The sequence below is a fragment of the Thalassophryne amazonica genome, chromosome 19 (genome assembly GCF_902500255.1).
Source record: "Thalassophryne amazonica chromosome 19, fThaAma1.1, whole genome shotgun sequence".
Lineage (NCBI taxonomy): Eukaryota > Metazoa > Chordata > Actinopteri > Batrachoidiformes > Batrachoididae > Thalassophryne > Thalassophryne amazonica.
In genome coordinates this window covers 53227125-53371303 of record NC_047121.1, presented here as the reverse complement: position 1 = coordinate 53371303, position 144179 = coordinate 53227125, and the positions used below count along the sequence as shown (strand labels likewise).

The window sequence follows — 144179 nt, the reverse complement described above, 5'->3', positions numbered from 1 at the left end:
AATAAGATGGAATGGAAGATTGCTGCTAATCCTCCGCCTCGGCCCGTGCTACGAGCATTCTGGCAGTTAGTGTGACTCGGGGGTGTTGACTCATTTAAACTAACATATTCATCCTGCTGTAACCAGGTTTCTGTAAGGCAGAATAAATCAATATGTTGATCAATTATTATATCATTTACTAACAGGGACTTAGAAGAGAGAGACCTAATGTTTAATAGACCACATTTAACTGTTTTAGTCTGTGGTGCAGTTGAAGGTGCTATATTATTTTTTCTTTTTGAATTTTTATGCTTAAATAGATTTTTACTGGTTATTGGTGGTCTGGGAGCAGGCACCATCTCTACGGGGATGGGGTAATGAGGGGATGGCAGGGGGAGAGAAGCTGCAGAGAGGTGTGTAAGACTACAACTCTGCTTCCTGGTCCCAACCCTGGATAGTCACGGTTTGGAGGATTTAAGAAAATTGGCCAGATTTCTAGAAATGAGAGCTGCTCCATCCAAAGTGGGATGGATGCCGTCTCTCGTAACAAGACCAGGTTTTCCCCAGAAGCTTTGCCAATTATCTATGAAGCCCACCTCATTTTTTGGACACCACTCAGACAGCCAGCAATTCAAGGAGAACATGCGGCTAAACATGTCACTCCCAGTCTGATTGGGGAGGGGCCCAGAGAAAACTACAGAGTCCGACATTGTTTTTGCAAAGTTACACACCAATTCAATGTTAATTTTAGTGACCTCCGATTGGCGTAACCGGGTGTCATTACTGCCGACGTGAATTACAATCTTACCAAATTTACGCTTAGCCTTAGCCAGCAGTTTCAAATTTCCTTCAATGTCGCCTGCTCTGGCCCCCGGAAGACAATTGACTATGGTTGCTGGTGTCGCTAACTTCACATTTCTCTAAACAGAGTCGCCAATAACCAGAGTTTGATCCTCGGCGGGTGTGTCGCCGAGTGGGGAAAAACGGTTAGAAATGTGAATGGGTTGGCGGTGTACACGGGGCTTCTGTTTAGAACTACGCTTCCTCCTCACAGTCACCCAGTCGGCCTGCTTTCCCGGCTGCTCGGGATCTGCTGGAAGGGTACTAACAGCGGCTAAGCTACCTTGGTCCGCACCGACTACAGGGGCCTGGCTAGCTGTAGAATTTTCCACGGTGCGGAGCCGAGTCTCCAATTCGCCCAGCCTGGCCTCCAAAGCTACGAATAAGCTACACTTATTACAAGTACCATTACTGCTAAAGGAGGCTGAGGAATAACTAAACATTTCACACCCAGAGCAGAAAAGTGTGGGAGAGACAGGAGAAGCCGCCATGCTAAATCGGCTAAGAGCTAGTAGCTGCGCTAAGCTAGCGGATTCCTAAAAACACACAAAGTGAATAATGTGTAAATAATTTAGAGATGATTCAGCAGAGGGAGTGCTTTAGTTAAGGCACGTAAAGATTACACTGTGAAACAAATCGTTATCTAGTTAACTAGATCAATCTAAGTGCGCAGATTAAACAGCTAACAGATACAGCAAAACACTGCTGTGCTCCGGAACAGGAAGTGATACAATACCGCAGTGAGAGCCAACCACCAGTAGAGGCCACACAGCAATCAGCGGAACACAGTTTTGTTTTTCAGGGTGTGTATTTATTATGATTTTGTTTGTGCTTAGCCAATCTCAGTTACAACCCCAATTCCAATGAAGTTGGGACGTTGTGTAAAATGTAAATAAAACAGAATACAGTGATTTGCAAATCCTCTTCAACCTATAATCAATTGAATACACCACAAAGACAAGATATTTAATGTTCAAACTGATAAACTTTGTTGTTTTTGTGCAAATATTTGTTCATTTTTTGTTCATATTTTTTTCTGAATATACCAGAGGTTATGAAGGAGCCTGAGCTGAGAATTCTTTTGTCAGCCAACCTCAGAAAATTCAGGCAAAAACAAAGAGTGCGCCCTCTTTGTGGTTGTACATAAGTACCTGTATCCAGAAGAGAGGATTAGAAGATTTCCCGTATTTAAATATAGACTGTGTATTAAAAACCAAGACTGGAGAGTCTGTTTAGTTTCCCAGATTGGCTTCAATTTTTTTTAAATATTCCAGTGGTGCATGTCTCCTGACCCTCCCTAGTAGGGGTGTGTCTTCAGCTCTTCAGAACACCCAACCATCTCAATCTCATTTTTTTGTGAACAGTCTGGAGTCCACACTTTTTCATATATCATTATGTTTTGTTTTGTTTTTTAATTGAAGATTATGATAGTCATTTGTAAAGGTCAAAGTCAGGAAAACTCTTTGGAAATGGGAAAAATCTGTCCTTTAACACTGAACAAATTTTCAAAAATCATAACTCTGTCAAAAAGACCGGATTTGATTCATATTCAGGGGCGTCGGACTGGGGGGAGTACTACGTACCCAGGGCCCAGAGCATGGGGGGGCCACAAAAAACTGGCATTAAATACATTTTTGTGTTGCATGTTATTAATGTCCACACAATTCATGTTGTAAAAGAATATAATTAGAATGAATGTATAAATGTTGCAAAACATAATTCTGCTCTAACGATAATATTGAAAGATCACTGAGGGCCCTCCCACCCCTGCACAGTTGTACAATGGTTTAGTCCAGGCGCACAGGCGGACCCCCCCACACACACATCCAAAACAGGATCTGACAGAAAGAGGAGGTGTTTAGTAGTGCTGAAACAGCTAATCAATTTAATTGATTATTAAAATAGTTGTCAACTAATTTAGTCATTAACTAGTTGTTAAATAACTTTGTTTTACTGCAAATGTTTCGTTTTTCTTCCATATAAATCAACCGTTTCTGCAGCGCGGCTTTGCTTTGAACCTTGAACCAATCGAAGCATCCATCCATCCATCCATCCATTTTCTGCCGCTTTATCCGGAGTCGGGTCGCGGGGACAGCAGCTCAAGCAAAGCTGCCCAGACCTCCCGATCCACACACACACCTCCTTCAGCACCTCCGGGGGAACCCTAAGGCGTTCCCAAGCCAGCCGAGAGATGTAGTCCCTCCAGCGTGTCCTGGGTCTTCCTCAGGGCCTCCTCCCAATGGGACGTGCCCAGAACACCTCTCCAGCGAGGCGTCCAGGGGGCATCCGAAAAAGATGCCCGAGCCACCTCAACTGACTCCTTTCGACGTGGAGGAGCAGCGGCTCGACTCCGAGCTCCTCCCAAGTGACCGAGCTCCTCACCCTATCTCTAAGGGAGCGCCCAGTCACCCTGCGGAGGAAACTCATCTCGGCCGCTTGTACTCGCGATCTCGTTCTTTCGGTCATGAGCCAAATCTCATGACCATAGGTGAGGATCGGAACGTAGATCGATCGGTAAATCGAGAGCTTTGCCCCCCTACTCAGCTCTCTCTTCACCACGACGGTCCGATACAGCGACCGCATCACTGCGGACGCTGCACCGATCCGTCTATCGATCTCACGCTCCATCCGTCCCTCACTCGTGAACAAGACCCCGAGATACTGAAACTCCTCCACTTGAGACAAGGACACTCCACCGACCTGAAGAGGGCAAAGCACCTTTTTCTGGTCGAGAACCATGGCCTCGGATTTGGAGTTGCTGATTTTCATCCCAGACGCCTCACACTCGGCTGCAAACCGCCCCAGTGCACACTGAAGGTCCTGATTTGATGAAGCCAACAGAACCACATCGTCCGCAAACAGCAGAGACGAGATTCTGTGGTTCCCAAACCAGACCCCCTCTACACCCTGGCTGCGCCTAGAAATTCTGTCCATAAAAATAATGAACAGAACCGGTGACAAAGGGCAGCCCTGGCGGAGGCCAAGGTGCACTGGAAACAGGTTTGACTTACTACCGGCAATGCGAACCAAGCTCCTGCTGCGGTCGTACAGGGACCGGATAGCCCTTAGCAAAGGACCCCGGACACAGTACTCCCGGAGCACTCCCCACAGGGTGCCCAGAGGGACACGGTCAAACGCCTTCTCCAGATCCACAAAACACATGTGGACTGGTTGGGCAAACTCCCTTGAACCCTCGAGCACCCGATGGAGTGTGTAGAGCTGGTCCAGTGTGCCGCGACCAGGACGAAAACCACACTGCTCCTCCTGAATCCAAGGTTCGACCATCGGTCGAATTCTCCTCTCCAGTACTCTGGAATAGACCTTACCGGGGAGGCTGAGGAGTGTGATCCCCCTATAGTTGGAACACACCCTCCAGTCGCCCTTCTTAAACAGAGGGACCACCACCCCGGTCTGCCAATCCAGAGGCACTGTCCCCGATCGCCACGCGATGTTGCAGAGGTGTGTCAGCCAAGACAGTCCCACAACATCCGGAGACTTAAGGTACTCAGGATGGATTTCATCCACCCCAGGAGCCTTGCCACCGAGGATTTGCAGATCAAAGCGCTGCTTCAATCTGGTGCTTTGTTGATTCAGTGTTTTATTTGGCTTAATCTTAATTTTTCCTGCTAAAACCCCAAAGAGCATATGTCTGTGAGTAATATTTACCTTTTTATGTTAATCTGACCTGTTATGGTCTTCTGAAACAGTTGATAGATGTATTTTATAACTTAAAAACGGGACCGATGCTAACGCATTAGCATGTCTATGGCATTTTCAATATTGAAGTTAGCATTAAGCTGTTGTAGCTGTCAGCACATTTGTTTTCTGTATAATAATTCATGGCTCAGCATTTGTTGTAAAAGAGTCAAATGTATTACAAATTGTAATATTTTATTCATTTATTTGTATTTATATATCAATAATAATAATAGAAACAACAACAATAATAGTAATAATAACTAATAATGCCACAATACAGTTTTAGAGAAACTGACAAAAAGAATCTGATAAAACAGAAAAGATTAAACCAACTAACAATGAACATAAATAAATATAGAAATAACTGTTTCCTGTGAACACCTAGTGACTCTTAAACCTTCACTTCACCCCTCTTTTATTAAGTTTAATGACAATTTGTTTTGGTCAAACCACATCTAAGCTGTGTTTTTACACAAGAAAAAAATAAAATGCAGTACTTTTACTTAAACTTTCGTCAGGCTTTTAAAATACTTTTGTGGACTCTTGCTGTAATATGTTGTCAGTGGTTGAGATAGTTGCTGTAGACATCTAAAAATGCTCATAATCGGGTGAAACCTGATGGAATTCTCTCTGTGGTGTGTCAGTGATGTGAGTATGTGCAAAATAAAACAAAACACTACTCAAGGTATGTTTCTGACGACAATATAACATAACTTTGTTACAAGGTCAAATGATGTTGTGTGATAAAGGCCTTTTAATAATAACTCACTTAAATTAAATAATGGCAAAACTCACATGTAAGTAAAATAACAAAAACAAAAAAAATCGAATAATAATCAATTAGTAAAATAATCGCTAGTTGCAGCCCTAATGTTTAGGCTGAAATAAAATATGTCTTTCCTAAAAAATCAAAGTCCGGATTTCAAAAAAGAAGAGAAAAAAGGACAGGGAAAGAAAACTAAATGAGGGAAAGCAGCTGCTAACCAAATTCTTTGAAAAGACAGATGAGCTTGAAAGCTAGCTATATTGAGTTGGGGGGTCTGGGGGACCAAATTACACCATTGGTGCAATTTGGTCCCCCAGACCCCGCAACTCAGTATTGCTCCCCCAACTTTAAAAAGGGATCTGACTCCCAGGTGTGATCTAAGGTATACATGATTTAGACCTGGTTTGACTACGCATCAGAAATTTGGTGCTTGCGTTAATAAAAAAGAACATAACGGGGGGGGGGGGGGGGGGTATTCAATATGGCTAGTACCTAGGGCCCAGAATTTGGTGCTACGCCCCTGTTCATATTTGAGAATGCCTTTTAGGATGGTATCCTTTATCAGCTGACAAAGTTTGATCCGGATCTGATCCAGATTACAGATTTTGTGTCCATGTAAATTTTGAAAACCCCATTTAATGTATATTTTACATTACATCTTAATCAAAAGTGCCCCGATCACTCTCATTTTCTGTTAAGGATTTATATTGAAAACTCAAGTTGCCAGACTCAGAGTTCATGTCTGAGGAGTGTTTATGCTGAATTTGATGCTTGCGTCATCATTTGAAGCATTGTTTCAGTTATCTGCTGTGAACACACACATATAATCTACTTACAACCACCCTGGACTCCAACATGTGAAATGCATTTAACAATTTGACCAGCTGTGAGGTGAGTTTGAATAAGGGGGTGGAGCCAGTACGTGTGTGTGTGTGTGTGTGTGTGTGTGTGTGTGTGTGTGTGTGTGTGTGTGTGTGTGTGTGTGTGTGTGTGTGTGTGTGTGTGTGTGTGTGTGTGTGTGTGTTTTGGCGGAGGTGTTTAATGAGTGCCCCTGTGGTCTACTGTGCTTCTTCAAAGTAAAGGAATGTGGCACTCCTCCTTCTTCTCCTCCTCCTTCTCCTCCTCCACAATCGCCGCAGTGTTACTAAATGACCAGGGGCGTGGCTTCAGCGCTGTGACGTAGAACGGCGCAAACAAATAAAGCTCTCCGTAATCCACAGTGTAAATCCGTGTGAAATTCAAAATAAAGGTTATTTGTGGAACAAAGGTAAGATTTAGAATTTATGCATATATTGATTAATAATGAATAAAAATCATATTCATGTTGCCGTCCTAAAAAGATTAACAACCAAAATGTCATGTGTCTATTTCTCCCCCATATTTAAATGTCCAAATATTTGTGATTATTTTGATAACAGATCAGTCTGTTATACTTATTTATGAAAGGTAAAACAGTATTTCAACAAATCCTTAATATTTTTCCAAAATGAAAATTCCAAATGTTGCTGAGAGCTGACATACCTTTTTGTGTTTACAGACAAAGTACTGTGCAGAGGTTTTAGGCACCGGGAGTTTTGAAACTAACAAACAAAATTGACATATTTACATCTCCATTTAGGGTTTCCTTTCTATTTCATCCAAGACACTAAATAATTGTCAAGTCACTAACCTTATTTTCAGATTTTAAAAAATTTCGACTAAAACTTAATTTCTTTCAGACGTTATATAGCAGTAGTAAAATGATTTTAAAATCCTTGTCTAACATAACCCTATTTCCCCATAAACTGCAGGAGACCAACTAAAAAGCACTGCTTATGTGAAAAGGATTTTACTAATTCATATTTATTTTGTACATTTTGCACATTTAACTGCTTTTTGTCTTCTTTTATTTTCCTTTTTTATGCTTGAGCTCGACCCAGACTGAAATAAAGGAGAAGCTGAAGGGACTTAATACACTCTTGTGTAGTTCTAAGGTATTCCTTAATAATAATAGTAAATGTTTGTTTGAATTTATTCCATATATTTCGCAATATAGTCTCAAAACAATTTTTATCCCATCATATTTTGACTTTACTCACGTCACAATTTTTAACAATGGACCTTGGGGGTCCATTGTTTTCCTTAAATTTTGACAGCTTCTATTTTTCATATATATATATATATATATATGCGGACTCACATTTTCACTTTTGTTTTGAAGGAAGCAGGACGGGAACTGGGGTTAATTTTTGTTGCTTGACTTCCTCGTTTTGTAGGAAGAGGAGAAGCGTGTGGAAGAAGAGGTTTGATTTTCAGTCAAAGAACTCTCCGATCGAACATCTCGACACGTTTGATGCTGGAAAACACTAACTTGTAGTTTCTGTGAGTATTTATTTTCAACCTTGTATCATATGTTCTGGTGGTAGACTTTATTTTGGAAGAGTTTGTACTTCTCGGTTTTCGACTGAATGGACTTTAAACAGAACCTTTAAAAAACCACAGAAATTACTTTTATGTTGCATTTATTATTCTTATATTTTAATGCTGTTCGTGCAGCCTGTTTTACATAAAGTAATAAATGTTTAGAATGACTAATTAATATTCTGTTCTGGTAATACATCGTTTTAGTCATTGATCGAGTGATGAAATTAATTTATTAATTGCAGCTTCTTAAAGTGTTTTACTTATTTGCGCTTTGGAACTTCACGTGCAGAATTTTCTGCTTTAATTAGGAGAACTTGATTAGCTGAAATAAAAATTAAGCATATGTTTTCTCAGCTTACACACGCATATATATATATATATTATATATAATTAACATATATATATATATATATATATATATATATATATATATAATTATTATTATTTATTTCTTCATCTCGTGTTCTGGAGGTGTAAAATCACTTGTGGATGTCGTCGTAGTGTAAGATAAAAGAATTCCAACCAGACTATTTGTCCTGCCTTTATTGGTTTCCTGTGGTCAGACACGTTGGCTGATGACGTAACACAAAGGGCGTGTCCTTGCCGGAACTTACAGGTGTGTTTCAGGACTTCAAAGTTAAGATGAGTTGGTGTTTACTGAGCTTAATTAGTTTAATAAATAAAATAAATTTGAAAATCTCAATAAAGAATAAAAACGGCATCAAATTAATTTGAGATTCAAACATCAAATTTAAAAACATATCATGCAAACTGACAAACATTTAAAAAAAAAAAAAAGGTCACAAAGCAAAGAATGACCTGAGACGGGGGTTGGGCTTGGAGCTCATGGCCCTAAAGTTGACAAAGCAGTTTTCTGAGTCAGGGGTCATTTCTCACAACTTCTCCCACCTTCATCAGAACTGTTCACAGTGCCTTTGAGCAAAGCTTTCAGGGGAGCAGCTCACTGTGGTCTTAAAAAAAAAAAAAAAAAAGAATAATTTTCTGTGTTTAAATATAGAGTTCACAATATTTATATGAGATTAGCTTTGTGTCAAAGGTTTTTAACAATTTTTGAGCATAATTTTTTATTTATTTTTAAAGAATATGTCAGTAAAACCCGCAACCTGATCCCAGATAAGCTGTTGAGGATGTATGTATCTCAATAAAAAATAAAAACGGCATCAAATACAAGTCAGAATGAAAACATCAACTCTGAAAACAGATCATAAAAACCAAAAAATATAAAATATGAAAAAGGTCACAAAGTAAAGAATAATCTGAGACACGATTGGACTTGGAGGTCACGACCCTAAAGTTGACAAAGCAGCTTTATGAGTCAGGACTGGTCTGAATAATTTCAGCATTTGTAGGAACCAGTTTGTTAAAACAAAGGTAGGTGCAGTAGCATGATGTTTCACTACAGAGTACAGCGTAAAAAGTTCAGGCACATTAATGCGTGAAAAACTCTCTTTTAAAAACATGCAATGTAAATTTTTATGTAAAAAAAATCATACTTTTTTTAAAACGAAAATTTCTGAATTTCATGTCCTTAATTTTACATTTTAATCCAATCTCCATGACATGAGTGCAGTAAAAAAGTTAAAGCGAGAAACAATGTCATTGTGACGTGACATGGCGCCCAATTCTCACAGGTTTGTTTGGTGGCTTCCTTCACTTGTCTCCTTCTTGCACAGTCGCTCAGTTTTTGAGAACAGCTGACTCCAGACAGATTTACAGCACCAAACTGTTTGTGTTTCTAAATGATTGACGTAAATGAAGTCCAAAACATATTCAGTATATTGGAAATGTTCATGTATCCTTCCCCTGATTTGTCTAAAGAAAACTGGCTGTCAAAGTGATGTTGTTGTTACATTAACAAGGTCAATTCTCGTGATCCAGGTAGGTCCCTGCAAAGGTTTTTTTTTTTTAATGTCATAAAATCTTCATGTTTATTCGTTTATTTATTTATCTGTCTGTCTGTTAGCAGGATTATATCAAAACTACTACACAGATTTTGATGAAATTTGCACCACAGATATTAGGGCATGGAAGAATCCATTAAATTTTGGAGGTGATCTGGATCCGAATTCTGGATCAAGATTTCACTTTATATAGGCTTTTAAGGATTACATCAAAACTACTTCAGATTCTCACCAAATGTTGACCACAGATAGATAAATTGGATTTTTTTATATATATATGTTTCAGGGTTTATATTAATTTACTATTTATTTATTTTAATGTTTGTCTATCGATGGAGAAACATCAAATTGAATTTTTTTTTTCCCATCAAAATTCTATCATGCCTAAAACTTTTGCACAGTACTGTCTGTGTTTGATTGTGTTCAAGCATTTTTATTTTATTTATGTTGTGTTGCATGAGCCATGAAGGCCTTTTTAGTTTTTTTTTTTTTTGTTTGTTTGTTTTTTTTGGTGGAGGGGATATAAATCTAACCGCATATGGTTAAAGGGGGTTGATTGTCAGTACTGTGTCCTGCTGTTCTGCAGCAGGTCCAGAGGATGGCAGAGAAGGTTCTGGTCACAGGTGGAGGGGGCTACATCGGGAGTCACTGTGTGGTGGAGCTGATTGAAGCAGGTTACCAGCTGGTGGTCGTAGACGACTTCAGCAACTCTGTCCGAGGTAACTTCCCTCACGGCACCCAGAGCACGGCACCTAACGGTAATCACATGACTGCCGCTAACGTCTGTGTGCATTTGTTCCACGGAGGAGAAGGAGATGTCCCGGAGAGCATACGCAGGATCGAGAAGTTTCTGGACACGAGAATAGAGTTTCATGAGCTCGATCTTCTGGACAAACCTGGACTAGAAAAACTCTTCAAAAAGGTTTGGGAAGACGTCCACTTCAGCAGGATGTACACCCGAGTTTGTTCACATAACTGACAAACGTATGTACCGTCTTTTCCAGAATATAAGTTGTACCTTTTTCTGTGTCATGAACTCTTTAATTTGGGATTTTTGTGCATTGTTGTAGTGTATTTTTACCTGAGGCCAAAATTTAGCTGTCAGGTATTGTGTCCATCTGTCTGTCTGTCAGCATCAGTCCAGTCCTGTTACTGCCGGGGTCTTCAAATTCACAGGGAACATTCTTGGGACTCGGACCTTTGGACAAGTTCAAAGATGGCTAACCTTGACCTATTTTAAGGGGTTCAAAGGTCGCATTCTTTCTACACACTCTTTCATTGATTATGTGCTTCCCCCCCCCCCCCCCCCAAAAAAAAAACAATAGAAAAGGTGTTTTGGACTTTGGGGGGGGTGTCTCTAGCTGAACTCCTGTGTTCTCCACCCCTGGAGCAGTGTGTGTCTACACCTGCTGTGCTCCAAGACTCGGCACTGGAAGAAGTCCTGTTTCATTCCAACCCTCTCGTTGTTGCAGCTGAAAGAGAAAATGAGTCCTTTTCCTGCAGCTGTCTGCAAAACATGCAGCAAATATGAGAATATCTAAAAAAAAAAAAAGAAAAACCTTGGTAAATTATTAATCATAATTCAAGTTATACTTGGCCTATTAACAAAATTTAAAAAGTGGTTTAGAGGTTGAAGTGTCAAGTTCAACACACATTCAAACAGACCCTCAGAGTGAAGCAGATCTTGTGCTACATCAGCTTAATTAGGTCATGTGATTTTTGACGCGAGGGCGCGACATTTGACTCCAGAGGGTTAATAACAAACTTTTGAATTTTCAGTATATACGTTGCACTGAAGTACAAGTCGCGGGGCCTCCCGAGCTTGTAAAAAAACAAAAAAACAAACAACAAAAAAAAAAACAAACGTGACTTATACTTGGGAAAATACGGTACATAGAAATTTCCTTTATAACATGATGGTAAAAATTAATATGATGATGAACTGATTAGAATTTGGTGTATCTGCTCATACTGGATCATCAGCTATACCTTATTGATTATGTTTGACTAAGCTTTTGTTGCTGTGGCATATGAGCCCATGATGCCACCAAGTGGTGTACAGCAGAAATGAGTGTATTAGTATTGTTAGAGGAGGAACTCCAGATGACTCATTGCTCATGTGACAAGAGGTTCAAACCAGATCCCAACCGATACTTCGCTTGGGCAGTAATATCAGCTGATATGAGGCTTTTACAATCATATCAGTCTCAGCGTTACTTTTCCTGATATTAAAATTTATTTAACTAATAACAATGCAGGAAACAAACACTTTGGCTGTTGGAAATGGTGTCATTAAGAAGTTTGTCCAGCAGAGGGTGCTCCTGCTCTATTGCTTACAATGCTGTCAAGCATTGCCGGGACCCCATCACCCCTTGGTTACATGGGCTACAAGAGACCAAGACAAAGTGACCAGCTGCCATTCATTTTCAGTCAGAGTGGGTGTTTTACAGCCACAGGAGAAAAGTGGCTGCTAGCTTGGCTGGGCAGAAATAGAGGATTTTATGCAAATGCTAATTGATGCGATGCAGCAACTGCCAATCAGAGCGAAGGCAGTGTGACCAAAACATGACATACGTGTTGGTTGTGTTTAGTTAATAACAAGAAAGTTCATATTTAAACTGTAGAACATTAAACCTCTGCGACATTTCTTTATCATAAGGGTTTGATGACGAAATGTTGGCTTTAGTTTTTTATGTATATATCTGTATCTGATTTTTTTTTTTCTTCTTTTCCTGTTATCATTGTGTATCAGTATCTTAAAAAAATCTATATCGGTCAGGCTCGAGTTCAAATATAGGTCTCTGCCTGGAATTTATTCTTTAACAAAAACTACAGTTAGAATGTGGCCCTGTATTACGACAAGTAGAGAATTTCTTTGTTGGATAAAATGTGCAAGTTAATCTGATAATGTTCCATTCCTTTTTTGGGATAAATGTCTCGTTATTCTTAGCTTGTACTAAAAAATATAAAAAAGGCAAAGATTAGAAATTTTGCTCTCTTTTTGACCATCTTGATTTCACTCAGTTTGACTATAATTGGTTAAATCCTTGTCACATGATTTACAGGAGGCCATCTTGTCACCCAACCCTCCTGCTGGTGTGTATGTGTGTGGATTACCAAGACGTTTTGAAAACTCTGACATCATTCTGCCAGTGCACATTATAAAATGTTACTTGTGTCTCTCTTTCAGCATTCCTTCTGCGCCGTGATGCACTTTGCTGGTCTGAAGGCTGTCGGCGAGTCGGTGGAGCAGCCGTTACGCTACTACAGGGTCAACCTGACCGCCTCCATCAACCTGCTCGAGGTCAGCTTTCTCACGTGCTGAAACATCTGAGCGGTTGGAAGAAACAAATTTAACACAGCCAGTTTTCTATTTCATATATTTTGTTGCAATAGTTGCTCATTTTCATTCAGAAAATTATAACTGTGCATTAATAAACCCAGAACAAAACAAAAAAATAGTTCAGTAAATGTTGGCAGGTAGAATAAATGTAAAAAAATAAAAATAAAAAATCCAGATTCAGCAAATGAGTGTTATAATATGAGCAGGTCTTAGATGAGCCGCTCTGACCCTCATCTGTCTGCGTGCTGAATGTCGGTGTGTTTATATTGTTTGGTTAATTAGGACCCTGGACTTTGGCGCTCACTGTGCGTCTGCCTGGTTGCTGATTACACGTGTGTGTGTGTGTGTGTGACATGTTTGTGTTTCCCAGGTGATGGAGGCCCACAAGGTGCACAGTCTGGTCTTCAGTAGCTCAGCCACCGTCTACGGAGACCCTCAGCATTTACCCATTGACGAGCACCACCCGGTGGGCAACTGCACCAACCCCTACGGCAAGACCAAGTACTTCATCGAGGAGATGATCAAGGACCATTGTAAGGCTGAGAAGGTACTGACCAGGCGGTGGGAAAGAAAATATTTAAATGTGACACTTTTCTCCCATTTAACAGAAGCACAGATGTCTTGGACTGGTCACAATGAAAGTCCACTCTGACAAATTTGTGAACACAATTTGAGAGTAATAAGTCTTTTCTTTTCACAGATGAACTCTTCTGTGTTTTAAGTCCATGCATGCCTGGTTATTGATGATTATCTCTGTCCTAGCAGGACTGGAACGCTGTGCTGCTGAGATATTTTAACCCAATTGGTGCTCATTCTTCTGGCCTCATCGGTGAGGACCCTCAGGGAATCCCCAATAACCTCCTGCCGTATGTCGCTCAGGTGTGTGGACCTTCTGCCGCATGCACAGACGGCTCACAAAAAGCTTCTCCTCATCATTACATATCGGTTTACTTTTGGTGGAAGGAAACTCAATCTAACGAGATAAAAGCTCCACCAAAGACCGACAGCTCTCTGACTGCACTTTTAGTTTGACCATTTGTTTGTAAAAAATAAATAATAAAAATCCAGATTTGCTTCAAAATTGAATTGATTCTTTTTGACTCAAATTGAGCTCTGCAGGTTTTTTTTTTTCTTCAAATATCATTTATTCTGATTGAACTCTGATCAGATTTTTGAGGTTTCCTGTTGACAAACAGCTGTGAGCACATAACCTCACTGGTGGAAGTAATGACACAAATTTTATGGTTGTAAAAAAATAAAAGCGTTCCCTCGTGATGAGCCAGACATCACTCTCGTTAACAAAAGGGCATTGACCTTTTTTGTGTTTTGGTTCTTTAAAACTCTCCAAAACTCAGGAGCAGATCAGACTGCCGTATGTTCTTTTTCATTTTCCACCTTCTTCCATCAGCTTTTTTTGGTCTGTCAGCACTACGTATTAAAACTACTGTGTTGAACAAAATTTTAAATGTCATACGATATCTGGGCAAAGTACCGACTCCACTGGGCCTCGAGGCCGCTGTAGTGATTACAGCGTTCTCCTATTACTGATTTTTGGCCCCAGCTTCTGTACTGATTTCAAAATTGAGGAACTTGTGCCCCAGTTTATTTTTTCACAACTGTAAGTTGTGCTTGTCAGGAGAAATTTTGTCCTACTCGCAAATTTTCATATCTTAAAATTCAAGAACCACAAACTTTCAAAATTGAAAATTTTATGCATTAATACTGGGAGGTCAAAGCTCTGCGTGCATTTATAAATGCTGTTTTTATTGAATTCTGGGTTTCAAGCAGGAAATGTAGCAGAAGTCCTGAAATGCTCACATCGCCCACTAGATGGTGACACAAACTGCTCAAATGTACGACAAGCTCTCGACTGTTTATATGATGAGCTGACAGACAAAAATCAACTTACATTTGTGTCTCTTAGCCTTATGGGTAAATTACTTGTTAATATAGTCTGCAAAAATTAGATTACCGACTATTTTATATCTGTGTACAGATGAGTACATAACATAGCAACATGGGGTATCCCCTATCAAAAAATAGTACTGATAGGTATATAAAAAGTAAACTGGAAGTATACTTGAAATATACTTGCATGTACTACTTTTTGGTAAGGGATTTCTTAACATTTTAATAAACTTAAAAAAAGAACAAAAAAACAAGCTCATACTCTGATCTCAGTGGAAGTTGACAGTCATAAATAACTCTTGACAATCAGTGAAATTTTATGCAAATCCAGACCGCATTTGCTGTTCATGTTAATATTCTGTCTCCTAGTTGGATGCAGTGGATTATTTGTTGTAATTCCACAACATTTTATTTTTAATACAGGTTGCCATCGGGAGGAGGAGGTGCCTCAGTGTGTTTGGGAATGACTACGACACCCTCGATGGGACAGGTGACATCATCTGTGCATGACATCATCAGTACGTGACGTCTGTTGACAGACCTCCTGTAGGTTGGTTTTGGAGTAACGACTTTGTCTTCGTTGCCAGGTGTGAGAGATTACATCCATGTTGTTGATCTGGCAAAGGGACACATAGCGGCGCTGAAGAAGCTGAAGGACAACTGCGGCTGCAGGGTATAGTCTCACCTCTTTCCTGTGTACACACACACACACCTCAGGTGTGTGTAGGTGTGTTTGCATGTGTGTGAACGTCATCTGTGTTTGCAGGTGTACAACCTGGGCACTGGAACGGGCTACTCTGTGCTCCAGATGGTGACGGCCATGGAGAAGGCTTCAGGGAAGGAGGTGAGTGACGGCAAAACATTTCTCAAGATCGTGTTTTCTTCTGGGTCACTGAGGGACGAAATATTGAAAATGGTTCTCTGAAGGTTCCAGTTACACCCGGGGTTAGGACCACAGTGCTGCAGGTTCAGGTGTGTGCACACTGCATTCACTCAACTGTCGCAGGGAGGGGAAAAAAAGGGGTTTGGTGATGTGTAGCAAAATGAAAATCAGTCACAAGTCCGCGACTCTATAATTCTGTGACTGCTTTTAAAGAAGCGAGCGACAGAGGTGCGAATGTCGGGAACATCGCAGTGATAACAGAGGGAAAAAACAGTTTTGTGACGTATGCAAAATGTGCACATTTTGTAGCAGAGTTGCGATCACATACCACACAATCTCTTTTCGCTAAGTTGCCAGACAGAAAGTATCAGTTATTTATTTCCTGTATTTTCCAGAGGGGTTTTTTTTTTTTTTTTACTGGTTTGGGGAGTCCTGTGATTTATCCTCCAGTGCAGCTTGTAAACTGATAAATCATGCATTCATTATTAATAATAAAAACTATTTATATCAGACTTTCCCAGGAATCAAAATGTGAAACAAAACAAACTGTAGTATAAAATAATAAATTCTGATAACAAAAGTAGACTATAAAAATCCAAATTAACGAGCTGATCAAACAGAAAAAAAAGCTGTCTTAATATTTTATATATAATATACCAAAATTTTACAGAACTGTGATGTTTGTTTTTGTTAGTTGACTTTTTTTTTCTTGTTTCTGAACAAAGGATGACAGTCTTGTAAAGTCATGCCACATGTGCACAACTGTCCTGCAACAATGGTGCCACAGTCGTTCATATGTTGTGTGACTGCAACGTTTATACCCCCAGACAAAAAAAAGTAAATAACATTGCCGACAGTATTCTTCAGGGGGATGTGACTCTGAAATCACCAGCACTTGTGTCTCTATGTGAACGAGAGTCGTGTCCATAAGTATTTGGACAGTGACAGTGTGTTGCCTCCTTGTTTCACCACAGATTGAAATGAAACTGTCCACCATGTTGGCAAAATGACAAACAGTTACTGTCCAAATACTTACAGACCCGACTGTTCCTGTTCTTGAAAGAGGAAAACATGACTTGAATTCTTCATCCTGAACTCGGGGACATAAATACTGAGAAAGCTGCTGTGACGTTCCAGACGTGGAGAACTGATCGAGGGCCGAGGACCTAAAATCTAATCAATGTTAATTCCTCCTCTGTTTAGATCCCGTACAAGATTACGTCCCGCCGGGAGGGAGACATCGCGTCGTGCTACGCTGACCCTCGTCTGGCTGAGAAGGAGCTCGGCTGGAAGGCTGAATTTGGCCTGGACAAGATGTGTAAGTACCACATGAGGATACTCTTCTAAAAGCATTTCTAAAAAAAAAAATTTTCTTGTGTTCCTGTCATGATTTTTGTCTCTTTTCAGGTGAGGACTTGTGGCGTTGGCAGTCCATGAACCCCAGCGGATTTACCAACGGGACGACGACTTGATGTAGCTTGTTGTTGTTAAATCGGTGGATAAAAACAAACCTTCGGATTCTTAATTTTTGAGACCTCAGGAGAGCCAGAGGGGTTTGTTTCCTCCTGGTTCTTTTATCAGCGTCAGTAGTTATGTAGTAATTCTTGTTTTTTCTCTCTTCTGTTTAATGACCCACAAAGGTCCTTTCTTTGTTTGTGTTTTAGAATTTAGTTTCTCCAACAACACAGTCATCTGTGAGCTGTTACTGAATAGAATTTTTAAAAATAAATTAATTTCTGACTGAAGAAGTGAAAGCCTGTGTTTCTGTTTCGTTCTTACAGCGCGATCGCACGACTGCTCGTGGTGCTGAGTGAATAAACGCTGCCCCGCCACCGTGCTTTAACCGCTGCCGTTGACTGTGAAAAACAAACCAAACCCGTCTTAATGGTTGAATCACTTATAACTGAGCAGTTGCATTAGCTAGCAGCTAGCATTGTAGAGTTGGTGGGGTTGGAGGTAATCTGATTGGGTCAAATGAAACCATGGAAGGACTCACCTCAGTCTCTTGGGTCCACTGATGGTTTTCCAGAAAACTCTATATTGACAGATGTGGAGCGTTAGACTGTTCATAGCAGTTGTGAAGTCAACATGATACGTTTGACTCCGCCAACAGTGGTTGGTGTTACCATGCGGCCGTGCCAACCACAGTTAACTGTTAACTTTCAAATGCTGTTGCCGGTGATCATGTTTAGCGTAATCACACGTGTTAACACTAAACAAGTTTCTTGCAATGTGACCATTCAGTGGTGAAACCCAACATCTTGACTAAATCATGTCCAGCACAAATAGTGGCACACTTCCACCACTGGAAGTCCAGGAATTCCTGGAAAATTGTGACTACAAATGTTAATATACACTATGAAGACAAATTATTTCCTATGGAAACACCATTTTAATATTTTTTTTTTCTAATATTTTGTACACCTCATTGACTTTAGAAATGTTGAAATGTTGTTGATGGTCAGATTTTGCAGTATTTGCTGATGTCACATCCACCAACTCCCAGAACTGTTTTTGGGTAAAGACTGACACTAACTTTTAGAGCAGTACCAATATGACCCAATTATTAAGTATACTATTTACAATAATGGAATATTAAGCAATTACTATATAGTAATCTACACAACTTGATGTGTTGTAATTCTGAGGTCTATAACTTTTTTTTTTTTTTACGTGTGAATTTTCATTTAATAAGTTCACTTTAACAACTCCAATCACATTAAGATATTGTTAATAATTATGCCACTTAGTGCTTCAACCCTCTTTTCTAAATGTTATCTCAGAAGTTAGTCTACGACAGTTAAAGGCAAAGTTATCTCAGGAGTCATAGTAATATACCATATGCTACAAATGGTGACAAAATAGTGTTAACATATGATATTAAACATAATAAAAGACCAGCTCTGTATAATAATATTATTATAATACCTGTTTATATCAACCCTGTGTCACTCTGACCATAGTTTGGACTGTTAGTGCAGCCAAACTATTGCTATGGGTGCAAAACAGGGAGTGTTACCCACAATTCCCTCTTGCATTTTTTTTTTATAGAATAGCATAAATCAATAGATGGGAGCTTTTTTTTTTTTTTTTTTTTAAAGCAGCACAAATTGTCATAACACGAACTATTCCAAACATGCATTGCGTTAAGGGTCCCTGAACCACTGTATCATTTTAATCTCTATCAATATTCTGGAAAAGTATTCAATTGACGCAAACGTGCAGCGGAATTCCAAAATGCTAAGGTGTCTCCTGTTGAGCTACCTGACCCCGATGTGACGTTGGCCCTGGTCTCCCCTATTAACGGCAGGGTCGTTGGGTTCTATCATGTACCTATTTTTCTGGCGACCGAGTGAGTCCGTCCTCGGAGTCCCGGCGGTGTGTTTGAAGCTTTAGTTCCAGGATTTTGCTGACGCGGGGCACTGGAGCTTTAAAAGGTCCCGTGGAGCCTCGGGCACCCGGTTAATAAACACCCACGTCAGCACAGCTCCAGCGCTCTCGCCGGGTTTCGGTCTTTTAGGGCTGAGCAGGAAGTGGCGCGGCCGCGGACCCTGGACGACCAAAAACCAGGAACGAGAAGCTGCGGAAATTAAACATGGATATGGTGACAGAACTGGGCTCGAGTGGACTGTACCGGGCGGCGGGTGAACCGTGTCACCAGTGAGTATTCGGGGTTGTTTTGTCGGCGCGGGGCGTCAGCGGGTCCTGCGCGCGGCGGAGCGGCGCCGCGTCCGGATCCTCGCCGCCGCTCCGGACCGCGGCTCCGGCCGCGGGGCGGTGTGTCGACTCCAAGCGGGCGTCGCTCCTCTGGCCGCCGCCTGGACGTGTTTGCGAGCACGGCGCGCGTCCGTGTCCATTTTTCTTTTGTGTGCCGGAGCCTGAAGTGGGCGTCGCTCCAGGACAGGCTGGGCTGATCTGCCCGCTTTTCCCTCGGAGGACTGTAGCACCACCTCAGGCCCGCTCCCCGCGCACGGCTCCCTCCGTCCGCGGAAACGTTTGGTTTGACTGTTAAAAAATCTTTAAATCGGGCGTCGTGACGATGTCGGGCGGTGCGAGCGTCGCGTCATAAAGACAAACGCAGCGGCAGCGCGAGGAAAAGAAATAGATCAGAAGCTTTTTATTAACTGACGAATTTTCTTTTTCATTCGGTATAATGTGAGATTTTCCCAAATTATCCGGTGTGATTTTTCACGTTCCGTGACCCTTTATCTCCCTCGTGAGGGGTTTTTGTCACCCGAAGCTGCTGACTGTCGGGTCGGGTGTAGCCCATTAGGAAAAGCTGGTGATTGACGGCTGGTTCAGCCAATCACAGCGCAGAATGGAGCCTCGTGTCGGTCCAGTGCGGAGACAAAGACAAATGGGACAGAGTGTGGAAGACAGGCTGCAGTGTCATTATTTAAGAAGAAGATGTGACAGTTGGAGCCATGAAGCGCGTTCAGGAGTCCGCGTGGTTGTTTTCCGCGATACAAAGTGGATAAAAATAGACTTTATCTGTATGGGCTCAGATCTGGGTCAAAAGTATCCAAGAAACTAATGGGAACACTTTTGTCAGAAGTGTTGCAAAACTTTTTTTTTTTTTTTTTTGGAAAAAAAAAAGACACAAATTTAAAGTTGAAACGACAACTTGATTTCTTACTACAATAATCAGAATAAACAAATGGATGATTTGTATAGCAGCTTTCATACAAAAAATGTACAACAATGTGTGCAAGTTTTAAGCGCATTTAATGTGACAAACTGCTAAATATAATCATTTATAAATAAAAATGAAATCCCTTATAAATTTGCACAAGTTTCGTTTTCTCCATAAGAAAACCAGGTTGTATTCAATTAAGTTTTTGTAATAAGCGCCTTGGGGCAACTGTTTGTTGTGATTTGGCGCTATATAAATAAAATTGATTTGATTTAATAGTTTTATAATCTGCTGTTGTCATGTTCCAGGCAGTCAGAGAGAGAAAAAAATAAATTAATTAATTTGTAACTTTGGAATATATCTGCTTCTTTATCAAAACTGGGGAACAACCCTCATATTTTGAGTTTTGTTGTAGTTAGAATGTTGTAATCAAATCTTATTTTAAAAAAGTAAAATGAGACATTTATTGTGCTGTATCGTAGTTCAGAGTCTAGATTATTTAAAACTGTTTTACCAACAGCTCAAGTGGATTGTAAAAGCTAAAAACATTTCCAAGCTCATTAAACATTTTAAAATAATATCGATTTTAATATAAAAGACAATTACCCAAAACAAACATTTTTAGTGAGTGCCTTTGGCTTCTCCCTTGTTTTTGGCACAAGTTTTACACCGGATTCCCTTCCTGACACAACTCTACATTACCTGGAGAGTGGACAGGGGCGGTCTTGAATCAGGAACCTTCCGCTCTGGAAACAAGTGCACTTAACCGCTTGGCCACCACCCTCACCACTGAGTGTATTTTAAAGATTTTACTTTGTATTTAAAACTTTCAATATATAATTAATTACAAAAACCCCCTGCAAATTCACAAAAAAAGTTTAAAGATTAGAGGTGATGCCGAAAGGACAACAGATTAAATTAGCTTGTAGCTAAATCTGGTCTGTGCAACACATTTGTTGTGCAGTGTCCCTGTCAAACAAATAAATAAATAAAGTGAACATTTCTTGCAAAATAATGTGTGTTGCGGAATTGGTAGCATGCTTGAGCTGGTCGTCAGCGAGCTTCAACCTCTGGTCCTCTAAAATAAAGCAAATGTTGAAGCGGAAAATTCTGCAAATGGCTGCTTAAAGGTTGTTCCAAAAGGGAGTCGTTCCCCATAGACCCTCATGTTAAATTCTCCACTTGTAGAGCAAAAATAAACATATTTACAGCCAGATACCAAAAACTGTTATGTGTGTATAGCTAGTTTTAGTGTTGTGACTAATTAAGAGTCACTTTGAGTAAAACTTCTCTGCTTCAATGAGCCGAGTCCAGAAACCCACTAGCAGCGACTGCTAGTTGCTGTAGACTGAAAGCGTCTGTCCTCGCTGAGCATCTTATTACGTCGGTCACAGATAATATGTCTCGCTGAGTGGCTAATTGTATTAATGGACCATCTAAGTAGTATGTGCTCCAGTATTTCAGTCAATTGAAATTTCCATGTTATTTAACTTGTATATTAGCACTGTTAGCAGGTATCAGTAGTTTGGTGACGTCAGCTCTGCTGTTAGCCACGGCAACGACTGAGGCAATAAGTTGGTCATAACTTTTTAGATGGCGGCGATCAGAGCTGCCCCGTGTTAGCTTCAAAACCGCTCTTCAATCAAACCTGTGTGCGATGTCACAGAGGGTTTTTCCGGTCTGTACATTTTATGCCTTTATTTTTAGTTGAAATTCATACTAGCGCGCACACACCTGTGGGTGGTCATATGATATCTGGTGTGAAGTTGCTCAGTCTGTTGTTTCTGTGCAGTTGCGTGACCTTCAGTGCTAACTGGTGCTAATGCCATCATGTTGTTGTGCAAAAGAGCTGCTCGTTCCACTCGCCCAGTGGACACATAGGACTCTATCAGAATGCAAACACATGCTCCTCTCTAAATATGCTTTACACTAAAATGCTAAGGAACCATATGTAGCAGAACATTTGCTAGTTGCGGTGGAAGAGCCGTAGAATTTCCATGGGTAATTTAACACACTGCTTTTTGTCCCCACAAACTCTACAACAGTCACGTCAAACTGGTTTAACTCCTCACCACCTAATATGATGACTGAAAAACAAATAATATAAATCAACGTTTGGAACTGAGCAAACACTGACGAGTGGAGCTCCTGTCGGGTAAACTCATATGTTAAGTGAGTTTCTTCAGCAAATCCATGATGGATCTGCAGCTCTTGATTTTTGAACCGGCTTCATGCCGGCTGCCTTTCTGAATGCAACTCCAAATTACATGGAGAATGAACATAGGTGGTCTTGAATCAGGATTCTTCTGATCTAGGACCAAGTGCACTAACCGCATGGCCACCACGCTGGAGACCTGCAGTGAAAATAAACTATGGTTTATGAAATCTGGTTCAAAATAGCAGGATTACATAGGGGTCCTTTTTTAAAAATGAACCAGTCATATTGAAAAGGATGCCATGTTACCTAGTGTGGAAAAACCTTTGACATGGCATTTTGGTTACCAATCTATAAGGACTAGAAATGTATGGTGGCCATCCCAAGGTGGTAGCTGCAGTCACCCAGGGCCAAAATTTTTAAATATTCCAATCATTTTGACAAGTATACCAGATTATTTGTCTGCTCACCAGGATTCAGGGTTGGTAAGGTTAGACCTTACCTGTGTGAAGCGCCTTGAGGCAACTCTGTTGTGATTTGGCGCTATATAAAGGAAATGAATTGAATTGAAATTGAAGCCAGCACCCGTTGGACATGCTTTTCTCTTTGAAATCCTGAGGAAAATGGGACGTTCAAGACATTGTTCAGAAGAACAGTGTAGCTTGATTAAAAAGTTGATTGGAGAGGGGAAAACTTATACTCAGGTGCAAAAAATTATAGGCTGTTCATCTACAATGATCTCCAATGCTTTAAAATGGACAAAAAACCAGAGACGCGTGGAAGAGAATGGAAAACAACCATCAAAATGAATATAAGAATAACCAGAATGGCAAAGGCTCACCCATTGATCAGCTCCAGGATGATCAAAGACAGTCTGGAGTTACCTGTAAGTGCTGTAACAATTAGAAGACGCCTGTGTGAAGCTAATTTATTTGCAAGAATCCCCCGCAAAGTCCCTCTGTTAAATAAAAGACATGTGCAGAAGAGGTTACAATTTGCCAAAGAACACATCAACTGGCCAAAAGAGAAATGGAGGAATATTTTGGGGACTGATGAGAGTAAAATTGTTCTTTTTGGGTCCAAGGGCCGCAGACAGTTTGTGAGATGACCCCCAAACTCTGAATTCAAGCCACAGTTCACAGTGAAGACAGTGAAGCATGGTGGTGCAAGCATCATGATATGGGCATGTTTCTCCTACTATGGTGTTCGGCCTATATATCGCATACCAGGTATCATGGATCAGTTTGGATATGTCAAAATACTTGAAGAGGTCATGTTGCCTTATGCTGAAGAGGACAAGACAATGACCCCAAGCACACTAGTAAACAAGCAAAATCTTGGTTCCAAACCAACAAAATTAATGCCTCGCAGATGTGAAGAAATCATGAAAAGCTTTGGTTATACAACTAAATACTAGTTTAGTGATTCACAGGATTGCTAAAAAAGCAGTTTGAACATAAAAGTTTTGAGTTTGTAGCATCAACAGCAGATGCTACTATTATTGTGAACACCGCTTTTTCTACTTTTTTTTACTAATAGCCCAATTTCATAGCCTTAAGAGTGTGCATATCATGAATGCTTGGTCTTGTTGGATTTGTGAGACTCTACTGAATCTACTGGTACCTTGTTTCCCATGTAACAATAAGAAATATACTCAAAACCTGGATTAATCTTTTTAGTCACATAGCACTACTATTATTCTGAACACTACTGTACATTTTCCTTGTAGCTACAGTAGGTGATTTTTGGATGTTTAAGGCACAGATGGGTATTTGAAAGCATCCTGTGTGCGTGCCGTGTGTGTCTCCTGCAGGCAACCTCAGAGGTGGGTCAACACTGCTGACATCACGGTGGCTCACCAAAGCAACCTGCTGAAGCAGCTGGACCAGCAGCGTCGTCAGGAGCTGTTTTGTGACTGCAGCGTGCTGGTGGAGGGCCAGCTCTTCAGGGCTCACCGCAACGTCCTGTTCGCCAGCAGCGGCTACTTCAGGATGCTGCTATCTCAGGGAACCGACAGCATGTCCGACTCGGTCAACGCCACCTTCGACGTCTTCAGCCCTGATACCTTCACCATCATCCTGGATTTTATCTACTCTGGCCAGCTGGACCTGTCCAGTCACAATGTGATTGAGGTGATGTCAGCAGCCAGTTACTTGCAGATGAACAATGTCATCAACTACTGCAAGAACTTCATCAAATCCTCCTTAGACATCAGTGTGAAAGATGACGATAGCGACCGCTGCATCGGCTTGTCTGATGCCTGCAGCTTCACCAGCGGGCCTGGAGAAGAAACGTCCGAGCAGCAGCAGCAGGGGTCCTGCCCGGTGAGCCCTCCCCCGGCGCTCTGGACCCGGGACACGACCAGATCCCAGCCTGGATACCTGGGGAAGGACTTAGACCACGAAGCTTCCGTCTCGTCTTTGAAGACTAACCCAAACAGCCCCGCTGTGGATTCAAACGCAGAGGCGGAAGATCTGCATGACCCTCATGACCCTCTGTACACCTTACCCGGGTCAGAGCGCCGGCGTGCTAAAGGGGCAGCCAGAAGGAGAACAGCCAATAACAATCGCTCAAACCAGCAAAGCGACTTTGACATACAGGAGGCCCGACTGCAGAAGGCTGAAAAGGCAGAGGAGCTGTACGCCACCCTGCCCCAGATCGTGGGTGTTATTGGGCACTTTAATAAAGGTGAGTGGATCCAGTCACACAATGTGGAACTCATGGTTTCAGAACGCTGGCGCTGAGTGGAAACGCTGATGTAGCTGACTGATCTTGCTTCCTCTTTGCAGACACCAACCAAGTTATGCGGTTCAAGTGTCCCTTTTGTACGCACACGGTCAAGAGGAAAGCCGACCTGAAGCGACACTTACGCTGTCACACTGGGGAGAGACCGTACCCCTGCCAGGCCTGCAACAAACGCTTCACCCGCCTGGAGCACCTCCGCAGCCACTTTGAGACCGTACGTTCGTTTGCACATCAGATGTGATTAGACGGGTCACATGGTGACCTCGGCTGAATTCAGACAGAGACGCTCACGTTAACAACTTAACCATCAACAACAAATATTTGGGTAAAAATTAACTTACGCCGAAATTGCTCTGCTCTTTGAGGGACCTGTTGTTTGAAGCTACGTGGATTAAAGAAACCAAGTAGCATCTGCCCTGAAAACTAGTCCACCAAACATCACTAAAATTTACAGTAGGGCTCACCAACCCTGCTCCTGGAGGTCACCTGCTCTCCACCAACCAGTAATCAATGATGTCAGGGGGGCGCAGCCAATCAAGAGCTTGGAGTCCATGGGCAAAGCAGGTTTTTGGTACCACTTAAGGGGACTAAACAACGCTTACAATGTAGTCTCAGTGTACCATGAATTACGTTAAAATGTATGGTGGCCATCCCAGGGTGGTGGCAGCTGTACCCCGGGAGGGGTCAGCATTTAAAAATGCTCCAATTATATTGAGAAGTATACCACATTATTTGTCTGATCACATGGATTGTAAAAAGGTATAGTTTGGTCTATCTGTGACTGAATGTTATGGGGTAAAAATGGCAAAAACTGTGTCAAATTATAGGTTTAGCTGAAAGGGTTCTAAAAAGGAATAGTTTACACCGTCTGTTAAACGTAGTTATGGGATGACATGTCGTAGAATCCAGTAGATGTTGACCTTGTTTGTCTATTACTTTGGAGAACAAACAGCTCAACCAATAATTTGTATCACTTCTTACCAAAAGTGGAGCAGCTTTAACTTTTGACCTCTATGCAAACTGAAATTGACCTTTGTCACCAATGTGGCTACTTTCCATTATGATTTGAGCATTATTAAATGTTGACCCCTGTGTAAGCCTACACTGACCCCTACCTGCCGCCCTCACATGGCCACCATACATTTTCTGGAGGCCATTGAGGCTGGAATGTAAGTGTTGTTTATTCACCTTAAATAGTATGATTAAGTCAAACTTTTTCTCCCTGAATTTAATGTCTTATTCTTGGCCCATGCTGCATCATACCTTGTGTTTTTTGTTTGTTTGTTTGCAGTATCCTGTTAACAACCAAACAGAAAAATGCACAAAGAGCTGCCAACTAGCAGAGCAGACAAACAGTGGGGTTTGATATGTGCAACAGTTATGAGTTTGATAGTAAAAGCACAAAATGTTTTAGTATAAATTTTTTTCTGTTTTTGATATTATGCCAAACCTGTGACCAGTAAGCAAGTATAACAGTAGTGGGCAATTAATTTTTACAAGGGGCCACATAGGGAACCTGAATTATGTCCGAGGGCCACACCATCGATAACTCGGCTGTCTCCCATTACAAATTTTACAAAAAATTACCTATTTAATAGCTTTTATAGGTAATTTTTATTATTGTAATAATATGTAAATATTTAAATATACCTAAATAAACCTCTCTAATGATTTGCAACACACAAGCTTGACATTTTTAATATATGTAATAATAATCACAGACCTCATGAGGGCCGGACAGAGACATGCAAAGGGCCGCATGTGGCCCCCGGGCCGCAGTTTGCCCAGGTCTGGAGTATAAAAAAGGAAGGAATGTGTTGCCAAGCTCGATTAGCCCCCCCGTGGATAACAAATACCAAAATACAAGCTGCTGTTCGAGTATATCTTCAAAATGTTCTGTCTTTATTACTGTGTCATACTAACACAAATGAAGTATTGTTTTCTTACATGCTGAACCCATTCATCATAAATACATTGATTTAAAATCAAAAACAAATTGAGCTTGGCACAAATTTAGATTATTATTATATATCAAACAAAGCCTCTGTAGAATTTGATGCTTTTACTATTAAATGCACACTCGTTTCATATATCTGCATCACTACATAAAAGTGTTGACAAAGAGAATAAATTATAAAAGCATTTGAGTACAGATTCAGATCTCGTCTTGCTCAGTTATCTTCAACATATAAATGAAAGCAACATTGTATTTGAGCAGCCGGCGCAAAACCCTGCAATAAATATAAATTTGTTGTGGTGTAAACTGCTGAGATTTGATGATCGCATTATAACTAGAGGATTTCTTTTACCCATCCTGATGAAACTATTGATGTTGCCTTTCCACTAGAGGGCAGAGTGGGGTTTTAAGGTTGAGTGCCTGAGAACAGCGTGGTAATCTACAACATGAAAATGTCATGAACGATCCTGCACAGATAAGTCACGTTGTAATCACTTCATATGAATATTCACCTTCCTGTAAAATTGCAAGTTCCTGTGTATTTTTGTTTTGGAGTCATTGTGCCATTAATCTTTTGCTGGACTGACTGACTCGCACACATTTTGGGGTCTACGATCCTGCTTACTGCAGCAGGGAATATTCTTTATCACTTAAGAGCATTAACAGATTTGGGCTCTTTAGGAGAGTAATATGCAGTAATGACTGCTGCTCTTCATTTTGTGTGTAATGACAGAAATTTGCTAACTACTTCACTTGTCTGTTTCCGTGCAGATACATCAAGCCAGGAAACTGGTGTGCAGGAAGTGCAAGTGTCAGCTGACGGAAGAGAGCAGTCATGTGGTGTGTGAAGGCACGCGGCGCTACCGCATGTGCAACGCGTGCATCCAGGACGTGGGTTGTGAAACCATCCCCATTGACAGTCTGGAAGGAGCCAGTGAGGAGCCAGCTCTGCTGCTGGGGGTGGACGGGGAGGAGGAGAGTGACAGCAAGAGGACCTGGATGGTTACTGATGACGATGAGCTGGCTGAAGACTCAGGTGCGGACCTCATCATCCAGCAGGTGGACGACAGTGACGAGGAGCTGCAGTGAGCAGGGACCAAAGCGTGCACATGGACTCAGCCACGTGCACAGAATGACTGTTAAAGCCATGCAAATGAATGATCAAGTCATGTAAATACTCAGTGTAAGAATTAGCCATTAGAGAAATGCAGCTGTTATTTTCACAAAGAAGATTTACATTTATGGTAAAAATGTCATAATTTTGTTAATATTCATGAAGAGATGCAGTATCCAAAGCATGCATTGTCACACTTCAGTGTGATTGTAGTTGCATAATAACCATCCATCCAGTTTCCGATCCCACTCATACCAGTTGAAGGTCACGGGGGGGCTTGAGCCCATCCCAGTGAACAGGTTACACCCCGGACAGGCCGCCAGTCTACTGCAGGACCGACACGTAGACAACCTCAGTCCCACCTGTGGTCAGTTTAGAGTCACCAGATCACCTAACCTGTATGTCTGTGGACATGGAACGAACCCACACAAACATAGGGAGAACATGCAAACTCCACACGGAAAGGACCAGGTAGGACGTGAACCCAAAAATCAGCAGTGTTAACTGCCAACCCACCAAGTCGCCTGTAATAACTCTTGCGATAGCGTTAAAATCTGAGTTGTATCTTAATTTTAATGTATGTGACAACAAAACCACAAAGATGTGGAAAAGCCCTTTTGACAGATGTATTTAGACAGTCACAGCATCGTGTGAGGTGGAAGAAAATAAAAATGACTTACTTTACTTTTGCATTACTTGGCATTACTTGGGGCCTTGACTGAAAATGTTTGGAAACCACTTTTATTTTATTTCAAATGCATGAAAAACATGTTTGCTATTTTTCAGGAAATCCCAAAATGTTCAGCTAAATAAATGCTCAGAATAGAATGGTAAGTTCTACTATTTCCACATTGATTGTTGGGATTTGTTCTCTCTGCTGTGTCTGTTTTCTGATCTTGTCTGATTATATGCACTAAATAAAGCCAATTATAATTTATGTCTTCTTTTTTTTTTTTACTTTTGACACAATAAAAATAGTTTTATACAGTTCTGTGTCTGATATTTTCTTTTCATACTATATAAATACATGATATAGTGTTTACAATACAATGTTTACCTGTAGTAATGCAGAGTTAATTGTGATTTAATGCTCATTCCTGTTTATTTTTGCTATTTTAATTTTAAAAGTTGAGAGTTCAGATTCAATCTGACAAGAAGACTCAGTTTGGCTTGTTTACTTTATCATCAAAAGGAAAAAAAAAACTTGTAATATTTTAAATAATCAGTTTATTTATTTTTTTGACGATACGACTTAATACTCTCACTGACCAGTAGGTGTCGTAGACGGGTTTCTCACTCGGTTGTTTCTTCACAGCCGCGAGGAAGGCGGGCGGAAGGTGTGTAGACACGCCCCTTTATGTTAATTAGTCAAAGTCGCCTTTTTCGTTCAGTGGGCTCAGCAGAAAGGGAGTACACGCCCTGAGGATGCACACTCCGGTACAGTAGGTGGCGGTATGCACCTATTAAATTGGTTGCGACCCGCCATTAATTAAAGGACGAAGAAAAAAAAAGCAAGAAAGGGAGGAGTGTCGGAGGTCATGTGGTCGTGGCGCTATAGTGTAAAGTGGGTCGTGGTTTTCGCGCGAAAATTTCGTTATGGAGGAAAACAAGGGAAGAAAGAGTGTTTAAGGAGCGGAGGGTTTGGAACGTGTAAACTGCTGATAAAAGCCACCACAGACTTAAGAGTCGTGGGGCTGGAGGAGGGATTATTTTGCAGGGAATACTGACAGACCCACAGAGGCTGTTCAGGTGTCCTTGCTGGTATTCCTTACTTTTAGGAATAGGAATGGAACAGGGAGAGATGATTTGGAGAAAGAAGATGGGAGTAGTACTTTGGTGTCATGGTGGGTAAAAAAAGGGATCAAAGAGGACAAGGAATGAGGGATCAGAGAGTAAGGAACAGTTTGATGTGAGATTTGAAGGTGAAGGAGGAGGTTCAGTCAGGTTGGAGATGTGAGGTTTGTTAGAGTTTCTGAATGATGGAAACTTGTTAATCGGATGCAGTTCAGAGAAGCAGAGTAAAGCTCAAACCTTGCAATCTGTTGGGAAAGCTGTCATGGCTCAGCTCGTGAGAGCGAACAGGGAAGTAAAGGAGTGATCTGTGGGATCCCTGTAACGGCTGACATGAAGGAACTCATTATTAAGAATCTAAAGCCTTGATGTGGAGCAGTTAGAAGTGCAAAGCATCTAGCCAGGAGAATCAAGAAGACAGAAACAGTCTGGATAGAATTCAGCACAAGAGCCCTGCCGAGTGAGGTGTATTTTGGAATCATGAGGTACAGGGTGAGGGAGGACGTACAAAAACCAATGTGGCACTTTAAGTGCCAGACGTTTGGCCATGTGGAAAACCTGTGTAGGGGGAGAAAAGATGTGCCAACTGTGGTGGAGGCCATGACTATGGAGAATGTGGGGAGGGAGTGAGTCCAAAATGTTTCAACTGTAGTGGAGTCCATCGTGCTGCATACTGGGGATGTGAAGTTATGAAAAGAGAAGCTGAGATTCTCAACGTAAAAGTGAAGATGTAGATGTCATATGCAGAAGCACTCAAAAGAGTTGAACCACCAAAGAAAGTTAATGGAGAAAATATCAGTCGCAAAACTGTCATTGACTGCATGGACACAGAGACAGGAAATGCTCAAAAGAGAAGGAAAGACATGGGAGGAAAAGAGGGACTTGGTTACCTTTATTGCAGGGTAATAAATGCAACAGCTGACATTAAGTCAAAAACAGAGGGTTCAAATGATTACAAAGGCGCCAGTAGAGCATTTGGATATGGTGGGTTTAAAGTGGGAAGAGATATGGGATGGGCTCAGTGTGCCGCCAAGTCAGGAGGGGAATAGTTTAGGATGATCCAATTGATTGTGACTTTTACAATGGAATGCAAGACATTTATTAGCAAATGGACAGGATTTTAAACAATTTATCAATAGTAGAACTGAGAAACCAGATATAATATGTATTCAAGAAACATGGTTAAAGCCTAGTTTGGATTTTGTGTTATTTGGCTACAATGGCGTTAGATGACATAGGGTACAAGGACATGGAAGGGTATACTAGTTTTATAAAGAGGGGAGTACCCTATCGAGCAATATGTATATGGGAAGAACATGAATATGTGGTGGTGGAAGTATGGGCCGAAAGGAAGAAGATAGTAGTAATAAACTGTTCTAATCCATGCAAACAGAATTTGATGAAGTAGAAAACGTGAAATACCTTATGGGGAAGGGAAAGGAAAAATAATAATGGTCAGATAATAGAGGATAAATGATAGTAAAAAGACAAGGATAGATATAAGAACTGGCAGAGTCCACGTTAGATCTCACATTAGTGTCTTGATTCGATTCAGGTATTGGTAAGTTATTGTTTGCAGATGATGGAAGTTTATGGAAAAGAGGGAAAAATGTTACATTTATTGTGGGAAAGTTACAAGAAGCTGTAACTCACGCTACAGTTCAGTGCCCGGGGACCAAAATGCTCCAGATGTAAACGCTGCCTTGGTCAGGGGCAGAGAAAGGAGCAGACCCTAAATAAGCATGCTTTTGATTGTTTTTTGTTTTTTTCCTCTGTTGAGAAACTAAGACTATGTTCTTTACAGGGATGAAAATTGGAGAAAAGATTTAAAAAAATTAGAATAATGTTGCTAGGAATTACTTATGGATATGAGTCAGTCAACCATTTAACTTGTGGCATGTAATCACATCAATGAAAGTGAAAGGAAACAGTATGTTAAAAGTCGCTCGAATATGGAGCTATTTACAAAATAACATTATTTGTATTTCACATTTTCTTTTTTCTCACATTTTTAAAGCCTGTATGAATCTTACTATTCAAAATATTGTAAAATAAGTTACATGTCTTGATGGATGTCACATAAAACACTTTTTTAAAAATTTTGAATTTTGCACTCCTTGACCTTTGACCCTTAATTAGTGACCTCAGCAAACAGATTCGTATTCAGCGTGAAAAACTACCCCAGAAAAAGTAATTTACCTGCTTTTTCCCAAAAAATGTTTCTTGAATTGTAGAGAAGCACATTTTCTGATTTTTTTTTTTTTTTTAAACCAATCTATGAAAGAAGTTTCTGTAGGAAGCATTTTAGACATAGGATCAAGTAAGTAGGAGGGGGAAGTGTTGGCTTTTTAAATACTTGAAAGTCACTGGACTCGAGAGGTTTTAGTACTGCAATAATGGACTGATGCAGAAGGTGGCAGCAATAAGGATACCTGCTGTCGTTAAACGCCATAGAAGAAGAGGAAGAAGAAAGGTGACGTCACATCCTGTTTGGTCTGTCATGGCAGCCATAGTCAACAGAAAGTGTTTTAGCTTCGTTATGCGTCAACAATATTTATCTTTTAGCGCCGCGGCAGCGCTCAAATCTGTGAGTTTTTCTGCGTTTTTATTTTCCAGTGGGAGTTTGTTTGTTTTCTGCTTTCTGGTTGTCAGATGAGTGTTAGCTACAGTCACATTTAACTAGAAACCTGACGGTAAATACCAGAAAAAAAATCCAAAATATTCCACAGGAAATAATCTGAAACTTTTAAGTATGTGGGTATAAATAAATATACCAGTTTTGGGTGATTACTTTAGAGCTTATAGGTTTTTTAAAGGTTTCGTGTTTGTAGCTTAAAAACATTGAAGTGATGTATTTTAAACTTAACTAGATAGATAAATACCTTTATTTTAACTGTACAAGTACAGTGAGATGTCGTTTAGCAGATGTTCAGTTTAAAGTGTAAAATAATAAAGGAATTTAGAAACTATAGAGCAGAAAATAATATATACCTATCTACAGAAAGTAAGGTCCTGGAAGAGAAAAGTAAGTGGCTATTCGTACTACGTAGCCATAATATGTATATGTCGCGGACATGAACGAGCAAAGCTCTTGCATTTATAATAAACATTTGTATTGATTTACAGTGTCTGTTTTTCTGGTTTGCAATGAGATGAATATATAGCAGACTTAAAAAAAGCACATATTTCCATGTTATTTTACTTGTCTAAAAATAAATGCTCAAGGTTCTTTATGTTAAACAAGAAATCATCTAATCTGAAATAACAGGTAAGTTATGGTTTTAATTTACAGATGAATAAAGCTTTCTAAAGAATATTTAATTTTTTACTATTTTAATTACAAGTGTTCTAATGTAAGAAGCTTTTTTTACAGTAATCAAATTAATTTTGAGGTAAAAAAAAATTTGCAAGAACTTTCTTCAGAAAACTGCTGTGTATAAATGAGCAATTTCTGCCACTGATCCGTATATAACACAGTATTTTATACAGATCAGTGGTTTCTGCACTGCAGTCTTCCATGTTTTGGCCTGATGCCTCGTTTATATTGGATAGCGCGACGCTACGTCACAGCGCACAGCAGCAAAAGTTGGATTGGGTTGAACTTAACACATTATAAGAAAAGTGAATATACACTGCAATACCTCGGAGACTTATCACTAATAGACTTTGGGTGAGTTTCTTGTGCCTTACACCTTTTACATTTTTTTTGAGATTTTTTTTTTGTTTTGCTGACAAAGTTTGATATATTTGATGATACATTAATGATTGTGTTTTATTTTGTGTCAGTTGTCTGCATTTATATAAGTGTTTGTTCTTGTATTTTGAAAAGGCAAAAAAAAAAAGATTGGGTTGAACTTTGACCATGGCAGCCTGACGACAAGTGGCAATGCGCGTTCCTGGCAGAAGCATCGCTTTAGCTCAGTTTTTGATGTGACATTTTTGCCGCGTCAAAAATGTGACATGCCTCATTGAAAATAATGCTTTTTTAGACCATTTCACAGTGCTTCTGCTGCTTCCGGTGTGAAAGTCCCATTATAGTTTTTTCCGACAATGTTGTCTGGTTTGTGGCTTTTTCTCCACTGGGCAGATTATTATTATTTATTTATTTATTTATTTATTTATTTATTTTTTGGTGCCATTTCCCAATTGTTAATTTTTTTTTTTTTTTTGCCATTTCTGGATTGTTTCATGCCATTTCCGGTTTGTGCCTTCGTCTGCAATAAGAGCGAATTATTAATTCGAGCTTCGGTGCAAAGCTAATATTAATAATTCCAAATTCTATTTGTTGCAGTGTTGTTATAGTTAGGTTTAGTGGTTGTGATTAACGTCGTTTAGGAATCTATGTGTCAATAGCAAATACATGTACAAGTATGTACCCTCTTAATCATGTGACCTATATTGGCCAATGGGAGAAATGCTGCGTACAAATAGAATTTCACTATACAAATACGGCTACATACGGATAGCCCTTGCCGTGAAAAACAACAGACAGGTGTTATGTTCATGATAAGGTGCTTGAGGTATATTATTCCACAGCTGTAACAGTTGAGTCCTGGATGGAAATAGGGGGGTGGGAGTGCTCTGAGTTCAGTAATGCGATGGCTGTGAGGTAAAAACTGTTCTACAGTCAGGATGTTCAGGTGTACAGAGTTCTGTAGTGCTTCCCAGATGGCAGGGGGGTGAAGAGTCTGTCGGGTTCTGTGCACTTCTTACAGTGTTGGAAGCTGGGGGCAGTTTTTATAATGTTCTGGATGGCCTTCCTGCTCTCCGAGGTGGAGCTAGAGTACTAGAATGTGATGCAGTGTGAGATGACTGATTCTATAGTCTCCTGTAGAAGGTAACCAGCTGTTGTTGTGGGGGTTGTGCCTTTTTCAGCCTCCTCAGGAAGTGGAACCTCTGAAGATGGAGTAAAGGTAGGGGTTGAGCACGCAGCCCTGCGGTGCTCCAGCTTTGAGTCTGATGGAGGTGTGATTCCCCATGCACACTGACTGTGACTGTTATTCAGAAAGTCTAGGACTCAATTACACAGATGTGTATTGAGACCAAGAATGCTTATTTTTACAGCCAGGTTGACGTGGGGACTGGGGTGGTGGAGCTGTAGTCAATGAACAGCATCCGCACATAGCTTTCCCGCCGTTCCTGATGTGACAGGGCAGTGTGAAGGCCCAAGTGGATGTTGGTCCAGGGAGGGGGAGGGGGATGTTGCTCTTGATGGGTGCTAGAACCAGCCTATTTTTATTTTTTTATTTATTTTTACTATTGCTAACTATTTTTTAAACCTCTGAAAGAAATATCTTGTTTCTGCATCTGTCACTTTGAGTGGAAAGGAGCTGCTGCTGTCAGTGTTACAATCTGGTCCAGAGGTCAAAGTTGAAAATGCTGATGCTGTAATAACTTTAGTTGATACTTTAAAAAGGAGAAAGAATTAATCACTGCGTTTAACAGATATTGTGGCTGTGTAGTGCAGAATATGTTTTGTCTGAAGAGGTCTCTTGTGAAACACCTTGGGGTGACTTATTTTGTGATTTGGTGCTGTACAAAATAATTTAATTGGATTATTTTGGTAACTTATTTAAAAAAAAATCAAATTCTTTGATTTCAGCTTCTTAAATGCTTAAATGTGAATATGTTCTGGTTTATTTTACGAGCTGCTTTACTCCTATCTGACCATAAACTGAGTACCTTTGGATTGTGGACAAAACAACACATTTGAAGGCATCACCTTGAGCTCTGAAAAAAATTCACCATTTTCACTCTTTTTTTTTTTCTTTTTTTTTACATTTTGTGGGCCTAACAACTAATTGACTAATGGAGGAAATAATGGATTAATCAGTAATAAAAATGATCATCCCTTAAAGACATCTAAACCTTTGTGCACATCAAAATTGTATACATTTAATTAAACTTGTAAGGTGAAATATTGAAGGTGTGTATGTGTGTAGGTTGCTGCGAGAAGTCTGCATCTTCCTCAAAGGGTAAAAATCGTGGAGGTTGGACCCAGAGACGGTCTGCAGAATGAGAGGGTATGTTAATGTTTTTGACTCATCAAATTAAAAAATGATTAGCAGCCACAATCAAATGGTAATGAATTTTGTAAAGAGGGTGATTTTTCACTTTTATCTTATGTTGATCATCTTATGTCCAATGCAAAATACACTCATTCAGGGATTGGTTCAAAATTTCATGAAATATCCTCATCAGTTAGAAATTTTGTAGAGTTTAAATATAATATCCACATTTGCATTTTCTGGTGTTACGGACTCTACGTAACAGAAACAACTGACCATCGGGATTTTGAAGAAAACAGATATATATTATAACTTATAACTTTGTAACTTAGGAAAGCGTCTTACATAGCAAGATATTGTTTAGACAAATACCATGATCTGAGAGAGTATTTGGACGTATGATCAGTTACATTCCATTAACAGACTCTACAGGCTGTTACTGTCAATTTTTCTTATTTTATGAACTTACTCGTAAGATGTCAGTGTGAATTTTATTGTGAGCAGAAGCATCCTCAATACAAGAAAATCCATTTTATTTTTAACACTGAAATTAACCCAGGTTATGTCCTCTTTATGAGACTGTTGTGGACTCTACATAAATCACCGGACACAACACAACAGATGTTTGATGGCTCTTTTCCAGTGCACAAATCCCCAGACTGTTCCGATCACCACACTGTATCAAGTTTCAAAGCATTTATATCATCAAGTCATATTATCAGTTATTTCCAAATCTGTAACACTGAAAAAACATCACTTTTCTTTAATTTACATTCTGTTTAACAGAAAAATTTTATTCTGTCAAGGAAATAATTTAATGCATGGATCAAGTAGACAGTTGTTAGTTTTGTAACCAAGAAAAACACAGGTACTAGATAATAACAGTTAACATAACATAACATAATAGTACATAATAACAGTTTTTTATACATAAATGCCATTTAATTTTGACCGAGCAGTAGTCACTTAACAGCTCATGCAGCTTTTGTGAATGTGTGTACTATTAGTCTTCATTAAAAAAAAAAAAAAAAGATTTTCATTTGGATACTTTAATATCAGACTTATTGACAGGAAACATGTTTGTAAGAATTTCTCATTGTGCCGTGTTTGGAGAAGCCTAGGACCGTGACTGACAGTCGCTTTTTGTCACAATGCTGCCTCTTTTTGATAAAGCATACAATGGAGGATTGATGGTTATGTATCAGTCACAGTTCACAGCACTGTGTGTGCTCGAATAGAAATAACTGCCCTGTGTTGTGTGACGACTGTGTGTTTTCAAACTAGTAGATAGGGAGTGAGCTTGAAAGGCAACAGTGTGTGATACATTGCAAGGTCTGCTACCTTGCAAGTCACGTAACTGCTGTAACTTGGGCATTAAGGACCTTGCTCAAGGACCTTCTGGTCTGATGAGGATTCAAGCTGAGGATCCTCTGCTTTAAACACTTTACTGTCATTACAGTTTGATTCCGTGATGTAGGTGCTGATGTAGTGCGTTTTTAAAAAATCTCCTCCTTTTCAGTGTTGAAATCTTCCTTTAACCGTCATTGATCTGTACTTGCCAGCTAAGTTGAACTAATTTCCCCAATTTCCATGTGCATCTGCAGTTCTGTCAGGTATCTGGTGTAAAATGTGCCAAATCAACATGCAGATCCACGCAGGATCTGGTGTGGCAACGTTGAGCAAACACAGTAGCAATCAGAAACATCACATGGTGAATGAGCTAATAGATCTGGGTTGTTTACAGCTCAGGTTTGGGACGGGGAAGGTGTGTAGTTCATGTGTTGTGTAACCAGTCGCTCCTGGCAAAATAGTTTTGAGTTATGCACTTGTTTTATGTTTTAATTTTTGTTTTATTGTTTGATCTCAACAGACCATTGTACCAGCAGAGACAAAAATTCATTTGATTGACATGCTGTCAGAATCAGGGCTGCAGGTCATTGAGGCCACCAGCTTCGTGTCGCCAAAATGGGTTCCACAGGTGAGTGTGTCTTATGCAAACAGCTGTCCCACCCACAGCGGCCGTTTGGGAACAAACGTGACATGTTTTTCCCAGATGTGACTTGTTTACTGTTTTAGTCTGTGTGCTGCCTTTAGGGATTATTGGAGATCCTTTGATCAGATCCATGTGGGTGTGTCTTTGTGCCCAGTAGACATGTCAGTTTAGTCTGAACCAGTCTGTCAGACACAGATGTGCTTTAGAGAGTTGCAGCTGTTGACTCTTGCACAGTTGATACCATGTTGTGAGACAAAGAGAAGGTGCCATATATTTAATCCATTACACTGTTTAGACTGAGTGAAGCACTTGTTTAGACCAGGAGAGTGGGCAGTCAGAGCGTACAACAAATCATTTTCTGTTTCTAGTCATGCTGTCTCATTGATTGGTCTGGTGTGCAGCAGTTTCAGTTTACTGCCCACTTTCTTTTCCAGGGCAGTGTTCATGTTTATCCTTATTTAGTCTGCTGACAAGCCAGAGATAATAGTCACATAAAAAAATGATCAAAAGAACAAGAAACTTGTACAGAGTAATGTGAATACTGACTAAGAGGTGTTTATTCCCTGATTCCAGTGTGAAGCAGATGAGACTGTGGCCGTGTCTCAGTTCAGGGGCCACATCTTTTAAAAGCTGCGTTCTACAAAAATCTGGCCTTCCAAGATCTGCGGAGGCCAAACCAACCATTCCAAAATGAGACCGTCTAGCCCAGGGAGCATTTTTTGTAACTATGCCATTAGCTTATCTGAGCCCTACCCCTGTTGCTTAGCAACCTTGACAGTTGCACATGACAAGTTATTGTAGTGGATGTAGCGCCTCAGTTTAGTCATTTTCACTTATTTATTATTTATTTATTAACCAACTATTTTGTATTTGAGGGAGAAAAAAATCTCCCAGGGACTCTTGGGATTGTTTGGGCCTTTGGGCCATGAAGGATACACTTGTTGTATCCTTTGTTTTGGTGGAATGAAAGCTGCATTCATTTGCTGAATTCCAAAGAGCCTTTGAAATGAGGCAGGCAAGTCGCACCACTATGATGCTTGTGTTCTTCAGATGCAACCTTTGAAGGATACAGACGCTGAATTGAGACAGTTTATTACTTCTCCCCCTCCCCCAGATGGGACAGCAGTTCCCAGCCAAGGCTGGTACCCATTAACAGACGGGTTGACTGAGACAATGCGGGTGCAGTGTCCTGTCTCAGGATTCAGACAGTGTGATTGGTAACTGAACTCATCTCTTTAGTCCACTGAGCTACCTGCTGTCCAGCCTCTACTTTTGTCATTCTGACTGGCTCGTGACATGTTTAAGAATTAATTAAATGCACAAAAAATGTGACCCTTGTATTTTTTCAATTCAATTTATTTTCCTTTATATAGCGCCCAATCACAACAGAGTTGCCTCAAGGCGCTTCACACAGGTAAGGTCTAACCTTACCAACCCCCAGAGCAACAGTGGTAAGGAAAAACTCCCTCTGAGGAAGAAACCTCAAGCAGACCAGACTCAAAGGAGTGACCCTCTGCTTGGGCCATGCTACAAACATAAATTACAGAAATAATTCACAGAACAATTCACGGACGAATATACAAGAATTGCTGTTGGTGCACAGGACAGGAGGGTCGCCAACACAAACACAACTCCCATCTCTGGATGGAGCTGCACCTTAAACAGAGAAAAAAACAGAATCAGGCATCAGAAAGACAAAAAATACTGTATAATTTGCCAGCATTAATCAACAAGAAAAACAGAAGAAATACTAAGGTGATCGCCAGCCGCTAGCCCTAAACGTCACTAAAAGACCCAGAATTTAGGTGAAGTTGAGGCCGCGGCCCGCTCCAGTTACTAATAACATGAATTAAAAGAGTAAAAAGCGTAAAACAAAACTGTACCAGTATGCTAGCCATATGAAAGGGAAAATAAGTACGTCTTAAGTCTGGACTTGAAAGTCTCCACAGAATCTTACTGTTTTATTGATGCAGGGAGACCATTCCACAGAACAGGGGCACGATAAGAGAAAGCTCTGTGACCCGCAAACTTCTTATTCATCTTAGGGACACAAAGTAGTCCTGCACCCTGAGAACGTAAAGCCCGGGCCGGTACGTAAGGTTTAATTAGGTCAGCTAGGTAGGAGGGTGCCAGTCCATGAATAATTTTATAGGTTAGTAGCAGAACCTTAAAATCTGATGTCACTGGGACAGGAAGCTAGTGAAGAGACGCCAAAATGGGTGTAATGTGGTTGAACTTTCTGCTTCGTGTCAAAAGTCTGGCTGCAGCATTTTGAACCAGTTGGAGAGCCCTAATGCTAGACTACGGTAAACCAGAAAATAGAACATTGCAGTAGTCCAATCTAGAAGAGATGAACGCATGGATCAGGGTCTCAGCATCAGCCATAGACAGGATGGGACGAATCTTCGCTATATTTCCAAGGTGGAAGAAAGCAGTCCTAGTAATATTTCTAACATGGAGGCCAAAGGACAACGAAGGATCAAAAATTACCCCAAGGTTCCTCACTTTGTCAGTGTGATGTATGACACACGAGCCTAGGCTGAGTGTTAACTGGTCAAATTGATGCCGATGTCTCACTGGACCAAGAACCATCATTTCAGTCTTTTCAGAGTTTAAAAGTAGGAAGTTTCTAGACATCCAACTTCTCACTGCTGCAAGGCAATCTTTTAAGGATTTTATGTGAACGAGATTACCAGCAGCTGTCAGCATATATATAACTGAGTATCATCTGCATAGCAGTGAAAGGTAATCCCAAAACGCCACAATATGTGCCCAAGGGGTGCTATATAAAGGGAGAAAAGCAGGCGGCCTAAGACAGACCCCTGAGGAACCCCAAATTTCATGTCACTAAAGTTAGAGGTAGTGCTACTGTACAAAACACAGCGAGAACGACAGGTCAAGTATGACGTCAGCCATGCAAGGGCACTCCCAGTAATCCAAAAATGATTTTCTAGCCTATCAAGTAGAATATGATGATCCACTATATCAAATGCAGCACTGAGATCTAACAGCAACAGAACCGTAGTGGTGTCCAAATCCATTGTAAGCAGAAGATCATTCACCACTTTAGTGAGAGCCGTCTCTGTGGAATGATATTTTCTAAAAGCAGACTGCAGTGGCTCAAAGAGATTATTCTCAGTAACATAGTCTACGAGCTGCCGTGACACTACTTTTTCCAGAATTTTAGAGCAAAATGATAGATTTGATATCGGTTGATAGTTTTTCAATACACTAGGGTCAAGATTAGGTTTCTTAAGTAATGGTTTAATCACTGCAGATTTGAAACATTTAGGAACAGATCTAGAAGTTAAAGAAAGATTAATAATTTCCAGCACAATTGGCCCAAGAGTGGGACACAGGTCCTTAAACCAGTGATTCTCAACCGGGGTGCCGTGATCGATCGTCGGGGGTGCCGTGGGTATTTTTCATATTCGCGATTATTTTTCATATTCGCGATTACCGTGAATTATTTATTTTATCCATAAAGCATAAAACGACTCAGAATCTGACGTCAAACGTGCTGCAGCCTCGCTCTCGTCTTAAGGCGGGACAATAACAAGGAGGCTGACGGCCGATTAAAACAGTGTCGTCTCCTTCAAAAGCCGTCTAAAATGCGGAGCTGTCGGTGTGTGTGTCTGTGCCTGTGTGTGCGCGCGCGGAGTTAACAGGCTGCAGACTGCGGGGGGGGGGGGAAGAGATTCCTGAATGCAGGCGCGACACGTTCAGTGCGCAGCGAGCGCGGAGCAGAGAGGATTTTAAATGGAGTGAACATGTTAACAAAACGAAAACGTGAAGCTTTTACTTCTCTCTGAACTTTGTCTAAAGGTGTGATTCTGCCGTTACCGTCCTGTTCACACCATGTGCACGTCGTATGCTGAATTTATGAGATCATGAGATGAAATAAACGGTCAAATATCTTTAAAAACATATTTAAAAAATGAGAATATATGAATGAACTGAGCCACAAAAAAAAAAAAAACAATGTTCAGACGCAGAGATCACAAAAAGCAGGTGAGAACTCTGAACTTTAACAGCTGTTATTTTCCAAAGGTACGAGTATTTATTTGTTCAGTCTTGAGCTTAATGTAGTGTTTAAGCACAAAACGTGACTGATGAGGAGAAACAATTTCAGAAATGCAACAGAAACAACCACAATTCAGAAAAAGTTGGGACTGTATGTAAAATGAAGATAAAAATAAAAATGTTGCACTATTCCCAGTTTCTCCACTCACAGAAGCCAAACGTTCTTCCAGAGTTGTGTAATTATACTACAATAGTAGAATATAAAGAAGGGGAAAAAAAGAAAAAAAATAGAAAATATATTCGTCAATCGCAATTATTTGTCTGACAATTAATCATCTCCAGAAATTCCTAATCGTGACAGCCCTACTTGAGATCAGAGCGCAAAATGCTTGGCGATTTTCGAAATGCGGTGTTTTCTGTATCGATTTTCTATTGCGATAATTGGTTTTGCGCAAAACCAGAGGTAATAGCATTATAATATTATTTTGGTTGGTGGTGTGCCGCAGGATTTTGTAAATATAAAAAGGGTGCCGCGGCTCAAAAAAGGTTGAAAATCACTGCCTTAAACAGTTTTGTTGGTATAGGATCAGATAAACAGGTTGTGCTTTTTGTTGACGTTACGAGTTTCGTCAGCATGCCTAGAGAGATACTGTCAAATTCTGTAAATCTAGGTAATACCTCAGTAGTGGCGCCCACCTCAATTGCAGGGTGTAGTGGCTGGGTTAAGGCATGCTGGAATATGTTCAACCTAATGTCATCTATTTTCTTCTCAAAGTTATAGTAGAGAAGCTTGAATCTTCGACTGGACTGGGTTGCTTGACGCGAGGACGTTTTGCTTCAAATCGCAGATGCTTCCTCAGCTAAAATTCTTGCTCTGGTGGTCTGACTTCTGTCTTGACTCTTGTAGAGAAGAATAATAAAGAAGTCACAAAAGCTGGAGTTTTAAACCTAACCAGACCCCTCCTACCGAGAGGCAGACTGCTGTAGGCTAGTGACTAAACAATAGCTCTAATTAGCCCCTATTGTGCTCTCGTTAGCACCCTCCTAATGACAGGGCAGCTGTCCCTCCTAATGATGGGACGGACCCTCTCCTGATGGCTCCCTTTGCGATTCTGCTGATGATGTGAATGACTCATTACCATGAACAAAAGACTGAAACTGCTTTGACCTGAGAACCCCATTGTAAACAGGGGATAAAGCGTGTCTCAGACCCCTCCCCGGTTAAGGCTGGGTTTCAAACGTTTCACAAAGAATGCCTCCTTGACCCCTCTCTCAAACCATTTCTTCTCTCTGGCTAATATTTTAACTTCCTTGTCCTCAAACCTGTGGTTAGTGTCTTTAAGGTGGAGATGAACTGCAGACTGAGGTCCACTGGCGCCCTCTCTGCCAGCACCGCAGAGAGGGCGCCAGTGGACCTCAGTGGACCTCATATAAGGGGAGGACAGCTGTAGGTTTAAGCCAGGTTTCACATAACCCAATCATATCTAAGTGATGATCAGTAATTAAATCATTAATCAACAGTGATTTTGAGGACAGTGATCTTATGTTAATGAGACCCATTCTGAGGACTTCAGTGGCGTTGACAGTTGAACTGTTTGGGTTTAGGGGTGGTTCCAGAGTAGCATATATAAGATGCCTAGAAGTAGGTTTAGGTTTGAGACATTCCACGCGCGTTGTAGGTAGCAGACACGAAATCTTTGCTATTGCTCGAACAACGACGAGGCCATCCACAATTTCAACATCATCCAATATAGTAATGGGTATTAAGTTTGCAAAGCATATCCCTCTACGATTTTTATGGACACGTCTACGGAAGCAGGCCACAGTCTCAACTTGCTGAATCTCCCTCCCTGGCAGATAAACTGCACTATCACCATAGTGGATTTTCTGCACTAATTTCCCCGCTAAGCTAATGGATTCCACACCCACATTTGTCATAAGCCTTGCAGGGTGTCTAATCACCTGCTCCGTGGCCTGCTGTAGATTCTTAATATTACCCTCCTTATAAAGCTCTATCTATGTTCGCAGACAAGATGGCGGCGCCTTCCCCAGTAGGGTGGAGGCCGTCCGGAATCAGCAGGCCACGGCGGCCCCAGAATGAAGGCCAGTTATCAATAAAAGCCTTGCTGTTGACAAAACTGTGCCAGCCACCTATTTAATGATGTCAGCCTGCTAAACGCCCATCAGTACCCCGGGAGGGGAGGGGACCAGAGACTATTAATCGATGCCGACACATCTTTCTGGCAAGGTCACAAGTCCTCTCTATGTCCATTTTTGTGACCTCTGAGTGCTTCCTCCTGATATCATTGGTGCCAACGTGAATAACTATGTGACTATATCTCATGTCATGTTCCTTTGTCTGTCTTCCCTTCTGCAATGTCAGCACCCTAAGATGGGATGCAATGTCGGGAGCTCTGGCCCCAGGAATACATTTAACGTCAGCCGAAGTCTGTAACCTGACTTTGCGGGTGATAGAATCCCCTATCACTAAAGTCCGGTGGTGCGGCCTGGAGATAGGAGTGGAAGTCACTTGTGGGCTTGGAGAATTCACATCAGGTAAATCCAAGGGGGAGAACCGATTCACAGTGGTGAGTGTGATCGGGGTGCCACAACCGGGCACCAAGCCCTACGGGGCTTCCTCCGCCTAGCCACAGTCCGAAAACCATCCTCCACAGCCGGCATTTCTAGGCTGATGCTAATAGGCTCACTAGCCGGCCCAACACTAACCTCATCTGGAGTGCCCGTAACATCTAACTCCACTGAGCTAAGAAGCTGCTCTAACTTACGGACACGGCTCTCTAAGCGAGCCACCATATCTTCCAGCATCACACAGGATTTATGAAGGGTGTAAAGTAGTGTACTTTGTGCACTAGGAAATTCAAGAGTATAGCCAAGCAAGCACAAGCTAACCAATAGTGGATAAGCTAACCACTCCTAAGGCTCACACAGATGAAAATAAATGAATTTAATGTTCACAGCAGCTACACTGAGCAGAAGTATTAGACATGTAGGAACAGTAAATACATATATATATATAAACCACTCCTAAGATTAACACAAGAATAAAGTACTAAGCTAAAGTTCACAACAGTTACACTAACAGTTAACTAACAGAAGTATATAAAAAAAATTAAATGAAAAAATGGAAACGAGGGTTCGAAGTAGCTAACGCAAGCTAACCGCTAGCGAAAATGCTAGCCGCTCCTAAGATTTACACAGGAGTAAAATAATTACTTAAAATTCACAGCAGTTTGACTAAAAAACTAACAGAAGTATTAACCAGGTAAAAAAGAACCAGCTATAAAAATAACAACGGGTGGGAAGGGAGGAGTCGACGTAGCTAGCGAAAGCTAACTGCTAGCAAATGCTAACTGCTAGCGAATTACAACAGGACTATAGTTAAATAACATTCAGAGTAGATACAATTAATAACCAGGAGAGTGCTAAACAGAAATAAAAGAAAGATATACAACCGTGTGAAGTTCAGAATAGCGTCACAACAGCAAACAATCTGTCAGAAACAAGTTGCCAGTCTAGTGTCTAACATTCAAATCAAATTATGTGGATGAATTCAGTGTTCTTTTCAGGTATTTATAGTGCTGCTACACACACACACACACACACACACCTTGCTCAGAACCCTATTGTTTTCATTCTATATTTTATTATTATTGTTGTTGTTATTTATTTATGTTCCCCCTTTAAATGCAGTACTGCAGGTTGGACCATACAAACTGGAGAGGGCCATTTTCAGAACTGGTACAAACTTCTGCATGTAACTGAGATACAAAAAATTGAAAGAAACCTGCCTGTCTGAGTGCTATAGCAGCACGTTTGCATTTTGGGCAGTAACTCCCAAACCATACATTGCCCATTCAGTTGCCTTATGGACACATTCACTGTCACAATCTGAATCTCCTAGGTTAGGCCACACCCTCTTGCGCAAAGATAGTTTTTACACAAATTTGCAAAATATGTAAAACTGATTTTATTTTTTTTGAGATGCAACCCACAACGTTGCTCTGATCATCACCAAACTTTGCACATAGAGTCTACTGGACCTTACAAGCTTAGGTTATTAAAATGAGCTTCATGGGCTTTAACCTACCTGTGAAATAAAAGATGAACTTCCTGTTAAAAACATGTGACACAGGAAGTTGGGCTCATCTTCATAGCAGTAACTCCGATCTGGATAAAAGTCACGTGTCTGATGCTCAATGGTGCAGAGAGGCTGCCTGATTAAAATAGTTTTGACTGGACGCACGGGGGCGCCATCAGTCTCAAAATTATATATCAAAATTGGCTAATCACAAAGGTAATCTTGGAACAACTCGTACTTGATCCATAAGTTCATCATGATTGTTGAAAGGGGGTGTGGCCTATTGGCTTTTAAATTTGAAAATTTCAACTGATCAAGCTGAAATTTTGAGGAATGGTGTAAACCAACTCACATTAGTGGCATACTAAATTTTACATTTTTCACCTCCAGGTGGCGCTGCAATAAAGGAAAATGCATTTTGTCCCAAACTGCAAGACCATACTTTGCATAATCAATATTCATAGATTCCTGCATTCTTTGGAATGTGGCAAATCTTTTGATATAGGCCACAGCCTTTTCTGTTTTTACACAGTATTCCAATATATGTAAAAGCTTTCAAATCTATCCCACCCCAGGCCATTGAACCCTGTGTACATCTGCTGGCAAGTCTAGTCTCTCATTGTTCATATTTTTGTTTATTTTTTCAAATGTCAGATGGCAGACCAGGTGGAGGTGATGAGGGGGATACGGAGGAAACCAGGAGTGTCTTACCCAGTCCTGACACCCAACCTGAAGGGCTTCCAGGCAGCTGTGAGTGTCAGCAGTCATCCTCCAACACAGCTTCTCCTCAGTTTCAGCAACTCTTAAATGTCAGTGAGCTCATAAAAAAAGAAAACTGAAAATATAATCTTAGGCTGAGGGAAAATGCAATGCAAAGTATTTATTTATTTACTGAAATGAGCAAATTTTCATGTTTGACAATGTCATTGTTGATCTCACTCCAGGTAGGGGCGGGAGCTTCAGAGGTCGCCATATTTGGTGCAGCGTCTGAGCAATTCAGCAAAAAGAACATCAACTGCTCAGTGGACGAGAGTTTGCAGCGCTTTGAAGAGGTCATGAAGGCCGCTAAAGAGGCTCGTGTGCCTGTCAGAGGGTACAGTTTATGACACGCGTGTATGTGTGTTGCCTCTGTACATCAACGCAGCTTAGTTGAAATGAAACAGTCAAAATGTGCTTGTTGTGTTAACGTTCATCTTTAATTTAAGGGGTTATCACAAACACAAATATGGCATTAACCATTTCAAAATTAAGCCCATTTTTATATGTGGACCCTTGACTTTTAGAGCCCATAAGAAACTGGACAAAGAAGTGTAAAGATTATTTTTCATACAAATCATTGGGGGAGAGACACATGAACATTTCCAAGTCACTGAATATGTTTTTGACAGCATGACCGTCGGTCATTAAGAAATACAAGGAGTATGATAAATCTGTCTGGAGTGCACAGTTCTTAAAAATGAGTGTGCAAGGAGGAGATGAGTGAGAGAAGCCACCAAGACACCCATGACAACTCTGAAGGGGTTACAGGCTTATGTGATCGTGATAGGAGAAAATGTGCACAGTGTAACTTTTGTCTGTTGCATTGCCACCAGTCACAGGTTCATTTTATACAAGAAAATAAATTTCTGACAAGAAATTAAGTCTTGGCTGCTAGGTGTTTCTTCTGTAGCTGAAATTTCACGATTTCTTTAAAAAATAAAATAAAATTATAATTTAAGGTTTTGTGGTGGGCTCAGCTTTTGACTCCTGCATTTTGAAAAATGTGACTGCCCCCTAGTGGACACACTAATATTGAACCTTGTGGCTTTCCAAACTGCATCAGTGCGCACGTAGAAGCTTAAATAAGCCTCTGCAGGTAAACAGAGTGTAAGCTGAGCCTCTCCAGTATTTTTTGAACAGTTTGTGATGTCTACACTTCTCGTCACCACAGTTATGTGTCTTGTGTTCTTGGATGTCCGTATGAAGGCAAAGTGGCGCCTGAAAAAGTTGCACATGTGAGTTCTCACTGAATACATGTTTGCATTTGTCAGTCTTACAGAAGTCTATGCAGTCGCTCAGTATGTGTCTCCACCTTGCAGGTGGCGAAGCGTCTCTACTCCATGGGCTGCTACGAGGTCTCCCTGGGTGACACCATCGGCGTGGGGACTCCAGGTGGGATGAGTGAAATGCTGGAGGCTGTGAGCAGAGAGGTGCCGGTCGGCACTCTGGCAGTGCACTGCCACGACACCTACGGCCAGGCACTAGCTAACATCCTCGTGGCTTTGCAGGTGTGGACTGAATCCAGCTTCGTCTGACATCAGTCTGTTCTGATGCATTAATGTGGTTCCTGCACTTTGCAGATGGGTGTCAGTGTGGTCGACTCTTCAGTAGCAGGACTCGGCGGCTGTCCCTATGCCCAAGGTGCTTCTGGGAATGTGGCGACTGAGGACGTGGTCTATATGCTGCATGGACTTGGGATTCACACAGTAAGAAGCTGTATTTTTAAATGAATTTTGCATTGTGGGTTCAGTTTGTAATTATTGTTGTATTTTTGAGGCCCTACGTGACCTTTCTGTCTTCCATAATGTAGACTTTTCTGTATGTTTTGGACACTCAAGGCAGAACATGAACAAAGGGTCACAGTACGACATGTGGTGGTGATAAAACTTGAATATACAAACATGTTGTGGTCCTTTATAATATTAATGCCAGGAAATGGTTTGTTGATTGTCGTGATGGTACGTTTGGGAGTTAGTCACATGGGTGTGACTTTGTGAGCTCGTGTGAAGCTGGAACTAGCACCATTTGTGTGTTGGGACAGGTAAGCCCCCTCACACACACACACTTCCCCCGAAGTGACGCAACACTGAATAGATATCAAATTATAGTCAGGCTTGCTTTGGCTCGTTTCATGTGTGTTTTTCAGATACAGACAGACTGTCCACAGCCACTAATTCTGCCTTGCAGTTGTTAAAAACATGAACCTGGACTGAGGGGGCATTGCTGCCTAGGTAGCGGCAGAAATAGTCACACTGAATTGACATCTGTGTAAAAAGTGCTTGGAGGTTTTGTGAGATAGGTGTGTGACATTTTGATTGGAGCCCAACCGTTACAGATTTTATGGGGGGGGATGATACTGATACATCTGCGAATATGCAAAAAAATGGGAGTGATTTGTAACATTTCACTCAGCATTTGGATACATGGGCTTCTTGACTATTTTGACTTCTTCTAGCTGGTGGCATAGTGGGCTTTTGTCTGTCTGTTGTAGCCAGTATGACCAAGGGGGTGATGGGGGTCCCAACCATGCTTTACAGCATTGTAAACACTGCTGTTGTACCACCCTCTTCTTGACAGACTATGTAATGACACCATTTCCAACAACCGGAGTGCTTTTCTGTTGTTTATTTAGTAATATAAAAGTTTACGAATCTGCAAAAATAACAGCAATACCGATATGTTTGCAAAAGGCGTCTATCAGTCGATATTATCAAATAATTGATATCTTGGTCAGGCTGTAGTTTTGATAATGTGTTGTGTCTATGATGGGGAATTGAGAAGAAACATCAGCTAACTTGCAGGAACCAAGATGCTCAGTAAAAAGACTAATTCAATAAAAGATTACTCGTATACTTTCAACAAAACAACAAAAAACTTTAAGATCATAGGTTTAGATTTACAAATTCATAGAAAGATGTGACGAATAAAAACAAAACTTATTCTAATGCAGACAATCTAGTATATTTGGAACTGCTAGTTTGCCACTTTACTAGTTGCCAAATAATCCAATACTCTGTTACATTAATGTGCAGTCACTCAGGTTTGAATCTTTCTTGTGACTCACATTGACCTTTCTGCTCTGATCTCAGGGAGTGGACCTGTCCAAGCTGATGGATGCCGGAGCTTTCATCTGTCGAAGCCTCAACAAAAAGACCAACTCCAAAGTGTCCCAGGCAACCAGTAAACTTTAGGCAAACTCTCTCAAAGACTGTAGAGCCAACCTCCACCCCCAGTTCTACCAGTGATTGTCTTAGTTTGACTGTTCATTTATGAGTATGAAAACTAGTATTTGGTTGGTACTTATGCTGATACCTTCTTCTATTTAAGAAGAAAAAAAAAACAAATAGTTATGTGTTGATTGTATGACAGTGGACCTTAAATGTGCCTTATATACGGTCAGTCACTATCTGTGCCATGACCTGAGGTGTTTCATTTCATTGTTAGTAACATTGTTATTTAGTTTAGTTTTTTTTGTTGTTGTTGTTTTCCTTGAATTGGACATCTGTGAGTCAACATTTCCTTCTAGACATGAGATGAGGCAAAGTACAAAGAAACCTATATTTTGGTATCATACAAGATATATCGGACCGGGAGTGACATGTTTAGCCGCCTGTTCTCCTTGAATTGCTGGCTGTCTGAGTGGTGTCCAAAAAATGAGGTGGGCTTCATAGATAATTGGCAAAGCTTCTGGGGAAAACCTGGTCTTGTTAGGAGAGACGGCATCCATCCCACTTTGGATGGAGCAGCTCTCATTTCTAGAAATCTGGCCAATTTTCTTAAATCCTCCAAACCGTGACTATCCAGGGTTGGGACCAGGAAGCAGAGTTGTAGTCTTACACACCTCTCTGCAGCTTCTCTCCCCCTGCCATCCCCTCATTACCCCATCCCCGTAGAGACGGTGCCTGCTCCCAGACCACCAACAACCAGCAAAAATCTATTTAAGCATAAAAATTCAAAAAGAAAAAATAATATAGCACCTTCAACTGCACCACAGACTAAAACAGTTAAATGTGGTCTATTAAACATTAGGTCTCTCTCTTCTAAGTCCCTGTTGGTAAATGATATAATAATTGATCAACATATTGATTTATTCTGCCTAACAGAAACCTGGTTACAGCAGGATGAATATGTTAGTTTAAATGAGTCAACACCCCCGAGTCACACTAACTATCAGAATGCTCGTAGCACGGGCCGAGGAGGAGGATTAGCAGCAATCTTCCATTCCAGCTTATTAATTAATCAAAAACCCAGACAGAGCTTTAATTCATTTGAAAGCTTGTCTCTTAGTCTTGTCCATCCAAATTGGAAGTCCCAAAAACCAATTTTATTTGTTATTATCTATCGTCCACCTGGTCGTTACTGTGAGTTTCTCTGTGAATTTTCAGACCTTTTGTCTGACTTAGTGCTTAGCTCAGATAAGATAATTATAGTGGGCGATTTTAACATCCACACAGATGCTGAGAATGACAGCCTCAACACTGCATTTAATCTATTATTAGACTCTATTGGCTTTGCTCAAAAAGTAAATGAGTCCACCCACCACTTTAATCATATCTTAGATCTTGTTCTGACTTATGGTATGGAAATAGAAGACTTAACAGTATTCCCTGAAAACTCCCTTCTGTCTGATCATTTCTTAATAACATTTACATTTACTCTGATGGACTACCCAGCAGTGGGGAATAAGTTTCATTACACTAGAAGTCTTTCAGAAAGCGCTGTAACTAGGTTTAAGGATATGATTCCTTCTTTATGTTCTCTAATGCCATATACCAACACAGTGCAGAGTAGCTACCTAAACTCTGTAAGGGAGATAGAGTATCTCGTCAATAGTTTTACATCCTCATTGAAGACAACTTTGGATGCTGTAGCTCCTCTGAAAAAGAGAGCTTTAAATCAGAAGTGCCTGACTCCGTGGTATAACTCACAAACTCGCAGCTTAAAGCAGATAACCCGTAAGTTGGAGAGGAAATGGCGTCTCACTAATTTAGAAGATCTTCACTTAGCCTGGAAAAAGAGTCTGTTGCTCTATAAAAAAGCCCTCCGTAAAGCTAGGACATCTTTCTACTCATCACTAATTGAAGAAAATAAGAACAACCCCAGGTTTCTTTTCAGCACTGTAGCCAGGCTGACAAAGAGTCAGAGCTCTATTGAGCTGAGTATTCCATTAACTTTAACTAGTAATGACTTCATGACTTTCTTTGCTAATAAAATTTTAACTATTAGAGAAAAAATTACTCATAACCATCCCAAAGACGTATCGTTATCTTTGGCTGCTTTCAGTGATGCCGGTATTTGGTTAGACTCTTTCTCTCCGATTGTTCTGTCTGAGTTATTTTCATTAGTTACTTCATCCAAACCATCAACATGTTTATTAGACCCCATTCCTACCAGGCTGCTCAAGGAAGCCCTACCATTATTTAATGCTTCGATCTTAAATATGATCAATCTATCTTTGTTAGTTGGCTATGTACCACAGGCTTTTAAGGTGGCAGTAATTAAACCATTACTTAAAAAGCCATCACTTGACCCAGCTATCTTAGCTAATTATAGGCCAATCTCCAACCTTCCTTTTCTCTCAAAAATTCTTGAAAGGGTAGTTGTAAAACAGCTAACTGATCATCTGCAGAGGAATGGTCTATTTGAAGAGTTTCAGTCAGGTTTTAGAATTCATCATAGTACAGAAACAGCATTAGTGAAGGTTACAAATGATCTTCTTATGGCCTCGGACAGTGGACTCGTCTCTGTGCTTGTTCTGTTGGACCTCAGTGCTGCTTTTGATACTGTTGACCATAAAATTTTATTACAGAGATTAGAGCATGCCATAGGTATTAAAGGCACTGCGCTGCGGTGGTTTGAATCATATTTGTCTAATAGATTACAATTTGTTCATGTAAATGGGGAATCTTCTTCACAGACTAAAGTTAATTATGGAGTTCCACAAGGTTCTGTGCTAGGACCAATTTTATTCACTTTATACATGCTTCCCTTAGGCAGTATTATTAGACGGCATTGCTTAAATTTTCATTGTTACGCAGATGATACCCAGCTTTATCTATCCATGAAGCCAGAGGACACACACCAATTAGCTAAACTGCAGGATTGTCTTACAGACATAAAGACATGGATGACCTCTAATTTCCTGCTTTTAAACTCAGATAAAACTGAAGTTATTGTACTTGGCCCCACAAATCTTAGAAACATGGTGTCTAACCAGATCCTTACTCTGGATGGCATTACCCTGACCTCTAGTAATACTGTGAGAAATCTTGGAGTCATTTTTGATCAGGATATGTCATTCAAAGCGCATATTAAACAAATATGTAGGACTGCTTTTTTGCATTTACGCAATATCTCTAAAATCAGAAAGGTCTTGTCTCAGAGTGATGCTGAAAAACTAATTCATGCATTTATTTCCTCTAGGCTGGACTATTGTAATTCATTATTATCAGGTTGTCCTAAAAGTTCCCTAAAAAGCCTTCAGTTAATTCAAAATGCTGCAGCTAGAGTACTGACGGGGACTAGAAGGAGAGAGCATATCTCACCCATATTGGCCTCTCTTCATTGGCTTCCTGTTAATTCTAGAATAGAATTTAAAATTCTTCTTCTTACTTATAAGGTTTTGAATAATCAGGTCCCATCTTATCTTAGGGACCTCGTAGTACCATATCACCCCAATAGAGCGCTTCGCTCTCAGACTGCAGGCTTACTTGTAGTTCCTAGGGTTTGTAAGAGTAGAATGGGAGGCAGAGCCTTCAGCTTTCAGGCTCCTCTCCTGTGGAACCAGCTCCCAATTCAGATCAGGGAGACAGACACCCTCTCTACTTTTAAGATTAGGCTTAAAACTTTCCTTTTTGCTAAAGCTTATAGTTAGGGCTGGATCAGGTGACCCTGAACCATCCCTTAGTTATGCTGCTATAGACGTAGACTGCTGGGGGGTTCCCATGATGCACTGTTTCTTTCTCTTTTTGCTCTGTATGCACCACTCTGCATTTAATCATTAGTGATCGATCTCTGCTCCCCTCCACAGCATGTCTTTTTCCTGGTTCTCTCCCTCAGCCCCAACCAGTCCCAGCAGAAGACTGCCCCTCCCTGAGCCTGGTTCTGCTGGAGGTTTCTTCCTGTTAAAAGGGAGTTTTTCCTTCCCACTGTAGCCAAGTGCTTGCTCACAGGGGGTCGTTTTGACCGTTGGGGTTTTACATAATTATTGTATGGCCTTGCCTTACAATATAAAGCGCCTTGGGGCAACTGTTTGTTGTGATTTGGCGCTATATAAATAAAATTGATTTTTATATAGCGCCAAATCACAACAAACAGTTGCCCCAAGGCACCTTATATTGTAAGGCAAGGCCATACAATAATTACGGAAAAACCCCAATGGTCAAAACGACCCCCTGTGAGCAAGCACTTGGCAACAGTGGGAAGGAAAAACTCCCTTTTAACAGGAAGAAACCTCCAACAGAACCAGGCTCAGGGAGGGGCAGTCTTCTGCTGGGACTGGTTGGGGCTGAGGGAGAGAACCAGGAAAAAGACATGCTGTGGACTGGAGCAGAGATCAATCACTAATGATTAAATGCAGAGTGGTGCATACAGAGCAAAAAGAGAAAGAAACAGTGCATCATGGGAACCCCCCAGCAGTCTAAGTCTATAGCAGCATAACTAAGGGATGGTTCAGGGTCACCTGATCCAGCCCTAACTATAAGCTTTAGCAAAAAGGAACATTTTAAGCCTAATCTTAAAAGTAGAGAGGGTGTCTGTCTCCCTGATCTGAATTGGGAGCTGGTTCCACAGGAGAGGAGCCTGAAAGCTGAAGGCTCTGCCTCCCATTCTACTCTTACAAACCCTAGGAACTACAAGTAAGCCTTCAGTCTGAGAGCGAAGCGCTCTTTTGGGGTGATATGGTACTATGAGGTCCCTAAGATAAGATGGGACCTGATTATTCAAAACCTTATAAGTAAGAAGAAGAATTTTAAATTCTATTCTAGAATTAACAGGAAGCCAATGAAGAGAGGCCAATATGGGTGAGATATGCTGTCTCCTTCTAGTCCCTGTTAGCACTCTAGCTGCAGCATTTTGAATTAACTGAAGGCTTTTCAGGGAACTTTTAGGACAACCTGATAATAATGAATTACAATAGTCCAGCCTAGAGGAAATAAATGCATGAATTAGTTTTTCGGCATCGCTCTGAGACAAGACCTTTCTAATTTTACAGATATTGCGCAAATGCAAAAAAGCAGTCCTACATATTTGTTTAATATGCGTATTGAATGACATATCCTGATCAAAAATGACTCCAAGATTTCTCACAGTATTACTAGAGGTCAGGGTAATGCCATCCAGAGTAAGGATCTGGTTAGACACCATGTTTCTAAGATTTGTGGGGCCATGTACAATAACTTCAGTTTTATCTGAGTTTAAAAGCAGGAAATTAGAGGTCATCCATGTCTTTATGTCTGTAAGACAATCCTGTAGTTTAGCTAATTGGTGTGTGTCCTCTGGCTTCATGGATAGATAAAACTGGGTATCATCTGCGTAACAATGAAAATTTAAGCAATGCTGTCTAATAATACTGCCTAAGGGAAACATGTATAAAGTGAATAAAATTGGTCCTACCACAGAACCTTGTGGAACTCCATAATTAACCTTAGTCTGTGAAGAAGATTCCCCATTTACATGAACAAATTGTAATCTATTAGATAAATATGATTCAAACCACCGCAGCGCAGTGCCTTTAATACCTATGGCATGCTCTAATGTCTGTAATAAAATTTTATGGTCAACAGTATCAAAAGCAGCACTGAGGTCTAACAGAACAAGCACAGAGATGAGTCCACTGTCTGAGGCCATAAGAAGATCATTTGTAACCTTCACTAATGCTGTTTCTGTACTATGATGAATTCTAAAACCTGACTGAAACTCTTCAAATAGGCCATTCCTCTGCAGATGATCAGTTAGCTGTTTTACAACTACCCTATCAAGAATTTTGAGAGAAAAGGAAGGTTGGAGATTGGCCTATAATTAGCTAAGATAGCTGGGTCAAGTGATGGCTTTTTAAGTAATGGTTTAATTACTGCCACCTTAAAAGCCTGTGGTACATAGCCAACTAATAAAGATAGCTTGATCATATTTAAGATCGAAGCATTAATTAATGGTAGGGCTTCCTTGAGCAGCCTGGTAGGAATGGGGTCTATTAGACATGTTGATGGTTTGGAGGAAGTAACTAATGAAAATAACTCAGAACAATCGGAGAGAAAGAGTCTAACCAAATACCGGCATCACTGAAAGCAGCCAAAGATAACGATACGTCTTTGGGATGGTTATGAGTAATTTTTTCTCTAATAGTTAAAATTTTATTAGCAAAGAAAGTCATGAAGTCATTACTAGTTAAAGTTAAAGGAATACTCGGCTCAATAGAGCTCTGACTCTTTGTCAGCCTGGCTACAGTGCTGAAAAGAAACCTGGGGTTGTTCTTATTTTCTTCAATTAGTGATGAGTAGTAAAATGTCCTAGCTTTACGGAGGGCTTTTTTATAAAGCAACAGACTCTTTTTCCAGGCTAAGTGAAGATCTTCTAAATTAGTGAGACGCCATTTCCTCTCCAACTTACGGGTTATCTGCTTTAAGCTGCGAGTTTGAGAGTTATACCACAGAGTCAGGCACTTCTGATTTAAAGCGCTCTTTTTCAGAGGAGCTACAGCATCCAAAGTTGTCTTCAATGAGGATGTAAAACTATTGATGAGATACTCTATCTCACTTACAGAGTTTAGGTAGCTACTCTGCACTGTGTTGGTATATGGCATTAGAGAACATAATGAAGGAATCATATCCTTAAAATATATGTACTCAATGTAACTCCACATTTCAAAGTATTTCAGACTGAGTATCAGGATCTTTCTAGTGAGCCTTATTGTGCTGTATTTTGCATATTGAAATTAGAGGTCTGCATTTGGGACCCAATCCAAAACTAGACCAGTAAAAGTCGGATTCATCATGAATTAAATACAGACTCAACTCAAAAGGCTTCCGGAGGTTATTGGACGTGACCAGAAATAACGTACTTTCAAGAGGATATTCTGCATTGACGCATTAGTCGTATGTGTCCAAAAATGTGTCATAAAAAGGAAAAAACATGTCAAGTCACATCTGTCTCAGAGTTGCATGTTTTTGAAGCAGTGCTACCCCTTCATACAGGAAAAAACTAAATGAATTTAATCAGTGCATTTTGTATTTAGAACACAAACACCACTATAGTGAGCAGAAGCCAACAGTCTAATTAAAGTTATTGTATGACAGACAAACAAGTCAAACGTAAACTGCTTGTTATCACTGCTGAAAAAAAAAAATCAAAGCAGAGCTAAGTGTGTGCACAGTTACCTCGCTAAGTGTAAATAAAAGTGCAAACAAGTAAAGTGCCTAGTAGTATGAAAATTATTCACTCTTTATTCAAAAGTGTGTAAAGGTTATTCCGTCTTTATGCAAGAATGCAGTCTTTCAGTTTGAGAGCATGATTTATTAATTTTATCATTCTCTAACACCCACCACATCCTCCTCATTTAGAGCTGCTGCTGCTTCTTGTTTTACGGTGGTTAGCATCCAGTTTAATCTTGCATTACCACCACCTTCTAGTCTATTCAGGTCAGGAAACAGGAGCAGCTTGTCACACATATAGACAGTGCCATCTTATGGCTGTAGACGATAATGTGCTGTATTTTTAACATATAAGTTGCTTTGAAATATAAGCCATAGGATCAGCAAAACAACTTAATGACTTATAGTCAGAAAAATACCTTAAAAATGGTGGGAATTTGATCCGACTCAACATGTGGTCAACACGAAAAGAAAGTGTAATCAGCGTTGGTATGTAGCCAAAATTTAAGTAGTGGGTTAAAGGAACTCTAGGTTTTGCGTGCTTATATTTCTTACTGTATTTTTAGCAGTTTGTGCTCACGTTTGTGCAACAACAACCCCCTGCTGTTAAAATTAATATGTGTACATAGTAGAGTAGGGTTTCTGTGTTTTAAAAATAAAAACACACTTTTTTCTTTTTTAATTCTGAAATTTAGAAAAAATATCCTGGTCACGATTGATTATTTCCACTCTGTCTTTTAAATGGTGAATGATGGGGCTTGGATATACGGGGGATTTTCTCCACCCTAAATACTGTTAAAATAAAACAATCAGAGCTGAAATAATTATTCAGTTAAGCAACTGAGGGGAAAAAAAAAAACAATTTTGTGATGAAGTCATTTATTCTGTGTTTTGAAAAGCCTATATTCATTTGCTCTGTAAAACACAGTGACTGAATGAATGAATACATAAGTGAGTCTCTCCACCCCAAATTTAACACAGTAACTCAAAAAATTATAAATGCAAACATCAGTGATAAATGCAAACAAATTTATCCAATGCTGATAAACCTTAGATGAGTCAGATCAGTCTTAAAAAAAAAGTTTTGCTTCTGTAAAGTAGAGCTGCTAAATGCTGCCACCTGTTGGATATCTCTGGTGCTTCCCAGCACGCAGTGACTGGGAAGGAGAGTTGGATATTTGCAGGATAGGTGACTTGCAGAAGCAGGGCTGGTGACCCCTGACATACATGACAGAAATTAGGAGCAGGTGTGGTTTTAAGTTGTATATAGCTTGAAATGAGTTTGGGTGTCATTCATTTATTCATTTTCTACCACTTATCTGTCCAGGCTATGGTGGCAGCAGACCAAGCAGCTCATCCCACACTTCTCTCCTGGGATCCTGAGGCATTCCCAGGCCAGCTGGAAAATATAATCCCTCCAGTGTGTCCTGGTTCTTCCCCGGACCTCTTCCCAGTTGATTGTGCCTGGAAGACCTTCCTAGGGAGACCAGTGTCAGTTCCTTTCATTTCCAAAGCCTAGGTCAGATAGTTACCAGAGCCTAGCTCTGCTTTACGAGTACTTGTAAGTCAGTATTTAAGGAAACATACAGTTTTCTCAGATTCCAGTTTCTCAAATGTCAGAATTTGGCATTTTCATCTGTTTTCTAAAATAGTAAATTAAGTTTTGTGCTGTTGGTTGGACAAAACATTTAAATTTGACACATTATTTTCTTATGTACTTCATTCATTCGTCTAAAAACTATCCTACAGATAAGTCAGCAATGGACTATCTAGTAGTTACAGCCCTACAGCCCTGGGCCTGTCTAGATTAGATTTTTCCATCAAAATAAAGCTGTGAGCCAGTTTTGAGTCTATAAGGTGCTGAAGTGTGAGAGAAAAGCTTCAAATCACATTATTTTTCTGAAGAAATCATTGAGAATAAACAAAACCTTGTTTGCCGCACCTTGAAGAAACCAGACCAACATGTCTAACAGGCACTCTGAGATTCTTCTGGTACGTCATCGCTTTACAAACATCCACAAGACGGAAAGTCTGGAAAATCCTGAATGCATCAGGAAAGCTGTGCGTCATCATGATTCACAACAAATTTTGAAAGCTAATTGTCTGGTAGGAAACAACAAACTGTGATGGTTAGTGTGTGTAAAGTAGGAGATTACAAATGTCGGTTCAGATACTGTAATATTAAGGAAGTCCAAGTTGTTGTTTTTTTTGTTGTTTTAGTCTCATTACAGGATTACTCAAAAGAATTCACCAGGTATGGTTGCTAGAGGTAGAACCTATTATACTTTATAGACGATCCATCCATCCATACCGGCTTACGCCAGTTAAGGGTCACGGGGGGCTGGAGCCCATCCCAGCAGTCACAGGGCATGAGGAGGGGTTCACCCTAGACAGGGTGCCAGTCCTGTATAGTAGCAGGGCTTTATGGAAGATACCTGTGTATCTATAGTAAATTATTTTTTTCATTTCATTTAACCTTTATTTTACCAGGGAAGTCCCATTGAGATTAAAAACCTCTTTTTCAAGGGAGCCCTGGCCAAGATGCAGCAATAAAAATACAGCTACAGTATAAAATAAATTAATAAATTAATTTTGTTGAACATTGTAAAATAGGACCTTTTTTTATTATTAGTCTTTCCCTCAGAATTGTACATCTTGACATACTTTTTAATCTCATTACAGGATTACACACAGAATTCACCATTTATGGTTATATGAGGTAGAACTCATATTTTACTGATGAACCACATGTAAATTACTTTGTTGAACATCGGAAAACAGGACTTTTTTTTATTATTATTATTAGTCTTTCACTCAGAATTGTACATCTTGACATACTTTTTAATCTCATTACAGGATTACACACAGAATTCACCATTTATGGTTATATGAGGTAGAACTCATATTTTACTGATGAATCACATGTAAATTATTTTGTTGAACACTAGAAAACAGGAGTTTTTTTTATTATTATTAGTCTTTCACTCAGAATTGTACATCTTGACATACTTTGCTCGCATTATTGACACAAATACATTTTGATGCAGAAAATGATCCATTCTTCAGTGTCGTCTTCCATGAAATAATTTCAGGTTTATAATATTTTTGGCTAAATTAGACCCTGGATGACTCTATAGCTGCTCCCAGTCTTATTTTCTAAAAGTGCTAAATGTTAAAATTAGACTGGAAGTACTTTTAAAAAGTTGAAAAATTCTTGTCATTTTCCTGCAGTACTCGTTTCTTTGGTGGTGTTCCTTCTTCCTCGTGGTGCTAATAATACATTGGAACAGTAGATGGTCCAAGTGTGGCGTCATTAAATTGTTTACTCGGGTGATTATAGTAAAGAATCTGAAAGAAGCTTCTGCATATTCCACAAGCATCATGGATTTCAGGTTTCTTTCCATTCAAAGACGAAATGGAATCACACACACACACACGACATTCAATATATATAAGTTTATATATATAATATATTTACAGTGTATATATAAAAAAACAGTATTCAAATGCTCTGTGCAGAAAATACTTTTCAACCTGATAATTCCACTGTGACCCAAAAAGTGGTGTCTGTTTTTTTTCCACACTTCTCTGCGTCTCCTTCTCTGCTGCTGCTTGTGTTGTTCCAGCTCTGCCACCAGAATTAAACAGCAGCATTCCTCTGGCCTTATTTAAATCAACAATTATGCAGGATGAGGAGAGGCTGTGTACAAGCGTGTCCAAACACAGGCAGTCTATGTACAGTGTGGCTGTGCAGCATGAAGAGACCCAGCATGCCCCCAGCGGCCTCACACACACAGAAATATACCGCTGATCAATGCTCTGTGTGTCTGCTTTCTTCTACTTATCACATTAGAGGATAACTCTAAGGTCATTCATTTAACAGAAACTGCGCCACACAGAAACTCTTTCTGGATACCTGAACTCAGCCCCCCCCCCCCCCAAAAAGCTAGCTTTCAGTATTGAAGATTATCTTTTCGATGGCCACATGAGGCTGTAACTGAAATCACTGTTGGCATATCTTTGCTATCACTCAAGTATAACTAAATGCTCATACAAAAGATACATATATATAAAATAAATATTGTGCAAAGGGGGTCCAAGTGACACTGAAAAAAGATAAAAAAAATAAAGAAGCACAAGAGGACGGTGACCGTAAAAAGTGGCCCTGTCACATCTGGCAGATACTTGACCCACAACATCCTGAACTACACCAATCCAGTGTATGAGTTCAGTACTTTAATGTAATCTTAGGGTTGTGTAACACTTTAAGGTAGTGACAGTCAGATGAAAGCCCGAAGATAATTTTTGATGTGTTTCTCCAAACCTGTCTGCAGCGGCCCCTAGTGGGCTTGAGAATATGTAGTACATCTTTCAACAGTCCAAGAAGGATTCCACTTTTGTCGGGTGAAGAGTCTTACTGTCATCACTGGAGGATTTAACTGGATTATGGATTAAACCAGTTTCATAAAAGCTTTTAAAATATACAAATCTAAGGGAGCACAGCGACGCCACATTTCAAAGTATCAGGTAAAGACTTTTAAATGGCCACACAAGTAAATTAAGGCTCATTTATGATCATTAAAAACTGACATGGCTCCAGGCTGAGCCTTCTTTCTGCACTCTCTACATTTTATCCATATTTGTGTCTGTTTCCTAAAAGTTTACAGATGAGCAAAACTGAGCAATACTATTGGTAATGATTGGGGGGGGCAAAGTTCACGCAAGATGTAATCCTAACACAATAGGAAACAAAGAAGGTCATTAACTATGGCAAATATTTGGCGGCACAGACCGCGGTCTGTGCTTTTATCTCTTACAGTAGAAATATTATGACTTCCTTGACTGTCACCGTGTTTGATGTCTGCAGTGCCATACCATCAGTGCCAACGTAAAAAACATAAGGACGTATTCGGGCAGTGATGTTTTCACCATAGGCACAGATTTCCGTACATAAATGGAGCCTTAATGAGGTTTGGCTCCCAGACATCGTCCCAGTCTACATGCCAGATTTGAGCAGATCTGTTAAAATAGTGTTAACATATCTTGCTAAAATTCATAAATGCATTTTTAAGCAGAGATGAAGACAATCGCAGGAGTGTACACCTTTTGCAGAACTGCTAGGAAAAAAAATGATAGGTCGTGTTTTTGGAGTATAAATCTCACCTTTAATTTGAGATTTTTGTGCGTTGTGACATACTTTTAATATTAAAGTTTATTTTGTCTTGTGATTTGATTCCTGGGAAAGCCCTGTATAAATAATAATTATTATTAATAATAATGAACGCATGATTTGTTGGAATATAAGTCGCAGGACCTCCCACACAAGTAAAAAAAAACAAATACCATGACTTATACTCTGGAAAATACAGTATACAGACTGTATTATAGGGTGGTTCAAAAAAATAAAAGTTGGAAATTCATTACTCTCACCCCTTCATTTTATGATGCTTTGGGAAAAAAGAAAGCCTGCCAAATATTTTTGTCATACATTAATATTTAGAGGTAGCACATCATAGCTGAAGGTTGTAAATATATCAATTATCGCTGCCCGAGTGCCCGTGCAATAGGTTATCCATTATCCAGTATCTAATCACATCACTTATAAAGAGGATAGAAGTTAACCACCTGAGTGTAACTAAAGTATAATTTTATATTCAATTTAAAACTATACCTGGGTTTAAATATTTCTCACAAACAACATACTTTCAAAAATGTTATTTTAGGCTACAAGCTGAAAATTTTGCTTCAATTCACAGCTTCTTTTCTTTCAGATCTTTGGTGATGTACATGTACGAGAAGAATTGCATCTCACAATTCATGTTTTAGTGTTAACTATTTTATGGGATATGAAAAGATTTGATTTTCCAGTGTATTGCCATAATTTCTGTCCTGACATATCAATATTAAACTGACAGAAATAATTTGGAAATATCTGGAAATGACCATACTATATGACAGTTATTGCCAGCAAAATCTTTAAGGGCTGTGTGCTACCAGTAAAAATTATTAGTTTTATGAAATTGTACATGATGTGTTTTTATGTTAGGTACAACAAATGTAGAGGGTGAGACTTGAAGTTTTTGGAAAAAAAAATTTTGACCATTTTTGTGGACCACCCTACTGTATTATTAAGTGATTAAATCTTAATACGCCTAAGTGTCTGAACAACAAAGGTGTTCTACACTATTTTAATGATGTTATAAGGTGGACGATCTCCATTTGTGCTGTTTGTGTAACAGAACAACACGTTTTATCGTCTACTGACAGTCAACTTATGTGAAACGATTCAGACGAGCTGAGCTCCAACATCTCTGTCGTTTGGTCCACCAGCACCTTCAAGTGTTAATCACCCATAATCCTACCCGCTTTGGCACATCCAGTGCATAATAATTTTGACCCTGTTAATAAACCAAGAACCAGCATTGTGATGATAAGGTTTAAATTTACATTTAATAAGAGATCAATGAAATGTGCGTTTGATCCTTGGTGAGAAACAATAGTGCGCAATAGTGAGCATGATGGAGGGTGACTACCTCTGCCAGGTGTGTCCTCAGTACCTGCCTACTTGTTTTCAGTGTTTCACTATGTTCCCCTCCCGTGCTATGAGAAACTGGAATGTTCTGATAACGGGGCTGAGCTTAAAAAGCAACAAACTTTTTATTATATTAAAAAATAATCCACACGTTACTGACAAATCAATCCCTGTCCGGCTGACTTGTAAATATTGCGGACATGACTTAGAAATCAAAGTTCATGGCCTCAAGAAGAGTCTTAGGATAAGGTGTGATCATAGGGGCCTACAAGACAAATACACACAGTTTCCAGTATTTGACTCCGTAGGTCTGTAGATTTGTCTTTTATGAAGTTTGTTGTTTAAGTTCTATCCCAGACACAGCAGATCTCTCAATCTTCATCCTGGTGTCCGCTTTTATAATCAAGTACTTGACAGGTTCGGAGCTGATGCCCGTATCTTTTCCTCAAGTTTGAGCGGGGACGGCTTTAATGGAAACTTTTGTGCGGAGTTGAAAGATGGTGGCTTTTCCTTCGGGTCCAGCTGCCCCATAGTCAGATCCCCATTTCCGAAGAGCTCGTCTTCGAAGTCCTCAACATATATGCGCATGTTGGCATTACGCCTTTTGCTCTTGTTTGCACATCGAACAATGCGTTTGGAGATGAGATAGATGATCTCACAAATGTTCAGGACAACGCACAGGGCTGAGGCTCCAACCATGAAGTAGGTGAAGACCTTCTTCTCTGTGGGGTGGCCGATGTAGCAGTCCACCAAGTTGGGGCAAGGTGACACGTCACACTTCACCAGCCGGGGCAGGTAGAAGCTGTCGTAGACGCGGTGCAGGATGTAAAGGAAGGAAACCTCGATAGCTGTTTTGACAAAGAGGCTCAACAGGTAGGTCCACCACAAACCTCCGTGTTTCTTGCCCGTGTTGTTGTACAACTTGGCTTCCTTGCCATACTTGGCTCTGTACTTGCGTTCACGGTCGTCACGATACGCCACATGCATGACCACCATGAAGGATGGGCAGGTGACGAAGATGAGCTGCAGCGCCCACAGGCGGATGTGGGAGATGGGGAAGTAGTAGTCGTAGCAGACATTTGCACAGCCAGGCTGCTTTGTATTGCAGTCAAAGTCCTTCTGTTCATCACCCCACACTCGCTCCGCCGCCACCACGTACACCATCACCCTGAACACAAACACCACTGACAGCCATACCCGACCGAACGCTGTGGAATACTTGTTCACCCCACTGAGGAGGGCTTGGAATGTCTTCCAGTCCATTTCCTTGGTGGGCTGTCAAATGTCTCTTCTGGAATCCTTCTCCTGGTGTTTGACGTTTATCTGGCAACCTGGAAATGGCAGAATGAAAAACGTTTGAAGGCACTTTCACTGTCTGCTTAATATCAGGCTCTGTCTGTGTATGTCAATGTTTTTAGTGTCCCACTTTTCTTAGAGGGTTAATTAAAAAATAATGGCATTTTAAACCACAAGGGGGACATGGACGTGGTTGTTACACCAGTTGCATCTTTCTCCCTAAAAGGCTCTAAACCTGACAGTTGTTCTCCCCGTAATTGTGTGGGTTTCCCCCAGGTGCTCCGGCTTCCTCCCACATCCAAAGACATGCAGGTTAGGTGTACTGGAAACTTTAAATTGTCCGTAGGTGTGTGTGCGGGTGTGACTGAGTTTGTTTGTCTCTATGTGTCCCTGCGACAGACTGGCATCCTGTCCAGGGTGTACCCTGCCTCATGCCCTATGACTGCTGGGATAGACTCCAGCCCCCTGCGACCCTTAATTGGACTAAGTGGTTGAAGATGAGTGAGTTGTTGTTCTTTTTGTTGGCCAGAATGCCAGACTCCATGACTGTGGGTCAGTATTCAGGTAAGAGGCTTTTCAGTGTTTTTCATGTTAAAAAATGACAACATAGTTTGCACTTTACCACCTTGAATGATGGCATTAAAATGAACAGTACAACCACAAGCTATCAAAGTAGAGTTTTGGTTAGTCTACATGTTTTGGTGTCTTCAGTGCTAGCAAAGTTCTCTGCCAAAGATAAATGTCACATTTATGATTAGACTGGTTGTTTTCTAGCCCCCAAGCCTGCAAAAATTATTACAGGGCTAACTGCGGTAGATGTCTAGTTGCTAAGTAAAGTTAAGGCACACCCGCTGCTAGCTAAAGTTGACCCTATTTCTCATCTCTTACAACAGGAGACCATAAATGTTTTAAAGATTAAAGTCATTAAATAGTTAATAAGGGAAACTTCACATCCTTAAAGTTTTTACTTTACCATTTTGAATGTTAGCATGAACAGTACAACTACAAGCTATCAAAGTAGAGTTTTGGTTAGTGTACAAGACTCCGCATATTTTGGTGCCTTCAGTGCTAACAAAGTTCTCTGCCAAAGATAAATGTAACATTCATGTTTGGACTGGTTATTTTCTAGCCCCAAATCTCGCAAAAACTATTTAAGAGCTGATTGCGGTAGCTGTCTAGTTGCTAAGTAAATTTAAAGTGCACCCTGTGCTAGCTAACTACGAGGGCTGTCCATAAAGTATAGGTCCTTTTATTTTTTTCAAAAACTATATGGATTTCATTCATATGTTTTTACGTCAGACATGCTTGAACCCTCGTGCGCATGCGTGAGTTTTTCCACGCCTGTCGGTGACGTCATTCACCTGTGAGCACTCCTTGTGGGAGGAGTTGTCCAGCCCCTCGTCTGAATTCCTTTGTCTGAGAAGTTGCTGAGAGACTGGCGCTTTGTTTGATCAAAATTTTTTCTAAACCTGTGAGACACATCGAAGTGGACATGGTTCGAAAAATTAAGCTGGTTTTCAGTGAAAATTTTAACGGCTGATGAGAGATTTTGAGGTGACACTGTCGCTTTAAGGACTTCCCACAGTGCGAGACGTCGCTCAGCGCTCTCAGGCGGCGTCATCAGCCTGTTTCAAGCTGAAAACCTCCACATTTCAGGCTCTATTGATCCAGGACGTCGTGAGAGAACAGAGAACTTTCCTTTTTGCTAAAGCTTATAGTTAGGGCTGGATCAGGTGACCCTGAACCATCCCTTAGTTATACTGCTATAGACTTAGACTGCTGGGGGGTTCCCATGATGCACTGAGTGTTTCTTTCTCTTTTTGCTCTGTATGCACCACTCTGCATTTAATCATTAGTGATTGATCTCTGCTCCCCTCCACAGCATATCTTTTTCCTGGTTCTCTCCCTCAGCCCCAACCAGTCCCAGCAGAAGACTGCCCCTCCCTGAGCCTGGTTCTGCTGGAGGTTTCTTCCTGTTAAAAGGGAGTTTTTCCTTCCCACTGTCGCCAAGTGCTTGCTCACAGGGGGTTGTTTTGACCGTTGGGGTTTTTACGTAATTATTGTATGGCCTTGCCTTACAATATAAAGCGCCTTGGGGCAACTGTTTGTTGTGATTTGGCGCTATATAAATAAAATTGATTGATTGATTGATTGATTTGGAGGTGATGATTGTGGAAAGAAAAGTTTTGCTGAGGGTCAAATTAATCCAGAATAAAGTATAATCCAGAGACAGAGAAGTTTAAAACTGTCACACACGTCATTGCATGACACGGAGTTACAGAGCTGCAGAAGCATAAATCAGTCTTTAAAATTATTAAATAAATCATGATCAATTGTAAATTTATGTAAATTTGATAGCTTGACTATTTTTTTATTTTGATAGCGCCTGTACACTCTAAGAAATTAAACACGGGGGTTTTAAATGTAATGAATACTATTATTTTCAATATGCTTGCAATTGTTAATTTTAGGGATTGAAGTAACAATCTTTCATTTGATTTAATTAATTTCAACTACAATACTGTTTTGCACTTAATTGACACTGTTATGTGGAAAAAGTTACCTTAACGTTATCAATTAAATTCAATGTTTTATTTCTTAGAGTTTACCTGGATGTGTTGCTGTATGTGGTTAATTGATTTTAAAAAATGTTGAAAACATAAAAGCTTCATTCAGTAGTTCAGTGCAGTTAGACCCAAAATGACGTCGTGTTCTGAGTTGACGCCACTCTTCAATCAAGGAACTACAGTTGTGTAACAAAAGCTGCAAGAACCACTGTAAGCATTCGTGTTTTTGTTTTGGTGAAGACGTTTTGCTTTGTCTAAGGCAAAAATATTTTTGTCCTTCAATATCAATCTGTTTATATGATAGCTCCAGTGCTATGAAGACATAGGAGCTCTCAGCCAATCAGCTTCTTACGTTCAGATTAAGAAACCAGGCTCTCAGTCAGTGCCTCCTCAAAGTCAATAAACATCCTTAGAACCAGGCCGTGTTTTTTTGGTGGAGTAAAAAGACGGGTTGGATAATCAAGACTAGTGACAATCGAATGTTGAAGGTAACACTAGTTAGCCGGCATTAGAGGTTTGACCCAAAGCTGGTGCACTCTGCACACTGGCACAAGTCCATGTCCGACAGTTAATCTTACCAATCAATCACAGATACTTTGCTTATTAATGTAAACTGTAAATCAACGCTCTAGGCCTATCGGTTGTGGAGATACAGCAGAAAATGCATTGTCCACACCATGTTTTTGTTAGTCCGATTCTCTCCAAAAGTCGGTCATCTTGAGATATCGGCCCAAGTAATATTCCCACCAAGTTTGGTGAAAATCCATCCAGGTTTTTTTTTTTTTTTTTAAGTTAAAACAGATATATACAGGACCAATTACAATACTCCACTTTGCCACTTCTAAAGGGTAAAGATGCTCTCACACACACTCATCTTCAACCACTTATCCAAAGCTGGTTACAGGGGGCTGGAGCCTATCCCAGCAGTCACACAGCGTGAGGCGGGTTCACTCTGGACAGGATGCCAGTCTGTCACAGGGCCACATACAGACAAACAAACACATTCACACCCACACCTGTGCAGACAATTTAAAGTTTCCAGTCCACCTAACCTGTGTGTCTTTGGATGTGGGAGGAAGCCGGAGCAGCTGGAGGGAACCCACACAAACACGGGGAGAACACGCAAACTCCACATAGAAAGGACACAGGTGGGAATCGAGCCATGATCTTCTTGCTGTGAGGCAAAAGTGCTAACCACTAAGCCACTGTGCTGCCTGTATATCCTTATTTTATGTCACAGTACCTAAAGCAAAAGAAACTAAGATTTCATTGTCTTTTTTTTGTGCTTGTAAATGACATCAAAACTCACAAAAAGACGCATGGCTGCGCAATAGGACTTTAAAAACACCAGGAGCAGTGGTGGGCACACTTCCGATAATCCCATAACAGATAATTATCGAAGATAATGTTTTCATTATCGGATTATCTTTTTAGATACATTTAAAAACCATCATCGGACTAATTATCTTCCAATGAATTGCCGTCCAATAACTTTTAGACTGATAACGTAGTAAACTAAGCTGAACAGTGAAAAACATTTTTAAAACTATTAAAGCAGTTGAGACCTACCTGTTGAAAGTTTCATAATAGGTATGTTGTTCTATCCTCTGTAAGCAAAGGAGAACTGGAGACCAAAAATACTGATATAATCGCAATATCACCAAGTCATTCGGAGGCATACATTTTAACTTATGGTTCAACTTTTAACCTACTCATTTTGGACAAGTTATTTAAAATTACTGTCATGTCTGAAGCTTTATAAAGTGAAAATATCAAATATATGTTTTCATTTTAAAGTAATGTGCTAATTTTTAAGGTTTTGTGAGCACATGCTGTGCCAGGCAGCAATGCATTATGGGTAGCATAGGGTAATCTCAGACGTTCACGACAGGACAAATGCATTTCAGACACTCTGTTCAGGCTCCACGGATAACAGCATTAAACTCTAGTGCCTAAAACTCTCGTGATTATATTCTCTGGGTTTATAGACGTTAGTGTATTTGTGTTTGTTAAATTCCACGCATCTTAAAAGTTAAATGTAGCAGACACGGATTATCTGGAATTTTGTTTGGCAAGTTTTCAAGGCCGCTACTGCCATCTACTGGCCAGTAGTGTTCATGGCAGTATTCGCCCCAAGAAGTACTAAGCGTGTGGGTACCAGTAGATGGCAGTGTTTTATTTATTTTAACCCAGTTATTATATCAGATGGTGGTCAAATCAACTTTTTGGCTTTTTTTTTTTTTCTACAAATTAAGTTTAAAAACAAAACAACAACAACAAAAAAACATTACAAGACAGCTCTGCGGTTGGATGCTTCTAGCTTTTAGCAGCAGGAGGTGGTCGTGAGATGTTAAAGCTTGTTACTCCACTACACGATGCAGGACGCACGATTAACCTGAAACTCGGTCCAAAAAATTCTCGCACGAATGATCTGAAAAATGGCCAAAACACGCACAGTGTAAAGCCAACATTTATGTGTCAAGATAAGGCTTTTCAGAACTGACCAATTGTTAACCTTGTCCTTTGTTTTATCTGTTTTCATTATTTATTATTGCATTTTAACCTGTGAAGTGCTTTGTGACTTATGTCTGTGAAAGGCACTATATAAATAAATTTACTTACTAATATTGAGTGCACGTTTTACAACATCATAAAAGTTTTAAAACATGCACACATCATCAAACGTGTGCGCGGCATTAATAAAACATGCGCACATTCTCTCCACATGCAAAACATTTTGCGATGACACTTCCAGGGCTCCATAAAAATGCCTGTTTTTACAAATAAAATGGAATATTTTACAAAAGCACATTTATCTTTAAACCAACACACGACACACAACACATTAACGTGTTGGTTTGCATAATGAATGACTGAACCAATCAGTGTTTAGCAGAGGCACTTTTACCCAGAATGCTTTGCGGTCTGTGTTTGTTACAAAACCTCAGAATTAGTGCCTTATTCAACATTAAAAGATATATGTTATATTTTAACTTTGTACAAATGACAGAATTGACATTAATGGAGTTATTCTATCAGTATTTTTCACAAAACCATAAGTTAGTATGACTTTATTTTTCAAGACCTCCGCCTGACCGGAACGTTGTAATTGTGTTGTAACTTTCTCTGTGCTGGGAGTGCTGTAATAAATAAGCGCTTCCAGCAGGGGCAGAATGTTGAAAGAAAAATGATGATTATGATTAGTAGAGAGCTGATTTTGTGGGTGCTCTCAGGATTTGTCTGTGCAGTGTTCTACAGGGGGCAGCATAGTCAAACATGCTGGCTCATTCTTTGGGTCTTTTGTCGCTTTTGATGCTTTCAGAAGCGATTGTGTTAAAAATTAATTTCAGCTTCTTAGTAATTGCAAATGTACCAGAGACAACACTGGAATTTATCCGTTATCGATTATCTGTAACTTCCGATACATTTTTGGGTGGTTTATCGGTTTATCTTTATCAAAGATAACTTTTCAGTTATCTTATCTGTTATCGAAGTTAATTTTTTGGTTATCTGTGCCCACCACTGACCAGGAGTAACTCAAAATGATCACTGTTAATAAGTTAAATCCTCAGATGAGTAAATAAATCACACTTAAAATAGCTAACTGGTCACACGTGTTTCTTAGTGAGTCTTGTTTTTACTTGAATTATACGTGCCAACATTGTTGCCAGCACTTCTGTGGCATTGGCTTTTTTTTCGTGTTCTTCTTTGTCTCCTCATGAAATATGGGGCTTCTTGTTTGTGAAATGTATCGACATACAACATGTAACAAATGTCCCCGGCCTCCCCTATTTCCTCTGCAAAAGATGAACATCAGATTAAATGTTAACTGTTTTTCCACAGATTATCAACCCCAGCAGAGAGCACCGACAGATGATCCTCCACAAGCGGAACACACCCCGAGTCGACCACGGAGCAGCAGGGCGCTTACGGTGATATTTATTTTAACTCTTATAAGTCACGTGCCGTCTGCTGTGTCTTCTATCAAAAAGCTACAATTTGTGGTCTGAATCGAGGTCGGTTTTTCTCTCCAAAAACTGCCTTTTACGCACAGGCTGCGTTATTTGCGCATATTTGAGACAGTTTTCGCCTCTTTGACGAACAGAGGTTATTTGCACGCGGTTCCTCTTCGGTTACCGGTAACAACAACAATAATAATAATAATAATAATAATAAATCATCTCTTTCGACAGGCTGCTGGTCAAAGTGTTCCCATGTGGCCAAACACTTCACCAAACGCTTGGAAAATCTACATCCCTGACGACGTTAAATGACCAATTTCTTCAAGATTTTTTTTACTTACCAAAAGACGTCTCAGTCCATTATTACAAATACAACTAGTGAGTAAATGTTTCCGGTGGCTTTCTAGCCGCTTTGGAGTCGTTTTAGACCTTTTACGCACAGATTGTCTTCTGGACAGGTAGAAGAGCGCAGTGGGAATGTGGCGGTGGGTGTGGCCAAAGAAGACAGACTACCCCCCCCCCCCCCCCCCTCTCTCTACACCTCACTCTCTCTCTCTCTCTCTCTCTCTCTCTCTCTCTCTCTCTCTCTCTCTCTCTCTCTCTCACACACACACTCACACAAAACCATTTCACTGGAAACTTTCTTAAATCTTATTTGGAAATGTTCACATGAATCCACATTTGTGGATCCAGATCATCAGCGTTTTGCTTGTAGTTGCCATCCTGCACTCGGGAGGTCAACACACTTTACTGGAGAATGATTATTTATTTATTTACAGCTAAATGGAGCCTGATTTTTTTTTTATTTTTTTTTTTTTATGATAATAGCAATGTTTCAGGGAGATTACTTTGGTGTGTAGCTTTCAGATTTACAGGAACAGGCGCAGTCTGCTTGTACCAACTTGTTTCTGAGCAGGTACAAGTAAAAAGCAGACACACCTTGAAGTGAGCACATTTTTGTTGTTGCACACATCTCCGTCCTCCCCAGTCATATTTTTCCAAATTTGTCTTCAGTGACAAAGAAGTCAGAGTGGAGGGTCGGTTCTGACACTTTGATTAACATATATATATATATATTGGTTTTGCTCCCATTTTGTATGAGATGAACTCAAAGATCTAAATCTTTTTCCACATACACAATATCACCATTTCTCTCAAATATTGTTCACAAACCAGTCTAAATCTGTGATAGTGAGCACTTCTCCTTTGCTGAGATAATCCATCCCACCTCACAGGTGTGCCATATCAAGATGCTGATTAGACACCATGATTAGTGCACAGGTGTGCCTTAGACTGCCCACAATAAAAGGCCACTCTGAAAGGTGCAGCTTTATCACACAGCACAATGCCACAGATGTCACAAGATTTGAGGGAGCGTGCAGTTGGCATGCTGACAGCAGGAATGTCAACCAGAGCTGTTGCTCGTGTATTGAATGTTCATGTCTCTACCATAAGCCGTCTCCAAAGTCGTTTCAGAGAATTTGGCAGTACATCCAACCAGCCTCACAACCGCAGACCACGTGTAACCACACCAGCCCAGGACCTCCACATCCAGCATGTTCACCTCCAAGATCGTCTGAGACCAGCCACTCGGACAGCTGCTGAAACAATCGGTTTGCATAACCAAAGAATTTCTGCACAAACTGTCAGAAACCATCTCAGGGAAGCTCATCTGCATGCTCGTCGTCCTCATCGGGGTCTCGACCTGACTCCAGTTTGTCATCGTAACCGACTTGAGTGGGCAAATGCTCACATTCGCTGGCGTTTGGCACGTTGGAGAGGTGTTCTCTTCACGGATGATGCGAAGGAGATGTGTTGCACTGCATGAGGCAAATGGTGGTCACACCAGATACTGACTGGTATCCCCCCCCAATAAAACAAAACTGCACCTTTCAGAGTGGCCTTTTATTGTGGACAGTCTAAGGCACACCTGTGCACTAATCATGGTGTCTAATCAGCATCTTGATATGGCACACCTGTGAGGTGGGATGGATTATCTCAGCAAAGGAGAAGTGCTCACTATCACAGATTTAGACTGGTTTGTGAACAATATTTGACGGAAATGGTGATATTGTGTATGTGGAAAAAGTTTTAGATCTTTGAGTTCATCTCATACAAAATGGGAGCAAAACCAAAAGTGCTGCGTTTATATTTTTGTTGAGTATATATATATATATATATATATATAAAAAGACTAGAAATGCAGGGGAAAAAGGCCTGCCCTATTCAGTTTTTCTCATCTCCTTTTCAAATCAAAGAGGAACTCGAGTAACTGAACTCTTGGCGCTCTGGAGTTCATCCTCATTGTCAGGACATAAACTGAGGCTTTTGTCTCCTCTGTTCTTATTCTTCTTCTGCTTTACAGATTGTTTCCCAAGAGTTTCTGTTCCTTATGTAGATCCATTTCTGCTGAGGAAACAGTGCATCATGAACCGTGTTTGTAGACTGTGTTAAGTCACTCTGCAATGTGCTGGAAGGAATATCAAATATCAGCTTGTTTAAAAAGCTGCAGCAGAGCCAGAACCTGTCAGTTCTTGCAGGCCGATGCAAATTTAGAACAAGTGGACTCTGTTTAAACATCATAAAAGGACTTAAAAAAAAAAAAAAAGTTTTATATTTAGGTGGGGTTTTTTTGTTGTTCAGTATTACGTCTGCTGTCTGTGAAGTTTACAGGCCAACACAATCACATAAAAACCAAAACCAGAAGAAAGTCAGATGAAATATATATATATATATATATATATATATATATATATATATATATATATATATATATATATATATATATATATATATATATATACGTATATATATACGTATATATATATATATATATATATATATACGTATATATATATATACACACAGTCATGTCATGTAAAATTTACTTAATTCAACCATCAAAAACTTGTTTTTATTAAGTAAAATAAACTTGGCATAAATAGCAGTAAATAAACATAAATTAACATTTAATTAACTCAACTGATTAAACCATCCAAACTTAATTTTATGAATTAAAATAAACTTATGTGACAAAAATAGTTTGACATTTACTAACGTGACACAAATTAATCAACTATCACACATTTTTATTAAGTAAAATAAACTTGGCATAGTTACTGTTGAAAAAACAAATTAGCATGATGATGTAAAGTTTAGTTAATTCATATTATTAAACCATCAAAAGTTCATTTTATTAGGTAAAATAAGCCTGGTTAATTTCAATTTAACCAGTCAATTTAGCCAAATCACAACAAGTTGCCCCAAGGCGCTTCACACAAGTAAGGTCTAACCTTACTAACCCCCAGAGCAAGAACACAGGTGACAGTAGTAAGGAAAAACTTCCTCTGAGGAAGAATCCTCAAGCAGACCAGAGTCAAAGGGGTGACCCTCTGCTTTGGCCATGATACAGACATAAATTACAGAACAATTCACAAAACGAATATGCAGGACATGATGCTGGTGCAAAGGCCAGGAGGGTTACAGAAACAGACACCACACCCATCTCTGGATGGAGCCGTGCCTCAAACAGAGAGGAAAAACAGAATCAGGCATCAGAAAGACAAGAAATACAGTCTAATTTGCCAGCATTCAACAACAAGAAAAACATAAGAAATACTAAGGTGATCGCCGGCCACTAGCCCTAAACTTCACAAAAAGACCCAGAATTTAGATAAAGTTGAGGCTGCGGCCCACTCCAGTTACTAATAAAATGTATTTAAAAGACTAAAAAGTGCCAGTATTATGCCAGTATATTAGCCATACGAAAGAGAAAATAAGTGCGTCTTAAGTCTGGACTTGAAAGTCTCCACAGAATCTGTTTTATTGATGCAGGGAGATCATTCCACAGAACAGGGGCACGATAAGAGAAAGCTCTGTGACCTGCAGACTTCTTATTCACCCTGGGGACACAAAGTAGTCCTGCATCCTGAGAACACAAAGCCCAGGCCGGTACGTAGGGTTTAATTAGGTCAGATAAGTAGGGAGGTGCCAGTCCGTGAACAATTTTATAGACTAGTAGCAGAACCTTAAAATCTGATCTCACTGGGACAGGAAGCCAGTGAAGAGACACCAAAATGGGTGTAATGTGGTCAAACTTTCTGCTTCCTGTCAAAAGTCTGGCTGCAGCATTTTGAACCAATTGTAGAGCCCTAATGCTGGAATGCGGTAAACCAGAAAATAGAACATTGCAGTAGTCTAATCTAGAAGAGATAAATGCATGGATCAGGGTCTCAGCATCAGCCATAGACAGGATGGGACGAATCTTCACTATATTTCACAGGTGGAAGAAAGCAGTCCTAGTAATATCTCTAATGTGGAGGTCAAAGGACAACGAAGGATCAAAAATGACCCCAGGGTTCCTCACTTTGTCAGTGTGATGTATGACACACGAGCCTAGGCTGAGCGTTAGCTGGTCAAATTGATGACGATGTGTCACTGGACCAAGAACCATCATTTCAGTCTGATCAGAGTTTAAAAGTAAGAAGTTGCGAGACATCCAGCTTCTCACTGGTTAATCAGTGTTTAAATAACTTAAATGAGCATAATAATTGGTCCTGCAAAGTTTAATTAGCTGAGGTGATCAACCATCAAAACTTGTTTTTATTAAATATAGCTAACTTTGTGTAAGTCAGGCAAATGAACTAACGTTTTAAGTGTTTTACACACTAAAGCAGTTGAGATCCAGAGAGCTGCTGGATTCTGATCAACGTGCTTCACCAACAAAAACACAGTCAATAATATTTACATCTTTAGTTTTATATGCTGGATTTTACTCTCTTCACCTCGGGTGCCCCGTCTCCGTCTTCACCCCGGGTGCCCTGTCTGTCTTCACTCCGGGTGCCCCGTCTTTGTCTTTACTCCGGGCACCTTGTCTCCGTCTTTACTCTGGGTGTCCCGTCTCCGTCTTTACTCCGGGTGCCCCGTCTCTGTCTTTACTCCGGGTGCCCCGTCTCCGTCTTTACTCTGGGTGTCCCGTCTCCGTCTTTACTCTGGGTGTCTCGTCTCCGTCTTTACTCTGGGTGCCCCGTCTCTGTCTTTACTCCGGGTGCCTTGTCTCTTATAAGGGAAAATATCTGAGAAATACTGATGTCTTACTCTGGACGTTAGTAAATGTTATTTATATAGGTTTTTGGGTTATACACATGGGTATAAAGAATGTGAGCCATTTGGGGACACTGATACGGGTGGTGGAGCAGGTTGTTCTTGTACTGGAAAGCTGGAGGAGTGATCCTCCTGTCTTTGAGAAACTCACAAACACCCAAGCTGATCGAAGTCCCAACGACATTAACAGCAGCAAGTGATCAGTGTCTGTCTGTAAAGACAATCTGGTCCCTTTTTATACTTTAAATTACTTTCTAGACAATTATGAATGACTGCAGTTTAATTTGAAACATTAGTTTGCACACAGTAAATGGAATTCCTGCAGCTCACTTTATAAAAGTTTGTCCAACACTAATCAACCAAGTTTGTTTTAGTTAATAAAAATGATTATTGAGGCTTCAGTAATTTGGGTGACTGTTATTGGTCTGGTATGAGTTTCCTCAAACTATTTGGGTTAAACTAACTTATCAGGTTTTACAGTGTATACACACAAGGCATTTCTGACCTTGTGTGACAGTCTGATGGGGTTTATTTTAACATGTAGTCAGATTGTTATCCTACGTCCTCTAACAAGAGCACAACATCCCCCTGCTGGCAAATGCTGCTTTGGTACAAGTGCTCGAAACATTCTGATAACATTTCAAGGTATCTGATAGTTGATTTCAGAATGCAGGCGCCAACTCATGAAGCTGGCAGTGTCTATGTTTGTTAATCAAGAACCATAATTCTGGTAAAATGGGCCCAAATTGATTGATATTAAAATATGTATATTACCAACCTATAACAAGGACTTGTACAAGTTTCAAGAAATTCTTCCTAAAAGGGTGTGAGAGGAGTTTAATTCAGAATGCTTAAAGCCTTTTTGGGGCAGACAGTCTGAGTCTGGTCTGCTTGAGGTTTCTTCCTCAAATCATCAGAGGGAGTTTTTTCTTACCACTGTCGCCTGTGTGCTTGCTCTGGGGGTTAGTAAGTTTAGACCTTACTTGTGATTTGGTGCTATATAAACTAAATTAATTGAATTGTAATAGACAGACGGACAGAAATCACTACGACGTACTCTCCCTTCGGGCCTTCAGCCAGTGGGGATTAAAAAAAAAAAAAAAAACTGTGTCAGTATTCAGATTTTCTGAACTGGAGGCAATTTGGGTCACTTGATAAAATTCCAATTTGGTTTTATCACTGAAAGATACACAAATTACAATTGCTTGTACAGAATGGATGAATATTGAAAGATGGCCAACATTTACTTTATGAAGCCATTTGACACAGCAACTCACAGAACACTCATGGGAAACATTGATAGCTTGAGGATAAAAATTCCAGTACAAGGAAGGTTGAACTCCTTCCTATCGGGCATAAATAAAGGGAATGGAAAATCTTCAAATTGGGCCAAAATTACAAGTGTAATCCCCAGGGGAGTGTCTTCGGCCCCATCCTATTTTCCAGTTTATCAAATACAGTAGTGTTCAGAATAATAGTAGTGCTATGTGACTAAAAGATTAATCCAGGTTTTGAGTATATTTCTTATTGTTACATGGGAAACAAGGTACCAGTAGATTCAGTAGATTCTCACAAATCCAACAAGACCAAGCATTCATGATATGCACACTCTTAATGCTATGAAAGTGGGCTATTAGTAAAAAAAAAAAAGTAGAAAAGGGAGTGTGCATATCATGAATGCTTTGTCTTGGATTTGTGAGAATCTACTGAATCTACTGGTACCTTGTTTCCCATGTAACAATAAGAAATATACTCAAAACCTGGATTAATCTTTTTAGTCACATAGCACTACTATTATTCTGAACACTACTGTACTTCAGTATGGTAGCATCGGCAATGTACCTGTTTGCAGATGATACCATCCTATTCAGGAGAATCACCAATATCCAAGACTGAATTCAAATGAAGGAAGACCTAAACAGCCTCCAAAAGTGATCAGAAGAATGATTACTAAACTACCACCCATGTAAATGCAAAAGTACAACAGGTACATTCTCAATGAAATACATTCATTTAGGCCAAACATAACAGAGCTTTCTCAAACCAAAGAAGAAGATGATGTTGGGGTTACCATAGGTCATAGACTAACCTTCAGACCATATGTGACACAGAAAATCAACAAAGCAAACATCATGGGGATTATCACAAAACCCTTTTCCTACCTGGACAATGAGATGCTTCTTCTACTTTAAAGCATTAGTTGGAGTACAGAACCCATATTGGCACCCCTACAAGAATCTGAACATCATCATGATTGAAACTGTAGCAACAAGATTATTATCGGGCATGTGGGACCTGAATTACATAGACCAAGTCAAATGACTTGTGCTGCCAATACTGCAGGAAGGAAGATTCAGGAGGACACGATCAAGACCTGAAGAGAGAACAAATGTCCTTCCCACAAGAGACCAGCTGCATTGTGACAGCAGGGACCCCCATCTGCGAATAATTAGTTCTATAGACTGAACATCAGGAGCAACTGCCCACAAGTTGCCCATTTAACAGAATTACCTGAAGACTATACCTGTAAAGACGTCCTAGTCTGATCTCTAGTCATACTCGATGTTCATATTACTAAACATTAGTTCGTCAGCTTGCTGTAACCCAGTTTTCTGCAGGTTGAACTTCTGTGAATGTTACTGGTTTCATTTACTGCTGTGTGTTTTGGTAAAGTCGTGTTCGGCAGAGACTTTCACGTGTACACTACATCTGCCATAGTAGCGGTTACAGAGGAGCGGTGCTGGCAGGGGGAGGGGTGGAAAGTCGCATCTTGACTCTGGGATGAAGAACTGGTCCAGGCAGTCTGCCGAGACACACCTGAAGGAATGCACCTCATGACTCAGCCCCGTGTTCCTACAGGCAGCACCAGCACAATAGGATAAACACATCGGTTTTCACTGTTGATACTCGTTAGTGTCGGTGCGCTATAAAACAATGAGCATGTTCCAGCACGAAGGGACACGAGAAAAGATTAATATCTCTGAGGACTGGGAAGGTCTACTAATGAGATTTATTGTCAACACATTTGCAGACACACCTAGCTTGGCGACGGTGATCAGCGATCGGCTCCGAAAGGTCGCAATAGCTCGATTAGGACAACACAGTGGAAACTTGTATGGGTGCCCAAGAGGTCCAAATGAATGAGTCGGTCTGGATTGTTTCATGCAGACTGTGGTGGGCCAGTGTCGCCTCTTTTTTCAGTATTGGGCAAATTACCGGAAAAAGGAGGCAAAATACCTAAAACTGTCCCATCTGCACACGGTTTAAAAAAACGCTGCACTCCTGATTCCTGCAGGAGCTCAAGTCAACCTGTGTAGGTTGTTTATTTATCCAGAGCTCGGTGCTGAAATGTTAAAAAAAAAAAAAAAAAAAAATCTTCCCCTCAGGTCCAGATATGGTTGATGCTGAAGAGCACAGAGGCACAGTCACACCCCAGTTTACGGAAACTTTTCAAAGCAATTGAAGGGCAAATTATTAAAAATGAGACAGTAAGTCAAATGTGCCAAAGTCCAAATAAACTTTTTTTTTATGGCTCTCATACCCGTGAATATCAAGTTGCTAACTTCTGGGTAAATAACACAGTTGATGACCGAGTGGAAACATGACCTTTGACAGAATCCACCCACATATGTGTGCCATGTTTGGTCCAGATCAGGTTTAAAATCATATTTTCAGGTCAGGTTTGGGACCAGACACAATTCTGCACAGTGTCACATCCACCATACGACAGAACTGCCCCAAGTCCTGGATAGCAACCACCCAGAGAGACACCTGGTCCATCCCCACCTCTCCAAACTAACCATCTGTCTGTTGCAGGCAGGTGAAATGTGGGTGTGTCCTTGGCCTTGTCCAGCTGTTGGGGTCCTCAGCACAGAAGCACCTGCACGCTGCATCAGGTCCACAGAAATGCACCATACAGCCAAAATGCCCCTTTAATGGCAATTCTGGGGCCAACCTTCATCCAGTTAGCACGTTTGGTAGAAACTGCCCAAGGAACCAACAAACGGTGCTGCAGAGTTTACCCCGGCCCCGGTGATTGACCTGTATCAACTTTACCTTATTTGGACAATTCCAGACCCTCCTAAATGTGGCTGCTAAGTCTGGTGCAAGTCAGAGTCCAAATCTAAATGTTGACCTCGACTCCGGTGACTGAGGCAGCGTAGTAGTTAGCGGTTAGCACTGTTACTTCACAGCGAGAAGGTTCCTTCCCTTCATGGAGTTTGCTTGTTCTCCTTGTGTTTCCCTCCAGGTGCTCCGGTTTCAGGTCAGGTGAACTGGTGACTTGACACTGTCTGAAGTTGTGGGTGAGGAGATGTGACAGACTGGTGATGAACCCGACCTCTCCCCCAGTGACTGCTGGGATAGGTTCCAGCCCCCAGTGACCTGTAACAAGTTCAGAAAATGGACTCCAGTGATTGACGTCTGGCAAAATTCATCACACATGTGAGATCAAAGGAGTCAGGGAACAAACAAACACACATTCAGTGTAGAAGTTAGTGGGGAGGCATCCACTGAAAAATCTGGAATCTAGTCAGTGTTCTTCTCAGTGCCAAAACCTAAAAGCTACTTATAGCTAATGGTAAAAAATCCCCCCCCCCCACTGTGGCCCTGTGTACATTATGTGTCTATGATAGCTGGATATTGTTTTCACTGGCATGTGTGTTTGTGGAGAAGATAAAAACAGCTGGGCTGATATTTCCTTCATTTTGGTGGGAAATTACTTGGACAGAAATCTTGAGGTGACTCGATTTTGGTGTATTTTTGACAAAGGTCAAGAAAAACATTGTCCAAAACCCATGTGTATCTCAAACAACCAAGATGCTTACATGGATGTTCAAGATAATCAAGATATGTGCAATGACTTTTGATTTAATGATTAAAAAGGCTCCCAAATGCCCCATCTTATCTACAGTGTCAAAGTAAACAGTAATTAGGTTTTGGTTCCACATCCAGTCCTGTATCATCTTCAAAGTGTCAGAAGAAAACAACAACAAAAAAAGAACCTCAGTGTTGGTCAAACCAGATTTTAAACCATCGCCTTTTCCACTCTCGTTCTTTTAGTGGAAACTCACTGTGGTTTTTCTTGTTCTGAGGGTTTCAGATATGAGATTTCTTCACTCCAGTGGCATCTCGTACGTGACGCTACACAATGAAATATTTGAGAACTGTGACGAAACAATCCTTTTTTTCTGTTTTTTTTTTTTTTTTCATCTCGTTATCGACTGAGCTCTGAACTGTTTTCCTGAAACTGCTTTGTGATGGAGAAAGGGTTTGGACCTGTGGATTATCTGACCGTGTGTGGAAACGTTCAGGCTGAGCTTTCTGAAAGTTGTTCTTTAATATTTTACTTCTGTGTTGTGTGATTTTGTTGAACCATCTCTGTAACTCCTCTCATCACGTTTCTGTGTCATCTTTTCAGAAGATTTACAAACTGAGACATTCCTCGAATGGGTGAGTCGCTCCTTCATCAAATGGAGGTGTGGCCTTCAGGTCCAACCGTTCTAAACAAACACGTTGCTACGACCAACGAGGACAAATAAGAAGCGTTTCTGACCACTCAACTGCCCACACATTTACCTTTTCTGCCTTTCATGATGAAAATAATGAACGACTTTTAGGAAACTTGATCTAAATATTTGTTGGATGCTGATTAACCACAAGTCTGGAACCAGATGGCGATCCAAATCTGGAGGTCATTGTCCCACTGAATGCTGCTAATCCTCACCCAGAACCCAACCAGAACACCTGAACTCCAACCCAGCAGCAACCTGGTAAAACTCCGACAACGTTTCTTTCATACGTAACTTGAAGTCCCAACCCAGTAGGGTTAACCCCTAAACCTAAATATTAACCCCAGCACCCTGACCCCCTGAGCCTAACCTGCCAACCCAGCAGCAGAAATATTAGAGAAATATTGACACATATTTCTTCATAACTTGAAATGTTTAAACTTAACTCCAAATCTTACAGCCTAAACTTAACCCTAACTACCACCTAAACCCAATCTTCTAACCCACAACCCCGACTAGTGAAATATACAGGCATTTTCCTTTTCATAAATAATTGAAAGGATTCTAATCCCCTCAGTCTCACCTCAAGTTAAATCTAGCTCTCTACCATTCAACCCAGCAACAAATTAGTGAAATACTGGTCTTCATGAGTAACCTGAAACACTCTATGATAACGCTAGTCAACTAACCCTCAATCCAAGCCTTAACTAATATGAGAACTGTGACAAACAGCTCACAACATTTTGGTGACTCACATTTCAGCTGAAGGGAGTTAAAATGAGATTTTGCTTGTAAAACCCAATAAATAAATCACCAACCCAGCAGCTAACTAAGGAGACGTTTGTATTTTTATCCTCATGAAAAATTTCAGTTAACCTCACTCCTCTGACCTTAACCCAGAATCTTACCTCCACAAGTTGAACCCTACTGACTTAAACTAACCCCTTAATTGCAACTCACCAGCAAACTAGTGAAGCAGCACTGGCAGTTTTAACTCTGATAAATAAATTGAAATAACCCAAGTCCACTAACTCTAAACCGAACACACATTCATGACCCCGAATGTAAATCCTCTAACCCCAAACCAACAGCAAACTATTTTTCCTTAATAAATAACTTAAAGTTTAACCCTAACCCCTAAAGCCAACCTTAACCCTATAACCCAAAGCCCTGTCACCCTAATGTCCTAACCTACTAACTTTCAACCAGCAGAAAACTAGTGAAATGCAACATTTTTCCTTCATACCTTGAAAATATTAATCCTAACCCCTAGAACCATCCTAATGTCATAACCTACTAACTCTAACCCAGCAGCGAACTACCAAAATGTTGACATGTTTTCCTTCATAAATAACTTGGAAAGATTAACCCTAACCCCTAGAACCAACCTTCACCCTGTAACTCCAATCTCCTAACCTACTTAACCCAGCAAAAAAGAAAAACTACTGAAAGTTGAAATGTTTTTCCTTCATAAATAACTTGAAATTATTTAATATCAGTTATTTTTCCTGTTGATCAATCAGCTACTGATTAATCCACTAATCCTTCATTGTCCTTTGGCCTCCACATTAGAAATATTACTAGGACTGCTTTCTTCCACCTGCGAAATATAGCGAAGATTCGTCCCATCCTGTGTATGGCTGATGCTGAGACCCTGATCCATGCATTTATCTCTTCTAAACTGGACTACTGCAATGTTCTATTTTCTGGTTTACCGCATTCCAGCATTAGGGGTCTACAATTGGTTCAAAATGCTGCAGCCAGACTTTTGACAGGAAGCAGAAAGTTTGACCACATTACACCCATTTTGGTGTCTCTTCACTGGCTTCCTGTCCCAGTGAGATCAGATTTTAAGGTTCTGCTACTAACCTATAAAACTATTCATGGACTGGCACCTCCATACCTAGCTGACCTAATTAAACCTTACGTTCCGGCCCGGGCTTTGCGTTCTCAGGGTGCAGAACTACTTAGTGTCCCTAAGGTGAATAAGAAGTCTGCGGGTCACAGAGCTTTCTCTTATCATGCCCCTGTTCTGTGGAATGATCTCCCTGCATCAATAAAACAGTCAGATTCTGTGGAGACTTTCAAGTCCAGACTTAAGACGCACTTATTTTCTCTTTCGTATGGCTAATATACTGGCATAATACTGGCACTTTTTAGTCTTTTAAATTCATTTTATTAGTAACTGGAGTGGGCTGCAGTCTCAACTTTACCTAAATTCTGGGTCTTTTAGTGAAATTTAGGGCTAGTGGCCGGTGATCACCTTAGTATTTCTTCTGTTTTTCTTGTTTAATGCTGGCAAATTGTACAGTATTTTTTGTCTTTCTGATGCCTGATTCTGTTTTTCTCTCTGTTTAAAGTGCAGCTCCATCCAGAGATGGGAGTTGTATTTGTGTTGGCGACCCTCCTGTCCTGTGCGCCAATAGCATTTCATGTACAACCCCTGGCAAAAATTATGGAATCACTGGCCTCGGATGATGTTCATTCAGTTGTTTAATTTTGTAGAAAAAAAGCAGATCACAGACATGACACAAAACTAAAGTCATTTCAAATGGCAACTTTCTGGCTTTAAGAAACACTATAAGAAATCAAGAAAAAAGATTGTGACAGTCAGTAACGGTTACTTTTTTAGACCAAGCAGAGGAACAAAAATATGGAATCACTCAATTCTGAGGAATAAATTATGGAATCACCCTGTAAATTTTCATCCCCCAAACTAACACCTGCATCAAATCAGATCTGCTCGTTGACATTGACCCTATGTGTCTTTTTGCAAGGAATGTTTTCACAGTTTTTGCTCTATGGCAAGATGCATTATCATCTTGAAAAATGATTTAATCATCCCCAAACATCCTTTCAATTGTCCAAAATATCAACGTAAACTTGTGCATTTATTGATGATGTAATGACAGCCATCTCCCCAGTGCCTTTACCTGACATGCAGCCCCATATCATCAATGACTGTGGAAATTTACGTTCTCTTCAGGCAGTCATCTTTATAAATCTCATTGGAACGGCACCAAACAAAAGTTCCAGCATCATCACCTTGCCCAATGCAGATTCGAGATTCATCACTGAATATGACTTTCATCCAGTCATCCACAGTCCACAATTGCTTTTCCTTAGCCCATTGTAACCTTGTTTTTTTTCTGTTTAGGTGTTAATGATGGCTTTTGTTTAGCTTTTCTGTATGTAAATCCCATTTCCTTTAGGCGGTTTCTTACAGTTCGGTCACAGACGTTGACTCCAGTTTCTTCCCATTCGTTCGTTCATTTGTTTTGTTGTGCATTTTTTCGATTTTTGAGACTTATTGCTTTAAGTTTTCTGTCTTGACGCTTTGATGTCTTCCTTGGTCTACCAGTATGTTTGCCTTTAACAACCTTCCCATGTTGTTGTATTTGGTCCAGAGTTTAGACACAGCTGACTGTGAACAACCAACATCTTTTGCAACATTGCGTGATGATTTACCCTCTTTTAAGAGTTTGATAATCCTCTCCTTTGTTTCAATTGACATCTCTCGTGTTGGAGCCATGATTCATGTCAGTCCACTTGGTGCAACAGCTCTCCAAGGTGTGATCACTCCCTTTTAGATGCAGACTAACGAGCAGATCTGATATGATGCAGGTGTTAGTTTTGGGGATGAAAATTTACAGGGTGATTCCATAATTTTTCCTCAGAATTGAGTGATTCCATATTTTTTTCCTCTGCTTGGTCTAAAAAAGTAACCGTTACTGACTGCCACAATCTTTTTTTCTTGATTTCTTATAGTGTTTCTTAAAGCCAGAAAGTTGCCATTTGAAATGACTTTTTTGTGTCATGTCTGTGATCTGCTTTTTTTCTACAAAATTAAACAACTGAATGAACATCCTCCGAGGCCGGTGATTCCATAATTTTTGCCAGGGGTTGTATATTCGTCCGTGAATTGTTCTGTAATTTATGTTTGCAGCATGGCCCAAGCAGAGGGTCACCCCTTTGAGTCTGGTCTGCTTGAGGTTTCTTCATCAGAGGGAGTTTTTCCTTACCACTGTTGCTCTGGGGGTTGGTAAGGTTAGACCTTATCTGTGTGAAGCGCTTTCAGGCAACTCTGTTGTGATTTGGTGATATATAAATGAAAATAATTTGAATTGAATTGTAATCCTGTCAACCTATTAACTACACTATATACTAAATGGCATTTTCATTGACCCTCCTAAGGACTGTATTCATATGTTAACTGTCTTTCTAATAATAATAAAAAAAAAATTTTTCTTGTCGGTATGAGAAAAATAAAATGGAAACGTGAAATAATTACCTTTTAATGAAAAATAATTCTTACAAATATGCAGCTGCTGTATGCTGCATCACAATGTTATGAAATATTTATATATACATCCAGATATACAAATGTTTACAAAACAGGATTTAAACTTCATCTGTTTCCCGTCTGCACCTCTCTGGTCCACTCTGTAGCCGTACATTAGAACATTTGCTTATTTAAATCAGGTGGACAAAATATTAGAAACACCCTTAAAAATAATGAAGAAGACAAACGACACCTTTGAAGTTTCATGAAACTGATTCACAACCAGAACATTGGCCTGATTCCACTCAGTCTCTGCAGTGTAGTTTTGGCTACAAATTTTAAAACTTTGTTGATTTATACTGAATAGATGTGTAATATGATGCCTTAATGAAATATGTATGTCAAGATGAACTACGTCAGAAATGACACCTCATAGTCTGCAACCTGTATTAAAATGCTTCAGTGCTGAAAATGCAGTTTCTATTACGTGTCCAATACTTTGTTCATACTAATCCATCGTTAACTGGTGCTATCTAGATCTGTAACTCATTACGGAACATAGACATTTATTTTGACAATCCTTTTGGCGAGCAGTCCACTTTGTTTTTTGTTTTTTAATCAGTGAAGCAGAAACAAAATAGTTCGACCAACTCAACAGTTCAGTCTCTAAAGAGTCTGTATGGACCCTCATGTACTGCGAGGAACGGCGTCCATGCGACTTCACATCTTAGTGTTTCTGAAGTCCTCCCACTGCTGATAACTCATGATATGGTGACATTGTATGAAGGAGCGGGCGACTGAGGCACATTTTTGCCTACCAGCTTCAGAGCGTTTGTCTCCACCAGGTTGCTGCTTCCAGCGGACATCGCATTGGTCATGAGTTGGCGAGAGTGATGTTCCGTGGATAAACACTCATGGCAGCGTTTACCAACCAGGTAGAGGATTTCAAAAACTGAAAGCACGATGCAAGCCAAACTGGTGACCACCATGAAGACGGTGAAGATCCGCTTCTCGGTGGGCCGAGCAATGAAGCAGTCCACTTTGTTGGGGCACGGCTTCTGTTCACACTTGATGAGCAATGGGAAGTCGTAGCCCTCGTAGATGTGGTACATGAGGTACACGAACGTGGCATCCACGCCGATTTTGAAGACCAGAGTGAGGACGTAGGTCCACCACAGACCTCCGCGCTTCTTCCCAGTGTTCTGGTAGAGACGGCGGCAGTTGTCTCCATATTTCAGGCGGTGTTTCCGTTCCCGGTCCTCCCTGTAGGCAACGTGCATAACCACCAGGAGAGAAGGACAGGTGACGAAGATGAGCTGGAGGGCCCACAGCCGGATGTGGGAGACGGGAAAGAAGTGGTCGTAGCAAACATTGTGGCATCCTGGCTGAGCCGTGTTACATTTGAAATCCTTCTGCTCGTCGCCCCAAACATTCTCTGCTGCCACCACAAACACCAAGACCCTGAAGAGGAAGACGATGGAGAGCCACACGCGGCCGAAGGCTGTGGAATACTTGTTGACCCCACTGAGGAGGCCCTGGAGGAACGCCCAGTTCATGGGGAGAATTACTCACCGGCTGCCTGCTGATGGAAGACAGGAAGCTGTTTGAGCTGAAACGGCACAGACCAAAGACTGGTATCAAACACAAAGACACAGTCGGCCCACAGACATGGTTTATAAAAGCTGAAGTTAAAAAGGAAAAGTTTCGAGAATTTCACTTCAATTAGACCAAAACTGATCATTTGCCATTTTTAAAAGTTCCATGTCAAAGGTTAAATGTTTTAAATGTATAATCAGAATAACAGGTTTCACCAAGATTAATGGATGAGGTCAATCCCACGCAGTAAAAGAAAGAAAAATTATCTAGAATCCATATCCAGTTCCAGAACAGGATGATACAAATGTAATGTAATGCCTACTTCTTTCTTTTTTTAATCCTGTTAAGAATCAGAACCTGTTTGGTGTTAAAAGGCCTCAACACAAGGAAATTAGGAAGAGCAATCAAGTTAAAGTAATCACAAAAACTATCTGAAGTCGTCAATTATTTCACTGAGAAAGAAGCTTCTATTTTTAAAATCAGATCTTTTATGAAAAGTGTCAAATGTTACTTTGTTCCATCTTCTCTTAACGTGATGAACTGTTGCTTTTCAGTTCTACTTGAGAGGCAAACTGGTTTTATCAGTGTTTTTATGGGTAATGGAATTTTAAGTCATATTTTCTGATTCGTCTGCTGGTTTGAAGCCTCTCTAACATTAGAAACGTATTGAACTGGTTTTAATCAGGGCCTATAATCTGCTTTTAAACTGTCTGACCAAATACACACTCGTGTAGCTGCTGCTGAACTGGTTTACGGAGTCCCGATCCAAACCGAGTGTAAGTGATTCCATTTTAGATAAACAGGTTTGGACTGGCTGTGGACAAAAACTGAATTTTGGAGAGTGATCTTGTGAGAAAAGGTGGCTTTTTAAAAATCCATTTATAACGTAGTAATAATTAATCGCCCGTCGATTAAACGGAACAGAGAATCGTCTTTTAAATTGTTCCACTTTGTAGAAGCGGGTTATGAACGCATGAATTTGTGTTTACGTCCACCTCACACTTCTCTAAACCGGTAAAATGTCGTTTCCAGAAAAGCGATGAGCTTTTTTACTTTTTCCGCTGTGACTCAGTTTTACTTCCCGCGGACACGCGATCGAGTTTGTCGTTTTCGTGCGTAATTACGCGCATCCAAAAGCACCAACTTTGGCACTTTGTGCCTGATGTGAAGAGTCGTTGTGTTTGTGTGTCTGTGTGTTGTCGTGTTGTGTGAATACTCACAGCTGGTCGGTGCTGGTCGCTGTCGGAGCGCAGGAGCTGCTTTTGGATGAAGATTCTCTGAAGATTTCTTCACAGCGCGGAGGAACAGAGGGGGCGGAGTTTCAGTCCTGCGGCGTCTTCACAGCTCAACCTGCTCAGGTGTGGCACATACACATCCACGACTTTTAGCAGAGTTAGCAGGTTACAGAATCAAACTACTAACATTGTAACTTAACCCCACTTTGGACCGTGGAAGGGGGAAAAAGAGTCTGTGTGTGTGTGTGTGTGTATACAGCATATATATGTATGTGTATATGTGTGTGTATGTATGTTTGGGTTGGTTAGGGTTATGTTTGTATGTATGTATGTATGCCAGGGTTAGGGAAAAGGTTAGTGTTATGTGTGTATGCATGTATGTGTGTTAGGGTTATGTATGTATGTATGCATGAATGTATGTTACGGTTTGTTTATATGTATGTATGTTAGGGCCGTGTCCCACTGGCGTTTAGGAGGATTTGCGTATGGATTGCGCACAAAATTGGCCCATTTTCGCCAAACATCCGTGTAACATGCCTGTATGAGTCGGCCGTCATCCGAACACGCCCGTGATCATCCACAGAGGCACGCATGTCCACACCCAGGATTTTTGAGCTGTTCAAAAATCTGGATGCGGATAACATCCGCGTTACATACTCCATATATACTCAATTCATACACAATACTTACTCACTCTATGCGCTGTATATCTGCCGTTAACCACTGATATCCGCAACGGACGGGGATTTGCGGCTTGACAGCGGACCGGGACAGTGTGTAAAATGGATATATTGCGTGCCCATCATGACCACATCACAAACTAAAATATGTTGTAGCGAATGCATACAAATTGGCCACAAATAAAGCATTTTTATTACATCTGCTTTGCAGCTGATTTGCGGACAATCTGTGAATGCATAACAAACAAGTCACGTAAACCTAAAGTACTATATGTGGCAGAAAGCGACATACCTGCCAGTCAGTGCCGGTCCGGCTGTGTAGCTCCACAAAGACGTAGCTGCTGCAATCCAGGACTTTTATTTAACACCAACAAAAGGAAGAGTTGCTGTTTAGACAACTCACGCTGAAGTCTGTTTTCTGTGACACTCTCAAAAATAAAAAACACAATCTCACACCCCAAGCGGCTTCCCCCTTCCTGCTCCCCAAACTCATGAACAGTTAACCCTCGCATGACAACACTCTGTGATCAACTTATCCAGGTCTAGCAAATGCTACAGAGGCTGTATTGTTGGTGTGAATACTGATGCCGACGGCCCGAGTGCGCTTCTTTTATGACCGCAATGCAGATGCCATGCACGTGCAACACGTGCGCGATGCATTCATAATACACCCGTAATACTGCCGTGATAATCTCAATGTGTCGGATCAGTTTCCTCACTACATACGTTATATAACCGTGATTGTTCATCATATATTCGCTATATATTATTAATATATCCGTAATTCATACTGGGACATTTGTTATTTTTGGCCATTTTTGTTGCGGACGACAACGAACGCCCGCAATTTGTATACTCAATTCATGCGCAATTAGTCCTCTCCCCAGTGGGACAGGGCCCTTAAGGTTGTGGTTAGTGTTAGGGTTATTCATGTATGTTTGGGTTGGTTAGGGTTATGTTTGTTTGTATGGTTCTTAGGGTTAGGGTTATGTATGTATCTATGTATGTATGCTAGGGTTAGGGAAAAGGTTAGTGTTATGTGTGTATGCATGTATGTGTGCTAGGGTTATGTATCTATGTATGTAAGGGTTAGGGTTATATATGCATGTTAGGGTTATGTATGTTCGGGTTAGGGTTATGGGATAGGGTTAGTGTTTGCATTATGTATGTATGTTAGGTTTATGTATGTATGTATGAATGTATGTTAGGGTTATGTATACATGTTACGGTTAGGGTTATGTTTGTATGTATGTATATTAGGGTTGTGGTTAGTGTTAGGGTTATTTATGTATGTTTGGGTTGGTTAGGGTTATGTTTGTATGTATGGTTCTCAGGGTTAGGGTTATGTATATATGTATGTTTGCTAGGGTTAGGGTAAAGGTTAATGTTATTTGTGTATGCATGTATGTGTGTTAGGGTTATGTATCTATGTATGTAAGGGTTAGGGTTATGGGATAGGGTTAGTGTTTGCATTATGTATGTATGTTAGGTTTATGTACGAGGTCTGTCCATAAAGAATCGTACCTTTTTATTTATTTTTTAAACTATATGGATTTGATTCATATGTTTTCACATCAGACAAGATTGAACCCTTGTGCGCATGTGTGCGTTTTTCCATGCCTGCCGGTGACGTCATTCGCCTGTGAGCACGCCTTGTGGAAGGAGTGGTCCCGCCCCGTCGTCGGATTTTCATTGTCTGGAAATGGCGGAATGATTTGGGGTTTTTTTTCCATCAGAATTTTTTCAGAAGCTGTTAGAGACTGGCACCTGGAAACTATTCGAAAAATTTATCTGGCTTTTGGTGAAAATTTTACGGGCTGCACAGAGAATAAGGTCTGTTAGTACAGCTTTATGGACCCCTTTAAGGACGCTCAGCGCGCCGCGCTCCGAGCTGCGACGACACGGCACAAGCCACCGGACCATTTCTGAGCTGATGGCTCTGTGGATACGAGACCGTCGTGTGCTCTTTCTCTGGTTATCACAAGAGCTGGACATCAGCCATTTTCTGGCAGATTTCACTTTTAACAAGCGATTTTGTCATAGAAAGCCGCGCGAAGGCTTCATGCGTCACGACCGATTCGCTTTGGAAGCGAGACAAAGGAACACCTCCGTTTCGGCGTGTCAGAGGACAAGTTTGGACATGTCCAGCTCTCCACAATTTCACTGATACTTACTGGACTGGTAAGCATTGAAAGCTGATATATATATATATATATATATATATATATATATATAGATAGATAGATAGATAGATAGATACACATGTTCGGGTTAGCGTTACAGTTATGGGATAGGGTTTGGGTTATGTATGTATGTTAGGGTTTGGGTTAGGGTTATGTATGTTTGGGACAGGGTTAGCGTTATTTATGTATGTGTGGATGGGTTAGAGTTCTGTATATATTTTAGGTTTAGTTTTACTGATATGGGATAGGGTTTGGATTATGTACAGTAGTGTTCAGAATAATAGTAGTGCTATGTGACTAAAAAGATTAACCCAGGTTTTGAGTATATTTCTTATTGTTACATGGGAAACAAGGTACCAGTAGATTCAGTAGATTCTCACAAATCCAACAAGACCAAGCATTCATGATATGCACACTCTTAAGGCTATAAAATTGGGCTATTAGTAAAAAAAAAAAAAAAAAGTAGAAAAGGGGGTGTTCACAATAATAGTAGTGTGGCATTCAGTTAGTGAGTTCATCAATTTTGTGGAACAAACAGGTGTGAATCAGGTGTCCCCTATTTAAGGATGAAGCCAGCACCTGTTGAACATGCTTTTCTCTTTGAAAGCCTGAGGAAAATGGGACGTTCAAGACATTGTTCAGAAGAATCAATCAATCAATCAATCAATCAATTTTATTTATATAGCGCCAAATCACAACAAACAGTTGCCCCAAGGCGCTTTATATCGTAAGGCAAGGCCATACAATAATTACATAAAAACCCCAATGGTCAAAACGACCCCCTGTGAGCAAGCACTTGGCGACAGTGGGAAGGAAAAACTCCCTTTTAACAGGAAGAAACCTCCAGCAGAACCAGGCTCAGGGAGGGGCACTCTTCTGCTAGGACTGGTTGGGGCTGAGGGGAGAGAACCAGGAAAAAGACATGCTGTGGAGGGGAGCAGAGATCAATCACTAATGATTAAATGCAGAGTGGTGCATACAGAGCAAAAAGAGAAAGAAACACTCAGTGCATCATGGGAACCCCCCAGCAGTCTAAGTCTATAGCAGCATAACTAAGGGATGGTTCAGGGTCACCTGATCCAGCCCTAACTATAAGCTTTAGCAAAAAGGAAAGTTTTAAACCTAATCTTATAAGTAGAGAGGGTGTCTGTCTCCCTGATCTGAATTGGGAGCTGGTTCCACAGGAGAGGAGCCTGAAAGCTGAAGGCTCTGCCTCCCATTCTACTCTTACAAACCCTAGGAACTACAAGTAAGCCTGCAGTCTGAGAGTGAAGCGCTCTATTGGGGTGATATGGTACTATGAGGTCCCTAAGATAAGATGGGACCTGATTATTCAAAACCTTATAAGTAAGAAGAAGAATTTTAAATTCTATTATAGAATTAACAGGAAGCCAATGAAGAGAGGCCAATATGGGTGAGATATGCTCTCTCCTTCTAGTCCCCGTTAGTACTCTAGCTGCAGCATTTTGAATTAACTGAAGGCTTTTCAGGGAACTTTTAGGACAACCTGATAATAATGAATTACAATAGTCCAGCCTAAAGGAAATACATGCATGAATTAGTTTTTCAGCATCATTCTGAGACAAGACCTTTCTAATTTTAGAGATATTGCGTAAATGCAAAAAAGCAGTCCTACATATTTGTTTAATATGCGCATTGAATGACATATCCTGATCAAAAATGACTCCAAGATTTCTCACAGTATTACTAGAGGTCAGGGTAATGCCATCCAGAGTAAGGATCTGTTTAGACACCATGTTTCTAAGATTTGTGGGGCCAAGTACAATAACTTCAGTTTTATCTGAGTTTAAAAGCAGGAAATTAGAGGTCATCCATGTCTTTATGTCTGTAAGACAATCCTGCAGTTTAGCTAATTGGTGTGTGTCCTCTGGCTTCATGGATAGATAAAGCTGGGTATCATCTGCGTAACAATGAAAATTTAAGCAATGCCGTCTAATAATACTGCCTAAGGGAAGCATGTATAAAGTGAATAAAATTGGTCCTAGCACAGAACCTTGTGGAACTCCATAATTAACCTTAGTCTGTGAAGAAGATTCCCCATTTACATGAACAAATTGTAATCTATTAGATAAATATGATTCAAACCACCGCAGCGCAGTGCCTTTATTACCTATGGCATGCTCTAATCTCTGTAATAAAATTTTATGGTCAACAGTATCAAAAGCAGCATTGAGGTCTAACAGAACAAGCACAGAGATGAGTCCACTGTCTGAGGCCATAAGATCATTTGTAACCTTCACTAATGCTGTTTCTGTACTATGAATTCTAAAACCTGACTGAAACTCTTCAAATAGACCATTCCTCTGCAGATGATCAGTTAGCTGTTTTACAACTACCCTTTCAAGAATTTTTGAGAGAAAAGGAAGGTTGGAGATTGGCCTATAATTAGCTAAGATAGCTGGGTCAAGTGATGGCTTTTTAAGTAATGGTTTAATTACTGCCACCTTAAAAGCCTGTGGTACATAGCCAACTAATAAAGATAGATTGATCATATTTAAGATCGAAGCATTAAATAATGGTAGGGCTTCCTTGAGCAGCCTGGTAGAAATGGGGTCTAATAGACATGTTGATGGTTTGAATGAAGTAACTAATGAAAATAACTCAGACAGAACAATCGGAGAGCAAGAGTCTAACCAAATACCGGCATCACTGAAAGCAGCCAAAGATACCGATACGTCTTTGGGATGGTTATGAGTAATTTTTTCTCTAATAGTTAAAATTTTATTAGCAAAGAAAGTCATGAAGTCATTACTAGTTAAAGTTAAAGGAATACTCTGCTCAATAGAGCTCTGACTCTTTGTCAGCCTGGCTACAGTGCTGAAAAGAAACCTGGGGTTCTTATTTTCTTCAATTAGTGATGAGTAGTAAGATGTCCTAGCTTTACGGAGGGCTTTTTTATAGAGCAACAGACTCTTTTTCCAGGCTAAGTGAAGATCTTCTAAATTAGAGAGACGCCATTTCCTCTCCAACTTATGGGTTATCTGCTTTAAGTTGCGAGTTTGTGAGTTATACCATGGAGTCAGGCACTTCTGATTTAAAGCTCTCTTTTTCAGAGGAGCTGCAGCATCCAAAGTTGTTTTCAATGAGGATGTAAAACTATTGATGAGATAATCTATCTCACTTACAGAGTTTAGGTAGCTACTCTGCACTGTGTTGGTATATGGCATTAGAGAACATAAAGAAGGAATCATATCCTTAAACCTAGTTACAGTGCTTTCTGAAAGACTTCTAGTGTAATGGAACTGCTGGGTAGTCCATCAGAGTAAATGTAAATGTTATTAAGAAATGATCAGACAGAAGGGAGTTTTCAGGGAATACTGTTAAGTCTTCAATATCCATACCATAAGTCAGAACAAGATCTAAGATATGATTAAAGTGGTGGGTGGACTCATTTACATTTTGAGCAAAGCCAATTGAGTCTAATAATAGATTAAATGCAGTGTTGAGGCTGTCATTCTCAGCATCTGTGTGGATGTTAAAATCGCCCACTATAATTATCTTATCTGAGCTAAGCACTAAGTCAGACAAAAGGTCTGAAAATTCACAGAGAAACTCACAGTAAAGACCAGGTGGACGATAGATAATAACAAATAAAACTGGTTTTTGGGACTTCCAATTTGGATGGACAAGACTAAGTCAAGCTTTCAAATGAATTAAAGCTCTGTCTGGGTTTTTGATTAATTAATAAGCTGGAATAGAAGATTGCTGCTAATCCTCCACCTCGGCCCATGCTACGAGCATTCTGGTAGTTAGTGTGACTCGGGGGTGTTGACTCATTTAAACTAACATATTCATCTTGCTGTAACCAGGTTTCTGTAAGAATAGAAACTGAAGAAACTGTCGCTTTAAGGACTTCCCACGGTGCGAGACGTCGCGTAGCGGTCCCAGGTGCCATCGTCAGCCTGTTTCAAGTTGAAAACCTCCACATTTCAGGCTCTATTGATCCAGGACGTCGTGAGAGAACAGAGAAGTTTCAGGAGAAGTCGGTTTCAGCATTTTATCCGGATATTCCACTGTTAAAGGAGATTTTTGTAATGAAAGACGTGTGGACGGGTCCGCGCATCAGGACGCAGCCGGCGCGGTGCGGCGGCACAGGAAAAACACCTCCGTGTTGATAACCATTTGTAAAATCCAGGCGGCTTTTGATGGCTTTCAGTGGAGTGAGTATATGAGAAATTGTTTAACAGCTGGACATGTTCCAACTTGTCCTTAAGGCTTCCAACAGAGGTGTTTTCCCTGTGGCGGAGCGTCGCAGCGGCTGCGAGCCGACGCTGCAATCCGTCCGCACGTCTTTCATTAAAAAAATCTCCTTTAACAGTGGAATATCTGGATAAAATGCTGAAACCGACTTCTACTGAAACTTCTCTGTTCTCTCACGACGTCCTGGATCAATAGAGCCTGAAATGTGGAGGTTTTCAGCTTGAAACAGGCTGACGACGGCGCCTGGGACCGCTGCGCGACGTCTCGCACCGTGGGAAGTCCTTAAAGCGACAGTATCACCTCAAAATCTCTCATCAGCCGTTAAAAGTTTCACCGAAAACCAGCTTAATTTTTCGAACCGTGTCCACTTCGATGTGTCTCACAGGTTTAGAAAAAATTTTGATCAAACAAAGTGCCAGTCTCTCAGCAACTTCTCAGACAAAGGAATTCCGACGAGGGGCTGGACGACTCCTCCCACAAGGAGTGCTCACAGGCGAATGACGTCACAACGTGGAAAAACAGGCGTGGAAAAACTCACGCATGCGCACGAGGGTTCAAGCATGTCTGACGTAAAAACATATGAATGAAATCCATATAGCTTTTGAAAAAAATAAAAAGGACCTATACTTTATTGCCAGACCTCGTATGTCAGTTAGGGTTCAGAGTATGTATGTATGTTAGGGTTTAGGTTCGGGTTATGTATCTTTATATAATGACTAAGTGGATCCTTGTCATTTGATTGGTGCTTTGTATGTCACATGACATGGATTAATTCATCCCATTTGTGTTGCATTGCATTTAGAGTGCAAATTTGGTTCCATATGTTTGGTACCATTTCACTCTACCATTGTCTCCCCTCATTTGTTTGTTGCAAACTTGGAGCCAGCTTGTGACAAATGGGAGCTCATCCAAATTAGCTTGTTAAATTTGAGTTGTGTTTGGTTAAGTTTGCCAATTTTGTTGAGGGGATGTTTAGTTAGGCCATTGTTTGGTGGGCAGCAGTGGAGCTATTGTTCCCCCTTTGGTTAGCTTTTTTACTAATTTTGATTTGTGATCCTCATCTGGGGCCTTTTTGGGTTTGTGTCCAGGTGGGAGTCCTCCCCTTTTGAGGTTTATCAGCGAGTTCCATGTGTAGTAAAAGCTTTTTTGTGTTGCAGCACCACAGGTCGGGCAACCCTTTAAATTGTAGGTAGATGCTAGTCAGATAGCGGCCGAAGCTCTGTTAGTGCAGGACGCATTAGGTCCCATTTGGGTTGAGGTCTATGTGGCTTTATATAACAGCTGAGTGGATCCTTGTCATTTGATTGGTGCTTTGTCTGTCACATGACATGGATTAATTAATTCCATTTGTGTTGCATTGCATATAGAGTGCAGCTTGGTTCCATTTAGGGTGCAAATTTGGTTCCATACATTTGGTACCATTGCACTCTGCACGCGCACATCCTTGTGCACGTGCACACGTGATCGCGCACTTGCCCACACATGCACGTGCCCAAACACACACAAAACAAATCCACTGTGCTGTCTGGAAGCAGTTAGCAGTTTCTTCGTTAAAGAAAGAAAAGCTGGACTCATTTCTGGTGTGATTTTTTTTTTTTTCCACTGCACTGAGGACCTACAGTCTTTTTTTTTTTTTTTAATGGAAGTCCGAAGTCAGTGCACACGTCACAGTGGAACACCAAAATGTAAGTCCCTTTTTGTTTTATTAATTAATAAAATATCAAATGACAAGGATCTATTTTAGCCGTTATTTAAAACACATAATGTTTTTACATTCTTTCAATGGAGCAAATATTTAATTTGGTGAAAGCTGTAACAAACCATTCAACTCGGCTTTACCTTGTTGAATGGTTTGTTCCAGCTTTTACCTCATGAAATATTCGTACCATTAAACATTATTTGGATAATATATAGTGAGGCAATTAAGTATTTGATCCACTGTTGATTTTTCCAAGTTTTCCCACCTACAAAGAACGTAGAAGTCTGTAATTTTTAATCGTAGGTTCACTTTAACTGAGACAGAAAAAAAATGTCATTATCATTGTATGATTTTTAAATAATTAGCATTTTTTATTTTTTTATTTTTGCATGAAATAAGTATTTGATACAACAGAAAAACAGACCATAATATTTGGTACAGAAACCGTTGTTTGCAGTGCCAGAGGTCAGAAGTTTTCTGTAGTTCTTGACCAAGTTTGCACACTGCAGCTGGGATTTTGGTCCACTCCTCCATACAGATCTTCAGCTCCCTCCAAAGATTTTCTATTGAGTTCAGGTCTGGAGACCGGCTCGGCCACTCCAGGACCTTGAAATGTTTCTTACTTAGCCCCTCCTTAGTTGCCCTAGCTGTGTGTTTGGGGTCATTGTCATGCTGGAAGACCCAGCCATGACCCATCTTCAATGCTCGAGGGAAGGAGGTTGTTTGCCAGAATCTCACAATACATGACCCCATCCATCCTCCCTTGAATACAGTGCAGTCGTCCTGTCCCCTTTGCAGAAGAGCACCCCCATGCTTCACGGATGGGATGGTTTTCTTGGTGTTGTTCTCATCCTCTAAACATGGTAAGTGGAGCTGATTCCAAAAACCTCTCTTCTGGTCTCATCTGACCACATGACCTTCTCCCATGCCTCCTCTGGATCATCCAGATGGTCACTGGTGAACTTCAAACAGGCCTGGACATGTGCTGGCTTCAGCAGGGGGACCTTGCTGTCCTGCAGGATTTTAAACCATGACAGCATCATGTGTTACTAATGTAATCTTCGTGACTGTGGTCCCAGCTCTCTTCAGGTCATTGACCAGGTCCTCCTGTGTAGTTCTGAGCTTTCTCAGAATCATCCTTACCCCACGAGGCAAGATCTTGCATGGAGGCCCAGACCGCGGAAGATCAGTCATCTTGTGTTTCTTCCACTTTCTCATAATTACTCCAACAGTTGTTGTCTTCTACCAAGCTGCTTGCCTGTTATCCTGTAGTCTATCCCAGCCTTGTGCAGGTCTACAGTTTTGTCCCTGGTGTCCTTAGACAGCTCTTTGGTCTTGGCTATGGTGGACAGGTTGGAGTGTGATTGATTGAGTGTGTGAACAGGTGTCTTTTCTACAGGTAACAAGTTAAAACAGGTGCAATTAATACAGGTAAAGAGTGCAGAATAAGAGGGCTTCTTAAAGAAAAATTAACAGATCTGTGTGAGCCAGAATTCTTGCTGGTTGGTAGGGGGTCAAATATATATTTCATGTAATAAAATGCACAATTATTTAAAATCATACAATATGATTTTCTGTTTTATTTTTTCGATTCTGTGTCTCACAAATAAAGTGAACCTACGATAAAAATTACAGACCTTTACGTTCTTTGTAGGTGGGAAAACTTGCAACATCAACAGTATGTATATACGGACAGACGGAGACGCTGATCACTATATTACCCCGTATATACGCCTGTATTTCATACCGGGGGGGTAATGACACTCACACGCACACACCTTCAACTGCTTATCCAAACTCAGGTCACGGGGGCTGGAGCCTATGCCAGCTGTCATAGGACGGGGTTTATCCTGGACAGGCCCACACACGGACAAACAAACACATTCACAACTTAAATCTCTAATCCATCTAACCTGCAGGTCTTGGAATGGGGGAGGCACCCGGAGGGAACCCACACAAACATGGGGAGAACACAAACACCACACAGAAAGGCCAGAGGTGGGAATCGATCATATGACCTTCTCACTGTGAGGCAACAGTACTAACCGCTCATCCGCTGTGCAAGAATGACTCAATGTTTTTAAAAATCCAATGCCGTTCTGTTATTTGTAGTTCACCTAATTATATTTGCAATTTAATCTGTACAAAGAACACGTCACACTGTGTACATGTTTATTTAAAAAAAAAGTTATTGAGTATTTACAAGGTGGAAGATGTCAGGACTCTGAACAAACAAAACATGAAAAGTGTTTTTATTCACACGTATTCTCCACAGTCTGAGATGATCACTTTCTGCTTTGGTTTGCCATCTTTTGTTCCCTGAGCCTGCAGCAACAAAAACAGATGACAAAAAAAAAAAAAGAAAGAAAGAAAGAAAAAAAAATTAAAGTGATCAGATGACATTTCCCCTGCCGTCCCCAAAATCACTAATACAAAGTGTCAGTGCATCGCCCAAGTACACCCTTATTCACCCTAATTAGTCAATTGGTTATTGAGACATCATGCTAACAAGCAAAAACGGACAGACATCGCAATATTACCCTGTATATCACCCTGTATTTCATACCGGGGGTGGGGTGGGAGGAGACCTCTGAAATTGCATCCTGATTCTCTAAAAAACATGCAAAATCTTTAATCTTCTGATAAATAAGGCTGACCGTGTGTGTGTGTGTTCTCTACGCACAGCCACAGTAATTAAGCAATCCATACCAAACTTGTTATGGTTACTGGAGCCCTTAGGTTGAAAACGCACACACACACACACACACTCAGCCTTATACACTAGATCACATCCCGCTCATTGGAGCCCTTATTTTCACAGTTCATGTGGTACTCAGGTCAGGTCGCAGCATCAAACTTTACTTCCTACATAGTAGCGGCTGGCCAGGGTGCACTTTAAGTAGAATCTGAACGGGCCACAGCACGAGCTGTTTGCCAGTTAAGGCGTGTGTTTTTGTTTTCCAATTAAAATGTACCTGCTGTGTGCAGCTGCCACAGCGTTGCAGTGTTATGACCTGCTGTCACGTTTTGTCATCATTCAATTGAGTCTCATGTCTGTCACAAATTGCTCTATGAAAATTAATGATGATGACATCCACACAACGTACTACACCTTAACTAAAATAACTAGCCATTGATATGACTAAAATTCTTCTTTATTACCTGTGCGTAGAACAGGTAATTCGGCTAGTAATCCATAAATGTATAAATCAAATTTTTAGCTATTTTTTGTTCTAGCACTGTATTTATTTCATCAATGGGTAAAAGTCAGATCAGAACTGATCTTGAACAAATACTGAATCCCTTTTCTGCTTTACCTCCATTGTACGAAGCACATTCATTCCCTCCACCAGCTCCCCGAACACCACGTGTTTCCCGTCCAGCCAGTCTGTTTTATCAGTGGTGATGAAGAACTGTGAGCCGTTCGTGTTCGGCCCGGAGTTCGCCATGGAAAGCTGCCCTGTGAGAACACCAGACTGAGTCATCCTCAAAATCCTCTCATCAACACAAACCGGCATCACTGCGGCGTTCCCGTGTCTCACCTGGAGCGGTGTGTTTCAGCACAAAGTTTTCATCGTCAAACTTGCGTCCGTAGATGGACTTGCCGCCTGTGCCGTTGTGGTTGGTGAAGTCACCTCCCTGGCACATGAACTGAGGGATGATGCGGTGGAAGCTGCTGCCCTTGAAGCCAAAGCCCTTCTCATGTGTACACAAGCAGCGAAAATTCTCTGTACAAGATTTAAGAGATGACATCTCAATCTGGGGTCACCGAGCAAAAAAAAAAAAGTGCACCTCTTCTACTCCACAAACACTGTTCTTATTTTTAAAAGACATAACATGGATGATTTCAGTTTTTCAATCTTAGTTTTCACTGCATTATTGTTTCACTGTAGCAGCTGCAACAGATGTTTCCTCTTCAAATTTATGTCCAAGTCAGTTTCAATTTTTCAATTTATTTTCATTTATATAGCGCCAAATCACAACAGAGTTGCCTCAAAGCGCTTCACACAGGTAAGGTCTAACCTTACCAACCCCCAGAGTAACAGTGGTAAGGAAAAACTCCCTCTGAGGAAGAAACCTCAAGCAGACCAGACTCCAAGGGGTGACCCTCTGCTTGGGCCATGCTACAAACATAAATTACAGAACATTTCACAGAACAATTCACAGACGAATATACAAGAAATGCTATTGGCGCACAGGACAGGAGGATCGCCAACACAAATACAACTCCCATCTCTGGATGGAGCTGCACCTTAAACAGAGAGAAAAAACAGAATCAGGCATCAGAAAGACAAAAAAAATACTGTATAATTTGCCAGCATTAAACAACAAGAAAAACAGAAATACTAAGGTGATTGCCGGCCACTAGCCCTAAACTTCACTAAAAGACCCAGAATTTAGGTAAAGTTGAGGCCGCGGCCCACTCCAACTACTAATAAATGAATTAAAAGAGTAAAAAGCGTAAAACAAAACTGTACCAGTATGCTAGCCATATGAAAGGGAAAATAAGTGCGTCTTAAGTCTGGACTTGAAAGTCTCCACAGAATCTGACTGTTTTATTGACGCAGGGAGATCATTCCACAGAACAGGGGCACGATAAGAGAAAGCTCTGTGACCCGCAGACTTCTTATTCATCTTAGGGACACAAAGTAGTCCTGCACCCTGAGAACGTAAAGCCTGGGCCGGTACGTAAGGTTTAATTAGGTCAGCAAGGTAGGGAGGTGCCAGTCCATGAATAATTTTATAGGTCAGAAGCAGAACCTTAAAATCTGTTCTCTCTGGGACAGGAAGCCAGTGAAGAGATGCCAAAATGGGTGTAATGTGGTCGAACTTTCTGCTTCGTGTCAAAAGTCTGGCTGCAGCATTTTGAAGCAATTGGAGAGCCCTAATGCTAGACTGCGGTAAACCAGAAAATAGAACATTGCAGTAGTCCAATCTAGAAGAAATAAATGCATGGATCAGGGTCTCAGCATCAGCCATAGACAGGATGGGATGAATCTTAACTATATTTCGCAGGTGGAAGAAAGCAGTCCTAGTAATATTTCTAATGTGGAGGCCAAAGGACAATGAAGGATCAAAAATTACCCCAAGGTTTCTCACTTTGTCAGTGTGATGTATGACATACGAGCCTAGGCTGAGTGTTAACTGGTCAAATTGATGCCGATGTCTCACTGGACCAAGAACCATCATTTCAGTCTTATCAGAGTTTAAAAGTAGGAAGTTATTAGACATCCAACTTCTCACTGCTGCAAGGCAATCTTCTAAGGATTTTATGTGAATGAGATTACCAGCAGTTATCGGCATGTATAACTGAGTATCATCTGCAAATCAGTGAAAGGTAATCCCAAAACGCTGCAATATGTGCCCAAGGGGTGCTATATAAAGGGAGAAAAGCAAGGGGCCTAAGACAGGCCCCTGTGGAACCCCAAATTTCATGTCACTAAGGTTAGAGGTAGTGTTACTGTACAAAACACAGTGAGAACGACTGGTCAAGTATGACGTCAGCCATGCAAGGGCACTCCCAGTAATCCCAAAATGATTTTCCAGCCTATCAAGTAGAATATCAAATCAAATCAATTTTATTTATATAGCGCCAAATCACAACAAACAGTCGTCCCAAGGCGCTTTATATTGTAAGGCAAAAGCCATACAATAATTACAGAAAAACCCCAACGGTCAAAACGACCCCCTATGAGCAAGCACTTGGCAACAGTGGGAAGGAAAACTCCCTTTTAACAGGAAGAAACCTCCAGCAGAACCAGGCTCAGGGAGGGGCAGTCTTCTGCTGGGACTGGTTGGGGCTGAGGGGAGAGAATCAGGAAAAAGACATGCTGTGGAAGAGAGCAGAGATCAATCACCAATGATTAAAAGCAGAGTGGTGCATACAGAGAAAAAAAGAGGTGAATAAAAAGAAACACTGGGTGCATCATGGGAAACCCACCAGCAGTCTAAGTCTATAGCAGCATAACTAAGGGATGGTTCAGGGTCACCTGATCCAGCCCTAACTATAAGCTTTTTCAAAAAGGAAAGTTTTAAGATTAATCTTAAAAGTAGAGAGGGTGTCTGTCTCCCTAATCCAAATTGGGAGCTGGTTCCACAGGAGAGGAGCCTGAAAGCTGAAGCTCTGCCTCCCATTCTACTCTTACAAACACTAGGAACTACAAGTAAGCCTGCAGTCTGACAGCGAAGCGCTCTATTGGGGTGATATGGTACTATGAGGTCCCTAAGATAAGATGGGACCCGATATGATGAATGAATATGAATATGATGATCGACTGTATCAAATGCAGCACTGAGATCTAACAGCAACAGAACCGTAGTGGTGTCCGAATCCATTGCAAGCAGAAGATCATTCACCACTTTAGTGAGAGCCATCTCTGTGGAATGATATTTTCTAAAAGCAGACTGCAGTGGCTCAAAGAGATTATTCTCAGTAACATAGTCTACGAGCTGCCGTGACACCATTTTTTCCAGAATTTTTGAGAAAAATGATAGATTTGATATCGGATGATAGTTTGTCAATACACTAGGGTCAAGATTAGGTTTCTTAAGTAATGGTTTAATCACTGCAGATTTGAAACATTTAGGAACAGATCCAGAAGTTAAAGAAAGATTAATAATTTCCAGCACAGTCGGCCCAAGAGTGGGCCACAGGTCCTTAAACAGTTTTGTTGGTATAGGATCAAATAAACAGGTTGTGCTTTTTGTTGACATTTCGAGTTTTGTCAGCATTCCTAGTGAGATACTGTCAAATTCTGTAAATCTAGATAATACCTCAGTAGTGGCGCCCACATCAATAGCAGGGTGTAGTGGCTGGATTAAGGCACGCCGGGATATGTTTAACCTGATGTCTTCTATTTTCTTCCCAAAGTAATCCAGGAAATCTTGTGCTGTAAAAGGAGAGCGAACTACAGGTGGTTGTCCATGCATAAGTGTTGCCACCGTGTCCAACAAGAACTTTGAGTTATGCTTGTTTATGCTGATTACATCAGAGTAGTAGTAAGTCTGCTTTGTAGCCAATAATGCATGCTTATAGTTTAAGATAGCATCACGCCATGCAAGATGAAATACTTCTAATTTTGAATGACGCCATTTCCGTTCTAGACCTTGCTTTATGCTTGAGGTCACGCAGATAATTATTGAACCAAGGTGACTGTGATTTGGGGGAGCACGGTTTTAACACAGGTGGTGCAATCATGTCGAGTGTAGTTTTGAGCACTGAGTTTAAACTATCCACAAATCTGTCTACTGACTGGGTATTTGTCAAATGTGAAGCTAAGACATCAGGCAGTCTAGCGTGGAGTTCAGTCTTAGTTGAGGAGTTGATGCATCGCTGTAATGATATATAAGGTTGTTGTTCCACTAAACACGGCAGCAAAACTGTAAAGTTAATAAGTGAGTGATCAGACACCACTGATGTAAGAGGCATGATGTCAATATTCGTGACAGCAATACCACGTGCGAGAACCAGATCCAGGGTATTTCCACTAATGTGTGTCGAATCCCGAATGCATTGCCGAAATCCTAATGCATCCACAATTTCCACCAAAGATTTGCAGAGGGGATCAGAAGGTTTATTTATATGAATGTTAAAGTCACCAATGATCAGAATGTTATCTCTACACTAGTTGATAAGTTAGAGATGAGCGCACCAAATTCATCTAAGAATTCAGAATATGGGCCAAGAGGCCTATATACAGTGACAGAGTAATACGACTGATTTTTATTCTTCTGACCTTGGCAATGTGTAATATCCTGAGCAGAGCGGAGAATCAGATGCTCAAACGAGTGATATTTGTAACCCCCAACAGCTAATAAGCTAAACCTAGATTTACAAATAAGACCAACACCCCCGCCTTGCTTCGCATCACGAGGGACGTGACTAAATGTATACGCTGGTGGGCAGGCCTCATTTAAGGGGAGGACGCAATAGGTTTAAGCCAGGTTTCACATAGCCCAATCATATCTAAGTGATGATCAATAATTAGATCATTGATCAACAATGACTTTGAGGACAGTGATCTTATGTTAATGAGACCCAGTCTAAGGACCTCAGTGGGGTTGACAGTTGAACTGTTTGGGTTTAGGGGTGGTTCCAGAATAGCATATATAAGATGCCTAGAAGTAGGTTTAGGTTTAAGACATTTCACACGCATTGTAGGTAGCAGACACGAAATCTTTGCCATTTCAACATCATCCAATGTAGTAATGGGTATTAAGTTTGGAAAGCATATCCCTCTATGATTTTTATGGACACAACTACGGAAGCAGGCCACAGTCTCAACTTGTTGAAATTCCCTCCCTGGCAAATAAACTGCACTATCACCATAGTGGATTTTCTGCACTAAATTCCCCGCTAAGCTAATGGATTCCACACCCACATTTGTCATAAGCCTTGCAGGGTCTCTAATCACCTGCTCCGTGGCCTGCTGTAGATTCCTAATGTTACCCTCCCTGTAGAGCTCTATCTATGTTCGCAGACAAGATGGCGGCGCCTTCCCCAGTAGGGTGGAGGCCGTCCGGCATCAGCAAGCCACGGCGGCCCCAGAACGAAGGCCAGTTCTCAATAAACCTAAAGCCTTACTATCTATAAAACTGCGCCAGCCACCTATTTAACGATGTCAGCCTGCTAAACGTCTCATCAGTACCCCGGGAGGGGAGGGGACCAGAGCCTATTAATCAATGCCAACACATCTTTGTGGCAAGGTCACAAGTCCTCTCTATGTCCATTTTTGTGACCTCTGAGTGCTTCATCCTGATATCATTGGTGCCAACGTGAATAACTATGTGACTATATCTCATGTCATGTTCCTTCGTCTGTCTTCCCTTCTGCAGCGTCAGCACCCTAAGATGAGATGCAATGTCGGGAGCTCTGGCCCCAGGAATACATTTAACGTCAGCCGGCATCTGTAACTTGACTGTGCGGCTGATAGAATCCCCTATCACTAAAGTCCGGTGTTTCGGCCTGGAGACAGGAGTGCAAGTCACTTGTGGGCTCAGAGAATTCACATCTGGCAAATCCAAGGGGGAGAACCGATTCACAGTTCACACTGGCGAGTGTGATCGGGGTGCCACAACCGGGCACCAAGCCCTACGGGGCTTCCTCCACCTAGCCACAGTCTGAAAGCTGTCCTCAACTGCCAGCGTTTCTAAGCTGATGCTAATAGGCTCGCTAGCTGGCCCAACACTAACCTCATCTGGAGTGCCCGTAACATCTAACTCCACTGCGCTAAGAAGCTGCTCTAACTTACGGACACGGCTCTCTAAGAGAGTCACCCTATCTTCCAACATCACGCAGGATTTACGGAGGGTGTAAAGTAGAATTAGTGGTGTACCTTGTGCACTAAGAAATTCAAGAATGTAGCCAAGCAAACACGAGCTAACCAATAATGGATAAGCTAACCACTCCTAAGGCTCACACAGACGCAAATAAATTTATTAAAATTCCCAGCAGTTACACTGAAAAACTAACAGAAGTATTAAACAGGTAAAAAAGCAGCAGCTATAAAATACACTAAACAGTTAATTAACAGGAGTGTAAAAAAATGAAATGAAAAAATGATGACTGGGGTCCGAAATAGCTAACGCAAGCTAACCGCTAGTGAAAATGCTAGCCGCTCCTAAAATTTTACACAGGAGTAAAATAATTACTTAAAATTCACAGCAGTTCAACTGAAAAACGAACAGAAGTATTAAACGGGTAGAAAAGAAATAGCTATAAAAGTAACAACGGAGAAGGGAGGGGTCGACCTAGCTAACGAATGCTAACTGCTAGCGATTCACAACAGGACTGTTGTTAAATAATGTTCAGAGTATATACAATTAATAACTAGAAGAGTGCTAAACAGAAATAAAAGAAGCGTATACAACCGTGTGAAGTTCAGAGTGGCGTCACAGCAACAAACAATCCGTCAGAAGCAAGTTTGTCAATGTGCAAAAGGTGACCACATAATTATCAGATTTAACCTGACAACACACAACAATGCAGCAGCACCAAAACGCCATTTGTACACACCTGTTATTATGAACCCTTATATTACCATGATAAATGTTGTCCCTTTAGTTGTCTGTGAGTTGTGCACAAGTTTTGTGTTTTTTTGTCAACAAAATTGCATTATTCTTTCAAGACAAAACAGTGGCTTTTGTAATATTCTTGTTTAAACCATCAAATAAAGGTTAATCCTTTAAAAACTACAACCTGTCAGCATGTTTTAAACATCTTTTGTTCAATAAGGACCTTTTGCTGCCTCTACTGGTGGTTGGCTCTCACTGCGGTATTGGATCACTTCCTGTTCCGGAGCACAGCGGTGTTTTGCTGTATCTGTTAACTGTTTAATCTGCGCAGTTAGATTGAGCTAGTTAACTAGATAACGGTTTGTTTCACAGTGTAATCTTCACGTGCCTTAACTAAAGCACTCCCTCTGCTGAATCACCTCTAAATTATTTACACATTATTTACTTTGTGTGTTTTTAGGAATCCGCTAGCTTAGTGCAGCTACTAGCTCTTAGCCAGTTTAGCATGGCGGCTTCTCCTGTCTCTCCCGCACTTTTCTGATCTGGGTGTGAAATGTTTAGTTATTCCTCGGCATCCTTTAGCAGTAATGGTACTTATAATAAGTGTAGCTTATTCGTAGCTTTGGAGGCCAGGCTGGGCGAATTGGAGACTCGGCTCCGCACCTTGGAAAATCCTACAGCTAGCCAGGCCCCTGTAGTCGGTGCGGACCAAGGTAGCTTAGCCGCCGTTAGTTCCCCTCCGGCAGATCCCGAGCAGCCGGGAAAGCAGGCCGACTGGGTGACTGTGAGGAGGAAGCGTAGTCCTAAACAGAAGCCCCGTGTACACCGCCAATCCATTCACATCTCTAACCGTTTTTCCCCCACTCGGCGACACACCCGCCGAGGAACAAACTCTGGTTATTGGCGACTCTGTTTTGAGAAATGTGAAGTTAGTGACACCAGCAACCATAGTCAATTGTCTTCCAGGGGCCAGAGCAGGCGACACTGAAGGAAATTTTAAACTGCTGGCTAAGGCTAAGCGTAAATTTGGTAAGATTGTAATTCACGTCGGCAGTAATGACACCCGGTTACGCCAATCGGAGGTCACTAAAATTAACATTGAATCGGTGTGTAACTTTGCAAAAACAATGTCGAACTCTGTAGTTTTCTCTGGGCCCCTCCCCAATTGGACAGGGAGTGACATGTTTAGCCGCATGTTCTCCTTGAATTGCTGGCTGTCTGAGTGGTGTCCAAAAAATGAGGTGGGCTTCATAGATAATTGGCAAAGCTTCTGCGGAAAACCTGGTCTTGTTAGGAAAGACGGCATCCATCCCACTTTGGATGGAGCAGCTCTCATTTCTAGAAATCTGGCTAATTTTCTTAAATCCTCCAAACCGTGAAAATCCAGGGTTGGGACCAGGAAGCAGAGTTGTAGTCTTACACACCTCTCTGCAGCTTCTCTCCCCCTGCCATCCCCTCATTACCCCATCCCCATAGAGATGGTGCCTGCTCCCAGACCACCAATAACCAGCAAAAATCTAAGCATAAAAATTCCAAAAGAAAAAATAATATAGCACCTTCAACTGCACCACAGACAAAACAGTTAAATATGGTCTATTAAACATTAGGTCTCTCTCTTCTAAGTCCCTGTTAGTAAATGATATAATAATTGATCAACATATTGATTTATTCTGCCTTACAGAAACCTGGTTACAGCAGGATGAATATGTTAGTTTAAATGAGTCAACACCGCCGAGTCACACTAACTGCCAGAATGCTCGTAGCACGGGCCGAGGCGGAGGATTAGCAGCAATCTTCCACTCCAGCTTATTAATTAATCAAAAACCCAGACAGAGCTTTAATTCATTTGAAAGCTTGTCTCTTAGTCTTGTCCATCCAAATTGGAAGTCCCAAAAACCAGTTTTATTTGTTGTTATCTATCGTCCACCTGGCCGTTAGTGTGAGTTTCTCTGTGAATTTTTGGACCTTTTGTCTGATTTAGTGCTTAGCTCAGATAAGATAATTATAGTGGGCGATTTTAACATCCACACAGATGCTGAGAATGACATCCTCAACACTGCATTTAATCTATTGTTAGACTCGACTGACTTTGCTCAAAATGTAAATGAGTCCACCCATCACTTTAATCATACCTTAGATCTTGTTCTGACTTATGGTATGGAAATTGAAGACTTAACAGTATTCCCTGAAAACCCCCTTCTGTCTGATCATTTCTTAATAAAATTTACCCTGATGGACTACCCAGCAGTGGGGAATAAGTTTCATTACAGTAGAAGTCTTTCAGAAAGCACTGTAACTAGGTTTAAGGATATGATTCATTCTTTATCTTCTCCAATGCCATATACCAACAAAGGGCAGAGTAGCTACCTAAACTCTGTGAGTGAGATAGATTATCTCATCAATAGTTTTATATCCTCATTGAGGACAACTTTGGATGCTGTAGCTCCTCTGAAAAAGGGAGCCTTAAATCAGAAGTGCCTGACTCCGTGGTATAACTCACAAACTCGCAGCTTAAAGCAGATAACCCGTAAGTTGGAGAGGAAATGGCATCTCACTAATTTAGAAGATCTTCACTTAGCCTGGAAAAAGAGTCTGTTGCTCTATAAAAAAGCCCTCCGTAAAGCTAGGACATCTTACTACTCATCACTAATTGAAGAAAATAAGAACAACCCCAGGTTTCTTTTCAGCACTGTAGCCAGGCTGACAAAGAGTCAGAGCTCTATTGAGCAGAGTATTCCTTTAACTTTAACTAGTAATGACTTCATGACTTTCTTTGCTAATAAAATTTTAACTATTAGAGAAAAAAATTACTCATAACCATCCCAAAGACATATCGTTCTCTTTGGCTGCTTTCAGTGATACCGGTATTTGGTTAGACTCTTTCTCTCCGATTGTTCTGTCTGAGTTATTTTCATTAGTTACTTCCTCCAAACCATCAACATGTCTATTAGACCCCATTCCTACCAGGCTGCTCAAGGAAGCCCTACCATTAATTAATGCTTCGATCTTAAATATGATCAATCTGTCTTTATTAGTTGGCTATGTACCACAGGCTTTTAAGGTGGCAGTAATTAAACCATTACTTAAAAAGCCATCACTTGACCCAGCTATCTTAGCTAATTATAGGCCAATCTCCAACCTTCCGTTTCTCTCAAAAATTCTTGAAAGGGTAGTTGTAAAACAGCTAACTGATCATCTGCAGAGGAATGGTCTATTTGAAGAGTTTCAGTCAGGGTTTAGAATTCATCATAGTACAGAAACAGCATTAGTGAAGGTTACAAATGATCTTCTTATGGCCTCGGACAGTGGAGTCATCTCTGTGCTTGTTCTGTTAGACCTCAGTGCTGCTTTTGATACTGTTGACCATAAAATTTTATTACAGAGATTAGAGCATGCCATAGGTATTAAAGGCACTGCGCTGCGGTGGTTTGAATCATATTTGTCTAATAGATTATAATTTGTTCATGTAAATGGGGAATCTTCTTCTAAAGTTAATTATGGAGTTCCACAAGGTTCTATGCTAGGACCAATTTTATTCACTTTATACATGCTTCCCTTAGGCAGTATTATTAGACGGTATTGCTTAAGTTTTCATTGTTACGCAGATGATACCCAGCTTTATCTATCCATGAAGCCAGAGGACACACACCAATTAGCTAAACTGCAGGATTGTCTTACAGACATGAAGACATGGATGACCTCTAATTTCCTGCTTTTAAACTCAGATAAAATTGAAGTTATTGTACTTGGCCCCACAAATCTTAGAAACATGGTGTCTAACCAGATCCTTACTCTGGATGGCATTACACTGACCTCTAGTAATACTGTGAGAAATCTTGGAGTCATTTTTTATCAGGATATGTCATTCAAAGCACATATTAAACAAATATGTAGGACTGCTTTTTTGCATTTACGCAATATCTCTAAAATTAGAAAGGTCTTGTCTCAGAGTGATGCTGAAAAACTATTTCATGCATTTATTTCCTCTAGGCTGGACTATTGTAATTCATTATTATCAGGTTGTCCTAAAAGTTCCCTAAAAAGCCTTCAGTTAAGCTGCAGCTAGAGTACTAACGGGGACTAGAAGGAGAGAGCATATCTCACCCATATTGGCCTCTCTTCATTGGCTTCCTGTTAATTCTAGAATAGAATTTAAAATTCTTCTTCTTACTTATAAGGTTTTGAATAATCAGGTCCCATCTTATCTTAGGGACCTCGTAGTACCATATCACCCCAATAGAGCGCTTCGCTCTCAGACTGCAGGCTTACTTGTAGTTCCTAGGGTTTGTAAGAGTAGAATGGGAGGCAGAGCCTTCAGCTTTCAGGCTCCTCTCCTGTGGAACCAGCTCCCAATTCAGATCAGGGAGACAGACACCCTCTCTACTTTTAAGATTAGGCTTAAAACTTTCCTTTTTACTAAAGCTTATAGTTAGGGCTGGATCAGGTGACCCTGAACCATCCCTTAGTTAAAAACTTTCCTTTTTGCTAAAGCTTATAGTTAGGGCTGGATCAGGTGACCCTGAACCATCCCTTAGTTATGCTGCTATAGACGTAGACTGCTGGGGGGTTCCCATGATGCACTGTTTCTTTCTCTTTTTGCTCTGTATGCACCACTCTGCATTTAATCATTAGTGATCGATCTCTGCTCCCCTCCACAGCATGTCTTTTTCCTGGTTCTCTCCCTCAGCCCCAACCAGTCCCAGCAGAAGACTGCCCCTCCCTGAGCCTGGTTCTGCTGGAGGTTTCTTCCTGTTAAAAGGGAGTTTTTCCTTCCCACTGTAGCCAAGTGCTTGCTCACAGGGGGTCGTTTTGACCGTTGGGGTTTTACATAATTATTGTATGGCCTTGCCTTACAATATAAAGCGCCTTCGGGCAACTGTTTGTTGTGATTTGGCGCTATATAAAAAAAAAAATTGATTTGAATTTATCTATCCATGAAGCCAGAGGACACACACCAATTAGCTAAACTGCAGGATTGTGTTACAGACATAAAGACATGGATGACCTCTAATTTCCTGCTTTTAAACTCAGATAAAACTGAAGTTATTGTACTTGGCCCCACAAATCTTAGAAACATGGTGTCTAACCAGATCCTTACTCTGGATGGCATTACCCTGACCTCTTGTAATACTGTGAGAAATCTTGGAGTCATTTTTTGATCAGGATATGTCATTCAATGCCCATATTAAACAAATATGTAGTACTGCTTTTTTTGCATTTGCACAATATCTCTAAAATTAGAAAGGTCTTGTCTCAGAGTGATGCTGAAAAACTAATTCATGCATTTATTTCCTCTAGGCTGGACTATTGTAATTCATTATTATCAGGTTGTCCTAAAAGTTCCCTGAAAAGCCTTCAGATAATTCAAAATGCTGCAGGTAGAGTACTGACAGGAGAGAGCATATCTCACCCATATTGGCCTCCCTTCATTGGCTTCCTGTTAATTACAGAATAGAATTTAAAATTCTTCTTCTTACTTATAAAGTTTTTAATAATCAGGTCCCATCTTATCTTAGGGACCTCTTAGTACCATATCACCCCAATAGAGCGCTTCGCTCTCAGACTGCGGGCTTACTTGTAGTTCCTAGGGTTTGTAAGAGTAGAATGGGAGGCAGAGCCTTCAGCTTTCAGGCTCCTCTCCTCTGGAACCAGCTCCCAATTCAGATCAGGGAGACAGACACCCTCATTACTTATAAGATTAGGCTTAAAACTTTCCTTTTTGCTAAAGCTTATAGTTAGGGCTGGATCAGGTGACCCTGAACCATCCCTTAGTTATGCTGCTATAGACTTAGACTGCTGGGGGTTCCCATGATGCACTGAGTGTTTCTTTCTCTTTTTGTTCTGTATGCACCACTCTGCATTTAATCATTAGTGATTGATCTCTGCTCTCTTCCACAGCATGTCTTTTTCCTGATTCTCTCCCCTCAGCCCCAACCAGTCCCAGCAGAAGACTGCCCCTCCCTGAGCCTAGTTCTGCTGGAGGTTTCTTCCTGTTAAAAGGGAGTTTTTCCTTCCCACTGTCGCTAAGTGCTTGCTCACAGGGGGTCGTTTTGACCGTTGAGGTTTTTCCGTAATTATTGTATGGTCTTGCCTTACAATATAAAGCACCTTGGGGCAACTGTTTGTTGTGATTTGGCGCTATATAAATAAAATTGATTTGATTTGAATAATAATATCCAGAATTACACCATTTATCATAACCAGAAACTACAAAATTTGAAATTATGGTCAGGTTTTCAATTTTCCTATGTTCCTTTAACTAATAAAGGGACTGCATTTATATAGCACTTTTCCATCTGCATCAGACGCTCAAAGGGCTTTACAATTATGCCTCACATTCACCCCGATGTCAGGGTGCTGCCATACAAGGCGCTCACTACACACCAGGAGCAATAGGGGATTAAAGGCCTTGTCCAAGGGCCCTTAGTACTAACCGTACTGAAAGCTTTTGTCAGGAAAAATAGCTAAATTTAAACTTAAATAGTGACTTCATTAAAATCACTTTATTATGCATTTCATTTAATTATGTTACCAAAAATAAACCATGTGAATGATCCAAATCCTCCCAATAATAATTCTGCCCTCCTCAGCACAGCTGTGAAGCCTTGAAGGACTCTACTGAAACCACCAGTCACATGACAACAATTCATCAAATTTTCAGCAAAACTACAGGCGAAGCCCAGAGGAAAGAATAGAGATTTTGAAAGAGAGGAAATGGAACAAATAAAAAATAAAGAAGCAGTTATCATACAACCCCAATTCCAATGAAGTTGGGATGTTGTGTTAAATGTAAATTAAAAACAGAATACGATTTGCAAATCCTCTTCAACCTATATTCAATTGAATACACCACAAAGACAAGATATTTAATGTTCAAACACATTTCAAAAAAGCTGGGACGGGGCAACAAAAGACGGGGAAAGTTGATGAATGCTCAAAGAACACCTGTTTGAAACATTCCACAGGTGAACAGGTTAATTGGAAACAGGTGAGTGTCATGATTGGGTATAAAAGAAGCATCACCATAAGTCTCAGCCGTTCACAAGCAAAGGTGGGGTGAGGATCACAACTTTGTGAACTGCATGAGAAAATAGTCCAACAGTTTAAGAACAATGTTTCTCAACGTTCAATTGCAAGGAATTTATGGATTCCATCATCTACAGTCCATAATGTAATCAGAAGATTCAGAGAATCTGGAGAACTTTCTACACGTAAACGGCAAGGCCGAAAACCAACATTGAATGCCCGTGACCTTCGATCCCTCAGGTGGCACTGCTTTAAAAACCGACATCATTGTGTAAACGATCTTACCGCGTGGGCTCAGGAACACTTCAGAAAACCACTGTCAGTTAACACAGTTCGTCACTACATCTACAAGTGCAAGTTAAAACTCTACCATGCAAAGCGAAAGCCAAACATCAACAACATCCAGAAACGCTGCTGCCTTCTCTGGGCCCGAGCTCATTTGAAATGGACAGACGCAAAGTGGAAAAGTGTGCTGTGGTCTGATGAGTCCACATTTCAAATTATTTTTGGAAATCATGGATGTCATGTCCTCTGGGCAAAAGAGGAAAAAGACCATCCAGATTGTTACAAGTGCAAAGTTGAAAAGCCAGCATCTGTGATGGCATGGGGGTGTGTTAGTGCCCATGGCATAGGCAACTTACACATCTGTGATGGCACCATCAATGCTGAAAGGTACATCCAGGTTTTGGAGCAACACATGCTGCCATCCAAGCAACGTCTTTTTCAGGGACGTCCCTGCTTATTTCAGCAAGACAATGCCAAGCCATATTCTGCATGTGTTATAACAGTGTGGCTTCGTAGTAAAAGAGTGCGGGTACTAGACTGGCCTGTCTGCAGTCCAGACCTGTCACCCACTGAAAATGTGTAGCGCATTATGAAGCGCAAAATACAACGGAGACCCCGGACTGTTGAACAACTGAAGTCGTACATCAAGCAAGAATGGGAAAGAATTCCACCTACAAAGCTTCAACAATCAGTGTCCTTGGTACCCAAATGCTTATTGAGTGTTGTTAGAAGGAAAGGTGATGTAACACAGTGGTAAACATACCACTGTCCCAGCTTTTTTGAAATGTGTTGCAGGCATCCATTTCAAAATGAGCAAATATTTGCACAAAAACAATAAAGTTTATCAGTTTGAACATTAAATATCTTGTCTTTGTGGTGTATTCAATTGAATGTAGGTTGAAGAGGATTTGAAAATCACTGAATTCTGTTTTTATTTACATTTTACACAAAGTCCCAACTTCATTCAAGATATCAAGTTGTCTTTATTACCCCCTCGGGGGCAATTTGTTGTGCACGCAGCAGTAAAACACATTCATACATACATAAACATAACATGATCTTAAATATGGCATGAAAACTCACCAAGCAGTAAACATAATAACACAACATAAAACCTAGATAAAAAAAAACACACGTGATAAAGTTTAAAAATCTTGTGAGAGTGGGAATAAAAGAGTTCTTGTACCTATTGGTCTGACATCTCTTGGACATAACTCTATGACCAGATGGAAGCATTTTGGACTCAGAGTACAAGGCGTGACTGGGATCATCCAAGATCCACCCCGCCTTCTTAATGGATCTGTTTTATATATAGGTGGCAGGTTGTTTAAGGAAACGCATATACAACCCCAATTCCAATTAACTGGGATTGTATGTGCACAGCAAATGGAGGCTTGTTTCAGCCACTAATCATGAATGTAACACTTGTTGTTTAAAGTTCTACTTTGCATCCTGTGGTACTGTACTGTAGGATCGTGGGATGTGTTGGTGTGAAGGACATCGTACAGACCTGCCGTCATGGGAACGACGTCAGCTCGGAGGAGGAAGCGTAACCTCCCTGCTGGCTTGTTGCCGATCTTGATGTCCATGTAGACCTGGGGGTTTACTCGACCCTTTCTAGGTGTAGGTCCAGTCTGCAGACACAAACCACACTTCAGTCACCATTTAAAAAAAGATGGGACCCAACATTTAAATTTAGTGTTCCTGGGGTCCAGCATTTTCCCCTTTAACTTCTTCTGAATGCGTCGTGTACACAGGGGGGTGTTTTCCTTCTGTGACTGATCTGGCACTGATAGTCAACTTGCCAGCTGGTAATTTGCTGGGACTCTGCTCTGCTACAAGCTGTCAGTTCTGACAACAACAATCTACACGTGTATGGTTGCTAAGGAGCAAAATTTATATTTGCACACGTGGCAATTCTTTCTTGCACTTTTTACTTAGTTTTTACGGCAAAAGCAGATGTCAACCCACTGACTCTGGTCTGCTTGAGGTTTCTTCTTGCAATCAATAAACATTTCTCCCAACCACTGCTGCCAATCTGCTTGTTGTGAAGCCCCCTCAGCTAACATTTGTTATGACTTGGTGCTGTAGAAATACACCGAACTGACTTTTGAATCTGTTCTGATGCATCTTCAGTTCATATAGAATCTGCCAGCGAGGACAGACTGACTCAACATTTGGTGGACGGAAAGATGAAAACAGTTTGAGCAGCAGCTCTCCAGTGAAGTGGAACTTTTTTTCCCAGCTCTGTTCCATAACATCAAAACAAACAAACAAAACCTCAAAGAGATGCTAATGTTAACCATTTATAAAATTTTACCTTTAATCAATTTAATCTCTAAGCTGCAGACACATAACACTTTTGTAAGGACTTGGATCTAAAATCAAATGCAAAGGAAAAACCGTAAAACACAACGTGGGAAAGAAAATTAACAAGTAAAGATCAGGACTCTTTTTTATTAAAGATCCATAACCCATGGTAGTGTAGGATCAACAGACATTCAACAGAACCATCTCACCTCCTGTGTTGCTGTGCTGGCCGTGTCTCCCGCCCCCGCCGCCTCCCCGTCCACCTCCTCTGATGACTTCCCTGAAAACCTCTTCAGCCAGTCGTCGTCTGACCACACTGAGGCACATGCAGAGCTCAAATCACAGCTGTGCATTTAAAAACACCGCAGGAAAATACATCAACCACCGGGCTCCCTGAAAGTCACCTGGTCGAGAAGAACCTTCTTTGATTCTCATGGGCTTGGCAATGTTTACCCGGATAGTCCGCCCGAAAAGCTCAGACTCATTCTGCCAGAAAAAATAGGGAACAAAACCCAAGATTCTAAAACAAACATCATGCCTACTTTAGACAAGCAAAAATGCTCCAATACTTTAAAATGTGAAGCAGATTGGTGAGGGACTCACCATGTTATCAATAGCTGCTGCAGCATCCTGCAGGAGAAAAAAGAGCACAAAGTATGTTTAAAAATGCTTGTTAGGTGGAGATCAATAACTACATCTACACAGGCTGCAAGAATTTGCACTTTCTTTGAATTAAAAAAAAAAAAATCTTGCTCAGGTGAAACTCACTTTACTTTGGAAATTATCTGATTTGTGTCGTTCATTTTACTCATATTCACAGAAAGGGTTTGTCGTGTTGCTGCTTTATGATTATTATATACTGTCGATTCATTTAATAAAGTATGTGTCATCAAACAGCCGTATGCAATAAAAAAATAAATAAAAATTTAAATGTTGTGTACCAATATTTACTTTAGGAGTATACACAGTTATATAGTACAATCAAATGCTTGATAGTTTCATTAATTAAGTACTAATTTAGCCACATTGCCCCTGTTTTCTCTTTTTCCCGCCCGCCTCTTTTCTCCTCAGTTTATAGTCAAAATAATATTTTTCTTTTGTATTTTTTGTTTTTTAAACAACAATTTATCATTTATTGATGGACTATTAAATTAACGTACAGCTATTTTTATAACTGACAAATCCTCCTGAGTTATTTCAAAAATATCCAAATTCTTTGATTTCAGCTTCTTAAATATGAATATTTTCTGGTTTATTTTACAAGCTGCTTTACTCCCTATCTTTGGGCTGTGTACAAAAAAAGACACTTGATGATGATGATCATGATGATATATATATATATATATATATATATATATATATATATATGGAGATAACAACTAATCGAGATAATAATTGATCAATTTAATATTGATGAAAATAATTGTTGCAGCCCTACAATAATGACAACATTCTGTAATTCCAGCTTCCTAAATGTGAAAATGCCCTGATTTTTGAAGTTTATTAATCACTCAATTGTTTTGGGGTGTTTTGGACTGTTTTTAGACAATAATGTGAAGAATCTTTCTTTTTCCTCTATTTACAGTTAAATGTGGCTTGGGTTCCTCAAAGTCCAATAAATCTCACTTCAATGTTAGTTTTTACATTTTTAATTGCTATATTTTATAGATATTCTTCATTTTCTCTATGTGTGTCCTTCAGACAGTCACACTAACTAACAAAAGCTAACCAGCACCTGATTAGGAGAGAGAAATTCACGACCAGGAAAACTTCAGCGCTGCAGGACCTACCTCTGCCAACTCAAACTCAACAAAGGCAAAGCCTCTGTGCTTTTCTGAAAATGGAAACAAGACATAAATAGGACAACTTCAGACTCTTTGTACCTTCACTGTTTAATATACAACCTGCTCTGACCTGTCTCATAGTCCAGCGGGATCTGGATGTCTGTGATGTCTCCAAACGGGATAAACGCTGCATGTAAAACCTTCTCGTCCACCTCCTCTGCTAGGCCACCTTCAACACAAACACACAGTGGCCACCAACAACAGGACGTCTAATGTTTTCCATCATTTTACCATCCAGGGAAGGTCAGTGTTACTGAGAAATAAATCAAATAATAAAACAAATCAATTATTTTACACATTTTTACACAATGTTTTGGTTTTATCAGCAGTAGTCACACGACAACGACGTCAATTTGTGTTTTCGGTACGAGAGTTGCGCTCAAGGGGAAAAGGAGGTGACACCATCTCGTAAAACAAGTATTTGTGATGAAATCAGACATTTTATTGAAATGTATTGAGGGGTGTGTGTTTCAGAGAATGTAATATTGGCCACATGCTCGTGCATCCGTTCTGACGGGTTAATACGACACGAATCGTAGGGGTTATGTTGAGAGATGACACTATAAACTCAAGAAGTTTTTTATCCTGCATGTCTGCAAACCCGTAATGCAAGGTGTTGTTTTCACTGGCACGTGTGAGCCTGTGGACAAGATAACAACTGACGGGATTTCCTTTAAACTTGGTGGGAATATTACTTTGATACGAGGGTAGGCTGAAAAGTTCTAAGGCTCACTATAATGCAGTTAATGCATTACTCCTTCATGGGGAGCCTTAGAACTTTTCAGCCTACCCTCGTAGATCTCTACAGGTGATTAGATTCTGGAGTAGTTTGATCAAATGTCAAGAAAAACATAGTCTGGGAAAAAACAAAACAAAAAATCTTTTTTTCTGTAAACTTCAACAACCAAGAAGCCTGGATGAATTATCTAAATTCTGAAGCATATATTGATGAGCAAAACAATTGTGATTGATCGGTATAAATGACTTCATAATTTAGTCACATGATGAAATCATAAATCATCAAAACCACCACGACAGATGTGTGTGTATTTACTTGTACATTTATGTTGTGGTGTGTGTCTGATTATTTGGCTCTCAGATTGATTGTAGTATTTTTGGAGACATGGTGAATGTAATTTTTAGGAGCTCACAGCTCTCAGTTACACACCTGGGGCCTCATGTACAAAGCGTTCTTACACACAAAAACCTGACATCCATCCGTTTCCACACCAATGTTCAGATGTATCTAAGTGAAATAACCGTGGAAATGTGCGGTGTGTCACGCAAAGATCCAGGCTGGTGTACGCACGTTTCTACAGCTGTTGTTCCACTGTGGACACGTAGAGGTGATGCTGGGAACTGCTAATGGTGTGAAAACATGAAGTCATCAGAGTGATGTGCACATCAGAGACACACTGATGAACAGTTAACACACCCATGTGTTTGCAGTTATATAGATGGATACAAAATCATGTGCAAAGTGATGCGTAAAATGGCGCTTAGCGTCAGAGGACCTTGAACACGAGGAGTTACTTGCAAATGACACTAACTGACTCATAAACTGATTCTGATTATCAAGGCCACTGTTGCTGGAGCTGCGCGCAGAACTGCGGCCGTCCCAGAGCGCAATATGGCTAGGAGCCAGGGGTTGTCTGTGTCCACACAGGTGCACGCTGCACTTCCTGGAAACGGGCATTTCAGCGTGAGCTGGCCGATCAGTCAGCAGTGTGCCAGTCAACTTGGAGCCGAGCCACCAGCTGTGTGGAACGCATCCATCCGAAAGTCATCCAGATACATCACATTCCAATATTAAAGCGCCACGTGCAGCAAGAGCCGGTTTCAGTGTAATCGAGCTATTAACTGCACACATGTTCACATCGTATGTGATGCGCAAATGCGTGTCAGGCTGGTGTTTGGCACGGTGCGCGATGGCAACTGCTCAATCAAACAACTTTATTAATCTCACAAGGGGCAATTAAGTAGCTGCTTGCTGTGCAAATAGTGTATTTGTTTAATTTATTCAAACGTAAACCAGCGCGGCCACATTTGGGCATGTGCGCATTCAAATATGTTTTTATTATTATTCTTAATGTCTTTTTTATTTTTGCTTGATGGTGAGATGCAGAGCTTCTTAACAGGCTTCCTGTGTTCAGTATTTGTCAATAAACGTGTGTGTAAATTGTAAACATCACACTGTCAGTAGAGGCGTGCCTCACCTTGTCACATCAGTGTGTGTGTGCGCTGTTTTGTCTCACACACACGCTCCTTAGCTCCCACAAACATTTTTCCAGTTTCATGATTAATCCATTTAACAGCGTACTGAATAAACTGTCCCTGTGTGTCTCCACGTAATTTCCAGTCATCTACAGTATCATTTATTTCCTGTGTTCATGTTGTCTGATGTCACGTCGTGAGGAATCCCTGCTCAAAGGTCCTATTTACACAAAAGTGCATATTTAAGGGGGGTGCGTGGCCAGGGAGGAGATTGGTTCCACATTCAATTCCACGTTCAGTGGGATGGACAAACGGAACGTGCGTGAATTCATGTCCATGCACATCTGAATATTTTTGTGCTTACGCCAGTTCCTGGGTTTTGGCTTATGCCATGTTTCAGTAGGAAATCCACGCAAGTCTTTGTATATGAGGTCCCTGATTTCTACTTTTTAATTTAATATGAGCGAAGCGCCGTGCAGCAGCATGAAACTCGCTCTATGGTAGATGAAGGCACAAACTGGAAATGGCACAAAAATTCAGCCCCAGAGATAAAGAGGGAAAATCTGCACACTGGTTTAAAGCTCCCAAAATCTTTTTATTGACTAAAAAAAAAAAAAACAACAGTCGAAACGTTGCTTTTTTTTAGTCAATAAAAAGATTTTGGGAGCTTAAACCAGTGTGCAGATTTTCCCTCTTTTTCCTGTCTGCAGTTCCTGATTAACCTGCACCTGGCCTAATGTTGGATTGGATGTGCACACAACTACCTAAATGACATGGTGAGATGCTGAAGAGCTTTGCTCATCATGTCCGTGACATATACATATTATGTACAATTATTTCACACTAATACGAGCGAAGCGCCCATGCAGCGAAGCTCGCTCTTATGGTCAACGAAGGCACAAACCGGAAATGGCACAAAAAAATCTCCCCCAGTGGAGAAAAAGCCACAAATCAGACAACATTGTCGTAAAAAGCCACAAGCCGACGGTAGACGAAGCCACAAACCGGAAATGGCACGAAATGATTCAATCCACCGACAATCAATAACAATCAATAGCCTTTTTGCTGAACAATTCCCTTATCTGTCTTTCAGAGTGGCCATTGTTTTTGAATGTGTTTTCAGGAAAATGATCATTTCTCTATGTTGATTGCAGACCCTGCAGCAGGTCTGTAATCAACCGCTTCTGCAGCAGCTGTTCTTGAAGCTTGAACCAACGAAGCAGTGCTCAGCTCCACTGCTTCGTTGGTTCACTGCTTCGCTGCTTTTCAGAAGCAGAAAGTCCGCTTCTTAGCCCCTCTCAAAGCCATTTAAAGATGTCAATCATAAGTCATTTTGTGTGGATTAAAGTCACTAACAGGGACTCTGGTCTTGTTGCAGGCAAGAAACGAGAATCGTCCTCCGTTCCGTTCGCACAGCTCCAAGCACTATGCACTCTGCTGAGTAAAGTTAGAGTCCGGTGTCATGTACAGAATTAATAACTTCAAAGCAAATCACTGTTTTAAATCAAATGACACCTCTTTCCAAACGTAATACAAACAATAAACTACAATGGACTAAAACGTGTTTTTCCTCTCAAAATGAGACGTCCAGCGTTCTTTACGAATTACACTGATGCTGATGTACAGCCGGCTGAGCTCAGCTCAGACATACAGAGTGGTATTCATGCCAATAATCTCTGAAAGGAACTGCTTTTGACAAAAACTACAGATTTAGTTTATTTCCATTTAGGTCCAGAGATCTAGGATCCACCATGTACACATTTTGTTTATTTCTATTTATGTCCAAAGATCAAGGATCCAGTGACCAATTTCATATTTATTTACTTTAAGACTCAATAAAATGTTGTTGACATAAAAAACCTGTAAAGCCTCCTGTGTGTCCTGCGCCTTTCAGTCCAGCCAATGATCAATACCCATCCCTAGACCTAAAAGACATGGTGAGATGCTGAAGAGCTTTGCTCGTTCATATCCGCGACATATACAGTTGTGCTCAAAAGTTTACATATCCTGGCAGAATTTTTGGTTTTTTGGTCATTTTTAAGAGAATATGAATGACAACACAAAAAAAACTTTTTTTCCACTCATGGTTAGTGGTTGGGTGAAGCCATTTATTGTCAAACAACTGCTTCCTCTTTTTAAATCAATTCAATCTATCAATTTTTTTTTATATAGCGCCAAATCACAACAAACAGTTGCGCCTTATATTGTAAGGCAAGGCCATACAATAATTATGTAAAACCCCAATGGTCAAAACGACCCCCTGTGAGCAAGCACTTGGCTACAGTGGGAAGGAAAAACTCCCTTTAACAGGAAGAAACCTCCAGCAGAACCAGGCTCAGGGAGGGGCAGTCTTCTGCTGGGACTGGTTGGGGCTGAGGGAGAGAACCAGGAAAAAGACATGCTGTGGAGGCGAGCAGAGATCGATCACTAATGATTAAATGCAGAGTGGTGCATACAGAGCAAAAAGAGAAAGAAACAGTGCATCATGGGAACCCCCCAGCAGTCTACGTCTATAGCAGCATAACTAAGGGATGGTTCAGGGTCACCTGATCCAGCCCTAACTATAAGCTTTAGCAAAAAGGAAAGTTTTAAGCCTAATCTTAAAAGTAGAGAGGGTGTCTGTCTCCCTGATCTGAATTGGGAGCTGGTTCCACAGGAGAGGAGCCTGAAAGCTGAAGGCTCTGCCTCCCATTCTACTCTTACAAACCCTAGGAACTACAAGTAAGCCTGCAGTCTGAGAGCGAAGCGCTCTATTGGGGTGATATGGTACTACGAGGTCCCTAAGATAAGATGGGACCTGATTATTCAAAACCTTATAAGTAAGAAGAAGAATTTTAAATTCTATTCTAGAATTAACAGGAAGCCAATGAAGAGAGGCCAATATGGGTGAGATATGCTCTCTCCTTCTAGTCCCCGTTAGTACTCTAGCTGCAGCATTTTGAATTAACTGAAGGCTTTTTAGGGAACTTTTAGGACAACCTGATAATAATGAATTACAATAGTCCAGCCTAGAGGAAATAAATGCATGAATTAGTTTTTCAGCATCACTCTGAGACAAGACCTTTCTAATTTTAGAGATATTGCGTAAATGCAAAAAAGCAGTCCTACATATTTGTTTAATATGCGCTTTGAATGACATATCCTGATCAAAAATGACTCCAAGATTTCTCACAGTATTACTAGAGGTCAGGGTAATGCCATCCAGAGTAAGGATCTGGTTAGACACCATGTTTCTAAGATTTGTGGGGCCAAGTACAATAACGTCAGTTTTATCTGAGTTTAAAAGCAGGAAATTAGAGGTCATCCATGTCTTTATGTCTGTAAGACAATCCTGCAGTTTAGCTAATTGGTGTGTGTCCTCTGGCTTCATGGATAGATAAAGCTGGGTATCATCTGCGTAACAATGAAAATTTAAGCAATACCGTCTAATAATACTGCCTAAGGGAAGCATGTATAAAGTGAATAAAATTGGTCCTAGCACAGAACCTTGTGGAACTCCATAATTAAATCATAATGACAACAGAAACTACCCAAATGAACCTGATCAAAAGTTTACATACCCCATGTTTTTAATACTGTGTATTGCCCCCTTTAATATCACTGACAGCTTGGAGTCTTTTGTGGTGGTTGTGGACGAGGCTCTCTGATGGTAAAGCTGCCACTGAATATGTTTCGGACTTTATTTACATCAATTACAAAGAAATACAAACAGTATGACACTTTATGGTAAATCTGTGTGGAGTAGACAGTTCTCAAAAACTGAGTGACTGGGGAAGAAGGAGAAGAGTGAGGAAAGCCACCAAGACACCCAGACAACCCAGAAGAAGTTATGGGCTTACGTGACTGTGATTGGAGAAATTATGCAAGCTTTGCATTTTGTATCACCAGTTATCCATCTTCATGATGAAGTGGTATAGAGGAGGATTTTCTTAAAAAGAAGACCTGAAAGTTTAGCTACAAATTGCCAGAAGGTACATCTGAGATGCAAGCCTAGATTTGATCTGTGGTGAAAGAAAATCCTTCTCTGCTCTACTCCACTATGAAGCTCAGTACCGACCTTAGTTTTCCTCGTTACTTAACCTGTAGTTTTGTTTGTGTTCAGTTTCTTGGATATGTGAAGTTTTAACTCCATAGAACTTTCTCGTATGTCTAAAAAAAAAAAAAAGCTAAATTCACTCACCGACATACAACACCCGTTTGTTGGCGGCCATGTTTAACTTCAACGCCGGCGCTTTGTCATTGGTGCGTTAATGCCAAAGCCCCGCCTTTTCCGGTGTGAAGTTTCCTCTATCTTTTTTTTCCAACCAAAACTTTATTTTAACAAATACAATAACAAACAAATGAAGAAAACACAAGGTTCAGGTTTCAAATCCCGCAAAACGTCGGAGAGGTCGCTGCGCTGCAAGATCTCAGTAACACTGAGAACTGCATTGAGATGCTCTGATCAGGCTGCACTTTAACCGCTGCACACGGACAACACAATTAACATCGCAACATAAAACTATTTTTATATTGTGCCTAAAATTCTCATGAATATATTCTCTGGGTTTATAGACGTTGTTACTGCGTTTGTTTTATGTCAAAATGTCAGACGCTCAGGTTGTTTCTCCATTATTTTCAATGGGAGCTGCTGTGAGCTACACTCGCTTCCTGATCATGTCGTCGGAGAGAAAGTGAAGTTTGCACTTTAACGTCCTGTTTATTGTAATAATTTTTTTTTATTAACAAACAGACATGTATATTTTACCTGTGCATAAGAAAATATGTAAAGTAAAAAAAAAAAAAAAAGTTTTATTAAGTGTTCTGACCATAGAACCAGACGAATGCGGTTAACAGAGGTGGAGACGGAGAAAGGCGGGACGGTGGTTTGCGCACAATGTGAACACAAACTAACTTGGACCCGGAAACAGATTTATCACGTGATGCGTTACGTCAGCGCTTAACAACCGGATTGGTGAAGTCGAAATAAAAATGTTCGCATTCACTCACTCATGTTCAACCGCTCATCCGATGACCGGGTCGCCGGGAAAATAAAAATTCAGAAATATCTGGTTATGGACTAACTGCAATTACGGAATAAACCACTTAATATTTCGTTTTTATTTATTTATTTTTTTTTTAAAAATGTGAAAATAAGTTGCATATGTAAAATGAACGTAGTTTCGTGATCCTTTCTTAAAATGTCAGCAATAAGAAAAACAATAACAATAAAACTGTAGGATATATAACTAGAAATGAAACTGCAAAATGAATAAAATATATGCATGAATGAAAATGGTGGATAACAAAAAATTTAAAAATGAAATCACTGAAAAAATGCAGAAGAAATGCGAACAGTAAATAAGACTTTATTGATCTCACAGAGGAGAAAGTCACATGTTACGTCAACTCTTAAAAACACAAGATGGGTGCGAGTAGGAAAATGTTCATCAAACAGCGTGTGCAAGGATAAGCAATAATAATAATAATAATATTACTTGTAACAGTACAATAAAATAAGAAAATGTAGAAAAAGCTAGACTATACACACACACACACATATATATATATATATAAGTAAAGTGGGATTGAAAAAAGATAGGAGCATCTTATTTACAATATGTGAAGTGGAATTTAGATGTGATAAGGTGACATTAGTGCTGGAATTTGTAAACAAGTTGTTGCACATGTGGACATATTAATATTGCACGTGATTTGTGGACATATTATTGCATGTGGTTATTTCACAGTGTTATTGTACAGTCTGACAGCAGCAGGGAGGAACGACCTGAGGTATCTTTCCTTCTTCCGCTGAGGGTGCCTCAAGCCTGTCACTGAAGGAGTTGCTCAGCTCCACTACAGTCCAGTGCAGAGGGTGAGAGGAGTCGTCCATGATGGATGTGAACTTGGCTAACACACTTATTTTTACTTAGCAGTAAAATTTAGGAATACTAAAATATTAATATAATTAAAATAATATTTACGTATTTCCAGCTTTAAAAAAAGCTGCACACTCAGACAGTATATCTCTGTTGTGTTCAAGTGAGAACCACTGATGCTGAAAAATTAAGTCGAATCTTGTATTTCCTTGAATGGCCACTTGAAGTTGGCTTCAAAGGAAAGTTGCTGCCCACAGAAACCCATGTTAAAATATTTATAGCAGAAATTAACATTTAGACCCCGTTTCTTCTCTTTTTATTTTTGTGTTCCATGAGCACTGTGAATTTTTATATAACTCATCAGTAGTTGTTGTTGCCCTTTCGGCTGCTCCCGTTTTTGTTCAGGGTCACCACAGCGGATGCAGCCAGATCCACATTGGCATTTGGCACAAGTTTTACGCCGGATGCCCTTCCTGACGCAACTCCAGTTTTACCTGGAGAAACACACACAGCCGCTGGTGTTCTGAAGAGGTCACCCATCCAAGTACTAACTTAGCCTCTGAGATCTGGCTGACACAGAGCAGCCTGGCTGCTTATATAACCCATCAGTAAATAAATTTATGAACATTTAGGGGTGTCAGCTAGTGTGTATGGTGTGGTGCCGCCAGAAAAGATAACTGAGTTCAACTGCCATTGAGAGGCTGTCTTACATTGGCAGTCAACTTGTGATCAGTGGAATGCTGCACGGTGGGGGGGATTGCTAGGCTAAAGTAGCGGCTAACTGCTAAATGGGACATTTTAACACGATTCCTTTTATTTAATGAGGTAAATGCACATTTACCGCTACAGGGCCCCTCTTTGGGCTCCCACTTCTGACATTTTCACATGTTGCATAATGATTAGAAACAGTTTACTGAGTGTTTTTAGCTTGCCCCATGCTATTACACGAGTTAGCCAGGTAGCCTGGGCTAGTGTTTGCGTTATAAATCAGTATTTTGCTGCTTACATTCATGACTGTGGTAAGTGATAAGATGACCCCCCCCCCCCCCGAAAAATGTCTAATTGTAAAATACAAAATTCAGAATATCTTCTGCAATGTATCTTCCAGTCATTTCACATAAATTTATTGTACTAATTGTAAAAATGCAGGTTAGGTGGATTGGAAACATAAAATTGTCCATAGGTGTGGTTTCTTCACATCTGCGAGGCAGGAGAGGCTTAAGTCCAGAAGCTCATGGGTTCAAATCCCCACCTGACTGGAAAATCACTAAGGGCCATTGGTTAAGGCCTTTAATCCCCTATTGCTCCCGGTGTATAATGAGCACCTTGTATGGCAGCACCCTGACATCGGGGTGAATGTGAGGCATAATTGTAAAGCGCTTTGAGCATCTGATGCAGATGGAAAAGCGCTATATAAATGCAGTCCATTTACCATTAATGTTGTTGGTTTGGAACCAAGATTTTGCTGGTTTACTAGTGTGCTTGGGGTCATTGTCTTGTTGAAACACCCATTTCAAGGGCATGTCCTCTTCAGCATGAGGCAACATGACCTCTTCAAGTATTTTGACATATCCAAACTGATCCATGATACCTGGTGTGCGATATATAGGCCCAACAGGAGAAACATGCCCATATCATGATGCTTGCACCACCATGCTTCACTGTGAACTGTGGCTTGAATTCAGAGTTTGTGGGTCGTCTCACAAACTGCCTGCGGCCCTTGGACCCAAAAAGAACAATTTTACTCTCCTGGAGCTGATCAATGGGTGAGCCTTTGCCATTCTGGTTATTCTTCTATCCATTTTGATGGTTGTTTTCCGTTTTCTTCCACGCGTCTCTGTTTTTTTTGTCCATTTTAAAGCATTGGAGATCATTGTAGATGAACAGCCTATCATTTTTTGCACCTGCGTATAAGTTTTCCCCTCTCCAATCAACTTTTTAATCAAACTATGCTGTTCTTCTGAACAATGTCTTGAACGTCCCATTTTCCTCAGGCTTTCAAAGAGAAAAACATGTTCAACAGGTGCTGGCTTCATCCTTACATAGGGGACACCTGATTCACACCTGTTTGTTCCACAAAATTGACAAACTCACTGACTGAATGCCACACTACTATTATTGTGAACACCCCCTTTTCTACTTTTTTTAACTAGTAGCCCAATTTCATAGCCCTAAGAGTGTGCATATCATGAATGCTTGGTCTTGTTGGATTTGTGAGAATCTACTGAATCTACTGGTACCCTGTTTCCCATGTAACAATAAGAAATATACTCAAAACCTGGATTAATCTTTTTAGTCACATAGCACTACTATTATTCTGAACACTACTGTATATGGCCCATATTCTGAATTCCTGGATGAATTTGGTGAGTTTATTTCTAACTTGTCAACTAGTGCTGATAACATTTTGATTCTGGGTGATTTTAACATTCATATGAATCAGCCCTCTGATCCCCTCTGTAAATCATTTATGGAGATTGTGGATGCATTGGGATTTCAGAAGTGTATTCAGGGCTCGACACATATTAGTGGTAATACCCTGGATTTGGTTCTGGTACGTGGTATTGCTGTCATGAATATCGGTATACTGCCCCTTGCATTGGTGGTCTCTGACCATTCACTTATTAAATTTGCATTTGCATTACCGCGTTTAGTGGAGCAACAACCTGGCCTATTACTGCGGCGACGCATTAAACCTTCAACTAGGACTGAACTTGAAGCCAGATTGCCTGGTCTTTTAGCTTCAGCTTTGCAGAATGCTAAATCAGTGGACAGTCTGGTGGATGGTTTGAATTCGGTACTCAAAACTACACTTGATGAGATTGCGCCTCCTTTATTAAGGCCTTGCCTTCCCAAAGTGCAGTCACCTTGGTTTAATGGTTACTTGCGGGACCTCAGGCAGAAGGCTAGAGGTCTGGAACGGAAGTGGCGTAGCTCTAAATTAGAGGTGTTCCACTCTGCATGGCATGATGCAGTTGCAGAGTATAAGCATGCACTATGGATTGGATAAGATTTACAGAATTTGATACTATTTCCCTAGACGCACTAGCAAAGCTCGTGACGTCTACAAAAAGCACAACCTGCCTATTTGATCCTATACCAACAAAATTGTTTAAGGATTTGTGGCCCGTTCTTGCGCCGACTGTGCTGGAAATTGTTAATCTTTCATTAAGCTCTGGTGCTGTTCCTGGGTGCTTTAAATCTGCAGTGATTAAACCATTGCTTAAGAAATCTGGTCTTGACCCTGATGTATTGAGTAATTACAGGCCGATATCAAATCTGTCTTTCTGTTCTAAAATTCTGGAAAAAGTGGTCTCACGGCAGCTTGTAGACCATCTTACTGAGAATGATCTTTTTGAGCCATTTCAGTCTGCTTTTAGAAAACATCATTCCACAGAGACAGCGCTTACCAGAGTGGTGAATGGTTTTCTGTGTGCAGTGGATTCGGACACCACAATGGTTTTAGTGCTTTTGGATCTTAGTGCTGCGTTTGATACTGTGGATCATCATGTTTTACTTGATAGGCTGGAAAATTACTTTGGGATTACTGAAAGTGTTCTTGCTTGGCCGACGTCATACTTGTCCAGTTGTTTTTATTGTGTTGTGTATAATAACACTACTTCTGGCCTTGGTGAAATTAAATTTGGGGTTCCACAGGAGTCTGTGTTAGACCCCTTGCTTTTCTCACTTTATATAGCGCCCCTTGGGCATATTCTGTGGCATTACGGAATTGCCTTTCATTGTTATGTTGATGATACTCAATTGTACATGCTGGTAACTGCTGGTAATCTTGCCCATATAAAAGCCTTCGAAGATTGCCTTATATCTGTGAGAAGTTGGTTTTCTAGTAATTTCCTACTCTTGAATTCTGATAAGACTGAAATGATGGTTCTTGGTCCAGCCAGACATTGGCATAATTTTGACCAGCTGGCGCTTAATTTGGGTTCGTGTGTTGTGCATCATACGGACAAAGTGAAGAATCTTGGGGTACTTTTTGATCCTACATTGTCTTTTGGCCCCCACATTAGCGACATTACGAGAACTGCCTTCTTCCATCTGTGAAATGTGGCGAGGAGTCATCCCATCCTGTCTATGGCTGATGCTGAGACTTTGATACATGCATTTATTTCTTCCAGACTGGATTATTGTAATGCTTTATTTTCTGGCCTGCCGCAGTCTGGCATTCAAGGACTTCAGTTGGTACAGAATGCTGCTGCCAGACTTTTGACACAAAGTAGAAGGTTTGACCACATTACTCCCATTCTGGCATCCCTTCATTGGCTACCGGTTTCTGCCAGATCGGATTTTAAAGTTTTATTGTTGGTTTATAAAATTGTTCATGGACTGGCACCTTCCTACCTGGTGGACTCGGTTAAGCCCTACGTACCTGCGCGGCCCTTGCGTTCGCATGGCGCTGGGGTTCTGTGTGTTCCGAGGATGAACAAGAAAGTCTGTGGGGTATAGAGCCTTCTCCTACCGTGGTCCGACTCTTTGGAACATCTACCTGCTGTTATTAGGCAGTCTGACACAGTGGAGACTTTTAAATCAAGACTGAAGACCCACTTTTTTTTAGACTGTCTTATCATTAATTTGTTTGTTTGCTTTGTAAATTCTTTTTATTCTATTGCGTTTTATCTTTTTATTGTGCTTTTCTTGCTTTTATTTTTGATTTTAAATTAATTTGTGTTGTTATAAATTGTGTGAAGCACCTTGGGGCGACTTTGTCGTGAGTTGGCGCTATATAAATTAATAAATTGAAATATATATATATATATATACATACTATGTTAGATCAGTGTAGGTGGAAAATCACATTGACTGACCTTCATTGTTGACCTGCCTTTTGCAAGCTGTTATAGAGCATCAGCATCCATGCAAACTAAGGCTAAACTTCAGAGACAGCCCTCGTAGGTGATAATAATGTGTGTTAACATAAAATTGGCCTACACTCAGTAGTTCAACGTTAACTTATTTGACAAAATAAAATGAAGCTGAACTGATAGCAGCAGACAATGCAAAGTGAGAAGCGGCAATATCAAGGCCAACCTTTACTGACAGAGCAAGTTTGGTAGACAGTAGTAAAAGAACCTGGGAGGAGTAGACCAACAAAGACCTTGGCTCCATCCTAATTAAATTATCTTACATGGATGTGCTTTATTTGAGTTGGGGCTACATATATCTATTACATGGAAATCCTGCTGATAATTGAATAGAGTTCATCCAATGAGTAATTTTTTTTTTGAGTGTACGGTCAATTTAAAATTCCCAGGTCACCTAACCCGTGTAGCGGTTCTCTGCATTGTGGTGTTTTTGATTCCTCCATGAACTCCGGCATGGGAGGCAGACACTCTGACCAGCCGGCTAAAGAATCCTTTGGTTGTTGGGGTAGAGAGGCCTATTGACTACCACATGCACAGCGACTCCTGCTGGCCTCTGTCACACCTGCATGTCTTTGGAAGTGGGAGGAAGCTTGAGCACCTGGAGGGAACCCACACAAACACAGGGGAGAATAACCTTTGCTTCAGTGATAGGCAAATCTGACCTTGGTGGGGAATGTCAGAACCCACTTCCATGTGTGCGCTGAGTTTGGTCCAAATCTATAAAGTGTAGCAGATTAACCAGAAAAGTCAAACTAAGGTTCTTTACCAGCTGGGCTAAGAAGCCAAAATCCTCTCTACCATACTGAACATAGAAATATAGGATGTGTAAAAGTGTATTCAAGTGAGACGAGGCGTCATCTGGATATATGAACACTTTATTGAGAACAGCACACACCCAGGATAGCATGTTGGGATGGACGCATCCACCAGTTCAAATCACAACTTTCAAGCAGTCAGAGGTTCACAGTCCTCTTCCACAAAATTAATCAGGAGAAAAACCCTCCTTTGGATTTTGGTATTTCCTTTACAAATATGACAAAAATGCATAGAAAATGATCTTTCTCAAAGTCTTCAAGTATAGTTTGAAATAAGATTTGATTTTGGTTTTTGCATAATTGTTCAAAAGTCGTTTTTCTCTCCGTAGCATCTCATTTTTTTTTCTACACCCTGAAAGAAGAGGAAGAAAAATAAATTTCAGGAGTCTGTCAAAACTCTGGATGTCAAACAGTCAAACTACTGTATGAAACGAGTCATTTAACAGATTGCGTGTTATCACCTGGCTAACGAAGCACACGGTCCTCAAGATGTGGTGGCAGCAGGTGGAGCCATGCTGCCCACCTTCTGAGTGGCATCTTTCTTTGCCTGGTGCGCCTGCAGCACTGCGACGGCCTCTTCCACCTGCACGGCCGAAACATTAAACATCAACAACCACATGTACGCTCTGTTAGCAGCACTTCTCTGTCAGCTACAACATTGAGTACCTTTGATCGCAGAGACTCGTGAGACTCCAGCATGTGTAAGAGCTCTGAGTTGTCAATTTCTAGCAGCATGCCAGTGATCTTTCCGGCCAGGTTGGCGTGCATGGCCTGAATCAGCGGGAAGAGCCGCTCACCTAATGTGAAAAAAAGACAAAAGCATAAAATTTAAATCAATCATCTGATTTAATTCAGACTGACTGTATGTGCTCAAGTCACTGCTGAGCTGATTGACTTGAAAAACAACCATCCTTGCAGTGGCCAGATGTGACCATTTCTAACCACTAGGTGACAGTGTTGCAAAGTAGACGACAGGCAGTTTCTGCGTGGTCTCAAGCTGTGTCCAAATTCCGGGTCTGCATCCTTCTAAGGCTGTGTCCCATGAAATTCTTCAGGCTTCAGGCCATCAAACACAGCAGAGGCCGGAGCAAACTATTCGGAAATGAGATGGTCACGTCCATACGTTTCCCCGCCCCTAGCTCCATCACCTGGCAACCTCGACAGCTGCATGTGACAAGCTAGCGTAGTGGGTGACCCGTATTTTAGCAGTCATTTTTCAGTACTTACTTATACTTGTAAATGTTATTTATTTACAATTGTACATATGAAACCTAAAAGTATCTTTTATCTTTGTTAAAAATTGACCAACCATTTTGTCTTGGAAAAAAAATAAATCGTGCAATGACTGATGGGATTGTTTGAATCCTTTGTTCGTAGATAGGGATGGGTATTGATAAGATTTTATTGATATAGATACCATTATCAATTCCGCTTATCAATCCAATTTCCTTATCGATTCCTCTTGTGGATTTTCTGTGTACTAAAACTAGGCTTTACAGGTTTTCTATGTCAACAACATTTTATTGAGTCTTAAAGTAAATAAATGTGAAATTGGTCACTGGATCCTTAAACTCTGGACATAAACAAAAATAACAAAATATGTAGTTATTGTCAAAAGCATTTCCTTTCAGACATTATTGGCATGAATGTCTTTCCATACATCTGAACTGAGCTCTTGCAGCCGGCTGTGCTGCATGTCAGGATGCAAGTCTGTATTGCAGCGTTTGGTAAGAGGTGTCATTTTATTTAAAGCGGTGATTCGCTTTGAAGTTATTAATTCCGACCGGACTCTGTCTTGGCAGAGAACCGCGCAGCGTTTGAAGCTATGCCAGCGGAACGGAGGATGATTCTCATTTCTTGACTGCAACAAGACAAGAGTCCCAGTTAGTGACTTTAATCCACACAAAAGTGACTCACGATTAACATATTTTAATGGCTTTGAGAGGGGTTAAGAAGCGGATTTGCCGGTTCTGAAGAGCAGCGAATCAAAGAACCAACGAGCCAGTAGATCGAAGCACTGCTTCATTGGTTCACGCTTCAAAGTGGAGTCACGCTGCAGAAACGGTTGATTAAAGACCCGCTGCAGGGTCTGTAATCAATGTAGGGAAATGATCATTTTCACTGATATCGGTGGATCGAATCATTTCTTAACGATACCCAACCCCATTCGTATGAGAAACAGAGGCTGCACATGGCGGCCGCTTAATAAGCAGCATTTGAAATGGGACAGCTTCATGACATCAACAGCTGGCGATTGCAGCCTTAGAAGTGTGCAGCCACTGAACTGGTCCACAGCCCCAGTCTACCAGCTGAATCTGGCTGCTGGCCTCGGCTGGGCTGTGCATTAATGTTGTGATTCTCACCTAACATCTGCTTTTGCTCTTGAGGAGGTGCAGCTGCCAACATGGAGGCCGTGAGCGGCTCCTGGCCCTGAACATGCACAGCTGGCTGAGTCTGCACAAAGGCAAGAGGAAAGAAAATTATTACAGAGCGAAGGACACATGAGATGACCGGATTAGTCATGTGGTCAAACCTGCTGTAAGGCGATCGGCTGCACCACCTGAGGGTTGGGGTTCCGGACACTTGTGGCGTATTTGTAAGGAGGTATGGCCCGGGTGCCGGGGACTCCCACTGAAGGTCGAGGAGCCATGGCCTGGCTGCTCCCTAGTTCAAGAGGAGAAATTATTCTTCAGTTTATCAATTTCCTGTGTGCAAAATCATATCTGAGTTTACAATTATCTTAAAACATCAAAAATATCATTTTAAAAATGTATTATTTTCTTCTTTCTTGAAATTGTGCCTTTTTATTATCATACTACAGTTTTATACTGCAAACTCCAGTGTTTTTCCACAAACCGTTTCAAGTTTTATTTTGAAATTTCCTGTGTGTGACATTCTTAAAACATCTGATAGTGATTATTCTGCTCCGTTATTAGTGGGTGAACACACCTCGTGGGCCCTGCATGCTGCTGCTGGGACTCATGTGTCTCAGACTGGCACGCGGCCCTGGCTGACGCAGTGAGCCGGGCATCCCTTGGAAACCACCTGTGCCCAACACAAAATGGCATAAAAGTTAACTGTATTAAAATTTCACCTGCTCATGAGTGGAAATTCACCTGAATGAGGAAATAAATGCACCGTCACATGCTTACCTTGACCTCTTCCACCTTGCTGCTGCCACCGGGGGTTTGGTCGCATTTGGGCCAACTGATTGGGTGCATAGTACGTCGTCCTGTTCTGTGCCTGGCGAGCAAAGACAAGAAGGGTAAAAGATGGATACAGATGAATGCACATACTTAGGATTAGCCAAAAATTAGTACTAAATCATGGCAAATCATAAATAAAAGGCATCAGAGGGCTGATACATACCATGTTGATCTACACACCAAAATATAAATGTACAAGTAAATATACATCTGTCTGTAATGGTGTTTTTGACTGTGCTTGACTTCATCATACAACTTTTGTGTGACTTCATTTTTACGTCATTCATACCAATCAATCACAAATATTTTGTTGACCAATATATGCTTTAGATAATCCATCTAGGCTTCTTTGTCATTGATATATACAACTTAAAAGTGTTTTTTGGACCATGTTTTCCTTGACCTTTGACTTTTAACCAAAGTACTCCAAAATCTAATCAGCTCTAGATATCTGTTCAGTTAGCATTCACACCAGGTTTGAGCCATTTAGACTTCTCTGGGGTTTTTTTTAGATATCCACAAAAAAGGGGGAGTGGGGGGAGTCAGACCATGTTTTCCTTGATAGTGACTGTTGACCAAATCACGGTATACTTTAATCACCTCTAGATATCTATCCAAGTTATATTCCCACCAGTTCTGATCCATCTAGGCTTCTTGGTTGTTGAGATATACAATCACATTTTCCTTGGCTTTGACCTTGGACCTTTGACCAAACTACCCCTCTACATATCTATTTAAGTAATATTCTCACCAAGTTTGAAGGTAAATCTATTGCATTTATATAGCGCTTTCTTTTCCATTACACACTCAAAGCGCTTTACAATGCCTCACGTTCACCCTGATGTCAGCCTGCTGCCATATAAGCTGCTCACTACACACCAGGAGCAACTATGGGATTAAGGACCTTGCCCAAGGGCCCTTAGTGATTTTCCAGTCAAGCTGGGATTTGAACCGAGGATCCTCTGGTCTCAAGCCCAACGCTTAACCACTAGACCATCACCTCCCCTACAAGGAAATGCATCCTTCTATTTATGAGGTATGCTGTTCACAGACACACATCTCATTGAAAGTACCTGGCTGCCACTTTTCCAATGCGAAGGGTAATAAATAAACACCACTAAGCTGAAAAATAGTTTTTGGCAAAACTGTTTGCATTTTAACAAACTACGGAAGGTGCTTGTAAGTGGAAAGACATTGACTCGAGCTACCTTTGCCACAGTAAGAAGCCTGATCTTGCAAAGTCAAAGTGAGACTAACTTGAATTGCCCAATACTCCAAGTTTGAGGCAACACGACTAGGATTTGGACTACTAATATCTAGAACAGGGTTCAAGTCCATGTGCGTGCTTCATGCTTGTCCACCCAGCTGTAAACATGTACCAGCCTTTGCTTGGGTAGAAACCTGCAATGGACTAGCATCCCATCGTAGACCCATCTGCATCACTCTACAGAATCTGGAGATAAGCACCACCACCAACAGACCTCAGGGTCTGTATAGGACTTCTTCTTTGTGAATTTGGATAAACTTGGGAAACATGTGATGCTCACACCTGTGGCACCGCGGGCATGAAGTATCCACTAGTGGGCTGGAACTGATTGATGATGGCGTTTGCCGGCATGGCTCTCATGCCGGCTATTCTCTGCATGTACTGGTTGGTGAGGTGTGCTTTGCGCTCCTCTTTGCGCTGAGCTAGAGCCACGTAGAGGGGCTTTGAGCCTACAATGCGTCCATTCATCTCCGTCACAGCTTTGGTGGCCTCCTCGGGGGAGGAGAAGCAGACGAAGCCAAAGCCTTTGGAACGTCCTTCCTCCAGCATCACCTAAACACAGACGGGACCCATCTGGATCATTTCCACCACACAAACACTCCGTCTCCTCCTGAGTGTAAATGTATGTCTCCGACCCTCACCTTAGCACTCGTAATGGACCCAAATGGAGAGAACTCCTTACGCAGTTTCTCATCATCGATGGTATCGTCCAGGTTCTTAATGTAAAGATTAACACCCTGAAACCGAAGCACATCTCAAACATCAGCTTCAAACGTACCTTTGATGGGATTATGGTGACTTTCTGCAGACCTGATAGCGACTGATCCGTTCCTGCTTCAGCATCTCAAACTTTCTTTTCAGCTCCGCCTGCCGCTCCATCTTCTTCTGAGCTCGGCCCACAAACACAGTCTTGCCGTTGAGTTCGGTGCCGTTCATGTCTTCGACAGCCTTCACATGAAGTGGTGATTATGGAAATGAGCTTCTCACAGGTGAGCTACAGGTGACGTGTGTTTGCAAGTGGACTGTTACCTTGTTGGCATCTTCATGTTTCTCATAACTAACAAATCCAAATCCTCTGGATTTACCGGTGGAGTCGGTCATCACCTTCACGCTCAGTGTTTTACCTGCACAGATGGTACAAAATCAGATTTCAGTACCTCTGCACCACAAATGGGACCTTAATGTGTTATAAGGATGCAGACACACAGGACCCCAGACCAAAAGATCTCACTTTGTGGGGTAAGGATGATTCTGAGAAAGCTCAGAACTACACAGGAGGACCTGGTCAATGACCTGAAGAGAGCTGGGACCACAGTCACAAAGATTACATTAGTAACAAAATCCTGCAGGGCACCAAGGTCCCCCTGCTCAAGCCAGCACATGTCCAGGCACGTTTGAAGTTCACCAGTGACCATCTGGATGATCCAGAGGAGGCATGGGAGAAGGTCATGTGGTCATATGAGACCAGAATAGAGCTTTTTGGAATCAACTCCACTTACCATATTTAGAGGATGAGAACAACCCCAAGAAAACCATCCCAACTGTGAAGCACGGCGGTGGAAACATCATATTCTGGGGGTGCTCTTCTGCAAAGGGGACAGGACGACTGCACCGTATTGAAGGGAGGATGGATGGGGTCATGTATTGCGAGATTTTGGCAAACAACCTCCTTCCCTCAGTAAGAGCATTGAAGATGGGTCATGGCTGGGTCTTCCAGCATGACAATGACCCAAACACACAGCCAGGGCAACTAAGGAGGGGCTCTGTAAGAAGCATTTCAAGGTCCTGGAGTGGCCTGGCCAGTCTCCAGACCTGAACTCAATAGAAAATCTTTGGAGGGAGCTGAAACTCCAAACCTGAAAGATCTAGAGAAGATCTGTATGGAGGAGTGGACCAAAATCACTGCTGCAGTGTGTGAAAACCTGGTGAAAAACTACAGGAAACGTTTGTCCTCTGTAATTGCAAACAAAGGCTACTGTACCAAATATTAACATCGATTTTCACAGGTGTTCAAATACGTATTTGCAGCAGTAACATACACATAAATTATTTTAAAAAATCATACATTGTGATTTCCAGATTTTTTTTTTTTTTTTTTTTTAGATTATGTCTCCCACAGTGGACATGCACCTAAGATGAAAATTTCAGACCCCTCCATGATTTATAAGTGGGAGAACGTGCAAAATCGCAGGGTGTTCAAATACTTATTTTCCTCACTGTATATATGAATGAATGTGATTAATTACAAAGTCTGTGATTAATTCAATTACACTCATCTTTAACCGCTTATCCGGGTTCGGGTCACGGGGCAACAGCTCCAGCAGGGGACCCCAGACTTCCCTTTCCCAGGCCACATTGACCACCTCTGACTGGGCGATCCTGAGGCGTTCCCAGGCCAGTGTGGAGATATACTCTCTACACCTAGTCCTGGGTCTTCCCCGGGGTCTCCTCCCAGATGGACGTTCCTGGAACACCTCCCTAGGGAGGCACCCAGGGGGCATCCTTAGCAGATGCCCAAACCACCTCAGCTGGCTCCTTTCAACGTGAAGGAGCAGCGGCTCTACTCCGAGCTCCTCACGGATGTCAATGTCAAATTTATTTATATAGCACATTTAATACAGAAAAACTGCCCAAAGTGCTGCACACACCCAAATAATAATAATAGTAATAATGAAAAACACAACAGGAACAAAATGGCTAAAATGATAATCATAACCAAATCAGGAATCGGCTAGCTTGAGTCGAAAGCCAGATCAAACAAATGAGTTTTTAACCAAGACCTGAAGACGGGGCCATATGGACATTCAAAGGAAGCCTGTTCCAGAGTCTCGGAGCCGCCACTGAAAATGCACGGTCTCCCCTAGTTTTCAGCTGGGATCTCGGCACTTCCAGAGTCAGTTGATTGGCCGATCTCATATTTCGACCTGGAGCATTAACCGACAGAAGCTCGGAGAGGTAGGAGGGAGCCAATCCATTTAAACATTTAAAAACCAACAACAACAACTTGAAATGAATCCTGTAACTGACTGGAAGCCAGTGCAGAGAGGCCAGTACAGGAGTTATGTGGTCCCGCTTTCTGGTGCCCGTAAGCAACTGCGCTGCGGCGTTTTGGACCAATTGCAGACGGTGAATGGACATTTGATCTAGCCCACAATACAGGGAGTTACAATAGTCCAAACGACAGGTGACAAAAGCATGAATCACTCTCTCCAAGTCAGCCCGGGGCAAATAGGGTTTAACTTTACCCAGGAGACAAAGCTGAAAAAAGCTAGACTTGATTAGAGTTAATTTGCTTTTCAAATTTAAAAGAACTGTCAAAGATGACACCAAGATTCCTCACAGACGGGTGGTAATGGTTACTCAGCGAGCCCAGAGCAGTGGCAAAAAATGAGTTCCCAAATACCACAATCTTGGTTTTAGAGTCATTCAGATTAAGACAATTATGGGTCAACCAGTCCTTCACTTCCTTCAAACAATTATTTAAAAGTTTAAAATTGTCTCTGCCCGGGTACAGCGGAAGATAAATTTGCAGATCATCTGCAAAGCAGTGAAAAGAAATATCATATTTTCTAAAAACTGACCCGAGTGGCAGCATATACAGAGAAAACAATAAAGGGCCCAAAATGGAACCCTGTGGTACTCCGCATTTTAGTGGGGCAACATCAGATGAATAAGGGCCAAGGTGCACAGCAAACAACCAATTTTGCAAATAGGATGTAAACCATGTAAGGCAGTACCTTTAATGCCAACATGGTTTTCAAGGCGTGACAACAGAATTTTATGGTCAACTGTGTCAAACGCTGCCATGAAATCTAAAAGAATTAAAACAATAGAATGACCAGAATCAACAGTTAAAATTAAGTCATTAAAAACTCTTAAAAGTGCAGTTTCAGTGCTATGGCGCAACTTAAAGCCAGATTGAAATTTTTCAAAAATGCCATTAGCCCCAAGTAAGTTTGAATTTGTTTAAAAAACAAATTTTCCAATATTTTGGACAGAAAAGGCAACTTTGAAATTGGCCTATAATTTGCAAGGACTTCAGAGTCCAAATTTTGCTTTTTAAGCAAGGGCTGAACAACCGCATGCTTAAAAGAACTAGGGACACAGCCAGAAGTCAGCGATAGATTTATGATCTTCAGTAAAAAAGGGTCAACCACATCAAATGCATATTTGAGAAGTTTGGGAGGAAGACAATCAAGTGGACAGTTAGAGGGTCAGAGCTTTTCACAGCAACAGACAGATCACAGAGTAATTTGCTCAAAATGCTCAAAAGCCGTAGAACAGACTATGTTCATGGAGGGATTTGCCTCAAAAGAGGCAGAGGTTGAAGCCCTCATGGCAGATATTTTATCAATAAAAAAGTTAAGAAAGCTATCACACAATGTTTGAGAGTAAACAACACTGTTTAACTCCACAGGATTCACTAATTTGTTTAAAACATTAAAGGGGACCTGGGGTCTCTTAATATTTGACACAATTAAATTTGACATGTAATCAGCTTTCGCAGATTTGACTGTTCTCTGATAATTTGACAAACAGTCCCTTAAAATGTCCAATGACACACGAAGCTTATCCTTTTTCCACCTCCTTTCAGCCCTTCTACATTCTCGCCTCAGTGCACGAGTGGTGTCATTTAACCAAGGCTCAGCTGCAGACTTAGCCTTTTGGATTTTCAAAGGTGCAAGCAGATCTAAAATAGAGATGCAAGTTGAATTAAACATTTCCATAGTCTCTTCAACTGAGCTAGTTGACAAGTCCAAAGTCGGCACCAGGGAAATAAATGCGCTCGAAAATTCCTCTGCCGTTGAAGAGTTAATTACGCGCCGCGTACGCGTAAGGGCGCATGGCATAGGTGGAGCACAAGGCAATTTTGCAGAAAATAAAACAGGAAAGTGGTCTGAAATCTGCGTTGTACAGAGGTCCTCAATGTAAACATTCATGCCATAAGACAGAACAAGATCAAGAGAGTGCCCTTTCTCATGCGTAGGCCCAGTGACCCACTGTGTAAGATTAAAAGAATCAATAGTATTTAAAAGTCCTTGACCAGTGGCTTAGATTCACAGCAGACATGTATGTTAAAATCACCAACTATTAAAAAACGGTCACACTTAAGAACAATTTTAGCCACAAAGTCTGAGAAATCCATAATAAAATCTTTGTTAAACTTTGGAGGTCTATACACCAGCGCACACAGGACAGGCAAGTTACTCTGTAGCTCAATCAACTGCAATTCAAAACTAGAGAAAGCGTTTACTCCGGATGACTGAACTTCTCACCCTATCTCTAAGGGAGAAACCAGCCACCCTCCTGAGGAAGCCCATTTCCGCCGCTTGTACCAGTGATCTAGTTCCTTCGGTCATAACCCAACCCTCATGACCATAGGTGAGCGTAGGAATGAAGATTGACCAGTAGATCGAGAGCTTCACCTTTTGGCTCAGCTCCCTTTTCGTCACAACAGTACGGTAGAGTGAACGCAACACCACCCCTGTTGCGCCGATTCTCCGGCCAATCTCATGCTCCATCGTCCCCTCACATCTGAACAACACCCCAAGGTATGTGAACTCCCGTAAGGATACCTGGCTTGCAGTCATTTCCATCTGTCACAGCACGTCCCTGCAGTCACTGGAACTTTACCCAGTGTCAGTAAGAAACACGGTCTTTTCATACGGGACAAACTAAGAGGAAAGGCTGCATGCCAGAAGCAGAAATAATTTTACCGTATTTGTCAAATAGTTCCTTCAGACGATCGTCATCCACTTCATCCCCAAAGTTCTTGATGTAGACATTGGTAAACTCTTTGGCTTTGGCACCGAGCTCGGCCTCTCGTTCTTTGCGAGATTTGAAACGACCCACAAACCTAAAAATACAAAAGCAACAAAGCACTTTTGTAACACTGTCTTACCTGAGCTGGCAAAATAAACCATTTGTCTCTTTTTCCAAACTATAATATTAGTTTCCCATGTTTCCAGGTACCAGATGAAGGAAGACCTGACCATACAAGTACATTAAGACAGATACATTTTTAACACAAATCCACACTAACAGATCCTTGTGAGACTCATCACTCCTGGAATACACGATGGAAAAAACGTTACGTTGTTGTTAGCTTCAGCAGAAGCAGGTACGTCAGCAACATGCAGTGACAACAATCACAACTGTTGTTCCAACACTTGATGAGGAGGTGGAAGGAGAGAGATTGAAGAACAG

The 144179-nt window shown here is 40.8% G+C and overlaps 7 protein-coding genes across 10 annotated transcripts in view; 3 read left to right on the top strand and 4 right to left on the bottom strand.

Annotated features, from left to right (window-relative positions):
* Nucleotides 1–7523: 7523 nt before the first annotated feature.
* gale (UDP-galactose-4-epimerase) lies at nt 7524–17249 on the top strand. 3 transcript variants are annotated; one of them, XM_034159742.1, is made up of 11 exons: nt 7524–7645; nt 10196–10328; nt 10422–10531; nt 12800–12913; nt 13323–13499; nt 13718–13831; nt 15284–15350; nt 15448–15533; nt 15627–15704; nt 16947–17061; nt 17151–17249. In XM_034159742.1, the coding sequence occupies exons 2-11, from the start codon at nt 10208–10210 to the stop codon at nt 17213–17215; spliced, it is 1047 nt and encodes a 348-aa protein (XP_034015633.1). In that variant the 5' UTR covers nt 7524–7645; nt 10196–10207; the 3' UTR covers nt 17216–17249. The 3 variants fall into 3 exon arrangements, with proteins under 3 accessions (XP_034015633.1, XP_034015632.1, XP_034015631.1); XM_034159741.1 differs by having other exon boundaries at nt 10419–10531; XM_034159740.1 differs by having other exon boundaries at nt 10416–10531.
* Nucleotides 17250–19010: 1761 nt separating this feature from the next.
* Nucleotides 19011–29281, top strand: zbtb8a (zinc finger and BTB domain containing 8A). The gene is made up of 4 exons (XM_034159708.1): nt 19011–19403; nt 24345–25219; nt 25321–25490; nt 28005–29281. Exons 1-4 carry the CDS (start codon nt 19339–19341, stop codon nt 28320–28322), a joined length of 1428 nt encoding a protein of 475 aa, XP_034015599.1. The 5' UTR covers nt 19011–19338; the 3' UTR covers nt 28323–29281.
* Nucleotides 29282–32601: 3320 nt separating this feature from the next.
* Nucleotides 32602–50703, top strand: hmgcl (3-hydroxy-3-methylglutaryl-CoA lyase). Its single transcript, XM_034159842.1, has 9 exons — nt 32602–32725; nt 36081–36161; nt 38017–38124; nt 46916–47011; nt 47206–47354; nt 48192–48255; nt 48340–48528; nt 48601–48726; nt 50110–50703. Exons 1-9 carry the CDS (start codon nt 32639–32641, stop codon nt 50209–50211), a joined length of 1002 nt encoding a protein of 333 aa, XP_034015733.1. The 5' UTR covers nt 32602–32638; the 3' UTR covers nt 50212–50703.
* Nucleotides 50704–63372: 12669 nt separating this feature from the next.
* Nucleotides 63373–72227, bottom strand: cx35.4 (connexin 35.4). The gene is made up of 2 exons (XM_034159759.1): nt 72086–72227; nt 63373–65250 (listed from the first exon to the last, which is right to left on the bottom strand). Exon 2 carries the CDS (start codon nt 65180–65182, stop codon nt 64322–64324), a length of 861 nt encoding a protein of 286 aa, XP_034015650.1. The 5' UTR covers nt 65183–65250; nt 72086–72227; the 3' UTR covers nt 63373–64321.
* Nucleotides 72228–86636: 14409 nt separating this feature from the next.
* cx34.4 (connexin 34.4) lies at nt 86637–89602 on the bottom strand. Of its 2 annotated transcripts, none has more exons than XM_034159751.1 (2): nt 89456–89602; nt 86637–88221 (listed from the first exon to the last, which is right to left on the bottom strand). In XM_034159751.1, the coding sequence occupies exon 2, from the start codon at nt 88193–88195 to the stop codon at nt 87401–87403; it is 795 nt and encodes a 264-aa protein (XP_034015642.1). In that variant the 5' UTR covers nt 88196–88221; nt 89456–89602; the 3' UTR covers nt 86637–87400. The 2 variants fall into 2 exon arrangements, with proteins under 2 accessions (XP_034015642.1, XP_034015641.1); XM_034159750.1 differs by having other exon boundaries at nt 86637–88248; nt 89456–89599.
* Nucleotides 89603–100411: 10809 nt separating this feature from the next.
* Nucleotides 100412–126212, bottom strand: ppie (peptidylprolyl isomerase E (cyclophilin E)). The gene is made up of 10 exons (XM_034159677.1): nt 126127–126212; nt 119803–119901; nt 119679–119722; nt 118492–118518; nt 118293–118374; nt 118098–118204; nt 117089–117212; nt 101796–101981; nt 101571–101713; nt 100412–100578 (listed from the first exon to the last, which is right to left on the bottom strand). Exons 1-10 carry the CDS (start codon nt 126155–126157, stop codon nt 100510–100512), a joined length of 912 nt encoding a protein of 303 aa, XP_034015568.1. The 5' UTR covers nt 126158–126212; the 3' UTR covers nt 100412–100509.
* Nucleotides 126213–133541: 7329 nt separating this feature from the next.
* pabpc4 (poly(A) binding protein, cytoplasmic 4 (inducible form)) overlaps nt 133542–144179 on the bottom strand; it is a 29549-nt gene continuing 18911 nt past the window's right edge. Inside the window, exons 4-15 of the mRNA XM_034195197.1 lie at nt 143690–143829; nt 139002–139096; nt 138783–138920; nt 138614–138709; nt 138255–138524; nt 136652–136742; nt 136449–136544; nt 136033–136163; nt 135863–135953; nt 134166–134296; nt 133961–134082; nt 133542–133851 (exon numbers count right to left, since the gene is read on the bottom strand). Of these exons, the coding sequence (XP_034051088.1) occupies nt 133984–134082; nt 134166–134296; nt 135863–135953; nt 136033–136163; nt 136449–136544; nt 136652–136742; nt 138255–138524; nt 138614–138709; nt 138783–138920; nt 139002–139096; nt 143690–143829 (1378 nt within the window). The 3' untranslated portion in view covers nt 133542–133851; nt 133961–133983. The remainder of the gene's footprint in view (nt 133852–133960; nt 134083–134165; nt 134297–135862; nt 135954–136032; nt 136164–136448; nt 136545–136651; nt 136743–138254; nt 138525–138613; nt 138710–138782; nt 138921–139001; nt 139097–143689; nt 143830–144179) is intronic.

Excerpts from the sequence above, each read along its gene's own strand:
- gale (XM_034159740.1), top strand. The coding sequence starts at position 10,208 with ATGGCAGAGAAGGTTCTGGTCACAGGTGGAGGGGGCTACATCGGGAGT. Across the intron at positions 15,351-15,447 it reads CGACACCCTCGATGGGACAG|GTGTGAGAGATTACATCCAT; the intron begins GTGACATCATCT and ends CTTCGTTGCCAG. Across the intron at positions 15,534-15,626 it reads AGGACAACTGCGGCTGCAGG|GTGTACAACCTGGGCACTGG; the intron begins GTATAGTCTCAC and ends CTGTGTTTGCAG.
- zbtb8a (XM_034159708.1), top strand. The coding sequence starts at position 19,339 with ATGGATATGGTGACAGAACTGGGCTCGAGTGGACTGTACCGGGCGGCG. Across the intron at positions 19,404-24,344 it reads GCGGGTGAACCGTGTCACCA|GCAACCTCAGAGGTGGGTCA; the intron begins GTGAGTATTCGG and ends TGTCTCCTGCAG. Across the intron at positions 25,491-28,004 it reads TCCGCAGCCACTTTGAGACC|ATACATCAAGCCAGGAAACT; the intron begins GTACGTTCGTTT and ends GTTTCCGTGCAG.
- hmgcl (XM_034159842.1), top strand. The coding sequence starts at position 32,639 with ATGGCAGCCATAGTCAACAGAAAGTGTTTTAGCTTCGTTATGCGTCAA. Across the intron at positions 48,256-48,339 it reads CGCCTGAAAAAGTTGCACAT|GTGGCGAAGCGTCTCTACTC; the intron begins GTGAGTTCTCAC and ends TCCACCTTGCAG. Across the intron at positions 48,727-50,109 it reads ATGGACTTGGGATTCACACA|GGAGTGGACCTGTCCAAGCT; the intron begins GTAAGAAGCTGT and ends CTCTGATCTCAG.
- cx35.4 (XM_034159759.1), bottom strand. The coding sequence starts at position 65,182 with ATGGACTGGAAGACATTCCAAGCCCTCCTCAGTGGGGTGAACAAGTAT.
- cx34.4 (XM_034159751.1), bottom strand. The coding sequence starts at position 88,195 with ATGAACTGGGCGTTCCTCCAGGGCCTCCTCAGTGGGGTCAACAAGTAT.
- ppie (XM_034159677.1), bottom strand. The coding sequence starts at position 126,157 with ATGGCCGCCAACAAACGGGTGTTGTATGTCG. Across the intron at positions 119,902-126,126 it reads CAAACGGGTGTTGTATGTCG|GTGGCCTAGCAGAGGAGGTG; the intron begins GTGAGTGAATTT and ends TTTGTGTTGAAG. Across the intron at positions 118,205-118,292 it reads AGAAGGTTCTTCTCGACCAG|TGTGGTCAGACGACGACTGG; the intron begins GTGACTTTCAGG and ends CATGTGCCTCAG.